At 39.5% G+C, this 130,066-nt stretch overlaps 10 protein-coding genes and 1 long non-coding RNA gene across 28 annotated transcripts; 7 read left to right on the top strand and 4 right to left on the bottom strand.

Annotated features, from left to right (window-relative positions):
• Positions 1 to 16,503: 16,503 nt before the first annotated feature.
• On the top strand, positions 16,504 to 20,852 carry LOC307127604. Its single transcript, XR_013816660.1, has 3 exons — positions 16,504 to 16,623; positions 19,568 to 19,642; positions 19,738 to 20,852. It is a non-coding gene; the product is annotated as an uncharacterized lncRNA (long non-coding RNA).
• Positions 17,946 to 33,907, bottom strand: LOC307127588 (C-C chemokine receptor type 2-like). Of its 6 annotated transcripts, none has more exons than XM_079818917.1 (3): positions 32,068 to 32,190; positions 20,693 to 20,800; positions 17,946 to 20,220 (listed from the first exon to the last, which is right to left on the bottom strand). In XM_079818917.1, exons 2-3 carry the CDS (start codon positions 20,712 to 20,714, stop codon positions 19,247 to 19,249), a joined length of 996 nt encoding a protein of 331 aa, XP_079675043.1. In that variant the 5' UTR covers positions 20,715 to 20,800; positions 32,068 to 32,190; the 3' UTR covers positions 17,946 to 19,246. The 6 variants fall into 6 exon arrangements, with proteins under 6 accessions (XP_079675043.1, XP_079675046.1, XP_079675044.1 ...); XM_079818920.1 differs by lacking the exon at positions 32,068 to 32,190 and adding an exon at positions 33,736 to 33,907 and having other exon boundaries at positions 17,955 to 20,220; XM_079818918.1 differs by lacking the exon at positions 32,068 to 32,190 and adding an exon at positions 32,591 to 32,633 and having other exon boundaries at positions 17,955 to 20,220.
• A 1,389-nt stretch (positions 33,908 to 35,296) lies between these two features.
• trim55a (tripartite motif containing 55a) lies at positions 35,297 to 42,355 on the top strand. 2 transcript variants are annotated; one of them, XM_079818832.1, is made up of 10 exons: positions 35,297 to 35,796; positions 36,626 to 36,798; positions 37,282 to 37,459; positions 37,570 to 37,665; positions 37,805 to 37,950; positions 39,549 to 39,636; positions 39,777 to 39,799; positions 39,901 to 40,025; positions 40,113 to 40,369; positions 41,039 to 42,355. In XM_079818832.1, exons 1-10 carry the CDS (start codon positions 35,677 to 35,679, stop codon positions 41,117 to 41,119), a joined length of 1,287 nt encoding a protein of 428 aa, XP_079674958.1. In that variant the 5' UTR covers positions 35,297 to 35,676; the 3' UTR covers positions 41,120 to 42,355. The 2 variants fall into 2 exon arrangements, with proteins under 2 accessions (XP_079674958.1, XP_079674957.1); XM_079818831.1 differs by having other exon boundaries at positions 37,279 to 37,459.
• Positions 41,539 to 41,955, bottom strand: crha (corticotropin releasing hormone a; the record flags this gene model as incomplete). The annotated part of the gene is made up of 1 exon (XM_079820470.1): positions 41,539 to 41,955. The coding sequence occupies one exon, from the start codon at positions 41,953 to 41,955 to the stop codon at positions 41,539 to 41,541; it is 417 nt and encodes a 138-aa protein (XP_079676596.1).
• Positions 42,356 to 47,272: 4,917 nt separating the features above from the next.
• LOC307127753 (uncharacterized protein) lies at positions 47,273 to 50,902 on the top strand. Its single transcript, XM_079819174.1, has 7 exons — positions 47,273 to 47,654; positions 47,834 to 48,034; positions 48,242 to 48,442; positions 48,622 to 48,822; positions 49,030 to 49,230; positions 49,410 to 49,610; positions 49,790 to 50,902. Exons 1-7 carry the CDS (start codon positions 47,315 to 47,317, stop codon positions 50,107 to 50,109), a joined length of 1,665 nt encoding a protein of 554 aa, XP_079675300.1. The 5' UTR covers positions 47,273 to 47,314; the 3' UTR covers positions 50,110 to 50,902.
• Positions 50,903 to 54,675: 3,773 nt separating this feature from the next.
• Positions 54,676 to 67,073, top strand: adhfe1 (alcohol dehydrogenase iron containing 1). Its single transcript, XM_079819888.1, has 14 exons — positions 54,676 to 54,792; positions 55,197 to 55,246; positions 55,322 to 55,374; positions 55,660 to 55,713; positions 55,913 to 56,067; positions 56,153 to 56,349; positions 58,379 to 58,456; positions 58,659 to 58,764; positions 59,579 to 59,731; positions 59,896 to 59,994; positions 60,404 to 60,482; positions 62,141 to 62,237; positions 62,512 to 62,669; positions 64,220 to 67,073. The coding sequence occupies exons 1-14, from the start codon at positions 54,740 to 54,742 to the stop codon at positions 64,301 to 64,303; spliced, it is 1,416 nt and encodes a 471-aa protein (XP_079676014.1). The 5' UTR covers positions 54,676 to 54,739; the 3' UTR covers positions 64,304 to 67,073.
• A 1,686-nt stretch (positions 67,074 to 68,759) lies between these two features.
• On the top strand, positions 68,760 to 72,212 carry LOC307127278 (uncharacterized protein). The gene is made up of 5 exons (XM_079818411.1): positions 68,760 to 69,023; positions 69,108 to 69,148; positions 69,248 to 69,406; positions 71,328 to 71,413; positions 71,487 to 72,212. The coding sequence occupies exons 1-5, from the start codon at positions 68,957 to 68,959 to the stop codon at positions 71,635 to 71,637; spliced, it is 504 nt and encodes a 167-aa protein (XP_079674537.1). The 5' UTR covers positions 68,760 to 68,956; the 3' UTR covers positions 71,638 to 72,212.
• A 1,225-nt stretch (positions 72,213 to 73,437) lies between these two features.
• Positions 73,438 to 81,264, bottom strand: vcpip1 (valosin containing protein (p97)/p47 complex interacting protein 1). The gene is made up of 3 exons (XM_079820362.1): positions 78,517 to 81,264; positions 78,171 to 78,257; positions 73,438 to 76,094 (listed from the first exon to the last, which is right to left on the bottom strand). Exons 1-3 carry the CDS (start codon positions 81,125 to 81,127, stop codon positions 75,445 to 75,447), a joined length of 3,348 nt encoding a protein of 1,115 aa, XP_079676488.1. The 5' UTR covers positions 81,128 to 81,264; the 3' UTR covers positions 73,438 to 75,444.
• Positions 81,265 to 82,510: 1,246 nt separating this feature from the next.
• cspp1b (centrosome and spindle pole associated protein 1b) lies at positions 82,511 to 106,141 on the top strand. 8 transcript variants are annotated; one of them, XM_079818815.1, is made up of 29 exons: positions 82,679 to 82,819; positions 83,868 to 83,919; positions 84,702 to 84,800; positions 84,882 to 84,939; positions 85,036 to 85,130; positions 87,580 to 87,639; positions 89,425 to 89,576; positions 90,270 to 90,329; positions 90,463 to 90,551; positions 90,896 to 90,989; positions 91,110 to 91,161; positions 91,259 to 91,383; positions 91,490 to 91,575; positions 91,865 to 91,958; positions 95,942 to 96,047; positions 96,242 to 96,389; positions 96,476 to 96,538; positions 96,643 to 96,755; positions 97,348 to 97,497; positions 98,220 to 98,363; positions 99,910 to 99,978; positions 100,080 to 100,140; positions 100,506 to 100,632; positions 102,155 to 102,267; positions 102,432 to 102,484; positions 103,521 to 103,581; positions 103,937 to 104,031; positions 105,064 to 105,178; positions 105,250 to 106,141. In XM_079818815.1, the coding sequence occupies exons 3-29, from the start codon at positions 84,702 to 84,704 to the stop codon at positions 105,420 to 105,422; spliced, it is 2,655 nt and encodes an 884-aa protein (XP_079674941.1). In that variant the 5' UTR covers positions 82,679 to 82,819; positions 83,868 to 83,919; the 3' UTR covers positions 105,423 to 106,141. The 8 variants fall into 8 exon arrangements, with proteins under 8 accessions (XP_079674940.1, XP_079674947.1, XP_079674942.1 ...); XM_079818814.1 differs by having other exon boundaries at positions 82,511 to 83,919; XM_079818816.1 differs by having other exon boundaries at positions 82,616 to 83,919; positions 91,262 to 91,383.
• On the bottom strand, positions 105,704 to 121,495 carry LOC307127542 (guanylate-binding protein 3-like). 5 transcript variants are annotated; one of them, XM_079818825.1, is made up of 12 exons: positions 121,231 to 121,449; positions 119,200 to 119,236; positions 118,492 to 118,688; positions 113,440 to 113,567; positions 113,114 to 113,223; positions 112,812 to 113,005; positions 111,660 to 111,902; positions 111,226 to 111,503; positions 108,681 to 108,893; positions 107,938 to 108,040; positions 107,519 to 107,712; positions 105,704 to 107,406 (listed from the first exon to the last, which is right to left on the bottom strand). In XM_079818825.1, the coding sequence occupies exons 3-12, from the start codon at positions 118,682 to 118,684 to the stop codon at positions 107,182 to 107,184; spliced, it is 1,881 nt and encodes a 626-aa protein (XP_079674951.1). In that variant the 5' UTR covers positions 118,685 to 118,688; positions 119,200 to 119,236; positions 121,231 to 121,449; the 3' UTR covers positions 105,704 to 107,181. The 5 variants fall into 5 exon arrangements, with proteins under 5 accessions (XP_079674951.1, XP_079674952.1, XP_079674949.1 ...); XM_079818826.1 differs by having other exon boundaries at positions 121,226 to 121,338; XM_079818823.1 differs by lacking the exon at positions 119,200 to 119,236 and having other exon boundaries at positions 121,226 to 121,495.
• Positions 121,380 to 129,843, top strand: LOC307127545 (guanylate-binding protein 3-like). Its single transcript, XM_079818829.1, has 11 exons — positions 121,380 to 121,625; positions 122,646 to 122,863; positions 122,950 to 123,077; positions 123,151 to 123,260; positions 123,344 to 123,543; positions 123,724 to 123,966; positions 124,091 to 124,239; positions 126,537 to 126,668; positions 128,491 to 128,703; positions 128,843 to 128,945; positions 129,085 to 129,843. The coding sequence occupies exons 2-11, from the start codon at positions 122,674 to 122,676 to the stop codon at positions 129,480 to 129,482; spliced, it is 1,866 nt and encodes a 621-aa protein (XP_079674955.1). The 5' UTR covers positions 121,380 to 121,625; positions 122,646 to 122,673; the 3' UTR covers positions 129,483 to 129,843.
• The last annotated feature ends 223 nt before the right edge of the window (positions 129,844 to 130,066 follow it).

Genomic DNA, 130,066 nt, shown 5'->3' with positions numbered 1-130,066 from the left:
AGTGACATGAATCATATAGCACGTTTCCTATGTACTACTGTACACTCAAAGAGCTTTACACACATGTCAGGGGTCTCTCCTCAACCACCAGCAGTGTTCAGCATCCACTTGGATGATGCAAGGGCAGCCACAGTACAATGGCACCAGTGCGCTCACCACACACCAACTATAGGTGGAGAGGAGAGAGAGCACTTGAAAATCAAAGCACTCGAAAACCAAAATGCACTAGATAGTGCACATGCGCCAAAAGCACCTTTCCACTGATGTGGCCAATGGAGTAGGCTATACTTTGAAAAACTCACGCTCTCGACTGTGCTCGAAACGGAGCAAAAAATGTAAGTATGCCAGGACCCTCTTAAGGAACCGAAAAATGCGTGCTTTAGCGCAGCACCATTAATGCCCTCTTGAAAGCCGAAACAATCGCCCAATAAACTTCCAGCATGGAATGGGAGTGACTTTTCTTCAGAGAAGAAAACAGTATCAATCAGGCACTGACACGTTGATACAGATTTTCACCTGCACCAAACTTCAAACATGCGGTACTTCAACACAACATGGTGTGTTTCGGAATGCAAGCGCCCTGTTTTGTAGCTACAATCAGATTCTCCCTCTCTCCACATGTAGGCCCCTAGAGACCACAGTTCCGGCCGAGGGTGCAGAATCTGCCTCCTGCATGGGACAGCAGGTCCCTGCATAGGGGAAGACACCATGGTGTGTGTCCTTAACAGCAATGCCATGATGCTTGTGTTCCATCTCTTTTTCTCTGGCCAGCAAGATGCCACCAAAATCAGTGATGGACCCTTCTGCATACAGCAGAATCCTGGGCTATACATGTGTTGGGACATCCACCCCCTACGGAGCACTCCTGTCCATAATCAAGAAAACAGCGGGCGGCGCATGTTTTCTGCAGATGCAAAAAGATCCACATTTCTGCACCCGATCTGCACCACTATTCAAGAGTGCATAAGCCACCGCAGGTCTGCCCCGTATCAAGAGCATCCATGCCAATTGCAGCAGAGAGGGAGTACCTCCTTGCCTACATATATACGACCATTGTCATATTTTCCATTCTGAATAATGCTTGCCCTGCTGGGTCAAGTGTTTCAGCACCAGGAGAACTATTCCACATAAATGTATGTGAAGCTCTTACAGCGCTGTCAACCACTCTCCTCTTACAGAGTTTCTTGTCCATGTTGTGACGTTTATCATCACTAATGAACATGCCGTAACCCTGCCCAGGGGAATTCCTTCTGTTAACAGATCTAGGACTCCCAGGGGAGGGGACCATGGTCTGAACGCCCAACCGCGCTACTGAACCATGCTTAAATGTCACATGGCATATAGCAAGTTACCGAACGCCCTGCGCCGGCACTGCATATACAAAGAGGAGAATCCAGCCGTACTACTGCTATCGAGGCCATGAGCCCCAGCAGTCTCAGTACTGCAAAAGTCCTCTGCCCTTTGTTCAGTTCTGAATCTATCCCCAGACCGAGATATAACAGACCGAGACATAACAGCCCCTTTTGAGATTATCTGAAAAATCCCAGAGCTCGTAAATGGAAAAACAAGCGCATGTGTTTTACAACACTGCTTGTTCCCTGCTGTCTGCAGCCAGGAACACGTCATCCAAATAGGAGAACAATATTATGCTCTGATGGCACAGCAGAACCAACACCGCTTCTGCATATCTTTCAGATATGCGCGGTGCTATTGGGATCTATATAGGCAATCCCATCAACGGAGACCTCAGAAATGTTTTCTGTGCTCCGGGTGGATTGTGGCAAGATGTATCGAGCAAAAAAACACAGATGTAAGCCGATCCCGAGGATGCAGAGGGCAGAAGAGGTGACATACTGCAAGCATTTTTGAACTTGACACATTAACCACTCTAAAGTGTTTGTTCAACTGCTGCAAGTCTTTTTTTCTTTTTTTGGAGGAGGAGGAGGAGGAGGAAGAGGAGGAATTAACGCTGAAAAACCTCTTTCTCCATCTTCCCTTTGAATTGAATTGCCATTTTGCTGAGGAGAGCACGGATTTCCCCTCTCGAACAATGAAGTTGCAATTACGCCGCCGAACTAGAGGCCGACAGCCCTACTGGAATCGTACAAAGAAGCCATGGTGTTGTTAGTGCGCGTACGCGCCACCGTTCAAGAAGACAGACAGCGAGGATTCCCAGGCATCACCTGTGGAACTCTGCGTCCTTCTGCAAACATTGCTGTAAATTGCATAACACTGCATTATCCTCATCTGTCGGCACACGGCCAGACTGTGAGGTTAGAGGTTCCAGTGCAATCTGATTGTTTTAACAAATCAACACATGAGGTCTTGTATGCTCAACACACATTTTATTGACAACATACTTAAAACTGAACCCGCTATTTTGCTGGGTTACTGCTCAATCTGGATAGATCGGCAGGCGAGTTTGCATCGCTGATTTTACAGGAATCAAACAGAACCCGCAAGCTTCTGTATCACGGCAGGACTATCGACAAACTTTGTTGCCGCTCTCCAATACAGATCAATGCAAGGGCCATCATTTCACTTCCACCCACCTCGGGGAGACGCGATCTGCCCGGTTTGAAAATGTATATCATCAGAGCATTCCTCGCCCGCTTCTAGCGAGACCGAATCACCCCGTGAACACTACAACGACACTCCTCGTCTATACCCGATCGTCCCAACTCTCCGTGGCCTCCAAAACCGGCGATCGCCGTATCTGGATCGGCACCTGAAGACAGGAGCGGGCCGTGTTTCGACCACTGCCCCGCCAAGCGGAACGATAGAGCTGCCGGTAGTGCACAGCGTACACGCACTGGGGTTGGAGAGATCTGTCCACCCTCTCATCACTGGGCATCACAGGGACTCCGCTCCATTGGTTTGAATCTTATCTCACAGGTAGGTCCTTCAAGGTTTCCTGGAGAGGAGAGGAATCCCAAGCGCATCAACTGACCACGGGGGTTCCTCAGGGCTCAGTGCTTGGACCTCTCCTCTTCTCCATTTACACTACTTCATTAGGTCCCATCATACAGGCACATGGCTTCTCAAATCACTGCTATGCTGATGACACTCAGCTCTACCTTTCATTCCAACCAGGCGACCCCACAGTAGCTGCACGAATCTCCAGCTGTCTGGCTGACATCTCTGCATGGATGAGTAAAAATCACCTACAGCTCAACCTGGCAAAGACTGAGTTCCTCATCTTTCCCGCCAGTCCCACTATGCAACATGACTTCACCATCCAGCTAGGTACATCCCTGATCTCCCCTTCAAAATCAGTCAGAAATCTTGGAGCTACATTTGATGACCAGTTGTCCTTCAGAGAACACATTGCTAAGACAGCTCGCTCATGCAGGTTTGCGCTCTACAACATCAGGAAGATCAGACCGTTCCTAACAGAACACGCAACACAGCTTCTTGTCCAGGCCCTGGTTATTTCTAGACTTGACCACTGCAATGCGCTTCTGGCTGGACTCCCCTCTTGTGCGATCCAAACACTTCGAATGATCCAGAATGCAGCGGCACGTCTGGTCTTCAATGAGCCCAAAAGGACCAGTGTTGGGGGTAACGAGTTACAAAATAACGGATTACAGTAACGATATTACTTTTTTGGGTAACGAAGTAAAGTACTGCATTACACTAAAAATATTGGTAACTACACTACTTTACTAGACTATAGGAACGCGCTTTCCTGCGTTACTCAAGCCGTGTTTGCCTGTGTGTAAAGATCTGATATGTTTAAGTGCTGCGTGCACCGTTGCCATAGAGCAGTGTTTCCCAACCGAGGTGCCGTCTGACAAGAGCAGGGGTGCGTGTAAAAGTCCTTCAAATTCTCTCTTTGTAAACTTTGTTCAATTCATGCGAGTGCTGCCGTATGTTTGAATAAGACCACTCATTTTCGCCGTCATCACAAATGCGCGCTGTGAGAAGATTTTGTGTCTGTGCACTCATCCGAAAGCGCGCACATGTCTCACAGTGCGCAAATATTGAGTTCTCTTTCAAGTTTTGCTCTTGAACGGACAAACTCACACAAAAACTATGTCAACATGTCCATCTTTATGAGTATTCTAGCAGACATAGTCTGTATATGCCTTAAAACGACGCATATCCGAGCATTAGGTCCAGGATTAGGTCTTAAAGGGGCAGTAGGATTAGGTCTTAAAGGGGCAGTAACCTTTACTGCTGTCTGTTTAATGTCAAACAACAAAAGACAAGGACATCACTCACTGCTCTTGATTGAATAGATTTTGTAAATTTAATAGGATTAATCTTTAATTTATACAGTCAAATATGCAATGTTATTTTACATTTGATCAATTTCTGTACCTGAAAACTAATGTTAGACGTACCTGAAAAACCTGAAAAGCATTGTTTATTTTATTAGTGTCTTTGCTCAATAGTATTTATTTGTGCTGCTGCTTGTATTTAAATCATTTGTTCTTATTATTTTCTTTATCTTTATTTGACAGTAGTCCTTTTTGTTTGTTTGGGGAAACACTGCATAGAGCCATATGATATTTGTCCATCTACACGGTAAATTAAGAAATGGGAAAGTAAAGTAATAAGTAGTGAAGTTACTTTTCAAATACAGTAACTAGTAAAGTAATCTCATTACAATTTACAGATGTAACTAGTAACTAGTAACTAATTACTTTTTTTGAGTAACTACCCCAACACTGAAAAGGACCCACGTCACACCACTCTTCATCTCTCTGCACTGGCTACCACTCGCTGCTCGCATCAAGTTTAAGGCGCTGACGCTTGCCTACAGATCCACCACGCGCTCAGCTCCTGCATACTTTGACTCGATTCTACAAATCCACACCCCCACCAGAAGCCTTCGTTCAGCTAAGGAGCGAAGGCTTGTGGTACCATCACAGAGAGGCAAAAAATCCCTTTCCAGAACATTTTCATTCAACGTTCCCAGCTGGTGGAACGATCTGCACACCGCCATTCGAAATGCTGATTCGTTGACAACATTCAAAAGTCAACTAAAAACTCATCTCTTCCATGAGCACTTAACCTCTTAATAATAAATAAAAAAATAAATAAAAAAAAATTCTTTCCTTTCCTCTTTCTCCTCCTCTTTCCCTCCCTACTCTAGCCTGTGCTACACTCAGAAATGTACACGGACTAAGTATTTCAGGCACTTGTTGCGCTCACTCGACTATTCACGACCATTCGCTTATTGTACCCCCAAGTTGTAAGTCGCTTTGGATAAAAGCGTCTGCTAAATTCATAAATGTAAATGTAAATGTAGTCCAGCCTAGCGCGGACATTCCAAACACCCTACTTATGATTATACCATGAACACCCACATGCCATAGGACAGGGGAGATAACCTGTTCAGATATTTAACATGACAAAGTTTATTAGCCATTTCTTAGTTGTACTAAACTCAAGCCAAAAACTTCTCTTTTATGTCTTTTCCATTAACAAGAGTCATCACTGTGGATTATCTTGTGAATGTGGCATAAGTTTGAACATTTTGTTTGAGAAAAACTTATTAGCCTTTCGTTAGCAAAGCTAAACTTGTTGCTAAATAAGCTTTCTCTTTCTGCCTTAATTTCGACAAGAATCAGCACCGTGGGCTTTTCTTGCGAAAATGTGGCGTGATGGTGTTCAAGCAGCACGGTGAAGAGCTGAAGAACAAGGGAAATGAGGCATACGACTGCATTTATATGCTGTGAGCGAGGGACCCGGCCCACGTCGTCATGCGTCATTGGCCTTTCAGGCGTGAATAAAGGTGTCTTCAGCAGATGGCGCTAGAGCGCGATATCCCATAGTCATGTGTGTTACCAAGTTGACCGACTGAATGGGAACGACTGCCTCATTCTTAAATGAATCAGCCATTTGAACGAACGTTTGTCCGAACGTTTGTGCGGAGCATAATTGGGTGAGTGGTGTGTCTTAAGATACTGTCCAGCTAGCCGAACATTACCCCCCTACCCCATCCCACTTTCCCAAACAAAGTAAGAACATGCATCCCAGAAATTCACTGAGGGGTTGCCGGACCATCGGAACAGCAAAAATACAGCTAAAAAGCCCTTTAGCTCCCTCTCCAATCCCATAAACAAGTACTTATGAACAAACAAAACAGTCAATCTACTTTGGTAAGCCGACGACTGTAATGTTTTGCCGCCCAGATCGATCACCTTCTCACGGAGGGCTTTGTTCTCTGACTGTACTTTTGTGCACTTCTGCTCGACGAGGTAAAGGCGGCAGTTGTAATCGGAAGTAGCATTCTCCACCTCTGTAATTCTATCCCCCGAGGCACACTAAAGATGCTTGAGTGGATAATATTCTGTATTGCTAGAAGGATACTGGCAGACTCCGTGTCAGCCTCGCCACTCAACCCCGAGGATGCCACGGCCTGTTCTGCCACCTCCGGCAGCGACTGAGCAGGGGAATCAGTCAATGCTTTATTCAACTTCTTTCCCCTTTCAGCTTTTGGCTTAGTCATTATACAGCTCTTTAGAGAATTATAAAGAAATCCCAGTGATAAAAACTCGAGAAATTAAAACAATGAAAGATTTACTTAAAATATACCAGTTTCCCAGTAAAAAAATCAACCGTTTTTTTTAGGCCCTGACATAATTTTTCCCTCCTCCAGTTCCCTCCCCTGTTATTCTTCCCCTGGTCCCAGGTACCGACTCAAGCGTGAGGCTGCCTCTGCAAACGGCCTTGGCAGACACCCTCCTCCAAACTCAACTTCCATTCACTTTTTTCTCTGCAACACCACTGCCCGTCCAACCAAATGCCATCACCTTGGAACCTCCATCCATGGCGAATAACATCAAAGCACAAATTCTTTTAGAAATTCAGGCTGCTGGCTCCAGATGCCTATCCAACCCCAACCCCAGTGCCTCATTATTCAGAGTTGATCTTCAACTCCCACCTCCGGCAGAACTTCGACCGGATCCCGAGGGAGTCTGGAGATATTGAGTCCGAGTGGACCATGTTCTCCACCTCCATTGTCGCTGCGGCCGCTCTGAGCTGTGGCCGTAAGGTCTCCGGTGCCTGTCGAGGCGGCAATCCCCGAACCCGGTGGTGGACACCGGAAGTAAGGGATGCCGTCAAGCTGAAGTCCTTTCGGGCCTGGATGGCTTGTGGGACTCCGGAGGCAGCTGACCGGTACCGGCAGGCCAAGCGGACTGCAGCCCGGGTAGTCGTGGAGGCAAAAAATCGGGCCTGGGAGGAGTTTGGTGAGGCCATGGAGAAAGACTATCGGTCGGCCTCGAAGAGATCGATGGCAAACCGTCTGACGCCTCAGGAGGGGGAAGCAGTGCCCTACCAACACTATTTACAGTGGAGATGGGCACCTGTTGACCTCAACTGGGGATATCGTCGGGCAGTGGAAGGAATACTTCGAGGATCTCCTCAATCCCACCGACATGTCTTCCGTTGAGGAAGCAGTTGCTGGGGACTCAGAGGTGGACTCGTCCATCACCCGGGCTGAAGTCATCGAGGTGGTTAAAAAGCTCCTCGGTGGCAAGGCACCGGGGTGGAAGAGATCCGCCCTGAGTACCTCAAGTCTCTGGATGTTGTGGGGCTGTCTTGGCTGACACGCCTCTGCAACATCGCATGGCGGTCGGGAACAGTACCTCTGGACTGGCAGACCGGGGTGGTGGTCCCTCTTTTCAAGAAGGGGGACCGGAGAGTGTGTTCCAACTATAGGGGGATCACACTTCTCAGCCTCCCCGGGAAAGTCTATGCCAGGGTACTGGAGAGGAGAATTCGGCCGATAGTGGAACCTCGGATTCAGGAGGAACAGTGTGGTTTTCGTCCCGGTCGTGGAACACTGGACCAGCTCTATACCCTTTCCAGGGTGCTGGGGGGTTCATGGGAGTTTGCCCGACCAGTCCACATGTGTTTTGTGGATTTGGAGAAGGCATTCGACTGTGTTCCCCGTGGCATTCTGTGGAGGGTGCTCTGGGAGTATGGGGTCGGCGGCCCCCTGCTTAGGGCTGTTCAGTCCCTGTATGACCAGAGCAGGAGCTTGGTCCGCATTGCCGGCAGTAAGTCAGACTTGTTCCCGGTGCATGTTGGACTCCTGCAGGGCTGCCCTTTGTCACCGGTTCTGTTCATAATTTTTATGGACAGAATTTCTAGGCGCAGCCAAGGGCCGGAGAGTGTCCGGTTTGGGGACCACACGATTTTGTCACTGCTTTTTGCGGATGATGTTGTCGTGTTGGCCTCCTCGAGCCAGGACCTTCAGCGTGCACTGGGACGGTTTGCGGCCGAGTGTGAAGCGGCTGGGATGAGAATCAGCACCTCCAAGTCTGAGGCCATGGTTCTCAGTCGGAAAAGGGTGGCTTGCCCGCTTCAGGTGGGTGGAGAGTTCCTGCCTCAAGTGGAGGAGTTCAGGTATCTTGGGGTCTTGTTCACGAGTGAGGGAAGGATGGAACGGGAGATTGACAGACGGATCGGTGCAGCTTCTGCAGTAATGCAGTCGATGTACCGGTCTGTCGTGGTAAAGAAGGAGCTGAGCCGCAAGGCAAAGCTCTCGATTTAGCGGTCAATCTACGTTCCTACTCTCACCTATGGTCATGAGCTGTGGGTCATGACCGAAAGGACAAGATCCCGGATACAGGCGGCCGAAATGAGCTTTCTCCGTAGGGTGGCGGGCGCTCCCTTAGAGATAGGGTGAGGAGCTCGGTCACTCGGGAGGAACTCGGAGTAGAGCCGCTGCTCCTCCACATCGAGAGGAGCCAGCTGAGGTGGCTCAGGCATCTATTTCGGATGCCTCCTGGGCGCCTTCCCAGGGAGGTGTTCCAGGCACGTCCCACCGGGAGGAGGCCCCGGGGAAGACCTAGGACACGCTGGAGGGACTATGTCTCCCGGCTGGCCTGGGAACGCCTCGGGGTTCCCCCGGAAGAGCTGGAGGAAGTGGCTAGAGAGAGGGAAGTCTGGGCGTCTCTGCTTAGACTGTTGCCCCCGCGACCCGGCCCCGGATAAGCGGAAGATGATGGATGGATGGCTTATTACTTACAATGCACTAAATGGCTTAGCTCCCCAGCAACTGAACGAGCTCTTAACACAGGGGTGTCCAAAGTCCGGCCCGCGGGCCAAATGCGGCCCGGGGATGAATTTCAAACGGCCCGCAGCGCGTCTATTAAAATGTATTATATGGGGCCCGCCACGGATCATTTACAAATCATGCAGTTTCACGATGTCGCCGCAAGGTGGCAGTACTAGACTTTAGGCCAGGGAAACAGCGGCCAAAGCGGAACGAAACAGCGCTGCTTGTGCTCTGCGCAACTCGCGAGCTCTGAACAAATGTGTTTACCTGCTGAGTGTCTCGATCACGCGCCCACTAAACAGCCTTCCGAAGCCCGTGAGAAGTGTTCGAGTTCAGCGCAGAGGTCTCCGGTACTGAATCTCTCTGTGATTTGATTTAATTTAAATCCAGTTAAATAGCGCTGACTTAATAAACAACACCAACGTGCAAATCAGCTGAGCCGATTCAAAATACTTTTCAAACAACAATTCGCATTTCGAATGTATCATGGATTTACTGTGGTAACACCTGTAACCATGGTAATTTGTCAGAAATGTAGGTTAATATCTAATTTTATTTAATTTGTAATGTCGACATGTATTAAATGAGTAATAAAGGCCAAATTGCAGACAATTTTTTTGTCATAAACTTGCAGTTTTGTGCATTTGTATTTATGTCTACAGACTAAATACCATTCTATATATATATATATAATTTATGTATTACTTTTTGCCTTGTGGGCACTGCAAAAAATGCTGTCATTTAGTATTTTTGTACTGTTTCTAGTTTAAATATATCTAAAAAGGATTAAATCAAGATGTTACGAGATAAGTTAAATGACATTAGATATTTTTTCTTGTTTTCTGGAAAATAAAATTTAATTGAAGTGAGTTTTTGTTTAAAACAAGCAAATATATCTGCCAATGGGGTAAGAAAAATAATGTTTCTGTTTGGAATCTTTAAGGAAGATTTTGGAAGATTATTTTTCTAATCCATTGGCAGATAATTTAGTTTGTTTCAAGCAAAAACTCAATTCATTTTTATTTTTTCCCCCAGGAAACAAGAAAAAATATGTAATTTTCCTTAGTAAAAGCATCTTGATTTAATAACTTTTTGATATTTGGACTGAAAAAAGACAGAAATACCAAGTCAGAAAAGCATGTTTTGTAGTGTGGTTGTACCTGTGGTGATCTAAATAGAGCAATTATTAAATTTAAATAAGAATAGAGTTCTAACTCCGTAATAATATAAAAATTTCACCCATTTAAACTTTTTGGTTGATGAAAGTTTTACAGATATTGTTAAATATATATATATATATAATAGAAAAGGGACCGGCCCCCGGGTATGTCCACAACATCGAATCCGGCCCCCTTTAAAAAAAGTTTGGACACCCCTGTCTTAACACATTATTCTCATTCATGTCTTTTGCAATTTCAAAACTCTGGCCAGTTGATAATACCTAGTTTATCAAAATCAACTGCAGGTCAGTCGATCCTTTTCCTATTTAGCACCTAAACTTTGAAACAGTCTTCCTAGTATTGTTCGGGAAGCAGACACACTCTGTCAGTTTAAATCTAGACTAAAAACACATCTCTTTACTATGGCATGCACAATTTCTATCATTTAAATCAGTTAATGTTAGGTTGCATTAACGAGAACCAGGAACACTTCAAATAACACCTGATGTACTCATTACATCAGAATGGCATCTACGCTAATGTTAGTCTCTCTGTTTATCCCGAGGTTTACTGTAGTCTGCTGGATCCAGATCAGATCGTGGACCTGCGCCTAGACATGACCACAACGCAGCCCTGAAGTGTTAGCAGAGACCATGTCAACTAGACTCTCCCCTGTGAAGGCCTCCTTCCTTTACTCACATACGTATTCAAACATGCTTGCATGGGATGAACACGTAGTGCTTGCGTACATGCCGTCGCCATTTTCAATGACTTTTTTGAGATTTGTGGAGGGATGATGTAGGTATAGTTTCAAAACTATTTCAAACCTATTTCATGGTTTGAGTTCTCGGTGCTGTGGCCGTGCGGATAGGGTCCGGAGCGCTTTGGGGGTTTTCTGTTTTAGTTGGTGTTGTTTAAGTGGCACCAAATTAAATAACTAATCAGTTTTTACTACAGAAATGAATCAAAAACTTTTCTTCTAAAACAAAATCAGCAAAATGTATTTCCTATTATCACTGTAAAGCTGCTTTGAAGCAATCTGTGTTGTAAAAAGCGCTAAATAAAGGAAGGTGACTTGACTGATTACCCCATCAAGGTCGGTCAGAAATCTTGGAGTAACCTTTTATGACCTGCTGACCTTCAAAGACCACATTTCAAAGACAGCTCAGTCATGCAGGTTTGCGCTGCACAACAACAGGAAGATCGGGCCATTCTTAACGGAGCATGCACACAGCTTCTCGTCCAGGCCCTGGTAATTTCTAGACTTGACTACTGCAATGCTCTTCTGGCTGGACTTCCATTGTGTGCCAATTCACTCCGGTTTCTTAGTCCCGCCACTTCGAAGCATTGGTTGAGTGACTGTAGACAGGGCTTACCCATCAGATGCTGTGAGGTTACTGAGGGTACGAATCTTTGAACTTGGCATATAGGCATACTGAGCTGCCCATTGCACCTTTAGCCCATTTTGCAGACATAAGGATTTTATAGTAGAGGTGCTCTAACAAAATAAAAAAAAACAAAACACTTTTCACTATACCAAATGTTTTTAATGAACCATTAAACTTGGCATAAACTGAGCCATATTTTCATTGACCCATGAATGAGGTGTAAAATCGACCGGATGTTTTAGATTCAAACCTTGATTCAAGTCCTCAAATATCACTCAGGCTACTGTCTAGCCACTCCTCAGGCAATCATGTAGCTACAGCACCCGAGCAACTGCAGCATGAATAAGCCATATATCAGCACCAGAACATCAAAGAGACAGATTGAATGATTCGGGCAGGTAGTGGCCCAATTTTTTTTGTGTGAGTGAACTCGTAGGTCAATGTGAGTGGCACATTGGGTGCTCGTCGTTGGAAGTGTGCTTGCTGCATGGTTATGTGCAGTCGTGTGTGTGTGTGTGGGTGAAAGCATAATGTGAATTTTTTTTTTTTATTTACTTTAATTTGGTTAGGAAGGAGTGATAACCACTCTAAACTAATGGTATCCTTGTTCACTGAGTGATTTGAAATTATTTTCTTTTGTCACTTGAATGCACGTGCGTGGTGAATATATTAGTGTACGTTTAAAGTGCGTAGTGAAGTTTGGGTGTTTTATTATTTCTCCCTGCCATCTCGCATATATTTTGGTTGTGGATCTTTTATTGTTTTTTGTTGTTGTTGTTATTGTTGAAGTCAGATCTATTCCCATGTTTCACTGAGTGTGTGTGTGGAACTGGTGTTTTTATAAATAAAGTAATTGCTATTTTTCTACATTTTCTCATCTCTACTTTATCTTTGTGGGACCGACCCTGTGTGTCCTATTGGACAATTAGTTCCCTGAGTGAAATTCCCAGGGTGGCATAGTCGGAGTTATAAAGAGTTTAGGAAGTTCTGATTTACTGTCTTTAAATGTCCAAAATAATAACAAACCCCCTGGTGCCACACTTGCATTGTAAGTAAACCACATCTAAAGCCCCATTTCCACCGAAATTACCCGGAACAATTTGTACCAGGAACTTTTTTTACAGGAACTTTTTTTCCCCCAGACCTGCTACTGTCTGCATTTCCACTGCGGTCTAAAGTACCGTGAAGATTAGGCAAATTAGTATGCTGATGTAGGACTGTGCGCGACTGCTCGTCCCAGTCAACGACGGACAGTAATAATTTTTGCGCGACACTGTCTGCAACAATAACAAGTGGAGGAGATTCAAGCAGCGCTGCTTTTGCTGGTTATGTATTGGTTTACTAAAGCCCCGTTTCCACCGAAATTACCCAGAACAAATGTACCAGGAACTTTTTTTACAGGAATTTTTTTTCCCCCAGACCTGCTACTGTCTGCATTTCCACTGCGGTCTAAAGTATCGTGAAGATTAGGCAAATTAGTCCAGAGACGTGGGACTGCTCCTCCCAGTCACCAAAGTTTCTGAACTTTGAAAAAGTACTACCTCGCGAGCAGGGACTTTCGGAGGGGGAAATATTTACCCGGAACTTCATTTAGACCCTGGTTCCTGTGGTCGAAACACACAGCGTACCACCCCAAAGTTCCTAGTTCCTGGAGAAAGTTCCTGCGGTGGAAACGCGGCTTAAGTAACCTTTTGATTTCATGAATTAGCCACATCTCACCACCTCAACACCACAGCCTCTAATGCAGTGGTTTTCAAACTTTTTTAAGAGTGACCTTCTTTTTTTTTCGCGACCCATATATAGGCCTACAACCGTTTACATTCAAACAAGCCAAGCCAAGCATAAGAATACTTTTATACATTTGGCAGACGCGACTTACAGTGCCCTTATTACAGGGACAATCCCCCTGGAGCAACATGGAGTAAAGGTTAATTAACCGGTTAATCATTAACCAACAAGGATTTTAACCAATTAATCGTTTGATTGAAAAAAAAAAAAATTTAAGTAATGGATGGCCTATTTATTTGAGGCAGTGTACTGACAAAATACATGCTAACAACTATATATAACACATATCAAGTACTTAGTAATATCCTAGCAACCACCCAGAACACCCTAGCACCTGGAACCACCCAGAAAACATACGCAGACACAGCGAGAACATGCAAATTACATGCAAATTACACACAGAAATGCCTACTGGCTCAGCCTGGACTCAATCCAGGGACCTTTGCTTTCAGGCGACTGTACTAACCACTGAGAGGACATAAACAGTCACAAATATATATATATATATATATATATATATATATATATATATATATATATATATATATATATATATATATATATATATATATATATATATATATATAAGGATATAATATATATAATATATATTAAGGAGTTTGTAAAGTCTTGATACAAAGTCATCCTGATATTGAGTAATGAGTATTTACCAGTGTTAAAGCCGTTTATCGCGTGCTGTCGATTGCACGTGAACGTGCTTGATTGTGTCTAATAATAACTTGCAATTCGTATTATGTACATTGCCACCAGTGTTTGGTTTGTATGCTTGTGTGAGTGATTATAACTTTAACAGCTGAGGCAGTTGCTATTTCCATTTAATGAACGCGATGTTTCTAATTACGTGCACGTCATATTTAGTTTCGGTTTTGAGCGTTTTACCGTTTCTGACCACTAAGTGGCAGTATTGGTTTAGAATTTCATTGCTTGGATATTGATTCCTTTATTTGTTCTGATAACTTGATAATTTCATAACTTGAGAGATTTATGTTGGAAACAATGTACTGAGAAAATGTTGACATATTGTTAATATATATCTTTATTCCTTTCTCTTTGTAGACCACACACACACACACCCGTGCATCTATTCATACAAACCTGTGTACTGCTGTGTTATGTACATATAAAGACTGCCAACAATTAAACCTTGTTTGCTTGGAACTGATCGAATCCCGTGTGTTCTTACCAACACCCCACTGAGGAAGCTAGATTTAAGCCATCACCTAATACAGTCCAACCCTTCCAGTACGACTATCGAACATATATATATATATATATATATATATTTTTATCTTCCTTTCTGTTCCACAGAATAGAGAAAGTCGTGCAGGTTTGGAATGAAATGTAAATGAAAATATTTTTGTGGGTGAACTATCCCTTTAAAGGTGTAGTATGTAATATTGACAGATAGGCAAATTCAAAGTATTGAAGAGAAGTTTTTTCTCCCTGGCCCCTCCTCCTCAGATTCATCACTCACACGGTTTGCCAGATTTATGTCACCAACAGGAACGAACGTATCTGATGATGGAAAGCATCGCACCTTGCACTAAAGATCAGCTAATGTATATGTGTGTAATATTTGTATTGTTTGAAAATGATAAACCAGCTCATGTGGATTTGTATAACTCTGAATCTGCAGCTCATTTTGGAGGCTGTTGCTGCGTCCTCTGGAGTCGCATTTGTCGGCCGCATACATCATTTACCCCTTTTCCACCAAGGCAGTTTGAGTGCTGGTTCGGAGCCAGAGCCTAGTTTCAAATCAGTTTTTTTGGTTTTCAACACCAGCTCTGAACCAGGAAAAGTGGTTCTTAAGTAGCACCAAAACATTGCTGGTCTAGAAGTAAGAACCGCTTGCGTCAGGGGCTCGGTGCGGGGTTACCGTAACCAACAAGAGGAACACAAACTTATGACCGCCATTTTTGAAATAGCAGCTAATCGAGCTAATAGCTGCTCAATTGTAATCTCCGTCTATACATATTACGGCGAGCTGCACGAATGCGTTGGATTCGCTGTGTTTTGATGCCAATGTAGGATCACAAAGCTATGTGCATCAATAGTAAAGCAACATTTGCCATTGTTGATGGTAGGCTTGTCCGAGATGCATCGGCGCTGTGCAGACCGATCGCCCTATGACATCAAAGTACAACAGTGTCACGAACCAGAGTGTAAATGCAAGTAAGCCTACAATCTGTATGTTGAATTTACCTAAAATATTCATTCCTACAAGTAGCCTGCATACATTATCTAACTAACTTAGCTACTTACCTATAAAGGAGAAAATTAGCCAACTCAGAAGAAAATTAGAAAATAAAGGAGAAAATAAAGGAGAAAATTAGCCAACTCAACGTTTTGAAACCTTTATTGGGTTTTAAGGGGTCTCCATCTCTCAAGCGCATATCCAATATTTATACGGCTTTTATTATACTTTTGATCATACAGCTTTTTAAATGGATGCCAAGGCTTTTTAAGACCGCTAGAATGTTCGATCTCGACCCCTTTCATTTGCCAGCTTCCATGACTGAAATGCGTTGTGTTTTCCGCCAAAAGGCAACCCGGGGTGCCAAAATACAATAGGGGTAAACTGGCTGTTGGCGAGATCACACAAAACAAAACAAAGACATTTTCAAATGAGAATAACTGACTGTAGCATTGTTTTTCAGATAAACAAGTATGTGAACTTAGCATGTTTCTTGAATATCTGCAAACGTATTATAGTTTTTGTATGCTTTAGTACAGTCAAAATAAATACATACAGCACCTTTGAGACCTATGGTTTCTCACTAGTCTATATAGCTACTTTACTTTTCAACACGAAATAAACTACTTTCTGTGAATGTGAAAGACTTCACTTGCATTAGCCCTTATAGGTATAGGCCAAGAATAACAAAGTGCAATACACAGTAAAACTATTTGTGTTTCAAACCAGTGCATGAGTACGATATTTAAGTTAAAGTTAAAATAATATAAAAACAAATACAGTTTGCGAAATCAAGTGTTACAATACAGAAGGGACAGAGAAAAAGTGTTTATTTGAACAACCAGATGAGTCAACGGCAGTGCAGGTGAGTGAATATGGAATAACCAGGAGACTGAAGAGGACGACTGAGTGAAACTGTCCTTGTACTTGCAGATGAAGCGGTTTGGAGACAGACTGGAGAGGACTCAGGAGGTTGCACACGAGACGAAGGACAACGAAGGAGACTGGGAAAAACATACTGGAGACATGTAAATAGCTTTGGCAGTCCTAGAGGTGAGCATACAGGTACAAACTTGATGCTAATGAGACCGGACAAAGACTGAGTGTGTGAGTGTGTCTTTTGTGCTGCTGGTGATTGCCGTGCTGATGAGGTGTGTGTGATCAGTACTCTGGTGAAGGAGTGCGCTGTGATTGGGTGACGGTGGAGCCTGGCGTGTCTGTAACATCAAGCAGCATAACACTGTTTATGTACGAAAAAAAAAATGGAAACAGCTGACACCAGAAGCTTGCACATTCAAGTAAAAACTCTTGTGTTAAAAATAAGATGGAAAAGGTGAGTAATAAAGTAAGTGCAGAAGTGCTTGTTGTTATTTTTTTTGTGTGCATATGATGTTGCCTCATTTCTGTCTTCTTGTACTTCACTTCTTTCTTCATTTGTGCCTTCCTCAGAGGCAGAGCACGTTATGATATAGGATGTTGGAACATCATCTAGTGGTTGATCTCACAAACTTATCTGCTCCAGTAGCAGAAGAAACCTTTCATCTTATTCAATATAATCAAGTGGCAAACAGAGCCTGTAATGCAACTTGCCACAATAACCCCTCAACCGCCCTCCCCCAAGTGGTAGCCCACAATGTTTCCCCTTTGAATCTAAAATGAATGACTAACCTCAAATACTTGCTTTTGATGAAACCTATGAATATTACATTTGGTTGTTTGTTTAGAGGACAACACAACAGACAGCTTTAAAAAGAAAAAGGAGTATTATTAAACAAATGGCCATAAACTTAACATTCTTGAAAACTGCAGTTGTGTCCCAAATGATGTTATACAATGTACTTATATGCACTACAGTATATGTCCTCTCCCATCTTGTTTAAAAGAGTTTTATAAGGTTATTTTATTATCCTGCATTGTCATACCCTCTCCCTCTGCTACGCAAATAAAGCTTAAATTCTTGAGTGCATGACGTGTTTTTTATCCAGTTAAATAAATGCATTAGCTGGATATTTAAAGTTCACTTCCAAGTTTTTTTTCTTCTTCAGTGCACACATTACACACTACTTGCACTATTTCTACTACAAAATGGCTATTGTGCACAAGTATTGAATTGAGACGCACAATGTGGCTTCACAGGTTTCATAGATAAACCCTTACGCAGATACAGCTATGCATCAGACTTCCTCTCTGTGATGGACACAGACAGCCCCCTCCCACCACCACCTCAAATAAGTACTGCACATAATGCTTCATAATAATTCCCATCATAAGTATTTTGAGGAATTACGTTTTTTCGAAACATACAAATGGATTATTTGTAACTGTGAAAGTTGTTCCCCCTAATCCTTTAAACACATAGTACAATCAGGACAATCCATTAATAAAAAATCCTTTATTAAAAAACTTAAACATAAAAACATTAAAAAAAACATACAAGCAAAAATTAAAATACACGCTAAATGTATTTCTTAAAGAAAGATTTCAAAAAGTACAAAGTAAAAATAACACTTTTTAACCCCAGGTGCAAATACAAACAGTGGGTTTATTTAAAATTGCTGATGAATCATTCATATAAAAACTATTGTCTGTATCATTTGAGAATCTAAAAAATATAAGTAATATACATGCCGTTATCAAAATTTCAAATTTTTATGTTGCGGTTAATTGCTCAAGCTTTTATCACGGTATACGGTATTATCACGATATTGAAATTTGTTGCAAAAAACAAGTGTTGTCATACTATAACAGGTTTAATAACTTTCTTAGAACAAAAAGAACCAAACATTGAAATACAAATAAAGCAATACACAAAAATGTATAAAGTAAACAAATATTTAAAACAGATTAAAGTGCCAAAGAATTATAAAGAACAATAGGTAACACTTTATAATAAGGTCTCACTAGTTAATGCATTAACATAAACAAAGAGTGAATAGCTACATTTTTAGTTATTATTCTTTGATAATGTTAGTTAAAAAAGCAACTGTTAGTTAATGTTAGCTCAGGTCCATTAAATAACACCGTTACAACTTTTAATTTTAATAATGTGTTATTATTTTGCTGAAATTTACATTTGACTAAGATTAATAAATGCTTTAGAAGTATTTGTAATTGTCAGCTTGTTAATGAATGAATTAATGTTAAATAATAGAGCCTTATTGTAAAGTGTGTGACTGAACAACAATCAGAATATATTCAAATAATATCTAGGGCATGTAATTTAGTCCAGATTAAAATATAAAATGTTTAAGTTTGAAAATGAATAGCCTTAACGGCGTTCCTCTTTGACGTATTGTTCATTTTTAACGGTTGACGGGTAAAGTATTCTTAAAATGCATTCTAAAAATCGGAATAATTCGTAAGAAATAATTGTTCACGGTATTTTGAGGTGCCCACAATAACAATATTGTGCATGCTCATTATTGCGGTATATCGTATTACCGTATACCAACAGCTTAGCAACATTCTCCTACTTAACATACAAGTCATTATTGTCAAACAAACTTTGACATAACTTTCGAGATATATATAATATACATTTAATAAAAAGGGGAACTTAGGAATGCAACTCAGAATGAAAATAACTCTCTTGAGGAACAAGTTTGCTCTATGCAATTTGTGTGGAGGAGTATTCAGAAGATCTGGAAAAGACTGAGCTTCAGCGTTCAGATAACTGTTAAGAGCAATTTGTGCATTGGCTGAAGCACATTGGAAACTGCTCTTTTAGGACTTTAAGGACTGCTCTTCTGAACTTATGTCCAGCAAAGGCATAGATGATAGGGTTGAGGCAACAGTGGCTTATTGCGATAGTTTCCACCCATTGCATGGCAAGGCTCAAATTAATTTGCCAGTCGCATGAAAGCAAGTAGCCTTTCCTCTGCAGGAACATGAGAAACATGACAATGTTGTATGGCATCCAGAAGAGGAAATAAACTGCCACCACAGCCAAGATGAGTTTGATGACTTTGTGCCTTTTTTGTGATTTTTTGCTGAGCAGAGTGTGGATGATCCGGGAATAGCAAAAACTCATAATAACCAGAGGGATAATAAAGCTCAGGAAGTTCATCTGAAGGTAAGTAAATGACATCCAGGCTGTATCTTCAGGAAAATCAGTTCCACAGGATTTGACGCTAAACTCATTTTTCTCTTTGGTAAAAATAATATTAGGGAGGGATGCAAACAGACTGAGCACCCATACAAATGAGGTCAGAATCAAGCCCATTTTTGCTGACCGATTTCTGGAAAAGATACCGTGGGCATGGACGAGGACGACATAGCGATCCAATGTCATAAGGACCATGAAGAAGATGCTGCCATAAAGACCTATCATGAAGAGGCCTGTTATGGTATGACACATGAATTTGCCGAAAATCCACTGATCTATGGCACCGTGGGCCCAAAAAGGGAGTGACACAAGAAAGAGTAGGTCAGATAGGGCTATGTTGAAGAGGCACACATCTGTCATATTGGATTTTTGACGGTATCTGATCAGGACCCACACCACCAGGCCATTTCCGATGAATCCACAGATGAAAACTAGGCTGTACAGGGTGGGAAGGAAAACCTCACTGAAGGCCTTCATGCTGCCATTGTTGCATGGTGTACCAGAAACGCCGTCACTGTCATAGTAGTCCTCATAGTTTTCTGTCACTGTAGTAGAGGGCACATGAAGAACACAGTGATAAGTCAAATATAATTAGTATGTGTATAACATGCTTATATCTCAACATTGGTTCAACATTTCTTTAGGTTTAAAGGTAGATCAAATAAAATGACACCACAAGCAGGAACTTGTAACAGACTTCAAATTTAGTTTGTGTTTTCATGACATCTACTGGTCAGAGTAGACATGATCTCCTATCACCATCATACGTGTTGTAAACTGACGGCTTAAGTCTAGAGATGTTGAAATGTTATATTTTTAATGTTTACATTCCCATCATAATCATGTTGTTTTATTTTTTTATGGTGTCTTTAACAAATAATGATTTAACATTTTAATGAATGGAAAAAAAAACTATAATTATAATAATAAAACAAATCTAATATCCTAATTATAGGCTAAGTAAGAAAAAAAATGTATGTAGCATAATTATGCGACTAAATAGACTTAAAGACCTACCAGTCACTGGATCCGCTGTCATGTCTCTTGGTAATTACAGCTGAATCTGAAAATTCTGTGATCCTGTGCCTGTCAAAAAGCTTTACAAAGCACAGGTGCTGCTATTTCCTAAACAAAACAAAACTATATATATATAATGCAGTTACTTTTGAATGACATTAAAAAATAATTAAATAAAAAAAATCACACTGCTGTATGTATCATTAAATTCGTTCATTTGAAATGTGGATGTAAGTGCAATAGGCCTATGATACATACATACATCTACACACACACACACACACACACACACAACACAAATATTTACACACATTATTGTGTACAATTAATAGCTTGAATTCCAGTCTTCTTCTTACAACAAAATATTTTAAAGTGTTACAACGCCCTCTTAGTCCCAGTGTCTTCATTCTGGGAGGACAGTTGTAAAATGCTCGGAACCCAATTGTTCAGAGGCAGTGGTGGATGAATCAGCAGACAAAAAGGATGGTGCTGTCCTTTAATTTGTTATATAATATTTATCAAACTCCTTCATGCATACATAGAAAATTGTAATGCGTCCTTCACATAATAAGGTTTGACTTACCCATCCTAAGATCCTGCTGTAATGGATTAACGGCGAGTAGCCAATCGGGCAGACCGCAAAAGAAAAACAAACGCTAGAGAGTTCCGACACTCTCGCCGCCACGCGGTCACATGGTTCATGGAGCTCTCAATAGTTCCAAACAACTCCGCGCTGTCAATCTTTTTGAATAGACAGTAGTTTCACTATATTTCACTATATATCACTATATTTCACTATATATAGGACAGACTGTAGTTTCACTATATTTGCAGCAATTTCTGGTAAATATTAACACAATATGTGCATTGACTTCGACTAGGCGAGAGATAAAGAAGAGATAACGTTTTTTTAGTTATCTGGTTATTTTATTTGGGTCATGTGAGTGCATGATTTTACAGCGTTGAGTGTTATAGCCAATCACGGGCATTTCTGTTGAAAATAATGACCAGTCACATGTTTAATTTACCAGGAATGAGAATCCATATCGATTAAAACAAGTTTTATACAGTCTCTAAACGCTGAATGAATTTTAGAACTTAACGTTTTACACAAATCGTCTCGGGTTATGACTATAACCCCTGTTCCCCGAGAAGGGAACGAGACACTGCGTCGTCGAGTGACAACACTCTGGGAACGCCCACAGCGTTACGCATCTGAAGTATGAATGAAATCAAGCCAATCTGATTGGTGGTGCGTCGTGACGTAGTAGATGACGGCATACCCGGAAGATACAAAAAGGAAGCTGATGCACACACACATTAGCCCTTTTGCGATGAAGCAAGCGCTCTAATCGTGATAGGTGTGGCGACGAGACGCAGTGTCTCGTTCCCTTCTCGGGGAACAAGGGTTATAGTCATAACCCGAGACGTTCCCCTTCGAGGGAACTCGAACTGCGTCGTCGAGTGACAACACTCTGGGAACGTTAATACCCACTAGGCCACACCGAAATCACCCCACGTCCCAGTGTGAAGCTGGAGACCCAGGCACACTCAGGACGCAAGAACTCGAGCACCAGGCGTCACCGGGAGGTGCAGACTGTAAAAACGTATGAAGGTGTGCGGGGTGGCCCACCCGGCCGCCTCGCATACCTCTTGAAGCGAGACGCCAGAAAGGAGGGCCACTGAAGAAGCCATGCTCCTGGTGGAATGGGCCCTCACGGCCATGGGTGAAGGCAAATTGCGCACCCTATAAGCCGTGGCTATAGCCTGGACGATCCAGTTACTGATCGTCTGAGTTGACGCAGGCAGCCCCTTCTTGGGTGAGCCAAAGCACACCAACAACTGGTCTGACCTCCTCCAATGGGAAGACTTCTCTAGATAAATACCCAGAGCTCTGACCGGGCAGAGCAAATGAAGTCTCCCCTCTTCCGCCGTCAGGTGGGGAGGGGGATGGAAAGCCTGAAGAACCAGAGACCGGGCTCCCTGAGATGGAACCTTGGGAATGTAACCCGGTCTAGGGTGAAGAATGGCCCTTACTCTGCCAGGGGCAAACTCCAGGCAGGTTGGCGTGACCGCCAAAGCCTGGAGATCTCCCACTCTCCTCAGAGAGGTAATGGCGAGTAGAAAGGCCACCTTCAAGGTCAGGTTCTTAGGCTCAGCCAGCTCCAGTGGCTCGAAGGGGGCCTCAGCCAGCCCTTCCAGAACCACCGCCAGGTCCCAGGTTGGGACTCTGGAGCGAGCTACCGGCCTCATCCTCCGAGCCCCACGGAGGAACTGTACAACCAGGTGGTGTTTCCCCAAAGGTCCATCACCTAGAGGTGCGTGGAAAGCCCCAAGGGCAGCCACGTACACCTTCAGGGTGGACGGGGTAAGACCAGCGGAGAAGCGATCTTGGAGGAACTCCAGCACTGAAGCCACTGGGCAGTTAACTGGATCCACCTCACGCTCTCTACACCAAGTGGAAAATACATTCCACTTGAGGCTGTACAGTCTCCTGGTAGAAGGAGCCCTGGAGCTGAGTAAGGTCTCGACTACCTCTGCTGACAGGCCTGCCTCTAGGTACCGAGCCCCCTCAGGGGCCAGACCCAGAGGCTCCACAACTCCGGCCGGGGGTGAAAAATTGTGCCCCCTGCCTGAGAGAGCAGATCCCTCCTCAGAGGAACCTGCCACGGGGAGCCGTCTAGCAGAGCTATGATGTCCGAGAACCATACTCGAGTGGGCCACCGGGGTGCTACTAAGAGCAGGCTGATGCCCTCCCGGCGGACCCGCTCCAGAACTCCCGGGAGCAGAGTGATCGGGGGAAATGCGTACAGACGCAGCCTCGGCCACGTCTGCATCATGGCGTCCAGTCCCAACGGGGCTGGATGCCTGAGAGAGAACCACAGTGGACAGTGGGACGTCTCTCGAGACGCGAACAAGTCCACTTCCACTGGGCCGAATCTCTCGCACATGGCCTCCACCACCTCTGGGTGGAGTCGCCACTCCCCGGGCCTCAGCCCCTGCCTCGACAGGATGTCCGCTCCCTGGTTTTGGTCCCCGGGAATGTAAATCGCCCTGAGGGACGATAACTTCCCCTGGGACCACAGGAGGATTTGATGCGCCAGTCTGCATAGAGGGCGCGACCTCAAACCCCCCTGGTGATTGAGATACGCGACAACCGAAGTGTTGTCTGAGCGTATCAGGACATGGTGGCCACGGAGGTCCGGGTAAAAGCTCCTCAGAGCCTTGTAGACCGCCAGCATCTCCAGGCAGTTGATGTGCCATGAAGAATGCCGGGTCTCCCACAGACCTCTCGCAAAGCGGCCTTCCATGACCGCGCCCCAACCAGTGAGGGAGGCATCTGTTGAAACGGCCTTCCGGCAACATGATGCTCCCAGCACTGGCCCCTGGGACAGGAACCAAGGTTTCCGCCATATGACGAGGGAACGAAGGCATCTGCGCGTTACCCTGATCATACGAAACGGATTTCCCCTCGGGGAAAACCCCTTGGCCCTCAGCCACCACTGTAGGGGTCTCATATGCAGCAGGCCAAAAGGTATCACGTTGGACGCTGCTGCCATGAGCCCCAGCAGTCTCTGGAACTGCTTCACAGTGAGGCTGCGGCCTGACTTCACTCTGGAGACGTTCGCCAGTATGGATTCCACGCGTGCGGGAGACATACGTGCCCGCATCGACGTGGAATCCCATACGACTCCCAGGAACGTGGTCCTCTGGGAGGGCGTCAACACGCTTTTCTTCGTGTTGAGTCTCAGCCCCAAGCACCTTATGTGGGCCAGAACGACATCTCGATGCCGAACCGCCATCTCGCGCGATCTGGCCAATATGAGCCAGTCGTCGATGTAATTTAGTATACGGATGCCCTGGAGTCTCAGCGGAGCCAGTGCTGCATCCATACACTTGGTGAAGGTGCGAGGGGAGAGTGCCAGGCCGAAGGGAAGAACCCGATATTGGTACGCTTCGCCCCCGAAAGCGAACCTCAGGAACCTCCTGTGGGTTGGAAGGATGGAAATATGGAAGTATGCGTCCTTTAGATCTATCGTGACGAACCAGTCCTCGGACTGGATCTGACTCACGATGGCTGGAATAGTGAGCATCCTGAACCTGAATCTCCTCAGAGACCGATTCAGAAGCCTGAGATCTATTATTGGACGCAACCCACCATCCTTCTTGGGAACTATGAAGTACCGGCTGTAGAACCCGGAGTCCCTGTTCGCCAACGGAACCCGCTCTATGGCTTCCTTGGCTAACAGGGCCTGTACTTCTTGTTCCATAACCCGAACCTGCTCTGGGCCGACCACAGTCCGGACCACCCCGTTGAACTTCGGGGGAGGAGAACCGAACTGCAGTCTGTAACCCAGCTCTACAGTCTGCAGGACCCATGTAGATACACTCGGAAGGCATGTCCATGCACCAAGATAATCTACTAAGGGAACCAGCCTCTCGAGGCTGGCCACGGGTGTCAACCGAGCCTCGTTCCCGATCCCCTGAAGCGGCTGACCGGCAGGGAGAAGTCGGGAACGTTTTTCGGTGGGTGCACACGTTTGCTGTCCAGCCGCAAGTCCTGTTGGAGGCAGCGAAGACAGCGCGCGTGTGCGGGAGATCAGTGAGGCCCGAAGCGTCTGTGACGGCGGGAACACAGCACTGATCTCCCGAGAGCTCCGGGGGGAAGACGACCTCGGTCGTTCCAACCCGGGGGGGGCAGCTCTGAGCGGTCCAGCCGCAGCTAGGACCGCTTAGTGGCAGCCTTCTTCGCCTGAAGGACGGTCCTCAGATCGACCTTAGGCTCTGAAGGCTTGCCACGAGAGCGCCGCCTCTTTTGCCAGGCTCCCTCAGGAGGGGCGCGAGAAGCAACGCTCTCTTTCTGCACCTGCCGGTGCGAGGAGCTAGCAGACGGCCGAGGCTGTCCCTTTGAGACAGCCTTCCCCGAAGAGCTGGATCGACGAGGGAGATACTGCTGGAAGGCCGCCGCCTGTTTTCTCACCTCCTGGAACCTCTCGACGACGGTGTTAACCGCACCGCCGAAAAGCCCAGAAGGCGAGACCGGGGAATCCAGGAGAAAGTGTTTCTCTCTCTCCTTCATCCCCGACAGGTTTAACCAGAGATGCCTCTCCACACACACCATACCTGCCATGGAGCGGCCGATGGAACGGGCCGTCTCCTTGGCGATGCGGAGAGACAAATCGGTGGCCTTCCTTAGCTCGAGGATATCGTCCGGAGACGGGCCCCCGCCCTCGTCGAGCTCCCTGAGGAGGTCGGCCTGGTAGGCCTGCAACACCGCCATAGTGTGCAGGCAACTACCAGCCCGCCCAGCCGCCATATATGCCCTCCCAACCAGCGCTGATGTATCGCGCGCTGGTTTGGCGGGCAATACCGGGGTCTTCAGGGACGAAGCGGCCTCGGGAGAGAGGTAGCTCGCGAGAGCCTCCTCTACCCTAGGCAGTGTCCCGTAACCCTGTTCGGCCGCCCCCAGCACGTTACCGAAGTCGAGTACTGGAGGGCTGGTTAATCTGGCCGAATAGGGTTTATCCCAAGACCTACACAACTCATTGTGTAGGTCCGGGAAAAAAGGCAGACCCCGGCGTGGAGGTTGAGGCTTGCGCCTGAAGAACCGTTCATCCAGCTTACTGGGCGGCTGGATTTCCGGTTCTTCCTGTGGCCAATGGATGTTTAACTTGGCCACGGCGCGAGACAAAACCTCCACTAGCTCCTCTTGAGCGGGTGCGTGAAGCGATGGCTCAGGCTCCACAGTACCCGCCTCGACGCTCAGCACATCCGACTCCTCAGAGCCAGATAGCTGAAGCATCGGGTTCTCCACCCCGCGGGAAGAAGCCGCATCGCGGGCTTCCGCACGGGGCGGGAGAACATCGGAATCCTCGGACGAGGATAGGGAAGGTGCCTCAGCAGTCCCATATCCCGTCACGAGGTCCCGCTGCGAGCCCCATGATCTACGGCGCCGCCGTGCCTCAGCAACAGCGGGCCCAGAACCCTGGGGCTCGCGGGCTTGGCCGGTCTCGCCGAACACAGCCAGCCGTGAGCGCAACACCCTGAGCGGCAGCTTCTCACACTCGCTACAGGCGGCTCCCTCGAGAGCCGCCTTAGCGTGCTGCACGCCCAGGCATTGTACACACAAAAGGTGTGTGTCCGTGCCCGAAATGAAGCGCGGACACGGGTGCACACACCTTGTGAACTGTTGCTCACTAGCCATCTTGAACTTGGATATATATTGACAAAACAACACCAAATAGACAGACAATTTCACATAGAGCGCTTCGCTGAAGAGCAAAAAAGCTAATGTGTGTGTGCATCAGCTTCCTTTTTGTATCTTCCGGGTATGCCGTCATCTACTACGTCACGACGCACCACCAATCAGATTGGCTTGATTTCATTCATACTTCAGATGCGTAACGCTGTGGGCGTTCCCAGAGTGTTGTCACTCGACGACGCAGTTCGAGTTCCCTCGAAGGGGAACTTCCCATTATCTACAAATCCTCTCATCATAACAAACAAAGCACAGAGACGATTTAAATAAAAATGTATTGTGAAGTTTAGTCAGAAGTTTTTGTTTTTCATGATACTTTGTGATTTTCCCTACAATTAGCCTATATACACTCACCAAAAAGGATTATTAGGAACACCATACTAATACAGTGTTTGACCCCCTTTCGCCTTCAGAACTGCCTTAATTCTACGTGGCATTGATTCAACAAGGTGCCTAAAGCATTCTTTAAAAATGTTGGCCCAAATTGCAACATGACATCATGACTTTGCGTAAACATACACGCCACTTTCTAAAGCCAAATGGCGTGTTATCTGTACGCATTTTAAGCTATCCGCGTGTATGTCTACGCCGTGTGATTCCGCGTGTATGTGTATGCCGTGTGATTCCGCGTGTATGTGTACGCCGTGTGATTCCGCGTGAATGTAAATGGATTTATAAACATACTAAATTATGCTTTTTTGAAAATGTAAAAATGCAGAATGTTTCTTGTGATGGGTAGGTTTAGGGGCAGGGGCAGTGTGTGTGTGTGTGTGTATGTGTGTTTGTGTGTGTGATGGGTAGGTTTAGGGGAGCAGTGTAGGGGGATAGAATGAAACGGCGTTGATAAACACGCTAAAAAGCGATTATGCGTCTTGATAGCACACCAAAATGGCATAGCGAATTGGCGTGTCATATATTTCATGAGATGTATGAGTACGCTATTTCATGAGATCAGTCTGCATATTGATTGGATAGCATCTTGCAGTTGATGGAGATTTGTTGGATGCACATCCAGGGCACGAAGCTCCCGTTCCACCACATCCCAAAGATGCTCTATTGGGTTGAGATCTGGTGACTGTGGGGACCATTTTAGTACAGTAAACTCATTGTCATGTTCAAGAAACCAATTTGAAATTATTCAAGCTTTGTGACATGGTGCATTATCCTGCTGGAAGTAGCCATCAGAGGATGGGTACATGGTGGTCATTAAGGGATGGACATGGTCAGAAACAATGGTAGGCCGTGGCATTTAAACGATGCCCAATTGGCACAAAGGGGCCTTAAGTGTGCCAAGAAAACATCCCCCACACCATTACACCACCACCAGCAGCCTGCACAGTGGTAACAAGGCATGATGGATCCATGTTCTCATTCTGTTTATGCCAAATTCTGACTCTACCATCTGAATGTCTCAACAGAAATCGAGACTCATCAGACCAGACAACATTTTTCCAGTCTTCAACTATCCAATTTTGGTGAGCTCGTGCAAATTGTAGCCTCTTTTTCCTATTTGTAGTGGAGATGAGTGGTACCCGTTGGGGTCTTCTGCTGTTGTAGCCCATCCGCCTCAAGGTTGTGCGTGTTGTGGCTTCACAAATGCTTTGCTGCATACCTCGGTTGTAACGAGTGGTTATTTCAGTCAAAGTTGCTCTTCTATCAGCTTGAATCAGTCGGCCCATTCTCCTCTGACCTCTAGCATCAACAAGGCATTTTCCCCCACAGGACTGCCGCATACTGGATGTTTTTCCCTTTTCACACCATTCTTTGTAAACTCTAGAAATGGTTGTGTGTGAAAATCCCAGTATCTGAGCAGATTGTGAAATACTCAGACCGGCCCGTCTGGCACCAACAACCATGCCACGCTCAAAATTGCTTAAATCACCTTTCTTTCCCATTCTGACATTCAGTTTGGAGTTCAGGAGATTGTCTTGACCAGGACCACACCCCTAAATGTATTGAAGCAACTGCCATGTGATTGGTTGATTAGATAATTGCATTAATGAGAAATTGAACAGGTGTTCGTAATAATCCTTTAGGTGAGTGTATTTAACACTCCAGTACAAATAAAGTAAGAAAAATAGATATTTTAATGTTATAAGAGTGATTTGATGATCTATAAAAAGTCATAAAAAAAGAGAAAAAATGGCTAATAAGCCAATAAGTGTTCCTCTTCCGCCATCTACTGGTTATAGTGGTAATTTATTTTATCATTTAAATGTTTAAATTATGTTATTTTATGATACTCACATAAGCATACACGACAGGTGAATATAAATTAATGATTCTAGCATATACAGAATTTAACCCAAGAAATAAGTTTTAAATAGTGTTTAAAAAAACAGGGCAACCAATTTAATTCAACTCCAATTTATCCAGCCGTTATTCATATTCATTATTCATAGGCGTTATACGTTATTCCTTAAATAGGCAACTTAATAGAAACGCTTTCGACAGAAAGATATCAGAGAAACTAAAAACTATTGAAATATGACCGATAGCATCTGGATATAGTAGCTGCTACAATGCTGCTCACCATCTATTATATGACAATAAACATTAACTATAACACGCTTCATAAAATACCACTTCTATTAATATTCCTGAGAGGTAAACTAATGCCATAAAATCTCTAAATATGCAGTAATTAAATCAATTTGCCAGCGAGTGTGCTTGAGATGCACTGAAATGAATGGGGTTCAAATGCTGGAACTATTGCTCGCTCCATGACACACTTTACTTCCGCATTCCTCAATTACTATGGAAGTCTATAGCTGTGTCCCAAAGTGAAGGGCGCGCACTTCGAAGGCTGCATTTGAAGTGCGATTGCGTAATAGCGGCACTACGATGGGTGTCCCAATGTGAAGGCTGCACCCTCTGAAGGCCGCATTTGAAGTGCGATTGCGTCACAGCGACACTACGAAGGGTGTCCCAATGTGAAAGCTGCACCTCTGAAGGCCACATTTGAAGTGCGATTGCGTCACAGCGGCGCGACGAAGGCTGCCGCAAGTCGAAAGCGACTTCAAAATGTGCCCTCCGTTTCTCAGGCAGGGTACAGCAGATGGAACCTTTGCACAACTTCGCAGCCTACCCGATCCCAGAATTCATAGCACACTGGAGACTAAAGGATTTGACTGGTCCGCATTCCCGCGGCACTCTATCAGATTTCTTGCAGCGCGGGTTTAAATTTCCCAGTGAAAGACGGTAGCGGTCGGTAACTCAAGTGTAGCCTGGCGCAACCGCTTGAACTTGAAGTAAACAAAACGTTTAGTGCATTCGCACAGTCCCCAGTTCCCTGCTTGAGTAACCTGGCCAGATAAACTTTAATTTCCCAATTTTAACTTGCATAAGTGTTATTTATTTCTCAACCATTCTCTCAAGAAGAGGAATCAGTCCATTCTCTCCTTTTTCGCTCTTTCTTTCTTTTTTCTTTTATCTTTCTTTTTTCTGCACTTTCTTTAAATACAAATTAGATCTGCGGGGGGCTGTTTTTTCGTCCCGCTCCCGCAATAGGATCTATTCCGCACCCTCCCGCTCGCGCTTCAAATTTGCTCACCCGCTATAAATTATTTTATTCCCGACCCGACCAGTGTTGCCAACTTAGCAATTTTGTTGCTAGATTTAGCAACTTTTCAGACTACCTTAGCAACTTTTTTTTCTAAAAGCACCTAGCAACAAATTTAGCAATTTTTTTATTTTATTTGGCAACTTTTAACAACTTCTGGAAAGTGACTCTAATCCAAACAACACACGTACAAGCTAGCTCAATAGGCCGAGCGGTTCATTCATAATTCCTTAAGATCGCTGTGGAAATGTGGAAATCGCTGTAAATTCATTTAGGTAGCATATTTACGGAGCCCTGCACATGACATGCAGGAAAAAACTAGTAGGCTAAATCATGCACAAAATCGAGGGAACAAATGAGTAAATAGTGTGGACGTTTTAGCAGATCGAGGGAAAAAATGTGTACATTTTGCACACTATATACTTTTTTTTCCCTTGCGCTTCATGTGTGGGGATCCGTACATATTAACTAACACATTGCTTCAATTTATTTTACAAACAAATCTAAATTAGCATTTCAAATAATATCTACGTGTTACATAATGGCGTAGTTTTGCCTTATGATTACGTAATGACGTCATAGCACAATGGCGTCACAACGTCATTTAGCAACTTTTAGCAACATCTCGATCTGCCTTTAGCAAATTCCCTGGAAAATTTGTTGGCAACAGTGGACCCGACAGATCCAGCTAAATTTAGATTTCGTTTCCAGAATCTCTCTTTTAAATGTCCCGTACAGAAAGAGAGAGACTGGGGATAACAGAAGTAAAAGGCTATGTTGGCCAAACAATAATTTATTTATTTTTCTTATCATAGGCATACTGTCAACACCGTATAAAATGTCACAGACAAAAATAGGCTAAATCAAATGCGACAATATATAGCCTATATATATATAATATAAATAAAACAACATTAAATTAGTTAATCTTATATATATATATATATATATATATATATATATATATATATATATATATATATATATATATATATATATAAGTTTAACTAATTTAATGTTGTTTTATTTGTTTCATTATTTATTTATTTTTTCATTAAGTTGGATTTTAGTTGCACTTGGTCAAAACTGTTTCAAAAGTAGTTATCTGCATGATGCCTGCTGCCTTTGGGCTCAGTGATGTTGAATTTAAGATTATACAACAGTTTCAGGGTATGTTTTAGTGTTGCTAACATGTCCCACATTGTCCCACACAAATTTAGTAATCGTCCCACATTTGGTTTGTTTGATGGTGGTCACCCTACATCAAGGTATGCACAAGTCACAAAAATAAAATCAATATCCTTGTGGAAAGGTTGCTTGGTAGCTAAAAGTAGGTCTAGCAAGTCTTATATTTCTGTAATTCACACAGATCAAACTCAAATATGCTGACTGAATAGATTGCTAGTTTATTTTGAGTAGCCAGCTAGCAGTTCTCTTGGCAGTTTGCTGATAATCCGGTGTCTGAAGTAAAATGCTCAAAACATCTCCTGAGAAAAATCACATGGTCAACCTAGTCTTGGTTATTTCATTTTGATTTAGTCTTATTTTCCTTACCTTGTCATTCAAGGCAAGGGCACTTTTTGTACATTTCTGAAACTTTTGCACACTTCCACATTCCACGAAACTACTAATGGATCTCCCAGGAACATTGCTGCGTACATTATCCGTGTCAGATGCGCATGCGCGAGCGGTGCGCGGCCGGATAGTTCTTTAATGCTGCCTTCACGTGCTATCGGAAATTTCCTAATTCCCACTTTAGAAGTCGTGATTACGAGCTTGTTGCATTCAAGTGCTTTGTTGTCGGAGTGAAAAGGAATCATGGTTATTCTTGCCTATTTATTGGGAAAATCTTTTTAAAAACCAACATCATAGCCTATGTAGTCTCCCATGCACCGACAACCATATTAACATTCCAGATAGTCCGCTTTCTGCTGATTCTGTAATTTCAGTCAAATGCAGGCTATTTTCGCTGTGTACCAAACATACAACACGCTTCATATGATTACTCTTACATGTAAATATGTACTACATTAATGTTAAGACAAGACGACCTAAAAAAAAAACAATAAAACCACACCTGCCACAGCAGTCTAGTTCTCCCCGCCGCCATGTTCAAAGCTTATGACACGCCCATCTCGGGAATTGGGGTATCAAAATTATTTTCGAACTTCCCAGTGGTAAACACGACATCAGAGGGCGTTCATGTGCATTTTTCACCTAGGAAACTCGTATTTACGATAATTCCGACAGCACGTGAAGGCAGCATAACAGACACCAAACTTCAATAAAACCCATTGAGAGATAAGATTCAAAGGTACTTATCGGAAGCAAGTACAATGGTCGTCCCACCGTAGTGCCATCTGACAGATTTTGAATTCGACAGGGTGTAGCGCTTTCATGTATCGCCTACGTACATTTCACAAATGGCTAAAGTGAGTTGCGCAACTTAGCGAAAGAAGTCGAAAACAACACTTCAAATGACTGTTGTTTAGATTAGATGTGCTTATCGATGTTTTAGGAGCGCTATATTTCGATATGTATGTGGAAGTACAGACTGAATTGTCAGACACTCGGCAAAATATTTCCCAGTCAGATGGCACTTGCTTCCGATAAATCTCTCAATGGGTCAAACTGCTGGAAACATTGCTAAGTTGTTTGGTGTCTGTGAAAGAAGAACTATCCACTATTTAGTTTGAATAAATACTTGTGGTAATAAATACATATAAAAATAAATGAATGAATAAATAAATGTAAAAATAAATATATAAATATTAAAAATAATTAACAAATAAATTAAAGTTTTTTAAATGTATAAAAGCAGAAAATAATACATAAAGGGAAAGATAATACAAAATGTAACTTGATTAAAAATGAATCATCTTTATTTTATCAAGTCGTTTATTCTGTTATTTATTTTCCTATTATCACATTTATTTATCTATTTATTCATTTACATATTTGTATATTTATTCATTTATTTACTTATTCATTAATTTATTTTTAATTTCTGCAGGTTTGGTCCTCCATACTGCCCTGGTATCAGTCACTTGTGTCTCCACTGGCATAACGCATAAGTGTCGCTTTCCTGAATTAAATTCTTCATGGCGTTTACAATGTGTACAGATATCACACTCCACATCCCGTGACATTGAACAGAATGAGTAGCTTGTAGTTTTGCCTTCTTGAGTTTCTCCACCACTTCAGCCAGCATGGTGTTTTTACCTAAAACAGGTCTTGGAGTGAAGGTCTGTCTGCACTGAGGGCAGCTGTAGACTCTCTTCTGATCATCCTGATCCCAGCAGCCTGTAATACAGCTCATACAGTAACTGTGTCCACAGAGAATGGTCACTGGATTCTTCAGTAGATTCAGACAGACTGAACAGCTGAACTGATCCTGAGCCAAAGAAACATTGGATTCTGTAATTTCACAGTGTTTAGACACAATCACTGTTATATTTCCTGGTTTTGTGTTAAGAGAGACGTGTTTAATATTGGTGTGTTCGTTCCTGTGACACACCAGCATTATCTAGACACTGTTCATAATAAAAAGTATTCTAAGTACTTTCTAAGTTTAGAAATTGTGAAAATGTAAAGCTGTAACAACTAGATGGCGCTCTAACACTGTTTTTCATGTAACTGTGAGCTAATGGCTAGTAGTGATTTAATATGCTGCCTTGAGTGCCTTCCTTGCACAACATCCATTTGTGATCTGTGAAATATACAATCATGTATAAAAGAATGATTGTGTACTGTACTGTACTGTCCTCTCTCTCTCTCTCTCTCTCTCTCTAGGCCTATAATATTATATACATACATACATAGGCTACAAACATGTATACTGTCTACTGAAGATCATATGCCTGAGCAAGTATTACTTCAGCAGTAGAAGTTTAAATCAGTTTAGAGAAGACAAGGGGTGCATTTCAATCAGCTCCCTAGCTCAGTAGTCAGGGCACTGATCAGGACATAAGGCAATGGGCTGACTCCCTGATCAGTGCCCTGACTACTGAGCTAGGGGGCTGATTGAGACGCACCCAAGGGGTGTGGTGGGATGTTGAAGGAGTTCCCATGTATGATGAGCACCTTGAATGCTTTTCATTCATACAGGGAGTGCAGAATTATTAGGCACGTTGATTTTCTGATCATATTTTTTTTCCAGGCACATTTGACCAATTCCAAACCACAGTAATCATAAGAACTACTATTGATTTAGTATTTAGTATTTGGATACTAGTATTTAGTATCCATCTAAATCAATAGTAGTTATTAGGATTACTGTGGTTTGGAATTGGTCAAATGTGCCTGGAAAAAAAATATGATCAGAAAATCAACGTGCCTAATAATTCTGCACTCCCTGTAAGGCCTATCTGGTCCATCCATCTGTCTATAAATAAATAGATATGTTTTTAAAAAATGTTAGTTTTAGTAATAGGCCTAATGCATATTTGTCTACAAAACCATAAACGTAAGAGTTAAAACTATAAAAGTTTTTAAAAAAAACTATAAAAAAAAACATAAACACAGTCAAGTCTTCCCAAAGTTTGAAATTATGGTGTTCCAAATTATATTAAGTTAGGCTACTATGGTATTTACATGGTATTCCAATGTAACACATGGTATAAAAACATGGAAGTGCCGAGATAGGCATACTCTATGTCAGCTAGTAGACTTAACACCAATTTTAACAAGAAAATCGTCTATTAAGATATTTTGTTGTTGTTGTTAAAATTGGACTTAAGATTTAAACGTATAACCTATGGGAAAAGATGAGTGTTGGATGACCAGATGAGTGTTGTGGTTTTCTTACGCCGCACGCTCAGGCTGCTTTCCAGGGGTGAGCGTGTGATTCCCGGGTAGGGGAGGCTTGCGGTCAGTGGTGGGGGCAGACAGCTGCCCGGTCTGGCGCAGTGCTGTTTTCTTATATGGTCACGTAATCATGGCAACATTTACGTACCCATGCTAAAAACAGACCAGACAAGCGCGTGGAGGAAGGTGACGGAGCGGCCTACGAGTGCCACACGGAGAGACAGCATTACAACTGGATTTATTTAGAAAGAAAATAAAAATAAATACAACACACACTGGAGTGTGTTCGCTAAGCTCGTACGCTCCGCGTGATGAGCGTGGGTTTGGATTGCAGGGTGCCATAGAACGCGCGAAACCATGGAGAGTTTGGAGAGGCAGCTGATATGCCCCATTTGCCTCGAGATCTTCACCAAGCCGGTGGTAATCTTACCGTGCCAGCACAACCTCTGCCGCAAATGTGCCAATGACATCTTTCAGGTACCACCAATATATAGACAATTAAACGTACAAATTTAAAGATAACAATGTTTAAAGCTATAGTGTTTTGGAACATGATATTTCACCCATAATTAAAAAATACCTTGAGAAGCTGGTATGACCAGCCGGTAGGCCTATATTACTGGTCCCAGGTTGTCTGTTGCTTGGAATGGTTAGCTTGAAGCTAGTGAGTAACCAGTTTAGACTAGCTAGAATCCTCCCTAACATATTCCAAAACTACCAGTTTCGGATTTTCCTACAATGAGTACAAATCAGCAGCTATGATCATTTATTAATAGGTTATGAGTGATATATTACAGGCTATAAGTTATGGGGAAACTGGGTTGATTTGATCATTTCACTGAAACCAGACGTAATACACACATTTCTTGGTAGCTACTAGTAAAGGGAGTGGGACCTTTTGTTCAAGAATTAGGTTTATGAAAAGAAAACTGATAAAAGAGGTAATATCTGGATTGGGAACAAATGTAACATCTTTAAGTTCTGTGTGTTTATAGTTAAAAGAAGAGTGTAATATAAAATCAGCTGGATTTGGTACTAGGCTAGACAAAATACTTTAATGAGTAGCCTATTATATTTTATTATTATCACCATTACGGCTATAATTCTTTTCTTTTTAATATTACCATCCTAACTTATCTTTTTTTGCTCATCATTTCTGGTAAAGTAATATTTTTTCTGTCAACATATTAAGATGTTGTTTTATCTACATGTCTGAGATCGTACGTAATTGTGAGGACAATTTGGAATAATTTCAGCAAAAACAATATATATATACATAACAAATATATTTGTGTGTATTTTTCAGGCCTCAAACCCCTACTTGCCCACACGAGGAGGTTCTTCACTGGGTTCAGGCGGCCGGTTCCGCTGCCCATCCTGTAGGCATGAAGTGGTTCTGGATAGACACGGGGTGTATGGCCTGCAGAGGAACCTGCTGGTGGAGAACATCATAGATATGTATAAACAGGAATCTAGCAGGTATTATTAATATAACTAAGACTTTCAGCTTAATTTCACCTTCTCTTAATCATTTATGCTGTCTAATCATTTGCAATCCTGTTGCAACTCAGACATTCCTCTCTATTCTATTCTACCACATGGTCGATTGTGTGTGTGCTGGACTATATTTATACGTAGGCCAATGTGACAGGAGCTATTTCAGACACACCTTCTGTGTTTATCAGTCCCCCCCAACCCCCAACACACAGATTTGGAAACACATCAACATGAGCAACAGCAGTTAGACTTTTACTTTCTCTCACTGTGCACTTCACATTTTAATTGTATTCAGTAGAGGATGCAAACGTATGAAAATTAAACTAAACAAAAGCAGTTGCTTTTATAGGGAGGTATTTCATTGCTTGGAAATTTGTTGCGTTTCATTTGTTGTTGTTTTTTATTCATTTTCATTTTTTCAAGATAGACTATTTAAGTCAAATCTCTCTGATTCTCTGTCAGCAGCAGTAAGCCTGAGCCAGATGTGAAGAATGATGAGTTGATGTGTGAGGAGCATCAGGAAGAGAAGATTAATATATACTGTGTGACCTGCTCTGTTCCCACTTGTTCCTTATGTAAAGTGTTTGGGAGTCATCAGTCCTGTGAGGTTGCTCCACTCAAATCTGTCTACGAGACCCAGAAAGTGAGACTTTTTGTCTATTTTTCTGCTTTTTTATTACCGCCTCTCTGCACATCTGTATTCTTTCTCATGTTGATTGATCAGTTTATATTTCTGTGATTGTGTGTGTGCAGACCGAGTTGTCTGATGGCGTTGCTTTGTTAGTTGGCAACAATGACAGAATTCAGGGCATCATCAGTCAGCTAGAGGAAAGCTGCAGATCTGTGGAGGTCAGTGTCTGTGTATTATCAATATCAATGACTGATTCTTTTTGTGTTGTTGACCAATTCCATGGCATCTTAACTCTCAGTTGGATTTCTTACATTACGGTCCTAGTAATGATTCCAGAACATGTGTGTTTGCGTGTAGGAAAATGGCCGTAGGCAGAAGTCTCGCGTATGTGAGTGGTTTGATCGTCTGTACGCTCTTTTGGAAGAGCGCAGAGGAGATCTCACCCTGAAGATCACTGCAGAACAGCAGGAGAAACTCGATTACATCAGCAGCCTACAGCGCAAGTACATGGACACACAAAAAAACACTCTATACACAAAAGAAAGAGTATGGTAATATCGAAGGTCACATTCGTGATGATAGGGAATTGTCTTCAACAGGTGACAAATGATCATGAGGAACAGCTGCTATTCTGAAAAATACTTTAACCCTAAAGCCATCTTCTGGACAAATTAAGGCAAAATCTTTTTTTTTTTTTTAAATACTTTCCTTGATCTGAGCGGTACAAGACTTGGCTACTTTTCCTAAGTTTGCCACCTGAACACACACAAAAAAATTTACTCGATTCTACAATGTTAAGTGCTTGAAAAAAAAAAGTCCTTAATTCTGCCTTTGTGGACAAAAATGGGCATCCTTAGGAATGAATGGAAAAAAAATCATTTTTTTGCAGCATTTTTTTTTTTTTGTCCAATAAAAATCAATAAATCCAACACAATGCAGATCATACATACACACAAATGAAGGAGTGAGCCTATACGACATTCTCAATGTGGCTAACACTCACACTCACACTCACACACTCACACACACACACACACACACACACACACACACACACACACACACACACACACACACACACACACACACACACACACACAATCCACAAAAGCATTGCATTGAAAGCCATTGAATGAGCCTATAACAGAGTGAGTTTTAGTTTTTTGTTTTTGTCAAATAAAAAACAGTCACTCATACATACACAAACAAAGGAATTAAATGAGCCAATAACCGGACAGTTTAAAAAAATAAAATAATAATTGTTAAAACATTGGTTTACAGAGTTCAGCCCATATGCAGCCATTGAGTTATATTGCCATCTAGTGGCTATTGATATTTTAGCTTTAAAAAGAAATTAATACCATCATAGGTCACCAGATGTCACCACATTTTTAGGTTTTGGCTCTCTGGACTTGCTGATATTTTTTTGTTTTTGTTTTTTTAACAGAAGTTAAAGGAATATTAAATATAAAATGTGTCCATGAGGGCGGGATTAAGGGCTGTTATGCGAAGGTGGCTTGAGATTGAATTGAATTTAAATATACTTTATTATTATATATGTAGACCTATAACTTTATATACCATTCAAAAGTATGGGGTGAGTAAGAAATTAATACTTTTATTCAGCAAGGATGCATTAAATTGAATCAAAAGTGACAGTTAAGACCTTTATCTTATTTCAAATAAATGCATTTTTTTTTAAACTTTCTGTTCACCAAAGCATCCTGGAATCCTGGTTTCCACAAAAATGATGAGAAAAATAATGATTTCTAAAGGATCATGTGACACTGAATACTTGAGTAATGATGCTGAAAATTGATCTTTGCAATCAGAGGAATAAATAACATTTAAAAATATTATTACAATTTAAAATACGTTTTTTATTTTAATATATTTCATATTACTTTCCCCCCTGTATTTTTGATCTAATAAATATAGCATTTGTTAGCATAATGATACTTAAACCTACACATTTTGAATGGTAGATGAATAATAGCTGCTCATTAAATATCCACATCATAATAGCTCTATTTTCCAATACTATGTTTATGCATGTGTGTATGATTACAAATTCGGCTAATCACAGTAATCACCTGTGCAGGTACAGAGAACACTTGGATAACGCAGCCAAACTAGTGGAGACAGGAATTCAGACAATGGAGGAATCTGAGATGGCAATCTTCCTGCAGGTCTACAAAGTTCTTTATTGCATGCATTTTTCTTTTCTTAAAAAGCAAACAAACAATTATTGTGTTATATAAAATGATAAGTATTAGAAAAGAAAGCACATTTTAGTATGAAGTCTCTAATCTAAATGTCTCTCTTACAGAATACGAAGCCTCTATTACAGAAGTAAGATTCAAATAAATCACCATTTTACTGATTCTAAACATTTCCTGTTTCAGACACTTCTGTTTTATGTCATGACATTAATTCTGTCTCTTTCATGTCAGGATTGCAGAAGGCAGGAATGTGACTCATTTAGAAAAGGTGGAGCGTGGATATGAGAATATGGATCATTTCACTGCAAACTTCCAGCCTGAACGAAGAGCAATTCTCAGTATAGACTTTACCAGGGGTAAACTAACTCTAATCGTAACCCAAAGTGTCAGGAAAGGTTTTATTGGAATCTGTCTCTTTATAAGAGATCTTTCTCTCATTATAGATGGTGACGACAATGAAGATGAAGATGATGAAGAATTAGCAGGAACTGTTAGTCCTGAGACTCAAGCATCTTCAGGGGCTACACCCACTCCGCAGAGACAAACCCCTGTACCAAACCCCCCACCAATGACAGCAGACTCCTCCCAAATACCATCAAAACCCAACCAATCAGTGAACGTCAACCCGGCAGAGAACACGCCCTTGTTCACGCCCCCTCCAGACTCCAGTCACAACCCTTCTACAGATGCCGCAGCTCAGGTAAGTGTTTCTCCCTCCTCTAATCTCATTCATATTTGTGATGCCTTGGAATTGTGATTACCTTATATTTTTTAGGAATGGTCAGTAACGTTTTTAATGTTAAGACACTGTAAAAGACGAAGTTGGGATTCCTTATGATTAAAAAACATGACCCCCAGATACCAAAATATGGACACCTTTCTAATTCATTCTTAATTTTTTAAATAGGCCTATATTAATCAAATTGGTGATATTAAATTTTTTTTTTGGTTAAATAAAGTTTCAGTGTAATTCAGTGAATATCGCAAAAGTTTAATTTTTAACATGGGCTTTTACATTTAGAAAGAGGTTTGGCTGTAACAGCAAGTGCCTTCAAAAATACATACTTAAAGAATACCATACAGAACAATACAAACACGGTCCACTTGGGACTGTCCATTATTAAAATGTCCCTGTGATTAAAACATATAATAAACAGACTGGTACTTCAAATCTGAGTCAAACTCCCAAAGAGCCATGAAGATGAAACCAGAATCGCAGTTCCTGAGTTACATTTTGACTTTATTTCATGTGACCACAGATGGATGTTATAGATTTACATGTCCGACCACATATCACCTTTAAACCACTTTTGCATTTATCTGTCTATCCATCTCCATCTCACGTTCTCCGTCTTTCCCATACATTTAGGTAACTGCCGGGCCCAGCCAGACATCTGAGGATGGACCACGTCATGTTTTCTCTTTTTCCTGGTTAAATGTGCCCAAATAAAATCAGACTACGTTGGTAAACCTGCAGCATCCCAGTGACCTTCCAGAAAAACCTGTTGTAGCTACTTCATAGCTAGTATTTTGTTACTTTGACAATCATACATATAGACTACATTATATAGCTACATAGGAATTTGAAAAGATAAAAAACACTGTTAAATATAAATGATACACATATTTACTGAAGTAGCTGAATAAAATGGAAAATAAAGGATTATGAATGGGTGTATAAACTTTCTCTTTTGTATATGTTAATAATGTTAATTTGGGGGGGGGATACATTAAAAGAGAGGCAAGCCAAACGGAATAAAATACACTAAACACAAAGTAGGCTATTCACAAGTCCAAGGGTAAACCGTAAACATGTCTTATATTACTTTAGAAATGGAACTAAACATTTGTGTAATTGTTGTTTTATGACTATTTTCCTAAAGCGTCCATAATTTTGCGGTTGTTGCTCACGCGCTGGGCCAGTTGTTCGGCTCGCGCCATCTGCAGCACCTCGCGCAACAGGTGAAAAGTGAGATCCAGGGAGATTTGCGGATCCTCAGACCGGCTCTCGCGTTCCACGAAGTTGTTCATGACCCCGTTACCGACACTACCGACCATACCTCCTAACAGCCGCTGCGTGAGCTGCAGCTGAAATGCCTCGGCGCGTGACGGGGATCTCCGGTCGGGCGCGTGCGGGCTTTGAGCTGCGTTGTCCAGCCTGATGAAGTACTCCTCTCCTAAACGCATCATAACCGGCAGCTGCGTGTACGTGTGTCCGGGAGCGGACTCGGACAGCGAGACGAAGACACCGAGAGACACCACAGCGAGTAGCACGTGCAGCTTCATTGAGGGAAATTCCCGCGAATCTGAATAAAAATAATATACAGTAGGCATTGTTTGAGACTGATTTTTCTTTCATGTATGGATAAAACTATATATATATATATATATATATATATATATATATATATATATATATATAGCCTACATAATGTAAATAAAATTAATAATTTACATACCCATATTTCCTTAAGTAGGCTATTGCAAGGTAGCTTGAGTTCTTGTATTTCACATTTAATACAATGCTTTTTATTAGGCCTACAAATCAGATAAAAGTTTGAGAAAACATTTGGTATTTATTGTTTTCTTTAATTGCAGCAGCATTTCAGCTTAGATGATTTCCCTATAAGCTATACAAATGATGTTTTACAGTGTATTGTTTGTAAAATAAATCCTTTCAAAATCTTATAGCCTGGTTTATTTTTTACTTTAAAACGAACAAAAAAGAAATCTCAGATTTAAAAAAAATAAATAAATCATTCTTATGTAGCACATACACACTCATTAGAATAGCTAAAAGTTATTATTTATGTAATTTCGTAAAAGGCATGTGTTGAGTTAATGCTCACCTCAGGTTTTCTCCAGATGTTTGTGAAAGTCTGCTGTCGGTGTAGCGCGAGCATCGCTGGGTTATTTATATGATTTTATTCCTGAGAAGACAGAACGAGTAGCGGAATAATTGGATGCGGTTCAAGTAAATAAAGCATTCCGTCCTGTGTTTAGTGTCACACTATAGATTGAATCAAGTGTCATTCTCCTCTGAATTTACCGGGTCTTTCTTAATTCGTGTTAATGAATCAATCAGCTGATGGACGCCGAGGGGAGGGCAGTTTACGTCACTTACGTCAAACAATTTACGTCGTTCTCTAAAAAGTGTGTAGAATTCTTCTAAAATTAAAATGTGCATTTAAATAGAAGAGAAAATCATAATTGTGTAGATGCCATTTAGCAACGTTAAAGTTGGATATTTTCCCACTGATTAATTGTGACAACACCATAACTTGTGTTATCATACATTCATCAAGAAAAGATTTGTCAATGACGTTCAGCAGCTGTAGTGGTTATTTTGATCTTCCTCCACTCTTTGAACAAAACAAACATTATTAACATTATATACTATTATATATATCGTTATTAACAAAACGAATAAGCAAATTACACGATACACCCGCATACCCGCATGAATTTCCATCATTACCGGCATTATCATTTTTAATGAAAACTCAACTCCAAAAAAATTGTAGGCCTACAATAAAAAAAAACCTACATAATATTAAACTTTTATTAAAAAAAAAAAAAAAAAAAAACGAATACGGATGACACAAAATACTCACATTAATAATAATAAAAAAAAAAACTTTGGAAATTCCTCTTTGAAACGAATGCTCAGTTTGTGGTTCACTATTATTTAATTGAAAACAACAACAATAAAACAAAGACAAACTCTTACATTAAACAAATCAATATTTTTTATAAACAAAAGTTATTTTGCGCTTGCCTCCGCTATCGTCCTGTCAGTCATCTCCTCGCTCGCGGCTCTGATTACAGTTACAGTAAAATTTAAAATCACCATCATCGCTACCCACCCTCTGCCGATATGTATTAGGCCTACAGTATTTGCAATGACCATCCCTTGTCCAAAACCGAGCGTATTGTAAAGAAAAGTTATGACTGCTGCGTATAACACTTGTCTGAACATTGCATGGTCACACCCGCTCTTCGCTGTCTTGCGCAGCTTCACCACACATATTTAGCCTACTCTACACAGCTAAATAAATCAGGCTGGGTGCAGATTAATATGTGATATTTCTGATATAACTTTTTCTGTGAAACGCGTTAAGTTGCACAGAAGAAAGCCCATGCCCTGTACAGTTTAAGAAGACTATTATTTTGTTACACAGAACTGGGGAAGGGCTGATGACGTCACATGCTCAGATTTGCTTGACCAATCAGCGGAAAGGGGCGTCTCATCACCGCCCGCCCACATGTGGAAAACGAATTTTGAAGTAATTTATCCGTTTTTTACCCGTGAAACGAAAAACGAAAAATCAAGGCGAAATCTCGTTTTTTCGTTTTTTTTAAACGAAAAAACGAATTAAGGAGCCATTTTCTCATTTCTGCTTATTTCATTTCAAATAGGAAATCAAACTATCAAAACGTACACGGTCCGTAGTCCGTTGCACACGTTTTTTGCACATGCTCTGCTGACAGAAGGCAGGACAAGCAGTCGATCGCAGAACGAAACGCAACTGTTGCTCAGTCAGTGTTGATGCACTTTGGCAGTTGTAGTTTTTATTTTTATTTTATTCCGATTGTATTTGGCTACATTTATTCATGAGAATCGATCGGGTCACTCGCACCGGTGCGCCTAAATATTTTTTCACAGTCGCACGCAGTAATTTTCGGGCGCCCAAAATGGTCGCTATGTAGAGCCCTGATAATAGCAATACAAATTCAATCAACAGAAATTCAATTTGGCCAACTGAAAAATGTAGATGTGATCAGTTACTAGAAAATGTTGAATTGGGACTTTACAGGGACTTTAACCACCATGGGTTTCAGAGGAAGACTTCAGCATTAATTTCAACATATATGGTAAAACATATCTTTTCAGCAATGGATAAAGGCTTAAAGCAGTTTTGAACAGTTTTTCTTCGCTGAAGCTTTGCGTAAGTGCCAATAAAATATATAAACTCAAGACAATATTTCGTGTATAATTTTCTTGAGACAAGTAGACGTGTCGCAGAATAAACCCCTTTAGAGTGACGCAAGACCCTGATCACTCTGTCGGGGTTTATTCTGCGTCTGGATGTACATTATCCCTTACGTATATCCCACTATATGCTATGATCTGCAGCTTCTCTAACTCCCGTTTAAGCAGCTGTAAATGTTAAAAAAAAGTATATAGGCTAGGCCTATAGCCTACCTATAATAGTAAAACTAGTTTGTGATGAACATCAGTACAAAAGTAGGCTACAACGGAGATGTAGGCCTACGTGTATGAACAATTATGAATGAAACATGTTTAGTCACTTTGTATTTGTATTGCAAGTTCAGTTTTAATCCAACGAAGCAGCCTATATATGTCTCCCATCATTCACAGACATTGTCACGTCATTTATTCGAACGTTCATTCGAACGTTCGGTGAGTAACCTTGGTGCAGAGACAACAAACTCTTTGTAGCGAGTTTGGCGAGTGATCGTAAGTACGCTTTTTACACAGGGGTTTGGGGATATGAGTTTTAATTAATATTTCATAACTCTGAGAATCTGAAACAGTTTAATTTTATTGACTCTATGCAGTGTACAATGAGATGTGTGATATGTAAATCAATAATGACCAATAATTTGATTTTTTTAGCCAATTATTAGCCAAACCAATTATTATAATTTTTTTTATTGTTGATTATGCACCCATACATCTTGTCGAGAAACTCCATCAACCACTTCTTTATTATGATAAATGTTTATATCAGGCACGTGCAGGGGGGGGGGGGGGGCTTTGGGTGCTCGAGCGCCTGCCCTTTTTCAAAATGAATCAAAAGTGCCCCTCTCAGACAAATATCAAGGATAATATTGTGGTCAATAAAACTAAATAAATGTGATTATTATAACATGACAATGCATACAATAGTAACGCACGACTCAAAAGTCGGACAATTTCTGTTGAGGCGTTGCCATAACGCGTTGCTATGGATTGCGTGCGTTTTTTTGTTTGTCATGTAGATACACCAACCAATCGTGATCTGGCAAAGTAAGTTCAAATTCCATTGGGCGATGTGAAGTGGAGCGGTAATTTTCTGTTCTTATTCATAAATCGGCTGAAAATTACATGGACAGACGAACTAACGTTTGTGGAACAATTTCCTGCGGTTTGGCTCATTTTATAAATTGCATCACTGACAAAATGGATTTTAACAGACAACAAACAAATCCCTGCACAAAACCACAGCATCAAAAGTCGCATTAATGGTAAGTGCCACCCAAGTGCCACCGGCACCTACAGGCCTATTATGTGAAGTGTGGCGAAATGGTTAGCCTGCCTACATGAAAGGACTTTATTATATTACCATTTTTGAATATTATGCAGCATTATGAAATAAGTCTCTTATGTTCATCAAGCCTGCATGTATTTCATAAAAAACAGCAATATTACGAAATATATTAAAAGAATGGTTTTCTATTTTAAAATAATTTAAAATATAATTTATTCCTGTGATCACAGCTGGATTTCCAGCATCATTACTCCACTCTTCAGTGTCACATGATCATTCAGAAATCATTCTAATATGAGGATTTAATGTCAATGATGGAAACTGTGAGACTCTTTTAAAGATTATTTGATTAATAAAGAGTTAAAAAGAACAATGTAATATTTCACAATATTAGGCTACTGTTTTTTCTGTATTTTTGATTAAATAAATGCAGGCTTGATGAGCGTAAGGATATATATATATATATATATATATATATATATATATATATATATATATATATATATATATATATATATATATATATATATGTGTATATATATATGTGTGTGTGTGTGTGTATATATATATATATATATATATATATGTGTATATATATATGTGTGTGTGTGTGTGTATATATATATATATATATATACATATACATATATATATATGTGTATGTATATATATATATATATATATATATATATATATATATATATATATATATATATATATATATATATATATATATATATATATATATAAAAATAATATATAATATATTTGTGTGTATATATATATATATTTACATATTGCCCCTTTTTTACATTTGAGCCCCTGCCCCTGACGAACTCTCTGCACGGCCCTGGTTTATATGGACATGTCATTCAATCTCTCTTGTTTTGAGATTCATTATATTTTATTCACCAACAAATAGCTGATGTGATGTGTAACTGAAGTGACACTGTAAGCTGATTGGCCTTAATGTTACCTCTGAGTCTGACCATTACTGATGGTTACAAATGCAAAAGAAGCTTTTCATTTAGCCTTTCTTATGTCTTTAAAAGCCACATTTTGGACAGAAGCAAACAGCATTTATTTACTTCGTATTGGTCAGTTTAATGAGTGGAGCGTGTATTGTTGTCATCCTCTTTTATTTGTGCAGTCAATAAATTACGCTTGGACTACCGACATGATAGATAATTGAGTTATTGGTAGATAAATTGATAAAAACAACTTTTTCAACTTCATTGTTAACTTTGAATACATTTCAAAGATGCTTTCATCCTCCCTTGCCTTTATGTTTACTCAACTCATCACTTCAAATTTTCTTTCTTTAACAGTGTTTTTTCTTACGATCATCTTTGTTTTGACCATCTTCAACGATGTCCACTTATTTTAATGAGAGTGTAGCGCGTAGAGCATCTCTGGAATCAGATGAGCTCAGCATGGCTCTTGCTGCAGGGCGGTGGTGGGCCATTATGGAGGTTTCCAACCCCATATCTGAGGAGCCTGCGTATGGGGACCCTGCATCATGGCAGTGGTGTGGAGCGGTGGAGGAATGGGAAACACCTGTGGTTGCTGTGACTGAAAAAGTTAAGGAGAGAAACCACACCTCATCTCCGGGCTGCACCACAAAAGGAGCACCAGTGCCCACCAGGTTCCGACAGGGAGCACCTGTGCTTGTTAGTTCAGCCCAGGTCCCAGGACACGAAGAGAGCATTGGTTAGTAGATTTAAACAATTAAACACTTTAATAATTTAATCTGGGACGAGTAACTAATCATTTTCAATTCATTGAACTATCATATTGAAATAGTGGAAGCAATATGTCTTTAGATTTTCTCCAGGAATCACTCATTAAATCTGGTCAGCATTACATGATTATGTCTGTTCCTTCAACAGGACAGAGGAGGCAGAAGATGAAGATCCCTGAGCCGCTGAGGGGGGAGCTTCTGCAGAAGAAGCCGTATCCCTGTTATCTTCAGGGAGCACCTGTACCTGACCGCTCCACAAAAGAAGCACCAGTGTCCACCAGGTCCCAACAGGCAGAACCTGTGCTTGTTAGTTCAGCCCAGGTCCCAGGACACATGGAAGAGAGCATTGGTTAGTACCTCCTTTTTTTAAAATGTATTTTACTAGATTTAAACAATTAAACACTTAAATAATTTAATATGGGACGAGTAATTTATCATTTTCAATTCATTGAACTATCATATTGAAATAGTGGAAGCAATATGTCTTTAGATTTTCTCCAGGAATCACTCATTAAATCTGGTCAGCATTACATGATTATGTCTGTTCCTTCAACAGGACAGAGGAGGCAGAAGCTGAAGATCCCTGAGCCGCTGAGGGGGGAGCTTCTGCAGAAGAAGCCGTATCCCTGTTATCTTCAGGGAGCACCTGTACCTGACCGCTCCACAAAAGGAGCACCAGTGTCCACCAGGTCCCAACAGGCAGAACCTGTGCTTGTTAGTTCAGCCCAGGTCCCTGGACACATGGAAGAGAGCATTGGTTAGTAGATTTAAACAATTAAACACTTTAATAATTTAATCTGGGACGAGTAACTAATCATTTTCAATTCATTGAACTATCATATTGAAATAGTGGAAGCAATATGTCTTTAGATTTTCTCCAGGAATCACTCATTAAATCTGGTTAGCATTACATGATTATGTCTGTTCCTTCAACAGGACAGAGGAGGCAGAAGATGAAGATCCCTGAGCCGCTGAGGGGGGAGCTTCTGCAGAAGAAGCCGTATCCCTGTTATCTTCAGGGTGCACCTATACCTGACCGCTCCACAAAAGGAGCACCAGTGTCCACCAGGTCCCAACAGGCAGAACCTGTGCTTGTTAGTTCAGCCCAGGTCCCAGGACACATGGAAGAGAGCATTGGTTAGTACCTCCTTTTTTTTAAATGTATTTTACTAGATTTAAACAATTAAACACTTAAATAATTTAATATGGGACGAGTAATTTATCATTTTCAATTCATTGAACTATCATATTGAAATAGTGGAAGCAATATGTCTTTAGATTTTCTCCAGGAATCACTCATTAAATCTGGTCAGCATTACATGATTATGTCTGTTCCTTCAACAGGACAGAGGAGGCAGAAACTGAAGATCGCTGAGCCGCTGAGGGGGGAGCTTCTACAGAAGAAGCCATATCCCTGTTATCTTCAGGGAGCACCTGTACCTGACCGCTCCACAAAAGAAGCACCAGTGTCCACCAGGTCCCAACAGGGAGAACCTGTGCTTGTTAGTTCAGGCCAGGTCCCTGGACACATGGAAGAGAGCATTGGTTAGTAGATTTAAACAATTAAACACTTTAATAATTTAATCTGGGACGAGTAACTAATAATTTTCAATTCATTGAACTATCATATTGAAATAGTGGAAGCAATATGTCTTTAGATTTTCTCCAAGAATCACTCATTAAATCTGGTCAGCATTACATGATTATGTCTGTTCCTTCAACAGGACAGAGGAGGCAGAAGCTGAAGATCGCTGAGCCGCTGAGGGGGGAGCTTCTGCAGAAGAAGCCGTATCCCTGTTATCTTCAGGGAGCACCTGTACCTGACCGCTCCACAAAAGGAGCACCAGTGTCCACCAGGTCCCAACAGGCAGAACCTGTGCTTGTTAGTTCAGCCCAGGACCCAGGACACATGGAAGAGAGCATTGGTTAGTAGATTTAAACAATTAAACACTTTAATAATTTAATCTGGGACGAGTAACTAATCATTTTCAATTCATTGAACTATCATATTGAAATAGTGGAAGCAATATGTCTTTAGATTTTCTCCAGGAATCACTCATTAAATCTGGTCAGCATTACATGATTATGTCTGTTCCTTCAACAGGACAGAGGAGGCAGAAACTGAAGATCGCTGAGCCGCTGAGGGGGGAGCTTCTACAGAAGAAGCCGTATGCCTCTTTTATTCAGGGAGCAAGGAAAAAACTAAACATTTCCAAGCCACTGAGGCAGCCCAACAGTACCCCAATGGGTGCACCTGTACATTTCAGGACCCCACAGGAAGCAGCAGTGCCAGCCAGGTCTTCACAGGCAATGGCAGTGCCGACCGAGTCAGCAGCTTTTCCCACACGGAAAATTCTAAGAGGGAGAAGGCGGCTGGAGAATCTGAGGGAGAATTTGCTCATTTTAATAAAAAATACAGTGTAAAAAAAAAGTGTATTTATATATTATTTTAAAAGAAAACAATGATCACGATAAGCAACAGGTTCATGAAATATTGGTAACACTTAAAGCCTTTATATATAATGCATCATAAAAGTATTCATTATGTACATTATAATGCATTGTATATTAGTTAAAATAAGTTAAAATGCATTACAACATTTATTGATTCCTTGGTACGCCTGAAATTGGTTGTTTGTGTTATATACTTTATTAAGTATTATAACTGAGGTTATAATTATTCATGAGACCACACAATGCATTATAAGGTGCATTACAAGGAGTAATCAATGCATTAGTAATACTTTTATTATGCATTATATAATAGGCTTTAAAAAAAGTGTTACCAAAATATAATTCCATTTGATGAATGTTAAGGGAGTAGTTTCTAAATCTAAAGTTTCAAAAACTTTTCCACTAAAGATCAATAGACCAATGTTTTGAATAATTATATGAAATGATCTCTTCTTATGCATATTTGTATTTCTGCAACCAAAACTATGTACACTAAAGCTTAAATTTCACCTTGTAAACTCAGCTTGAAATAACCTCACATGACAGTAATTAATTCATTTATTTTAAGGTGTCATTGTTAAAGTGTAATTATACATGTAAGTACTGAGTAATATTAATGAACAACATGTACTTACTATAGGGTTAGCGTAGGATTAGGGTTTGGTTTAGTTGCATGTAATTATGCATACTTTACTTTTATTACTATAGTAACTACATGTAACATATGTAACAACACTGTAAAATAAAGTGTAACCTTAACTGCCATGTGTAATTTAATTACAATGTATAATTTGTTTCTTCATCAAACTTGTACAGAAATGTTTAAGGTCAAAGGGCAATTAAAACAACAAATAGGAATATTCAGAAAGCTCTCGGAACACTCAGGAATTTGAGTTTTACTTCACAGACACAAAGAAACTTTATTATGGAGCTGCACAGGATCTTGTGGATGTTCACTGATCTGAACTCCTCCTTATGCTCATGAAACTTCTCAATAACAGCATGGAGATCAGACTGTAATTTTATTTGTTTACATTTTCTATGCACAAGTTTGCAGTAAATTCATAAAGCACAACTCTGCACAAGTCTTGCATGCATTTCTACTTGCTATCCACACTGTTTGTGCGCACAGATTAAATTTGAATACCACATGAAAGTGGTAGTGCTTCTTAAGAGTTTTAGTCTTACAACAAAAGTTTTGATTTATGAATGATTTAAATGTTTCCTTGGCTTGGAAAGGCAGAAATAGTCTCCGCGTGTTCTTGGTCTAAATCTCACGTGCAGGATGTTAACGCTTTGTGTGGGTCTCTGATAATCAGCAAAACTGTAGTTGTCACACATAACCCATAGAACACAGTTCTAAATCATAAATAACAAAGCACAAATTAATTCAATAAATTCCGGTCCAATTTACTATATATTTAGAACAGACCTGGCCTTATTTGAAATTTCTGTGTGATATGCAAGAAACAGCTATGATGAGAGAATAATTAATATCTGAAATGAAGAAGAAAATTATGAAGTAAATACATGGAAAATAAAATGTGCTTTCATATTCACACATAGCTAAACCAATACACAATTTCCTAATTACTGGATTATAGTCAAATCATTTTACAGATAAAATAGTTTCTTCTCAGACATGGGATCAGAGTTTATATACAAGAGAGAGAAACAGAAAGGTAGGAAGAAAGGAAGTATCACTGTGGCAGGACTTTGAGAATAGCGTTCACTTCCTCAGCTACAGTCGTCAGTGCAAACTCAAACTGATCCTGAGGAGGACACAGAGTATATTTCAGTATGATAAGATATTGTGTCTTTTTCAGTGTATAAGTATACATGTAAGTACTGAGTAATATTAATGAACAACATGTACTTACTATAGGGTTAGCGTAGGATTAGGGTTTGGTTTAGTTGCATTTAATTATGCATAATTTACTGTAACTACGTGTAACATATGTAACAATGACACAAAATAAAATAAAGTGTTACCTTAATTGCCATGTTTAATTTAATTACAATGTATAATTTATTTCTTCATCAAACTTGTACTGAAATATTTAAGGTCAAAGGGCAATTAAAACAACTGACAAAAAACATCAATGCATCAAATGACAGGATGTGGTTTATATTGTAAAGACTTAAAAAATTCAACTTTTGGTGTAGTTGAGAACGAACCAAAGCTGTTACACTATTAAAACAACAAATACTAGAAATATTCAGAAAGCTCTCGGATTTCATCAAAAATATCTTAATTTATGTTCCAAAGATGAACAAAGGTCTTAGTGTTTGGAACGACATGAGGGTGAGTGATTAATGACAGAAATGTAATTTGGGGTGAACCCTTTAAGAAATTAAGAACAAAAACAATGAATGTCAGTGTAATCAATACATTTACATTTACATTTATGCATTTAGCAGACGCTTTTATCCAAAGCAACTTACAACTTGGGGGTACAATAAGCGATTGGTCGTGAAGAGTCGAGTGAGCGCAGCAAGTGCCTGAAATACTTGGTCCGTGTACATTTCTCAGTGTAGCACAGGCTAGAGTAGGGCGGGAAAGAGGAGGAAAAGAGGAAAGGAAAGGTTTTTTTTTTTTTTTTTTTTTTTTTAGGAGGTTAAGTGCTCACGGAAGAGATGAGTTTTTAGTTGACTTTTAAATGTTGTCAATGAATCCGCATTTCGGATGGCGGTGGGCAGATCATTCCACCAGCCTGGAACATTGAATGAAAATGTTCTGGAGAGGGATTTTTTGCCTCTCTGTGATGGTACCACAAGCCTTCGCTCCTTAGCTGAACGAAGGCTTCTGGTGGGGGTGTGACGACGTAGAATCGAGTCAAAGTATGCAGGAGCTGAGTGCGTGGTGGCTCTGTAGGCAAGCGTCAGCGACTTAAACTTGATGCGAGCAGCGAGTGGTAGCCAGTGCAGAGAGATGAAGAGTGGTGTGATGTGGGTCCTTTTGGGCTCGTTGAAGACCAGACGTGCCGCTGCATTCTGGATCATTCGAAGTGTTTGGATCGCACAAAAGGGGAGTCCAGCCAGAAGCGCATTGCAGTAGTCAAGTCTAGAAATAACCAGGGCCTGGACAAGAAGCTGTGTTGCGTGTTCTGTTAGGAACGGTCTGATCTTCCTGATGTTGTAGAGCGCAAACCTGCAAGAGCGAGCTGTCTTAGCAATGTGATCTCTGAAGGACAACTGGTCATCAAATGTAACTCCAAGATTTCTGACTGATTTTGAAGGGGAGATCAGGGATGCACCTAGCTGGATGGTGAAGTCATGTTGCATAGTGGGACTGGCGGGAAAGATGAGGAACTCAGTCTTTGCCAGGTTGAGCTGTAGGTGATTTTTAATCATCCATGCAGAGATGTCAGCCAGACAGCTGGAGATTCGTGCAGCTACTGTGGGGTCGTCTGGTTGGAATGAAAGGTAGAGCTGAGTGTCATCAGCATAGCAGTGATATGAGAAGCCATGTGCCTGTATGATGGGACCTAATGAAGTAGTGTAAATGGAGAAAAGGAGAGGTCCAAGCACTGAGCCCTGAGGAACCCCCGTGGTCAGTTGATGCGCTTGGGATTCCTCTCCTCTCCAGGCAACCTTGAAGGACCTACCTGTGAGATAAGATTCAAACCAATGGAGCGGAGTCCCTGTGATGCCCAGTGATGAGAGGGTGGACAGAAGAATTTTATGATTTACCGTGTCAAAGGCAGCAGATAGATCAAGGAGGACAAGGACTGATGATTTGCCCCTTTTGAAACCGGATTGGTTCGAGTCCAGCTGGTTATTCTGTGAGAGGAAGGATGAAACCTGGTTGAAAACAACTCGTTCAAGAGTTTTTGCTATGAATGGCAGGAGAGAGACAGGTCTGTAGTTATCTATGAGTGATGCGTTTAAAGTGGGTTTCTTAAGCAGTGGAGTTACCCGAGCCTGCTTGAAAGTGGTAGGGAAAGTGCCAGTGCAGAGCAATGCGTTGATGATGTGTGTGAGTGCAGGAAGGAGAGTAGGAGAGATGGCTTGAAGGAGGTGTGAGGGAATGGGATCGAGAGGACAGGTGGTAGGATGGCTGGAGAGGCAATACATAATATCATCAAGTAACTTGCAGAAATTATTTTCAAACTAAGATTTTTTTTCCCTCTCATGAACACAAAAACGGTTAAATGTATTTTATTGACAAAATATTTTAGTTTATCTTGAATACATATATTTTATTGTATTGTATAAGATAACATTTTACATTTGGTCATGTTACATTGTGCCCCTCACATGTTACCACCTTTGGGGCATGTTGTCACATTTCACTTCCATTACTTGCCCCTGGGGGTCTCTTATCCTAACCTAGCAATAAAGGTGGAAATGCTACCTTTACAGAAACTGACATTAAAAAACAAACCTACCCTGAGAAAAAGTCCTTTCTATAAATATATAAACAGATAGATAGGCCTACTTCTATTGCAGACATTTACCAACACACACAGTTATGTTTCCGCCTCAGTCATGAGCGCATACCTGTCAGCAGGTGGCGGACAGACACGTGACGGTAAGGGGTCCGAGGGAGGTCCCACGTGTCCGAGGGAGCGTGCTAGAGGGCGGGCGAGCAGAAATCATGGCAGGCGGTGAGAGAGTCGCTCATCTGATGCGCCAGCTCGCGAGCGCGGCGTAAGTTTCAATATTTCAGTTCATATTTTGTAAGGTATTAAAGTGTGTTTTTAGTCTGTGCACTTTCATATTTCTATTTGTGTACAGGCTAAACATATCGTCTCTACCCAATGGCCTGAGAGTTGTAAACAAACCCTTAAAGGGATAGTTCACCATCATTTAGTCACACTCATGTTGTTCCAGACCAGCATGACGTTTTTTCTTATGTAGAACACAGAAGAAGATATTTGGCAGAATGGCAGTCTTAGTCTCCTCCATTTACTTTTATTGCACCCCCACCCCCCAAAATGCTTACTGAGTCGTCCTGACAAGCACCTCCCTTTTGTTTTACACAGAATAAAGTAATATGGATTAGTAACAACTGATATATGAGCAGTATTCTTTGCTTGCCATATGTTTTATAGGTGCAGGTGTCCTGCTCATTCTCAAGCATATTCCCACACTTATAACCGAGGTAAGATATTTCATTGATTTTTCTCTGAATAAATGAACTTTGTAATATGTGAGTGAGTGTGTTTTATGTGTTTAGTTGCTGCAGGTGAGGCTCATATATGTGAACGGAAAACAGACTATGCCTTTGAAGTAAGCGCACAACATGCATGTAATTATTATTCAATAGTTATGCATTGTGGAATATAGTTTCACCACTTTTTTTAAACAGTGTTAAATAATTTACAGTTATTAATTGTGAAATACTTTTCTCTTAATGAATGTCAGTTAGTCAAGCAAAGAGATGTCAGTTTATAATTGTGAGTCTGTGAATATCCAGGAATTATGACATAAAATCATAGGTCTTTATTGTAATAATAGTAATAGAAATGTTGATTATTATTGCGGTTATTAATTTCATTTTTTGTACTATTTCAGATGGCTTGTTCAAATATCAGATTTGGAGCAGGAGTTACCAGAGAAATTGGCATGGTAATTAATTTTTCACCCAAAATTACAGTTGTATTATCACACTCATGTTGCTCATCTATTTTTATAAGAACCATTTGTAAGAATTGAACTGATTAGGTTTCATTATTGTTGCTCTTTATCTTAAAGTCTCTTCACTTCATGTCGGATCAGTTTTGGATTTGTCGGTCATTGGTTGTGCTGTTTTGGCTGATTTGATCAGGATTTGCAGAACATGGGAGCACGAAATGTGTGTCTGATGACAGATAGAACCCTGTCTCAGCTGCCGCCGGTTGCAGCAGTGCTGGACTCACTGACAAAACATGGAGTCAAATGCAAGATCTATGAGGACGTGCGAGTAGAACCAAACGACAAAAGGTTATTGTCGATTTTTGCTGATGATCATATAAGTGTTTCTGATTATAAACAGAAGTGTGTAAGCAACTTCTCTTTCTCTTTTTAGCTTTAAAGCAGCGATTGATTTTGCCAAAAAAGGACATTTTGATGTGTATGTTGCTGTGGGCGGGGGCTCTGTGATTGACACCTGTAAAGCAGCCAATCTCTATGCCTCTCACCCAGAGGCAGAATTTCTAGACTTTGTCAATGCACCAATTGGAAAAGGAAAACCCCTCACAGCCACACTGAAGCCACTAATCGCTGGTACAAAGACATACACATAGACAAACTCAATATTACTTACTGTTTCTTCCTCTCAGTCTCTCTCTCTTGTTAATGGTGACCATTTAGCATGTGCAGATAACTACAGACCACAGCTCAAGAGACCTAACATTGACCACAGACCAACCTTCTATTTACTTAAAGGGTTCGTTCACCCCAAAATAAAATTTCTGTCATTAAAGGGTAACTAAACCCCAGCTCTGAGCTTAACTCAACCCACTGGCAATATTTACAAAATGCTGGAAAAGTGGGCAGAGCCCGGCGGACACAGAGGGGACGAACTGAGGGCGGGACTGAGCGGAGGGCGTGCACCTGAGACCCACAGTGACAGATTGATTGACAGCTGTCTGACTCGCGAGTCGCAAAGATGGAGAATGACTGGAGTGATGCCAGTAGCTTTGCAACAGAGCGGCCATTCTCCTACCTTCACATGAAAATGGAGGAGGGTGAATTGTCTGTAGACACAGACCCGGAGCCTTATCAATGCGAGCCGCTGGCTCAAACTGCGTTAACTCCCGATGCCGACCATGCTAGCGAAGCAGCCGCGCAAGAGAGAATGAGACAACTGACCTAATCTATGAACAGTCAAATCCTTATACTGAATGCCACTAAAAATAGATCAGATACATGCAATGTATTTTCATTCAAATGAACTGAATCAATAAGCAGCGCAAGGCCAATAAGTTCAAACCTAATAGCCTATTATAAACAGATTTCCTCAAATAAAAGTTAGACTATACGCCAGCACGTTACGGTATTTACGGTTACGTTACGGCAAACGTAACCGTAAAAGTTCGTCTCATGTATGAAAATTATCTGTACACATGACAGGCGGCAATAATATCGCAAGAAAAGCCTGACGTGTACTGACAACTGCATTATTTAACCGTATTTTCTTCATTACAATGTTAAAGCAAGTGTCAAGTAAGTTTCATTCATAATGTTTCTACTTCATGTAACATGACGGTTCATACTGCAGTGAAGCCGTTCTCATCATGTGATTGGGGAAAACATTTCTTAGAGCGTGGTGAGCTCGTGCCAGGGGCATGGGTAGTGAGCCATTGGAAGAACCATCATACATCACGATGACCTACAACATTCAATAGGAAAATTCAACTGCAGTAGGCACCTTTCAACCTTAAGAGAGCAGCACTCAGACGGTTTTACACCATATATTATAGAATTAAAACACTTTATACCCAAATTTATACCGAACAGCATTAATAAAGCCCCAGTCTTGCAAATCATTAACTAAAAAAAGTTGGTTTAGGGTTTAGTTACTCTTTAATTACTCATCCTCATGTTGTTCCAAACCCATGAGACCTTCGTTCATCTTCAGAACACAAATTAAAATATTTTTGATGAAATCAGAGAGCTCTCTGACCCCACATAGGCTGCAACATTATTACCACTTTCAAGGCCCTGAAAGGTAGTAAAGACATCATTAAAATAGTCCATGTAAACACAGTGGTTCAGCTTTAATGTTAGCAAGCTACAAGAATACTTTTTTGTGGGCAAAAACCCCCCCACAAATAATGACATTTTTCAACAATTTCTTCTCTTTTGTGTCAGTCTCCGACGCTTTTCACGTTGTAAACACAGTGCAGCGCTTCTAGGTTATACGTCAGAATGGCGGCTCAGTGTTGGCCGGCTCCTGCTCCCTTTTTTGGGGGGTCTTTTGCCCACAAAAATTATTCTCGTCGCTTCATAACATAGAGGTTGAACCACTGTAGTCACATCGACTATTTTAACAATGTCTTTACTACCTTTATGTGCCAAAAGAGGTTATAATGGTGCAGTCTATGGGGGGAGGGAAGCTCTCGGATTTCAAAAAGATCTTCATTTGTGTTCCGAAGATGAACGAAGGTCTTACGGGTTTGGAATGACATGAGAGTACTTAATGACAGAATTTTCATTTTTTTGGTGAACTAACCCTTTAAAAGTAACACTGGTATGCTGATACATTAAACGTACTTTTTTTTTTTTTTGTTACATTTTGTGTGTCTGTAAGTTCCTACTACGGCTGGAACGGGGAGTGAAACCACAGGAGTTGCGATCTTTGACTTTGAGGACATGAAGGCCAAAACTGGTTCGCAGAAACATTTTACTCATTAACATTTTGTCTCTGTTCTCAGAATGCTTATACAGAATTCTAAAAGGTTGAGTATTGAGGTTTAAGATGAGATAATGGTTAAATAGTTAAGATTTTGATTTTGAATGTTGAAGAGGTTGATTTCTTTGTGCCGTGTCTGTTGTGTAAGTTTAGCACTTTAATGTGCGTGTCTTTTCAGGTATTGCAAATCGAGCCTTAAAGCCTACTTTAGGGATGGTGGATCCCCTACATACTCTTCACATGCCATCCAGAGTGGCAGCTAACAGTGGGTTTGACGTGCTCTGGTGTGTTTTTACATGTACACTTTATTTATTAACCGTATTCAAACCAAGAAAGTTGTAGTTTCAGAATCATTACTCTAGTCTTCAATGTCACGTGATCCTTCTGAAATCATTTTAATATGCTGATTTGGTGTTCCAAGAAACATTTGTTATTATTATTATGATTATTATTATGATTAAAATAGCCGTGCTGCTTATATGTCTATGGAAACTGTGATATGTATTTTTAAGAAATCTTTTGTAACATTATAAGGGTGTTTACTGTCACATTTTATTAGTTTATATGTGACCCTGGACCACAAAACCAGTCATAAGTCGCATGGGTATATTTGTGGCAATAGCCAACAATACATTGTACGGGTCAAAATGATTGATTTTTCTTTTATACCAAAAATCATTAGGATATTAAGTACAGATAATGATCCATGAATATATTTAGTAAATTTCCTACTATAAATATATATATAAAAAAGTATTAGTAGTAGTAATATGCATTGCTAAGTGTCTTCTTTTGGACAACTTTAAAGGTGATTTTCTCAATATTTAGATTTTTTTGCTCCCTCAGATTCCAGATTTTCAAAGTTATATCTCAACCAAATATTGTCCTATCCTAACAAACCATACATCAATGGAAGCTTATTTATTCAGCTTTCAGATGATGTATAATTCTCAATTTCAAAAAATTTACCCTTATGACTGGTTTTGTGGTCCAGGGTCACATATTTACTTGCTGATTAAAAGTATTAGTTTCTTTAAATAAATCTTATGTTTAGATTATTATATTCATTGTGTTTGGTTTAAATGTTTCTCTTTTCAGTCATGCATTAGAGTCATTCACGGCTTTGCCATATAACCTGAGAAGTCCCTGCCCATCCAACCCCATAAATCGCCCTGCTTACCAGGGAAGCAATCCAATCAGTGATGTCTGGGCAAGACACGCTCTCAGGATCGTTGCCAAATACTTGAAACGGTATGTTGAGTGAGGTCATGTGATTATTTATTATTTATTGAATATTTGGGTACTTCTCAAAAAATGTGATATTTGATTGTTATACATTTTAAAGCTATTATATTTAAATGTAATATTGGCAAGATATGAAGACGTGTGTGTGTGTGTGTGTGTGTGTGTTGTAGGGCGGTGTGTGATGCCGGAGATGTGGAGGCTCGCTCCAGTATGCACCTGGCCAGTGTGTTTGCCGGCATTGGCTTTGGAAATGCAGGAGTCCATTTATGGTAATTAAATAGAACTAACATTAAATTAACATCAAAAGGTGTTGATTCTGGAAATTAGTTTGGCCGCATCGAATCACACACTTAAGAGACTGCTAATGGAAATGCTAGTGCTGCGCTGCCATAATTTTTCATATTTGTACATAACAGACAGCACAGGTGGAATTAATTTATTGCTGTGAGAGTTTAAGGAAAGTCATTGTTGAAAGTTAGTGATGGATAGTTAGTGACAAACATTTTACCTTTGTGACAATGCGCCACTTTTATGATAACGCAACTTTCATTTAAATTCAATATACAGAGGAAAATCACATGTACAATGATGTGCTTCCAACAGTTCTATTTTTCTATTGATGTGTTTTTTTAAATGATCTGATAATGCTTTGTTGATTGTTCTTTTTCTATGTTCAAGTCATGGAATGTCCTATCCTATTGCCGGGAATGTCAAAACTCACAGGGCTAAAGGCTACAGTGTGGAACATCCTATAGTGGTAAATATAAAGTGCACTACATTCAAAAGTTTGGGGTCAGTAGGATTTTTTTTAAAGAACTTATTTTATTTAGTCATGATTAAATAAATTGATAATGTGACCGTTAAGACATTTATTATGTTACAAATGATTCTATTTCAAATAAATGTTATTCTTTTGAATATTCTATTCATCAAAGAATCCTGAAAATACAACTATATTGCCAAAAGTTTTGGGACGCCTGCTTTTACAGGTACATGAACTTTAATGACACCCCATTCTTAATCCGTAGGGTTTGATATGGAGTTGACCCACCCTTTGCAGCTATAACAGCTTCAACTCTTCTGGGAAGGCTTTCCACAAGGTTTAGGAGTGTATTTTTGGGAATTTTTGACCATTCTTCTAGAAGTGCATTTGTGAGGTCAGGCACTGGTGTTGGATGAGAAGGCTGGGCTCGCAGTCTCCACTCATATTCATCCCAAAGATGTTCTATTAGGTTGAGGTCAGGACTCAGTGCAGGCTAGTCAAGTTCCTTCACAACAAACTCGTTCATCCATGTCTTTATGGACCTTTGTCATGTTGGAATAGGATGGCGCCATCCCTAAACTGTTCCCACAAAGTTGGGAGCATGAAATGTCCAAAATGTGTCGGTATGCTGAAGCATTAAGAGTTCCTTTCACTGGAACTAAGGGGCCAAGCCCAACCCCTGAAAAACAACCCCACGCTATAATCCCCCATCCACCAAACTTTACACTTGGCACAACGCAGTCAGGCAAGTACCGTTCTCCTGGCAACCGCCAAACTTAGACTCGTCTATCGGATTGCCAGACAGAGAAGCGTGATTCGTCACTCCAGAGAACACGTCTCCACTGCTCTAGAGTCCAGTGTCGGCGTGCTTTACACCGCTGCATCCCACACTTTGCATTGCACTTGGTGATGTAAGGCTTGGATGCAGCTGCTCGGCTATGAAAACCCATTCCATGAAGCTCTACGCACTGTTCTTGAGCTAATCTGAAAGCCACACAAAGTTTGGAAGTCTGTAGCTATTGAGTCTGCAGAAAGTTGCCGACTTCTGCGCAGTGTGCGCCTCAGCATGCGCTGACCCCGCTCTGTGATTTTACGTGGCCTACCATTTCTTGGCTGAGTTGCTGTTGTTCCCAATAGCTTTCACTTTGTTATAATACCACTAACTATTTATAATACCATATACTTTTGGCAATTTAGTGTATGTATCACTGTTTCCAAAATAAAAAGCAACAAGATATAATGCAATTAGGTAATATTAAGTGATTCTTGAGCACCAAATCAGAAGGATTTCTGAAGTTATTGCTGCTGAAAATTCAGTATTGCCATCATAAGAATAAATTGCATTTTAAAATATATTAAAACAGAAATCATTTAACTTGTTATACTTTACAATATTACTGTATTTTTAATCAAATAACTGCAGCCTTGATGAGCATAAGAGACTTCTTTCAAAAACATAACAAATTGACCCCAAACTTTTTTATGATAGTGTATTTCTAGCTTAATACACAAAATATCACACATTATATATTCTGTAATACATAATACAAATTCTAGTATTAACACTAGTACTTCCAATATTGATGGGAGTATTATTAAGACAGAATCCCATTATTTTTCAGCTGTAGTTTAACTGTGCCTTCCTCTTTCAGCCTCATGGACTCTCTGTAGTTCTGACTTCACCTGCTGTATTTGCCTTCACTGCAAACATGTGTCCTGAGCGCCACCTGGAGGCAGCACAAATATTAGGTAATACACATAGTACACATACATTATAATCTGAAAATTGTGTCAAATATTAACACTGTAATTTGACAGGAGCTATAAAGATTTCAAATGTAACTTTCAGAAAAGAAATGTATTAATTTGGGTTGCTGTATTAGAAAGTTAAATGTTTATTGTGTAAAACAGATTATATGTGTGGATGATTTTATAGAAAATGCTGCTTTTAAGAACACGGTATGATTTAATTGATCATGGATGGATGGAGGTTTATATTACAGATTGTGTATGTGTTTTAAAGGTACTGATGTGAGTAATGTCAAGAAAGATGATGCTGGGCGTGTGTTGGCGGACACTCTCAGATTGATTCTGTATGACCTGGAAGTGGAGGATGGCTTGTCTGCAATTGGCTACACTATAGACGACATTCCATCTTTGGTGAAGGGCACCATCCCTCAGGTCAATCTAGGTCTAATAAAGCTGAAATTTTGCTCCATCAAAAATCACCCAACACCTGAGAATAAGAGAGAAATATGGCATCTTAAAGGGCTGAGCTCCTTCAGCTAAAGCAACTGTTTATAATGGTTATTATTATTAGGCAACACTTTACTTTATGGTGTCTTTTTTACATGCCACATGTACCTACAATAGTAATAACAGTAAATTATGCACATTTTTGTGCAACTAAACCAAATCCTAACCCTATAGTAAGTGCACGCTGTTAATGAATGTTACTCAGTACTTAAATGTACAATTGCATTAAAATAAAGGGTTACATTTCATTTAAGGTGTCATTGTTACAGTGTAATTATATATTTAAGTACTGAGTAATATTAATTAGCTACATGTACTTTACTATAGGGTTATGAGGGTTTGGTTGAGGGTTAGTTGCATGTAATTATGCATAATTTACTGTTATTACTATGGTAAGTACATGTACATGTTTCCAGGACTCCCCGGAAGAAGAGATTTATTTTAATCTCAATGGGACCTTCCTGGAAAAATAAAGGATAAATAAAAATTTTTTAACAAGGACATTGTAAAATAAGTTACCAAATAAAGTGTAACTTATTATTATTTAGCATTTAATATTTTTTTTAAAATTATAATTACCTTCACACACACACACACAGCTATAATTAATTCAAATATTTCAAAAAATATCATTCAGGGGTCTTCAATAGGAAATCCACCAATTGTCCCTCCCACATGAAAGCGTATGAAGTAGAATTATGCAATGTACTTGTACTATTTTAGTGGCCTCGCAATTTTAGCATCATAACAACATATTTTAAATACATTAATATGGTACTTATGCATGTTTTATACATGCGGCAACCTCCCGCAGTTTCCCTTGAAGCCAATACGGAAGTGCCTCAAACTGCAATTCATCGACTGGCCACTAGGGACAGGCTCCAGAAGGGAGCAGAATTTAATTGAGTCCCATGTTAAAATGCCCAACTTTACAGCAGAATAAAACATATTTACAGCCTGGTACAAATTGTGTTTTTTGTCTATACGGCTCATTTTGCCCTTCATGACAACTGTGAGGGGGGTGAATTTTTTTTATAACTAATTCGTTTACATTATATAAAGCCTTAAAGTTCTGCATAATTAAGGGCGTGGCCACTTTGAGTTACAGGTGGATAGCCATTTATCTGCTGTCTGTTAGTCATCGCGTCACCTCAGCTCCACCCACGTCCCGCCTCTTTGCCCATTTTCTTTTATCCGTTGAGTGACGTGCGATGACACGCTGCCAAGATGGCAACGGCCAGCTCGTCCCTACTTTACGCTTCAAAACTGCTCTTCAGAAACCTATGGGTGACTTTAGGACACGTCCATATTTTTGTACAGTCTATGGTTTTATAGCCCCGGCTTAAAATGCAACAGTCCAATGCATATAACAATATACCAATTCCTTTTGATAATTAAATAAGTAAGATAGTTTTAACACGTAAAATATTATAATTATCTCAGAGTGATTAACTGAGTTTTTTTTTTTTTTACAGGAGCGGGTAACTAAACTGTCTCCTCGAGCTCACACTGAAGAAGATCTGACTGGTCTATTTGCTGCATCCATGAAGCTCTACTGAGCTCTTGAAGGATAATTTAACACGTTGATGGAGTTTGCAGAAGCACAGCCTCAGATTAGCTGTGCTGATTTCATTATGTAAGCAGAGACTCTGATCTAAACACATCGACCTCCCAGAACTTTAATCCTGTCACGGTGATGTCACTGTCTTGAGCGAGAGAGGATTTAACGTTTTAAATTACACCCTCACAATCAGATACTGTATTCTGTACACCAATAGAAATATGACACATACACTTGTGTTTCATGTGTTGTCAACATATTTAAACATAATCATCATAGTAATCATTTAAGCCACCCTGCATACACACAGTACGGATACTCTCCGTTCACTTTAACTCTTAAGGCTGATTTGTTTATCAGAGTGATTTAGGCAGGTTGGATTTAAACAAGTCTAATCTAAGAATAAGGATTAGACTCTTAATTGCATTTGTTTTTTTGCCCGAGTTGTTTTTTTGTTTTCCTGAATGACCATACAGCAAATCTGAAAGACTGAAATATTCATCTAAAGTGAGGAGCTCTTATATGATTTTAAATATTTTCACAGAAAATCTGAAAATGCTAGAAATATCAATGCATGCAATAAAATGCAAATGCCATAATACTTTCTGATGATCAGGGCGTTTCTTGGCATATATGCAAACTAGGCAGTTGCCTAGGGCGTCACATCATTTTAGCCAGAATTCACCACGTGTCCAGTACATTTAAGCAGCTGAATATTAGCATAAGAAAGATATATTTTTTTATAGTTTCAAATGTTATTAGAAAGTCGATGATCAGATATCCAAATATTTTGTGTATATTAAGATTATATAGAGCTATTTTAAAAATGAATGGCGACAACAGTGAAATAACGCAAGTCTTGGGTTGGTTATAACCAAACTTTAAAAAGCATTTGTCCATTTGTATTATATCACGTAAATTGAAGTTAACTTTTAAAAAAGTTTATATAGCATACTAGGAATGTAATTATTTCTTATTTTATTATAAATGGTCGAACATTGTCCATTTATTTTTCTTTTACTACATGTGTGTCTCGAGATGTGTGTCTAGAGATCCGCATCATTTAGCAGCACACTAAAATAATCTTTAACAGTGTAATCTTCAACATGGGAAGGGGTTAATGGAGTCCACCAAGGATCTGTACTGGGGCCATTATTATTTACTACATATATATAAACTGTCTTGACGTTAATTTAACACTTTTATGTGGACGGCACTGCCATCTATTGCTCTGCTTTTACAAAACAACAAGCTCTGGGTGATTTACAATCTGCTTTTAATATTATTCAAATAAGGTTTTATACTCCTAAAGTTGGTTTTAAATTATGAGACAACAAAAATGTATGGTTAAATTCTAGAAACTCTTTAGATAGTTCCATTGCTCTTCGAACTTTGGGAAGGGAAACTGATCACATTAGTGTCCGAGTATAAATATCTGGGGCATCATAATTGATGACACATAACATTTTAGTTAACACATACTTAAAACAAAAATTAAAGAAGCTAGGATTTTATTTTAGAAATAAGTCTTGCTTTTCATTTAATGCAAGGAAGAAGCTTGTGTCTGTGACTTTCTTTCCGATTCTTGACTATGGGGATGTAGTGTTTCAGCATGCTTCTTATCTTCTTGCCTCCCTGGATGCTGTGTATCATGGTGCCTTAAGATTTATTATGAATTGTAAATACTCTACACATCGCTGTGCATTATATAATAGAGTTGCTTGGTCTTCTCTTGCTGTTCGAAGGAAAATGCATTGGTGCTGCTTATTGATATACAAAGCAATTTTGGGGTTTTTACCACCTTATCTCTGTTGTTTGATCCAACAAAAGCAGTTGGTAACTATTTATTATGTTCACAGTCTTACTAATCTCCATGTACCTCCTGTTAGAACTAATTTAGCTAAAACTGCTTTTAAATAAGACTGCAACTCTCTTCAAATGAAATTGAAGATAAATCATTTGGTGTCTCTCTGCAATTATGCGTGCACTAGAGAAAGATTTAGTGATTTGCAAATGCTTCTAAAGCTGTACTTTTAATGATATTTTATTATCTATGTGTATTTGTATAACTGGGCTGCCGATCTTGGCCACTCCTGTAAAAGAGATGTTTAATCTCAGTGAGGTTCTCTCCTGGTTAAGTTCCTCGTAACTTCGGGATGATTGAACCCATCTAATCTTTCAAGTAACCGCCGGAGCATATAAGGAGCCGCTTACCTTGCTCTGGCATCAGCTGTTTTGGCATCCCTCCACCTCCCCAACTCCACCAAAATAATTTAGGCATCTTGCTACCAGACTCCTCTTCCAAGCATTAGTAGTCCCACAGGGGGGTATATCTAAGCTTGAGTTGAAGCTGCTTCTTTGAGCCCCTCCGCTGCGGACGGCAAGCCAAATACGTTTAACCTTAATAGCTTAAAGATTAAATGGGCAAACGAATTTGTGAATGACTTTCTAAATCCCATATCAATCTCACCAGTTGAACCACATGTATAGACATTCTTTCAAATAAATAATATTAAATTGCATAAATTATTCTTGAACTGACCAAAGTATTTGGTAGCGGTGTAACAATATATCGTATCACACTAAGACACTATATCGCAATAAAAAAATGCAATATGTATTGTGGATAGTCACAACATGTATTGTGAATAGTTCACCCAAAATAAAAATTACTATGTGAGGGAAAAAATTGAGTTTTAGTGTCAGTACTACATTAAACTACTATATATAATGATGAATATGTATATTGTGTAATAAAGCAATGAGGGAATATTTGTGGGTCCTGATGCCAAATGTCTTATGTTACCAGTAAAAAAAAATATTTTAAATATATAGTCAGTGACAAGCATATTTGTCTAAAATAGTTCTGTACTTTCAGCTTCAGAATCATGAATATTTTTATTCTGCTGTCACCATTGTCCTGTACATTGGGTTACCAGCACCAAGTCCAAGCCTATTCATTTCCACCCCTGACACAAAAAAAAGAGTAACCCCTGACACGATGTATAGGAGTATCGCATGCTTTGATGAACTCAACAAACTCAAGCCCCTCTTCTCTTATATCGAAATCCTCTTCAATTTCTCTTTAAAAATTCTCTTTCTGTGTTCGTCAATACGCATGCGTCAAGGGTTCAAGGGGTCAAGGGTTACTCTTTTAGCGCAAGTCAACTTGCGTACCGGTGACCGCCGGAAGCCAGTTATTTTATTCTATAAAGTTTTAAATATGGATATTTTTCTTACACAAATGCACCACTTCGCTTCAGAAGGCCTTTATTAACCCCCCAGAGCTGTGTGGAGCAGTTATATGATGAATAGATGCACTTTTTTGGACTTCAAAAACAAAACAACCATTCACTGCCATTATAAAGTCTGAAAGAAGAATGTCATTTACACCTAGGATGATTTGAGGGTGAGTAAATCATGGTCTAATTTTCATTTTTTGGTGAACTTATCCTTTAAATCCATGTTTTATATAAAATTGTATTTAATGAAATTACATCAAAAGTAACTAAATGACAGAAAAATGAATTAAAAATGATTAATTAATCCCTTACTTTACTTTTCCAAGGGAAGGAATTACACTCAAAAGCAACCTGGAAAATTGGTAAAGTGTTAAGATTTGGATAATGTGCAAATCTCAATGGCAAAAAGTGTTGTCCTAATCAAACTGAAGAGACCTTATTTAGAGCAGCACCATGACGGGTATGAAAGTGAGGCTGTGAGGGATAGACTTGCCATGTTTTCAATGGCATCCACTGTAAAAAAAAAAAAAAAATTGTATACAAACACTTGAAATAAGAGTACAACCCACTGAAGAGATGCATGTCCATCCCTCACAACCTCACTTTCATTCCTGTTAAAAATCAAAGATGGCGCCGCTGTGAATAAGGTCTATTCACCTTATCTATGCACGGAACCACTGCATGTTGGTGAATAATTTCAAAGCATATTAAGAGACAACTTATTAATATTATTTGTAAAAAGCATCAAATCAATGCTTAGAAACCTTGCTCTTTAAGTTTTTAGTGTTTTAAGTTGTGAGGGGGGAAGTGGGGCGCCAATAGGAATCTCATTTGAAGAGCCAAAATGGTCAGAAATGGCCCAGCTGATGAATGTGGGCCTAGAGCCTAAAACTAATATTTCACTAATATTATGTCCACACAACAATTTTATTTGAGACTGAGCTAAAAAAAAAATCACAAAAAATGATTTTAATGCAGTGTACAGATTATTGTTTGAAAGATAATGAAATCAAAATACCTGTTCAAATAATAACATTGAAAGTGATTTGTTTTGTTGAAGGACTGGGTATAGAATGTGAAGTGTAGTGTCATGTGTTAAGGGATTGAGTGAGTTTCTGTAAGTGCAGAGAGCTGACTTTTAGAAGCGTGTGATTGGCTGATCAGAGCTCTGACCTGCAGCATTTAAACAACTGAAGTGGAACAGATTTAAATAGATTTAAGAGTGCTGATGCTTCTTAGAAAAGCACCTAACCAAGGTCTCCACAATGTGTGTGTGTCTTTAAGAAAGTATTTAAAGGGAGGAGTAGGTTTAGCAATAAATAGCAGTGATCCTGAATGAATCGATAAAGTGTCTCAGCTCTTCTTTCACTGCAGTTACATTCAGAGTTTGTGTGTTGTCTGACTTCATCATGGAGCAAATCTACACGCAGAGCCATGAAGAGTTTGAAGTGTTCACCACTGTGCTGTCTCCTCAAGGTTAGTCATCTTTTCATGCTCTCTTTTTTATCGTTTCTGTTTAATTTACATTTATAATTACAGCAAAATGATTGAATCTTGCAGTTTGTCGAAAGAGAGTGATATTCCAGCACCAAGGAGAAATGGTAACACACGTTCTCATCTGAGCTGTAGCAGGATTTGATACAGCAGTTTTTAAGCTGATGGTGAAATCAAATTATGTTTTTTGTGTGTGTGTGTGTGAGATGGTTGTGGCAGCAGACTACAGTGCAGACTGTGATGAAGAGGTGTGTGTCCGTGCTGGTGAGGTCGTGTTGCTGCTGTATCAAGAGAATGCTGACTGGTGTTACGTCCGACTTCAGAACGGAAAGGAGGGATACGTGCCTACAGCCTGCTTCACTCAGGTATTCATGCACACAAAAAACATTCAATGCACAAATTATACACTACATGGCCTACAGTACACCTGTATGTATGTGCTAGTTGAGCATTCAATTTCAAAACCATGGGTGTTTTTAAAAGAGTACTTAAGCATGACTAAGTCCAAACTGAATGTAGTGTTTTCTGACACTTAATTGCATGTTATTTGCAATTACCTGAAAATGTATTATAGTTTACTGTATACATTTATATTACTTAAGTACATCTCTATATGTGATTTCATAGTTACGTCTATTGAAATATGGTAAAAAAAAAAAAAAAAGTGTACTGACAAGCATTTATGGTAAACTAAAATAGTTTTTAATATCAGTTTTGTATATCATGCATTAAATATATTTGTGCTTTTGTAATGGTGAAGTTGCAATTTAGTACATTTAAAATATATACATTTTTAATATGATATCGAATAACGCTGCAGTGTCATTATAATAAAGTACTTTAAATGTGCTTTACTGTGTTGGTCAACATAAGTGTACTTTAAAGCAAGACAAAAGATTATTAAAATGCAATTATTTAAAATGTACTTTAAAGTAAAACCTTTACCCCCGGTTTCACAGACAAGGCTTAAGCCTAGTCCTAGACAATCATGCGTGTTTGAGCTGTTTTAACGGAAAGCAGTATCTTAAAATATGTCAGTTCCATTGTTTTGTCTCAAGATGCACACCAGTAATTTTTTCTCTAAGGCACATTCATAAAAACTACTTAAATGTCCTAATTGAACCTAGGCCTAATCCTGGCTTAAAGGTGCACTATGTACAATTTTTTCAGTAAAATATCCAAAGACCACTAGGCCAGTGTTATATATTTTGTTCAGTTGAGTACTTACAATATCCCAAATGTTTCCAACTATTTGTAAATCGTGAGAAAATTGCTATTTTAACCAAGGAACTGGGACGTGTGAGGAAGTCGCCTGTCAATTGCGTCATATCTGCGTATTATCCTCGGTTTCCGGTTTTATTTTGCAGAAACGCTTTACTCTTACTACAGTGTGCAACAAGTGTCATAGCAGCCGCCTAGCGAACGCACAGAGTAATGTCGTAACATAATTTTCAACACACTCAGATGTATTTAATATGATAAAGGGAGCTGCGTTACCTCATACTCATGACCGGAAAAGCGGAAGTGGCGCCAGCTACTGTGGCATAATAAAAGTCCCGCCGGCGACTATGCCATAATAAAAGTCCCACTGCTCGCGAGGCATGTGTTCCGCTCTTCTTATTAACAATCGCTCCAGCGGCCTTGCTCAGCTCCCACAACACTCGGTCCTGCTCTGCTTCATACTGCAGTAACGTTAATAATCACATTCATGAACATGATTTCTGCCTGAGTCCTATCCCGATTCTTTTTCACCGGCTTCAGATTCTGCGCTCAAACGTCATCAAGCTAAGCCTTTGTTTTGAATAGGCGACCACTAGTGGACGGAAAAGTTACATAGTGCAGCTTTAACCTGTCTGTGAAACCAAATTACCACAAAAGGCACTTTTTAAATGTGTACGTAAGTATGCTAAGAAACATTGATAAAAGTGTACAGTTAAGTGGCCTTTTACTTCATTAATATACTATATGCAAATCTTTTTTTTTTAATATATATTCTTCGTCTCCACCCATTTCTGCTATGAAAGGTTCTAAAGGCTTTCAATTTCCAGACATTACTTTTGCAAACTGAAAAAAAGATTTTGTCTCAAGATGCGCGCCAGTAATGTTTTTTTCTAAGGCACATTTATAAAAGCTACTTAAATATCCTAAGGCCTAATCCTGGCTTAGTCTAAACCCTGTCTGTGAAACAGGGCCTAAAACTATTATATAAATGCCTGGCTTAAAACAAATGTTGCTCTACGTGCCCAAGATGTTTACGCAGAACTGTACGTGTTTATGTGTGTGTAGCAGCAGGAGCCACTGAAGCCCATCGTGTCTCAGGAGCCGCAGAGATCCATGCAGGAGTCGTCCAATAATCGGAATGGCTGTGCAGGGTGAGAGCTTGTGATGTTTTGCAACTTATTTGTTTTGGTTGTACTGTGGGATCATTGGTGTTTGTATCCCTAGAGGGCGCTCTCTGAAACTGCTGCGGCGGGCGTCTCTGTCAGGGGTGCCGGGTTCACCTCGATTACTTCAGCGGCTGCTCTCTCGTCGACGTAGTGACGGACATGCAGTTCGTTCGGTCGGCTCCATAAATCCAGCATTTAATCCTGACTGAAGCATCCACACTTAAAGCTCAACCTTTCCCTTCTAAATGGGTCACAGAGCAGCAGAAACTAGGACAGCATGACACTAAAAGTTCAGTCCGTATGCAGCTTCTTCTTTGTGGAGGAAAACGGAAGTTCGGTGTCCTGATTAGGGGTTGGGGCCAATTTGTGGGATTGAACCTACTACTGGTATCAGGAGTTTTTACTATTTAGGTTACTGCCCCACATGTAAATACTGTATGTAAATATTGTGATTTTGATTAAAAAGACATTTGAACGTCATTACACTATGGGGACATCACACCCTTCGCCTAACAATATATTTGTTTGAGTGTACGTGTGTTTGTGTGTATTACATACACAAATATTATATATATATATATATATATATATATATATATATATATATATATGTAATATCTTGCTGTAGGCATATCACATTATCCAATAACGTAAAAGATGCCAGCAGATGAAAGGTTTCACTTGTTGCCAGTTTAGGTTGAGTTGTTTGTAATAATGGATTGCTGCTCTTTGCTTTGTTTTTAGAGAATTCACGTGCATGGAATAAAATGAGCATCTTATAACCACTGGAGCACTATTGATTCCCCTGCAACGACGTCTTAATAGAGGAACAACTAAAAGTTGTGGAATATACCCTACAGTTTTATATTATCCTAGTATGAATGCTGTTAAATTATGATTTAACTGCTTGGTGCTGTTGAATTCTTATGAGCTTTTATTTGTAGGACGTTGGCACGGAGCTCTGACTGCTGCATAATTTTATGAAATGAAAAGTAATTTTGTAATTCACAGCCTGTCTATAATCGTTATCACTTCATAACGAGGATGGGGACAAAAATATATCAACACTAATGAGGTAATGCATTACAATTAGGTTCAATTTGCGAATGCATTAAGTATCATGAACTAACAATGAACAATTTTTACAGCATTTATAAATCTAAGTTAATTTTAATAAATGCACTATTGTTCAATTTGTACACAGTACATTAATGTTAATTTTTACAACCTTAAAAATGAAAAGTGTATTAGTATACACCACCGTTCAAATGGCTAGATCAGTAAGATACTTTTCAGCATGGATTCATTAAAATGAACAAAACAAAAATTGTACCTGTTTTCTACTTTGATCATAAATGTTTCTTGAGCACCAAATCGGCATATTAGATTGATTTCTGAAGGATCATGTGACAGTGAAGAGTGGATTAATGCTAAAAATTACGCAATAAATAAATTACATTTTAAACTAAAATAGAAAAAAAGTTATTTTAATTAGTCATATTTTTTCTCGTCTTATTAAACTTATTAAACTTATTAACTTATTAAACAAATCAAACATTAAAAAAGTCTTACTGACCCCAAACATTTGAACAGCAGTGTATGTAGAATTTAAAATAAACCAAGATGAAAAGTACTGTTCATTGTCATTTTATGTTAGTATGAAATTCAGTGTTAACAAGTGTTACCATAATAGTGCTGTCAAATCGATTAAGTGCGATTAATCACATCCAAAATAAAAATTTGTGTATATATTTAAGAAAATTATATATACAGTTAATACATGCAAATATTTCTTAATGAGCGTGTATTTATATATACATAATTATACACAGTAGTACACACACGTATATTATGTAAACACAAACTTTTATTTTGAATGCGATTAATCACGATTAATCGATTTGACAGCACTAACTAAAACTGATGTGGTCCATTTGTGACCTATTAGAGATAATAGAAAACCACTAGCTTTGTGTGACAAAGTGATTAAGAAAGTGACCACATCGTTTCATACAGATGGAATAACTTTATTGTTGTTAGGCTGAAAATTAATCAAGCATGCAAACAGCAGATTCCTCAGCTGTGTAGAAACATCCAACTGTTTTATTGAAAAACAGAGGAGAAACAATCCAGAAGGGGGAAAAAAACAGATTCAATATCTGTACAGATGAAAGTATAATACAATATATACCACTATTGTACACTGGAATACAATATATCAGGAGGGCAGCAGTCACAGAGAATCAACCTGCACTTGAGTCTGTGTTAAATGAAGCAGTAAAACATCTCTTTTGTGCTGCTCTTCTTTACACCAACAATATCAATTATGTTCAAGAGCTAATAAACACGCCCACACAGAAAAGTGCTCTGGTATAGATGTTGCCGACTTAAAAAAAAACAACCCAATCTTTTAAAAAGCAAAAGCTCATCAGGCCTCTAACATCATCATGCTTCACTTGGCCTTTGACCAAAGTCAGGCCTTGTTCCAATACTCCAGTTTATCCTTCTCTGAACCGGATCCTCGGCCGTACGGCACCATTGAGTGAAGTGTGTCACGCGCAAACACTGCAGATCAGAGCTGGGGAGGGTAGAAGACTTGTTAAGGCTGTAAATAACAGGTTTGATCACCTGTTGTTGTTTTTTTTTTTTGGCAACATCGTGTTAAATGCAACAGCTCAGCAATAGATATAAACGGAGTTCAACAACCTCTAGGATTTTCCATCTGTTTTATGTTCTACCCAGTGACCGAAAACACAAAGATCAAGAGCTCAAGTAATCAGTTTTACTGTAAATGCGTTGCCAAGGTGACGAGAAAAAACTGTTTAGAACAGAATGTGGATATTGTTTTTTTCTGAACTAAAACGAAACCATTAAACCGTCCTTGACACACATTGCCCTATACTTCAGCATTTTAATATGACCTAACACAGCTAACAATATTACTTTAGCGCTGAAATCAGAATATCCTGAAAATATCACCAACTCTGCTACTTTCCATTTAGATTTTGCCAAAATATACTTTACATTCCGATACTAAGTACACTTGTATGTCTTATACTGAGCAGTGTTCAAAGAAGAAAGGACATGCAAAAGGGCACAACAAAACCAAATAAGCCTGAACGACTCTCAACAGGTTTCTGAGCTCTGAGTGTGTAGTGGGACGTTTAAGTAAATGTGAAATGCTGCTAGAACTCTTTTCCAGGCTTTTACCGTGTAGTGTTCTTTGGATAGACAGCAATGCATTGTGGGTAATACAGGGTAGAGAAGTGCAAAAGAGGACTACATCACTGAGCTGACACCTGGTTTGTTCCACAGGCCACTACTAAGTGCACACAGGGTTGAGTTTAGGCTCAGTGAGACAGTTAAAGTTTCAAATTGGATTGTGAATAATTAGGTTGCAATTATGTTAATAACAGAGCCGTGAATCCAGCAATGAGGGTCAAAGTGCACTTGGATTATACAAGCACTATGCATCTGCATACTAGCAAAGCTCTAGAGTGATTTTAAAGGGATAGTTCACCCAAAAATGAAAATTCTGTCAATTTACTCACCCTCGTGTCAATGTCATTCTGACTTACTTTCTTCTGTGAAAAAGATATTTGTAAAAAGTGCTTTTTTTGTCCATACTAAGAAAGCCAATCGGGTCCTATGTTACTTCATTATATGGACAACTACGGTTCAAAATATCTAGAAGAAAGTAAGTTGTTCAGGTTTGGAACGACATGAAAATGAGTAAAAGAATAACAGAATTTTCACTTTCAGTTGAACCATCTCTTGCAATAAATTAGTGTGCACCATGTATATATTTGAAGTGGATGAAAGCGACACTCAATACCGTAAATAATCACTCCAAATTTCACATCTTAAGACTTTGAGAATATTTAAGGAATGCGTTTTACACTAAAAAGACGCATACGTCAGTAAATCGGCTGCACCCTCATTTGTTAGTCGGATCACAGTGTGTGCGTATGTGTGTTATGCCAGGAAGCTCACTCTGCTGTAAGGGTAATGAAGCATCATGATTGGTCCATGGGCTCAAAGGTGCTGGGAGGCTCCGCCCCATGACTCTCCATCTCCTCCTGTTTGTCAGGAGTCTCTTCTTCCTCCCCATCATGCCTTGCTGTTGCTTGTTGTCGCAAGTGTTTGTCCATGGACGCCTGTATGTTTGAGACCATCTCCTGCAGACGCTGCCGCTGGGCCTCGATCACGGCGGGCTCCAGCCCCATGCCGCGGCCCTCACGTAAAGTGAGCATGCCTGGTGCCACGCGCACCAAATCCTCCCCGGACAACGTCAACCCTTCGTCGCGAACGCTGCTGCTGAGATCCACACCACTGCTGTGTTGCCGCCTGATTGGTGGGTGTTCAGGAGCGGCGGAACCCAATGAGTGACCTTTGCCCTGGAAGGCAGTGACGTTCTGCTCTTTCTTTCGCACCGCACCGCCGGCGCCCAATCGCAGGCTGTGGGCAGGGCTTCCCTCGCGGCTACGGGAGGCTGCGTCTGAGCGGAGTTGGGAAAGGGCCTCCTGGACGAGCTCCTCCACGTCAGGGCCCACTGGAAAATGACCGGCCGTGTCCACACACAGCTCCAAGCGCTCCTCTGATGCATTAAACACAAATGTCTTACCCAACAAGTGGGGCAGTGTGCAGTGCTTCCCATCCAACAGACCTTAACACAGAAATACAGAATATTAGCTTCATACAAAAAAACATGCATTATGATATTACATACTTGATAAATTGCTAATTTTGCTACTTGATTGCTTCATTAATTACAACACAGTTTTTATTTTATATTATTAACACTCTATTGTAATTTTTTTGCACAAATGTTATTATACTTATTTGCACAATTTCTCATTGTAATCAATAAAGGTAGAGGTAGTGCAAAGCAAACCATTTAAAAAAATCATGTTTGTATTGTCAATTTAATTTTACAAATGTATACTATCCTTAAATACGGTAACAATATATATCACAATATACACATTTTAGTGGAACAACAATACAAAGAAACAAAACAGAAATATGTTTTGGACTTGGTAGGCCTATTACTATGGAAGCTTGTTGGTGCCACAGAATAAAGCTATTTAAAAGATAATTGCGACTTTTATCTCGCAATTCATATGTTTTTCTGTGAAATTGCGAGATATAAAACTCACAATTCTGATTTTTTCTTGCAATTGCGAGTTTAAATCTTGCAATTCAGACTTTATATCTCGCAATTCTGACTTAACATCTCGCAATTCTGACTTTACAACTCACAATTCTGACTTTACAACTCGCAATTCTGACTTTATAACCCGCAATTCAGACTTTATAACTCACAATTCTGACTTTATAACTCGTAATTCTGACTTTATAACTCGTAATTCTGACTTTATAACTCGTAATTCTGACTTTATAACTCACAATTCTGACTTTATAACTCGTAATTCTGACTTTATAACTCGTAATTCTGACTTTATAACTCGCAATTCTCACTTTATATCTCACAATTCTGACTTTATATCTCACAATTAATGACTTTATATCTCGCAATTCAGACTTTATAACTCACAATTCTGACTTTATAACTCGTAATTCTGACTTTATAACTCGTAATTCTGACTTTATAACTCGCAATTCTGACTTTATATCTCACAATTCTCACTTTATATCTCACAATTCTGACTTTATATCTCACAATTAATGACTTTATATCTCGCAATTCAGACTTTATAACTCACAATTCTGACTTTATAACTCGTAATTCTGACTTTATATCTCACAATTCTGACTTTATAACTCGCAATTCAGACTTTATAACTCACAATTCTGACTTTATAACCCGCAATTCAGACTTTATAACTCACAATTCAGACTTTATAACTCACAATTCTGACTTTATAACCCGCAATTCAGACTTTATAACTCACAATTCAGACTTTATAACTCACAATTCTGACTTTATAACTCGCAATTCTGACTGTATATCTCACAATTAATTACTTTATATCTCACAATTCAGACTTTATAACTCACAATTCTGACTTTATAACCCGCAATTCAGACTTTATATCTCACAATTCAGACTTTATAACTCACAATTCTGACTTTATAACCCGCAATTCAGACTTTATAACCCGCAATTCAGACTTTATAACTTGCAATTCGGACTTTATAACTTGCAATTCTGACATGGCTATCAGGTTTTACACAAATTTGTGGCATGAGTCCTGCTGTCATGAAAGTAAATATAAAAGAGAGAGACCAAATACTTAAAACATTCTGAAATTTATTTTAATTTTTCCAATTAAACTTTTCACTTAATTTGTTATGCTGATCATATAATTTGTAATGAAAAAAAAATATTAAATTAGAAAAATGCATCAGCTTTTTCACTAATGTTCTCTGAGTATAGAGTCCCAATATATAATTTTTACTATATATATATATAGAAATCAAAATGTTATTATTTTTATAACTATTAACTGCATTGCATCTCTCAGCCAGTGGCAGAATAAACAAGATTCTGGGTTAACAGAGGGTCAGTTCTGCACCACAAAGCATGGAAATTATTCTGTATTTTTAGGAATATAGAATCAGTTTTAATAAGAGCAATTGATCAAATCCCATCCTATTGGTAATAGCTCTTTCGCAAATGCTTTTGGCAATAGCCTGTGCCATGCCAATAAAGCACAATTTGGAATTGTATAAACTGAATTGAAACGGTGTGTGAGAAAGAGGAAAAATAACAGACTACCCATGTCTTTCTTCACAATATTGTAGAATACTCCTCCTTGCTGGAACAGGTGAGGCAGTTTCTTAGCATAAGACCAGACATCTTCACCTGGAAGAGGAAATCAAAATCAGATTCAGGCCTCACATACAATGTTTAGGCATAATACAGAGGTACATTTTTTATCTAGTAATCAATGACTACTGATGAAAGAGGGCCAAATCTCAAAATTACAGAAGTAGAATTCTGTAAGTTTGTATCATTCATTCCAGAGACAAAAAGACGCACACACACTTATGTAGACGCTGATTCTAGTATGAGACAATCTGTCCTACTGTAATTCAATATCACTTAGAAGGGTGTGTCTTACCCATGAGTGCTGCCAGGAGACAGAGTGATGACATCTCAAGGTCAATGTTGTCCTGAAGTTCCCTGCTACTGGTGCGACTGAGGTGTGGGTCAGAGTGAGCGTGCGTTTGAGGCGTGTGAGTGTGCGTCTGGGGCGTGTGAGTGTGCGTCTGGGTCATGTGAGTCTCGGGTGAGCTCTCTTTCAGCGCTTCCACAGAGATGCGGTCGCCATGCTGGAGTGCCACGGGCTGGTTCTGGTCCTCGGGGCGTGGTGGGGGCAGCTCTCTAGGCGGGAAGCCGTGTCGGATACACAGCTGTCCGGGCGACAAGTTGAAAACCTGGATGATGGAGTTCTGGAGATCACTGTAGGTGGTGTGCGGCTGCAGCGTAAGCATAGCCTGCCGGCCATCGCTGGTTGTTACACGTATCTTCTTCTCACCGCTGGTGGGTGGCACTTTGGTGGGTGTGGGAGGAGCGGAGGATGATGAAGAGGAAGGAGATGACGGGCGAGGATCCTGCTGGCGCACGCGGTCTGTGCTGCGGCGCTGGGAGAGGGCTGCCTGCTCGCTGATGCTGTGCTGCAAGACCCTCTCAGTTTTGCTCATCACCAGCTCCTCCTTATGCAGGGTTTTGCCCTTCTGTCCCGTCAGGATGATTTTAGTAGGAGGGCGAGTGGCCGATTCACTCGCTGCACTCCCGTCCTGCACGTGAGCACCTTCGATGGCAACTGGATTGTATTCGTCTTGGCTCCGCTTGGCAGTGTGATGCAAAATGGTGTTCACAACTTTTTGGACTAGGATTTCGCTGCCAAACTCGCCAGGGAAGTGCTTCGTGACAAGTCGCATTGTCACGTCATAAACGTTACTGTTGAGCGTCTGATCCGTTTCATACTGGAACCAGTAAACAGTCTCCCGCACCACACGGCCGGCCCACTCCAGAGTGATGGGGAAGGCTTCAGGAAGATTTTCATACTCCTTCCCCTCCCAGAAGTGCTTGAACCCACAGCCGCACTTCCCACCCTGCGAGCGAGTGTTGGTGCGGTCTCCGTCCAAATAGACTACAGAGCCGTCGCCACGAACGCGCCGCACCGAGGTTCCGTGACACCAGGTGCAGGCTGCGAGCGAGCTGAGTTTGAAGTCGGGCACCAGCACATCCTTTTCTGGGTTATAGGAACAAACCAAACTATTCAAAGGAAAGCTGTAGTTCTTGTCCGCTCGCAGCGTCCCATGAGTCGACTTGGCCAAGTTGTAGAGTTTCCCTCCCGGAATGAGCCACTCTGCTGGCACGTGGAGTTCTGAAAGGGCATTGCAGACGAGGCAGCGGTGGAGACGGCCCTCCTGAACGGATTTCTTCGCAGCTTCTGTGACCTCCTCCGGCTGCACACCGATCACGCCAGTGCGTCGATATATGTACTGGTGGACGTCGGCGACAAGAGCGGGGTGGATGCCGTGCTTGTCCATGAAGACGTCCTCCATTGCGCCTACAAGACGCAGCAGGTACTTATCCTGCAGGCTCCGGTCACCCCCGATCACACAGCTTCCACTGGAGTCCAAGCTCACGTATTTGCGAATGAGCTCTTGAGGAACACCCCATGCTTTCGGGAGCAGCGCAGCAGGTAAACGGGGCAGAGCCAAGCCCTTGATGCCCACAAGGGGCAGATAGTGATTTCTGCCAGAGCTGCTCCAGGCGATGCAGATGGGTTTGTTCAGAGTGCCATCTTTTCCTCGACAATGCTCCTCTGGAACCAATCCAGGCAGGAAGGTGGCGGAGTAATCGCCCGAGCTGCGCATGCCGCTCAGTGAGTCCAAGAGGATTATGGGTCTGTGCAGTACATTTGCCAGGCCGAATATGTGGATGTTCCGCAGGCCCAATGGAACGCCTTCTGGAGGGACAAACAACGGGTCACACTCGTTAATGATGTCTTCCCATTCTGCGGCATCTATAAAGTCCTGGAAAAGAGCTTTGTAGCGGTCAAGGTTCTGATTGAAATTGAGTTTTAGGTTCTCTCGAAGGGCATGCCAGAACAACTCACGTCCAACTAACGCCCTGGACACGGCGTGGACCAGGCAGTGTCCGTCTCCATCCACATGCACGGGAATAAGACACTCTCTATTCAAGTTTGCTTTTTTGATCTCCTCCAAAGTGTCATGCAGGTAGATCAGGCTCCCTGACCGGTCCCGTCCATAACCAACAGTGGATACATGCTCTTGCTCGATAAGAAAGGCACGGTCCCCAAGAAGGGAGCAGTCAAAGATGTCTCCCTGGTTCATTTCCTTCAAGAGTTTGGCAGTGCCCGTCTGTTTGTCCATGCCATAGCGGGTGAGGATGGGTGACAGCAGCTTGCAGTGATAGTTAGACAGTCCCATCACTTTCACCAGCTCAGAGCCCTTCTTGGGAGGGCCTGGCACACCCAGCAAAGCATTTCTCAGCAAATTATGAAGCACTACATCTGGGTCAGTCACTTCCTCCACATTCGCGAGATTCTTCTGCTCGTGTCTCTGGCCGCACTCCGTGCACTCGATGCTCATGGAGGTGTGTGCGGGGAAGAAAAGCTTCGCCTGGCACTGCGGGTCCGGGCACATCCCGCATAAAATGCGTCTGTCCTTCTGCTTTGAGCCCGGAACCAACGACATAGTCCAATCTGATATCTCTTCTGACGCAGCGGTTTACAAAAGCATCGCTGTCTAATCAGTGACGGCCGATAGAAAATTATGTCAGCTCACGCAGTTTCTGTTTTCCAGTAACAAACACAACACGGAAGCGGTTCTGTAACACAGTGTGACCCTGTGGGCAGCACACGGCATGCTGGGAATTGTTGTTCACTATCGTCACAGGTCTAGAGGTCTTGCAACGACATTATTTAAAAAAAAAAATAATAAGTCAAAAGCTTTGTAATATTATACAAAAACGATTGAGTTGTCTTTTATTTATTTACTTTACTACCGGCTGGGACGAAGACATATTAAAAAAGTGACTTTGACAAAACTACAATATCCACAATACAAAGAAGGACAAGCGTTGTGTTGTGTTTATCGAGTTCCGCAGTCTTCAGGTCGTGAGAATAAACTGCAGTTGGTTTAGATCAATTTCTTAAAACATAGATGTTTCTTTCTCTTTCTCTGTAACAGATGAATGCTTAAAGTTCACTTGCTAAAGAATTCAAATGAAATGTTGCGATATGGCAAATTATAATTATTTTTTATAATGTGATCTAATTTTTATCAATTAAATTATTTTATCATTTAGATAATTATTATTTATTTGTATTTTTCTAACAACAGTAATGAGCTCAGTAACCTAAGCAAATAGTTAATGGTAGTTCTAAAATTAGCTTTACAAAGAAGTTTAAATTGTTATTTCCATTACAGAATGCTATTAAACCTAATGCATCATCTGCCATGTGGAGGAAATGTTCATAACTCTCAGAGAAAAAAATGTCACCTTTAAATAGAATCTTCATAATGTACGTAATTTCCAATCAATCATTAATTTCGAACGAATTATGCAAAAACATAAAAAGTAGGCTACACAAGACACACAAAAAAAGCAGTCTTACAAAGGAGTTGGAGTTTATAAAAAAAAAAAAAAAAAAGTCCATTAGGCTACAGAACGCCATAACATCCATAACATAAAAACAATACACAAATCATAATACATGTGGAGGAAATGTTAATGACCTCATGTGATGTATTTTAAACATTGAGTAAACCAACCATGAAGATAATTTTTTTCTAAAAATCCACATAAAGGATACGTAAGATTTGTATTTATTTTATTATTACATTTGTTAATTTTAAATTTTTTTAAAAAAAGAAATTACACACACACGCACGCGCGCGCGCGAAATGATGCGTGAACGTGCAATGAACAGAGAGAGAGAGAGAAAGGGTATGAAGGAAATTAAATTTATTTTTCTCATTCGTTCAACACTTTTATTCTAAATCCAAGGCCTTTTCCGGTTCCTAGAAGACGTCACGACCGAACAGCGTTTTTCCGCTTCTGCCTATCCGAGCGTCATATAAATCAGCAGCAGCGAGAGGAAAACAGGAATAGCGGAAGAGAGGAAGTAGAAGACAGGAATACTGGAATTGAGAATGAGGAGATACGTCATGGTCGTGGGCGGAGTCTGGCCCGTACACCATTCCGGGATCCGACGCTATCGGTTGCCAGGGGTAACATTGTAAGAGCGAAACAGAGATCAGAGCAGGAAAGACGGCTCGAGGAATTATCATCGCGGCGTTTAAGCGGAGAAATTACGAGAAAACTTGAAATGGAGAAGAAGAGGTCTCGTACAGGGAGAAACTTACTACCAGCGCCAAGCTGAGGTATTTAGAGAAGCTGATATCAAAAACGTTGACCCATACGAGCTGCCACGGCAGAACTCTTTACCACCTTGCACTGAAATGTTTCTATAAATATATTTCCTGTGCATTCTGAATAATAAATATATCTCCCCACTATCCTGCAGCAGTCCAGTGCTCGTCATCCTTAGCAGTGTTTTTCTCTTACTGATCATATTTTGTACCTGTTGAGTTTATATTTTTAAATTAATTTGACTAAAAATTTAAATGATCGTTTGTGTGCGCTGGTGCTTTTATTCCAGCCTTCTTGAGTAGAATGAATGCTCGGTACGTGCTTTAAATGGATGTAATGTTAACCATGTTAAATATTGAATTAATCTTAAACAGTGATGCACAGTAGAGGAAAATGACAGTCAACTAGGCCTACCTTGAATATTAATTAAGCGTTTTGGGCATAAACATGTTTATAGCATACAGTAAAATGACCGACAATGAAAAATGACAGAATAGTGATCAACATGTTTAATACAAATAAATAAAGGTTCGTATTGATCAAGTGTCTCACACTTCAGCATCGCGCTCACTAGTTAAGACCATGACTGACACCCTGTGGTGAAATAATGGCGTACGTTTACCAGCCGCTGCTTTCTCAGATCGGCTTGGGTGGATTAAAACTTAATGTTCAGTTGAGTTTGGAAAACTATGTACATAGTAATCATCAGAATATCTCTTCTCCAGTCTCTGTCCGAATTCATTACCTGGCGGGCAGACCCCCAAAATGGAGGAAGGGGGGCGGGGCGCTGTGTCGTGACGACATCTCCTCATTCTCAATAGAGGAGCTCTGTGTCTTTCCAGTATGACCGGTGGCTAGAGATCAGGGCAATCCCATAAAATACAAAAATATACTGTTTATTTAAGACATTGATTATTTCCACCATATGAACAGATCCAGATATCAGATGACACATTTATTCCCTTTAGCCAATGAAACCTGGACAGTACATTTGCTGTTGAGATTATCAGTTCAAATGGTTCTTTTGTGGAGTGGAAGAACAGATGTATTCTGTTTCAGAGTCGTGCCAACCGAGGATTAAACTGAGCTTCAGCACCAGGAGTTCAGAGAGGTGTGTGCAACCTGCACGTTGTTTCTCATTGTGTAATGCATGCATCAGAGGTTTATGCGAGGCATGAATGTTTACCAATTTGTTTCATAAGTATTTGGACACCCATGCCTTACCTAAAGATGTCTCAATGTCATTGAATTGGATTAAATGCCAGACAATTAGTATGATTTAAGTGCCAAATTCTTAATGTATTATGGATTTTACTTGCTTATTGTGTTTGATTTCTTTTTGCTTTTTTCATTGTTAACAATACTTGTATTTTCTTGCATCTACTTTCATATCATGTATGAACATTATGTGCATATACAGTATGTCTTCTGTATGTCTTTTGTAGACACTAATGTTATAAATAAAGCCTTGCTTACTGTTACTTTAATGTTTAACATTTTACAGTAATTTTCCTTTTGTTTACTATTACTGCATTAGTTAACATGAACTAACAATGAAAAATACTTCTAAAACATTTATTAATCTTATTTAAAGTTTAAGTTTCAACTTACTAATACATCAGTAAAATCAAACGTTATATCTGTTAATATTATTTTATTAAGCTGAGCTAACATGAACTAACAATGTACAGTATTTTTATTAACTAACACTGACAAAGATGAATTAAAAACTGTAACAGATGTATTGCTAATTGATGTTAGACTAGTTAATGCATTAACTAGTAGGACCTTATTGTAAAGTGTTACCTATTGTTTATGAATAATAAGGTATCATCTACAGATGGCGCTGTTTATGTTTGATGTGCTTTTCTTTAATATTTGCGTGTATTCCAGATGGATGAGATACTGGAGAAGTTTCTTGAAGATCAGAAGACGAAGATAGCAGAAGAGAAGGCCTGTCTGGAACAGGAGCCGCCTTACATGGAGATGAGGGTGAGAGTTGGTGATGGGGATAATGAAAGCATGTTTGATTGGTCATTATTGTAATGTTGTTTAATTTTTGTGATGTATCAGAGGCGGACAGGCCACGTTCTCCAGAAAGAGAACATCCCTCCACGCGCAAGTCAGCAAGGTACAGTTCTGAACTTCTGTTAATACAGTTGTAATAAAATTTCTGTTATATACATACCTGGTTTTAAAGGTGTGTATGTATAATTTCATTGTGTAGATGGAGTGAGTCTGCCGCTCGGAGAGGAATATGAGAGAAAGAAACACAAACTGCAAGAAGAGCTTAGGAAAGATTACCGGAAATACGTGGCAGAGGTGAGACACACTTGGGCCCTGTACCAAATGTCCTTAGTGAGGCCCATTAAGATCTTTAAATGTCAGTATTCAAAGACAGTGGGTCTTACTCAGTAATAATTTTGTATTTGTACAAATTTCTCTTGAAAAATCTCCACCTTTAAGCAGATTCATTTCTTAATTTTCTTCTAAACCTTAAAAACTAATAGTAATTCATTTGGAGTTTTCAAAATGTGAAGTGGCTGCATGTTTGAATTTAGTCTATAATACACATTAAACACCTTTTATACATACCCAGATTATAGATGTCTCATTAGATATCTGTACATACGTGCATCTGCGTTGTTGTACAGAGAAATCTCGCAGCTCGAGCTTTAATGCTGCTTTTGTACTCTTCACTCTATATGATGAATATATTTAAAGGGATAGTTCACCCAAAAATTTAAATTCTGTCATTAATTGCTCACCCATGATACCTTCGTTCATCTACGGAACACAAATGAAGATATTCTTGATGAAATCCGAGAGCTAGGTAGTAAAAACATCATTAAAATAGTCCATGTGACTACAGTGGCTCAACCTTAATTTTATGAACCAAACAGGACAAGTCCCCCCCACTAATTAGAAATGGCCAAATTGTCCCCCCCAATATTTGAAATTCTTGCACTGCTGTGCTGCACTTCATTATGCAGCGCTCTGTATGTTGTTGTTAGGATGACAAAAAGGTTTAAAAGTTACATTTTAGTCTGGTTTGCCTCAGGTCTAACAGCGCTCGTCAATGTCAAAAGGACTGAGATGGCCAATCAAATCAAAGTAGGCGGGGTTTACGTTCTCTTTTGGCTCGTCTTCACACAGACAAGCTGTGTCAGTCTCCTACGCACTTTACGTTGGTCAGCTCCACACATGCGTCGTGGTGCTCACGGGAACTGCTTCGGCCAATGGTAAGCCAGCGTTCTGGCGTAACTTTGATGTAACTCGGAAGTACTGCACTGTATTTACTACATCAACAGCGTAGAAGACTGACACAGACGTGAAGAAATTGTTAAATAAAGTCATTATTTTTGTTAGTTTTTTCCCCACAAAAAGTATTCTCGACGCTTCATAAAATGAAGGTTAAGCCACTGTAGTCACATGGACTATTTTAATGATGTCTTTACTACCTTTCTGGGCCTTGAAAGTGGTAATTAAATTGCTGTAATGAAGGGGTCAGAAAACTCTCAGATTTCATTAAAAATATTAAAATTTGTGTCCTGAAGATGAACGAAGGTCTTAAGGTTGTGGAACAGCATGAGGGTGAGTAATTAATGAGAGAGTTTTCATTTTTGGGTGAACTAACCCTTTAAGGTGAAATATCTATGTATAAAATGTAATCTTAATGATTATGAAGCCACCTAGATTACGTGATTTTTGCGTATGTGTGGTTTCAGTTAAAGGGTTAGTTCACCCAAAAATGAAAATTCTGTCATTAATTACTCACCCTAATGTCGTTGGACACCCGTAAGACCTCCGTTCATATTCGGAACACAAATGAAGATATTTTAGTTGAAAGCTGATGGCTGAGAAAGGCTTCACACAGGCCTCCATTGGCATTCAGTACATTGACACTTCCAAGATCCATGAAAGGCACTTAAAACGTTGTTACAAAGTCTATCTCACCACAGTGGCTCTACAATAATCATACAATGCGACGACAATAGTTTTTGTGCGCAAAAAAAAATCAAAATAACACCTTTATCCAACTTGTTCTCGACTTCCGTGTGTGCCTCCACGACGCATGCGCGAGAATATGACGTAGCGCCGGTGTTCGGGAATCCATGAAATACACACTTAAGCCCCATTTTGAGCACTACGCCGAGACCTAAAGCACGATCAATGTAGAATCCAACAGCTTAGACACGCGCGTCTTCCTCTGCTCGTAAACAAATCGCTTCTGGGTCATATGTCCGAACGCCGGATCTGCGTCATATTCTTGCGCATGCGTCGTGGAGGCATACACGGAAGTCGAGAACAAGTTGGATAAAGGTGTTATTTTGATTTTTTTTTGCGCACAAAAACTATTGTCGTCGCATCGTAAGATTATTGTAGAGCCACTGTGGTGAGATAGACTTTGTAACGACGTTTTAAGTGCCTTTCATGGATCTTGGAAGTGTCAATGTACTGAATGCCAATGGAGGCCTGATTGAAGCCTTTCTCAGCCATCAGCTTTCAACTAAAATATCTCCATTTGTGTTCCGAATATGAACGGAGGACTTACGGGTGTCCAACGACATGAGGGTGAGTAATTAATGACAGAATTTTCATTTTTGGGTGAACTAACCCTTTAATTTTTTTTATAAATGTACAATAATTTTTAGTACAAATGTTATTGGTGAATCATGATTTGTTTGTGAAAGCGTTCGTATGCAGATTTACGCAAATTTAGTGAATGAGACCCAATCTTAATTTCTCACTGTCTTCGTGTCTCTTGCAGAAAGATCACTGGGATGCTGGTGACATTCACCCAGTTCCAGAGAGAAGAAGAATACCCAGGGTACAGTACTGGATCAAAAGCCTGATTGTTTGTGTTTCCCTCCTTGTATAGACCTTATGTAGCCCCGCCCCCTTTCAGCGCTGTGCTCATTGTGTTCTGTCTTCCGGTTTGTATTTTCACAGCATGAGGGTTAGATCTTACGGATTTAAAATAAAATTTCCCCCGTCTTCTGACATTTCTGACATCCGCTTCTGACATGATAACCTTCGTTAACTGTACTTGCAGTGTACTTCCAATCTTTAAAGTATATATATATATATATATATATATATATATATATATATATATATATATATATATATATATATATATATATATATATATATATATATATATTTTTTTTTTTCTTTTTTACTGTACTTGCAGATCAAATAATATTAATTAAATAAATAAAAGGTCAATTAAGTGCACTTAGAGTGAGGACATTTCTAAACACACTTAAAGGGATAGTTCACCCAAAAATGTTATTTCTGTCATCATTTACTCACCCTGAAGTTGTTCCAAACTTGTAAGAGTTTCTTTGTTCTGCTGAACACAATAGAAGATATTTAGAAGAATGTTTGTAACAAAGCAGATAGAGCAACCATTGACTGCCATAGTAGGGGAAAACATACTATGGTAGTCAATGGTTGCTCTATCTATTAGTTATTAGTTTACCCAAAAATAAAAAAAATTGTCATAATTTACTCACACTTGTGTTGTCACAAACCCGTAAGACTTTCGTTCACCTTTGGGACACAATTAGATATTAAAAAATATATTTTGGCAAAAAAAAAAATTATCTCTTTATGAACTTTTTGAAGCATCAAAGTGAAATTTCTCAGATTTCATCTTCGTTCTGAAGATGAACTTAAGACTAACGGGTTTGGAACGACATTAGGGTGAGTAATTAATGACAGAATTTTCATTCCCTTTAAGTACACTTTTAAAAAAAATGCGCTTTGTAATGATGTAAAATTAAAAGGTTTATTGTAAAGTATATTTTAAATCATGATGGTCAAATAATCGTTTGTCATGCTTAAAAGAAGTACAATTATTTCGATTTTTTTGATTAACATACATTACCTGATTTGAATTTTAACTGTAGTGTGATATTCAATATAAATATATTGTAAAGTAATATATTTGATATGTAATAAATTGCTTGGGTTAAAATTACACTTTAACCATATCTCAAAGACAATAGAAGTAATTATGAATTATATTTCATATAAATGTATGATGTCCTACTTAGGTATGTCAAAAAAGCACTCCTAAGTTCAACTAATTACATTTAATATATTTTCATTTAATTGCAAACAACATGCAATTAAGTGTCAGAAAACATTACATTTAGTTTCACACTTAAATATATAATTTTTAGGGGTATTATTTCCACAATAAGAACTGTGTGCTGCTTTTTCACAAGGGACTGCACATTTACTGTTCTGTGAGATTGAGATATCAATTTCATATCTGTCGCTCTCACCTATCTTTGATATCTGTTGTCATGCCGGACAGCCGACTGTTCTGATACACAGTAAAGCAAAAAGTATTTTGATTTTGTTTAACAAAACTTTTGTCACACCTACTAAAATGTTTTTGTGCATATCAAAATGGTAATACTGTGTAATACCCCACTGTCCAGTCCTTCTAATATCTGTCTGTCCATTAGAAAAGCTGCATCATCTGCTACTGTATCATAAATTGCCATGATATTACCTTCTGATATTACCACGGTTCTGCCAGTGTACTGTTTTGTAAGGGCTAGTCTCTCGCTCACAAAATGCTTGCTCGCTTTTTCAGACGGTCCGTGTGAGGAATGTGGCCACCCTTACAGAAGTGTGTGGTCTGGGATGGGGTTTGTGTAGCTCTGAGGAAGACTGCAGTGAGGAAGAACTCATACTTTTACAAGGGAGGCGACATCAGAAAGAGAGAGACATCAGGACAACGAACAGGTGAGGACAGAGATGTTTATAATTGGTGACTCATTTTGTATTCTGAAATCCCATTTTTATTGTATATTATCTATATTTGTATTTATTTAAGTATTTTCTGTATATTACTTATTTAGTTTGTATATATTATATACACTGCCCGACCAAAAAAAAGTTTGTATTTAAATGGGCAAATGCTGAAGATCTTGACCAAAATGTTATGCATCTCTTGATGGAAATAATATCACAATGTTTACCTCCATCAAGAGGTGCATACATTTTTGGTCAAGATCTTGTTTTGACAATGCAAGAGTCTAGCACTCTGTAAAGTCTCCTCCAGCACATCCCATAGACTTTCAATTAATTTAACGTCTGGACTCAGAGGTACCAATTCATGTGTGAAAATGATTTTTCATGCTCCCTCCCAACCATTCTTTCACAGTTTGAGCCTGATGAATCCTGACATCCTGGAATATGGCCATGATGTGTCTTCCTACATGGTTGTTTAAGAAATTAAAAGCTACACACTCCATCAATTACAGTTAGAAGAATTGTTGCCAAACATATAACATGCTAGAAAAATATTAACCACTGAAATAATGATCCAGTCATAGCCTCTAAAGCATTTGCCTATTTAAATCCAAACAGCGGCTTTTTGTTTGGCCTGACAGTGTATTAATGGTATTCTCTTTATTTTTTTGTGTTTCTCATAAGAAGGGAAGAATTGTACACAGAGACAGGGCATCACACAAGCAAAATACAGCACAGAAACAGGTAAAAGACCTGTACACAGATTCGATTTCTTCTTTTACAGTATTGGCATTAAGCTGGCTACTTTTATTTATTAGTATTTTGAATGGCAGAATGGTTTGGACCCACATTTATCACTGCTCCTTCACTGTTGTAGAATGTCGGCATCCGTTGCGACCCAAGCCAATGAAGGATCTGTATCTGCGGCCAGTCAGGACACAGTTTGCACCACTGGACTCCTAATAGGTGAGAGTTCAATATTGCGATTCTGATTGGTAAGAAGTCCCAAGTTTTGATTGGCTCAATATAACTGGAGAAGTGATGCTTCATTCAAAGGAGAATGATTCTCATTTGATTTTAAAGGGGTTGTTCGCCCAAAAACGAATTTACCCATTCCTCATGTCGTTTCCAAAACTGTTTGGTTTCTAATGTTCGCCAAATATATTATTTTGTGTTCCACAGAAGATATAAAGTCATACAGGTTTGGAAAGACATGAATGTGAGTAAATGAAGACAGAATTTTCATTTTTGAGTGAACCATCCCTTTAACTGAGGCTCGGGCTTCTGACATGGCTGAATTTGATTGACAGGTGCAACAGATTTGGAGGCCATGCAGAAGAGGAGAAAGGAGCGCTATAGACGTGAACTACAAGAACAGATTGCAGAGAAACAGTGTCACAGGAGGTGTGTTCATTCAAAATTGCCTGACTGGTGTATTTGGTTGACATCATTACCTCGAAAGAAACCTTTGAAAAATTGTTCAATGGATAAAATTACAATACTGACGTCATTTACTGTCTTTAGGGAGAAGGAACTGGACCTGAGACTTCAGAAAATAATGGATGCTGAGAAAAAGGTAATTATAAAAAAGCATAAAAAAGATGTATGTTTGTTAGTGTGTACACATATTTGTTGATGTTCTTATGTTGATTTTCTGGTCTGTTCCTTTAAAGCAGCTGTGTGTGAGTGAGGCGACTGCATACGGAAAGCAACCTAGGGATGACATCTTCCGCCTGGTCACTGCCGAGCCTCCTGAGGGTCTTCTGCAATACAGGACAGACCCTCTGTCTCCATGCAGGTATGCATGGATACACACAAGTGCACACACACACACACACACACACACACAAACTCACACATGCTGTACTTTGAACTCATAAACATGTTTTTTTTTTTTCCTGCAGGATGCCTACTCACCTCCCATTCCTTGCAGATGTCTATAAGTCTCCAAATAATTATTCTGAGAGTTTGCTGAGCCCCAGCAGAGCCTGTAAGACACAAATATGACTACATTCAATATAGGTTTACTTGCAATAATGATAAACATGTTTTTTTTTGTGAATTATTGGCTGATGAGAGCATGAAACCATCAACATTTATGAACCACATAATGCATTTCACTGTTCATTTTTGAGGACATTTATTGTGTATTGTGTATTCTGGTTCCTGCAGAAAAAACAATTGTATCCATTCAGCATGAAAACAGTAAAAACAACAACAAAAATGTTCAGCTTATGATTCCCACAGGTTCTACATCATGAGTGTTTGTGTTTCCACAGATGGACCAATAGCGGGAGTTTCATTTCCAACATCATCAGGAGAGACACACCCACTCAGTCCTCCCAATGAGTACAGCAGAAGCACTCACAGACAGTAAGTGCGGCCGACACAGACACTCACATTTTCCATACTATTTTCTGATTATAATTTATGTTTGTTTAGAAGCAGGCATTAACACCAGGTAAAGTTGTCCAGCATCAGTCTGAGTATTGCTAACTTTTTTTTATATATTTAAAAAATAATAATTCTCCACATAACAATGTATCATGTATACCATGTTTGAGTTGAGGTCGGAGGTGGGAATATCTGAGTTGAAATGCCCCACGCCCTCAGTGAGTTCCAGTCAATCACACATGTTCACATGTTGACCACATGATGTCGTCATGACACAATGAGAGCATTTTGTGTTTTTGTGTCAATTATACAGCAAAAAATAGAAATTGCTGGTGTTCACAAAAGCAAAAATTAAGTTATCATTATATAAACTTAAGCCGGTTTCACAGACAGGGCTTAGACTAAGCTAGTATTAGGCCTTGGTTGAATTAGGACATTTTAAGTAACGTTTATACACGTCCCGTAGAAAAAAACAACTGGTGTGCATCTAAAGACAAAACCATGCCACTGACATATTTTAAGATCAGTGTAAGTTTCTTTCAGTCAAAACATGCATTTTAGTCTGGGACTAGCTTAAGCCTTGTCTTTAATACCGGGGTTAATGTCTAATGTTAAAGTTTGTTTTCACATTTGACGTAAGGTAGAGTTTAGATTCTCTGCCTGAGCCCGGGCCCGAACTTGAGGGCCGATATTTCCCACCACTGTCCTCAGGCCGGGCCCTTGATCAAGCATTTGTGTTTTTTCTTTATTAGCCTAATAGGGTGGGCAGAAACTTATGCCATAATCAGAAATAATATATATATATATATATATTTAGCAAAGTACGAACTAATACTACAACTAAGAAACAAATGTGCACAAGTCAGGATTAGTCTAAAATGTGTGTTAAACTCACAGCACATGCAGTGATGAAGCGCAGCATTCTGAACAGAAACGCTCTGAGATGCCAGTCATTAGCTGCTCGCGTGAACATTGCGCTTACTTAACTATTTCTTTTCGTTTCTGTTACGTCCCAAAGATGACTAAGGGCATGAGGGACACAACATAAAATAAATAAATATTTTCCCCGATATTAACCCTGGGAGACGTTCAGTGGTGCAGGTGCAAAAAGAACACAAGAGCAAAAATGGAGTTTTAAATGAAGCGGGGTAATTTATTCACAATAACATTTAGGAGGGAAATTCAACACAGGAGGGAGAAAACAAAATAAAAACTGATGCCAGGGAGTAGGAACTTAAACGGGGCTAAATCAAAGAAAGTAACAAAACAAAACCCCACACCTTACCTATCCCATTCCCAACTACTTAACACGATAAAATAAAAAGAAAAGGAAAATCCTCAGCATCCAAGACGCCCTACATAAACTACACTAACTAACAAACTCAAAACATACAATGGTGGCACCTGTTTCTTACCTAGTGTGTTAACAACATGCTTCCCTAGATGTAGCGAAATGGAAGTCACGTGACATGCTTTCCTGTTCCCTACTCCCTGGTCGGGATAAAATATTGGAGGGAAAAAACACTGGAAAATAATAATAAAGGTTCAAAGTACCAAATTAACTTGAGGACAAACCACCAAAACAAAGAACAAAAAGAACGGATTAACTCATAAACAAAATCATACTCCTCAAGGAGCAAACAAAGAATAAATGAGAAAAAAAAGAACCAAGACACGGACGCAAAAAGACAAAGCGTGGCCGGCAAACAAACAAACAAACAATCCCGCTCCCTCCTCCTCCTTTTTCCGGTTGGGTCTGCCCTTTTATCGCCACGACGCCCATTCATGTACAGCGTCGTAATGATGACTGACAGCACACCAGCCAATAGTATCGCCCTGAGAGGTGATAGCGTAGAAAGTGAAAGGGAAAAAAACAACAGCCAAACCCCAAATCCTCTGAGTACGTAACAGTTTCGAATTGTTTAGTTTAAAAGTAGACATTTCAAGCTTTCTATACACATATTTCTCATGTCTGTGAGGCAAGTAGCCTGCTGAGTTTCGGTTTATTTATGAGACGCTCTATGTCATGTGCAATGAAAGCGATCGCTCCGGCACCTTCTTGTCAAGATTATAGTCTGCTATAGTCTATTTGCTTCTTATTTATTAAATCCAGGCAATTGGCTGATGAAACATTGATTAAAATTAAGATACAATTTATACAAAACAAAACTTAAATGAAGTGGTCAAAATCATTTCTGACCACTTGCATCTTTGCACTTTTCATAATCAATATAGCCTAGATGACATTTAAAAACAACATTATAATAATTAAACATAAATATGAAACAAAACACATTGTTGAATGGCTACAACAAGTATAGTAGGCTACAGTACAGATAAATGTCATGTCTGAGCGGGTGAGCGGTTCATGAGTGGAGCGTTTTCTGCTGATAAATGTATCCAAACAGTTGCTCACCTGTCTAATAAAACATATAATATATTAAAGCATCTTTGGAGTTTCTACAAAATAAAATCTTTTGGTAACACGAGATGTCATTGATAGGTGACGCACGGACCGCATGGTCCGTGTCCTGGTTAAAATAGCTTATTTTTTCTAGATTTAAACATTCTTGGAAACATTTAGGATAATGTGAGTACTAGGGATGCAACAATACAGTTAGTCCACAGTTCAGTACATACCTCTGTTTTTAACCACGGTTTTCGGTTCGGTTCGGTATCGGTTCTGATGGCTTGTCACATCAGTTTTTTGCTATTCTATTTTTAAGCGACAGGAACAGCAAGAGGTTAAGGAGAAAAAATACTTTTTTATTGCAATACTCTTTCTTTATTTTACTTAAAATAATTGAAAAACCTTACTTAAACTTAAAACTTTACATAAAAAAACCCTTGTACACATTCCTAGTGTATTGTATAATATAAAATAAATATATATAAAGATTTACACTGGCAGCTCAGAGCTGTACAGCAGCATTTAAGTATGAAATTGAATGAATAAATGTAAAAATAAAACACTACATAGACTTCACTATAAAATATACATTGATTCTTATTAAAGCTGTATTAAAGTTTTTCAGTCAAGAGAGTGATTTTCTTTTTGTCTTTTGTTGTTGTATTAACATTAAAAGGATAGTTCACTCAAAAATGAAAATTCTGTCATCGAGAAATGAATACAGGTTTGGAACAATATTAGAGTGAGTAAATAATGACATCATTTTAGAGGTGAACTGTCCCTTTAAGGACAGCGTGTTCACTAGGCTGCGCTGCTTTCAATTTGCTCTCAAGACCTGCGTGCATCTAATATACAGACACGCGCCGATTTTACTTTTACTTTAAACATAACCGACTGTGTTTATGTAAACCTTGTGTGTATTTGACAGTATTAGCGCAGTAAGACTACTTAGTCCAGTAGTCACGTGTTTGACAAGCGTTTAGTGCGCCGCGCACGCAAAAGCACATGTTAAAACCATGCACACGCCGGCAAGGCTTTAAAACACATGCAAATAATGAACTTTCGTGATTGTGAATAACTATAGTGTTCCGTGAGTATAACTCTACCACGAACGTGTGATGTGAATGTATGTCGCGTTGTTCAGTATATTGGGATGGCGGCAAATTATAGAATTTGTAGAAAAATAATTAATTAAATGCAAAACCGATTCACGCAATTCACAGGCGCGTATTGAACCGTGAAGGCCGTACCGAACGGTTCAATATTATATTGAGAATTGTGGCATCCCTAGTAAGTACACAAGTCAACAAAATATATAACATTGTTCTAGTGGTTTTTGGATATTTTAATGCAAAAATCTTACATATTGTGCCTTTAATTGAAATGCATTTACTACCAATTCAGACCAAACTCTCAGCCTAATTACCAAAAACTCGCTGTATTTTCTTCAGCCTTTTTTCACCATCAAAGATACACTTTTAAACCATATGCCTGTATGCTAATACACATTTTAATTTGAGGGGTATTGTGTTTTTTTGCTTGTGTTTTTCAGGAGGTTTCTGGGTGAAAATGAAGGTGTGGGTTCAGGTCTTTCTGTGTTTCCTGCACATGATGCTCAGAAGAACAGACTCGGCTATAAAGAGGAACTCAGAAAGCAGGTGTGTGTCCTTATTGCATATTAAACAGTATTTCTCTATAATTTAGTCAACATTGTGTAATTGTCTGTTAAATATGGCTGTGCATTTATTTGCCCAGTCTAACTTTCTACTTGGAAAAGTGCAAAAGAATGCTTTTTAGAATGAAGATTTCCAGCTTTTTAGTTAGTTTATTTGTGTGTGTGCCTTGTGAGTAGATAGAGGAACGGGCCGCACAGAGGAGGGTGGACAGAGAGGAGAAGAGAAGACTGGATGCAGAACTTGAAGCTGATATGAGAGCATATGAACCCTGGGGAAGGGGTGGAGCTGGTGCACCACTCAGAGACAGCACTGGAAATCTAATCAGTATGACTTATTTACTATGACTATCTCCAGCTAATCTGTTAGTTATGGAATGTTTGGCTATAGAAATGATGTGTTTGTGTGTGTAGCTGATCTGAAGCAGATGCACCTTTCGAATGCAGCAGCAGGAGCACAAAGACCGGAGAGGCCTGGTAACATTCTAGCACACGTGTTTTAGTTCACATACAAACAAGTATGAAGTGCTTTTAGCGAATGTTTACATTCTCAACTAAGTTGTATGTGTGTGTATCTAAAGGTTTTGTTGAGGCACACACTCCACAGTTTGCAAGAGGAAATGTGTTCAATCAGATGCTGTCACCCCAGCAACTACTGGAGCAAGACCAATACAAAGCTTACCTGAAACACCAGGTACACATATGCACCGCCGTTCAAAAGTTTGGGGTCGCTAGGATTTTTAAAAATGCTTTCATCCAGCAAGGACACATTAAATGTATTTTACATTTGACCAAAAATAATTTTTAAGGTTCTATTCATCAAAGAATCCTGAAAAATATTATCAAATTGTATCAAAGTTTCCACAAAAATATTAAGCTGCTTTTCAAGATGATAATAAGAATTGAGCACCAAAATCGGCATATTAGAATGATTTCTGAAGGATCATGTGTCTCTGAAGACTGAGTCATGGTGCTGAAAATTCAGCTTTGCCATCACAGGAATAAATTACATTTTAAAATATATTAAAATAGAAAAGTTATTTTTAAAAACGGTTTTGATAAATGCAGCCTTGCTGAGCATAAGAGACTTACTTATTTTTATATATTTTTTTAAAGTAGTGTTTATACATGAACATACACACTCATATTCATACATTTTCAGGATTAAATTAGATATTGAATCACCGATTTTCAGTGTGGTTCAGTTTTAAAACTTTTGGACCCCACTGTACCTGTATAAACACTGATGATCTTTGTATGTTTTTTTTCTATGTGTGTGGCATTAGATGGAAGAGAAGCGAAGGAAGCAAGCGGAGGAGAGAGAGCGGATGAGGTCAGAGGAGGAGAGGGAGGACAGACGACTGGCAGAACAGAGAGAGAAAATCAGGAGAGAGTATGAAGAGGAGCAGGATAGCAGGAAACGCAGAGAGATGGAGGTCAGACTGACATGCATTCCTGTCTGTGGTATTTTTTGGGATGCACAATGTATCACAGAGTCAATTTCAGTATTAGTGAATAGTGGATATTAAATTGTGCATGCTCATTTTTTCATGTTTTGTTTTGTTTAGATTAGCTTTCCTAACTCTTACTTGAAGTTAATGTTTAAAAAACACTAATTATTTAATAACACAGTTAAATGATCTATTTAGCAATAATCAAAATGAATGTCCATCTTCATTCTGTCTATTATAATGTTGTGATGCTTAAATTTGCTTGTAAATTGAAAATTATTGACTGTAGATTTTAGTGTTTTATTTGTAATATATTCAGATTAAATTGTAGAACTGGATTTAATATAGTATATTATAGAATTTTAATGTATATTTCATGGCAAAAATATGAAAAAGTTGTGCGCCAATTTATACATGCACAGTATTTTTTGGGTGCGTAAAATACTATTTTCCAGTGGACATTATTTATATCAGTGGCCTAATGCAATAATTAAAAATCTCCTAGTCGTAGTCTAATCTTAACAATTGATTTAATTGTGATTATTTAACAGTGATAAACACTCACTTTAAATCACATTTTGCCATTCAAATAAAGAAAATTTAAGTAAAGAAATGGCATTAAATGCATGTTGTCATGTCTCATTTTCCAGTGAGTGCATAAGCACTCCTAATGATCTAACGATCAAACTTATGATATTTTTTTGCAGCAAAAACTGAAGAATGAAGAACTTGTTCGTCTGGCAGAAGAGAGACGGAGAGATGCAGAGAAAAAGAAAATAGACGAAGAAGAGAAACTGAGAGCAGCTGTCCGAAAACAGGAAGAGCAAGAGAGACAAATACGGCTGCAGCAGGTGTGTGTGGTTCTCTCTGAGTGAGGATGTGAATTCACTGCAGTGAGCTATATTTCACATAAGCTGTATGTGTTTTAGCATAGAAAACAAAGTTCTGTCATGAAACTGCCGGCTGGTAGGTCCTTAAAGGGATAGTTCTCCCAAAAATGAATATTCTGTCATCATTTACTCACCCTCAAGTTGTTCCAAACCTGTATGATTTTTGTTCTGCTGAACACAAAGATATTTGTAAGAATGTTTGTAACCAAGCAGATCTCTGCAGCCATTGACTACCATAGTATTTTTTCCCCTACTAATGGCTGCCGAGATCTGCTTGGTTACAAACATTCTTCCAAATATCTTCCTTTGTGTTCAGCAGAACAAAGAGATTTATACAGGTTTGGAACAACTTGAGGGTGACTAAATTATGACAGAATTTTAATTTTTGGGAGAACTATCCCTTTAACTTAATCTGCTGCAGTCACATCATTCTCTATAGCAGGGGTTCTCAAACTTTTTGGGGCCAGGGATCCCTTATAGGGTAGAACATATTCCAAGGACCCCCTATAAATACTAACAGTGATTAAACCTAAAATGAATGTGGGTGGGAGACTGGGAGTAATGAACACAATATGCTTGTTTTATTGGCGCACATGGCCCCTATCTATAGATATGCACTTTTCAATTCAGCATTTTCCGCACCAGGTCAAATGCAAGTTGTTGAGAGAGGGGAAAAAAAGGACAGATGAATCACATCGAGTTATCGGTCACATTTTATTATTACATTTAAAAATACTTGTAGCAGACATGAAAAATATGTCCATAATTTATTTTTCTATATATCCTAGTCATTTGTTACAACATGTATTCTTTACTTCATTGAGCTCTTTGTCTCTACCTTACATTCATATATTGTTTATTAATACATTGTTAGCTAACTGTGTGATTTGTATATGTACATTTCTGAAATCTATAACTTGGACACAGTCACCTCTTATAACAGATCACTCTAAATTGTAATGTAGACGCATGCATTTTCTGTAAAGCTGCTTTGAAATGATATGTATTGTGAAAAATCTTAATTGAATTGAACTGAATTGAATATAAAAAGTTTCAACTTTTTGCTTATTTGATGTTAAATGATTTATACAAGTAATTTTGGAAAATATTTCACACACCCCCTGGCTAATGGTCACAGTTTGGCTAATAATCACCCCCACTTTGAAAACCGCTGCTCTATAGGGTACAGCTGATTTGTTCCTGCTGTATCGGTAGCCAATGAGCACGTTACTCAACATTCAAATACTTGGTCAGCATTTGTAGCACGCTTTCAGAAACCGCTCCACCTGTATAGATAACGCTTTAGGTAGTTCATGTATGCTATATAGTACAGCAGCAGCATGTCTTACTTGCGTGTTGTGTATCTATTGGCAGTAGCAAGTCCCGTACCAAACATATCAACATTGTGATATCCATTTCTATGCTAAACTGAGTTGTCATGACAGAACTAAATCTGCTTTCCCTAGAAGTAGTGATTGTGTGTTTTGTTGTTGTGATGCTTTTTTAGGTTCAACGTGCGCCATCCCCTCCTATCCCTACCTTACAGAATAAACACCGCAACCCTTCAAACGCTACAGTAACAAACACTCCGTTAAACTCAAGACACTTACTTGAACAAACAAACATTGTAAAAACTCATGTTCTCTTCTCACTCACTTATTTCTGTACATTCTTCAGGATTTCTCTCCGTTTCGGACTCCTCCATCTCCAGAGCACAGAAACCATCAGAGAACAGAGAGTAATATCATGATGAGAATGTCCTATTGTTTTTTTTATATTGAGCTACTAATATTTGCTATACCTAAACCTGACCCCTACAGAAATCGTTTGTCAATTTTAGATTTGATTTTTAAAACGATTTAGTCCATCCTTTGTCAAGCCATTATTAATTATGGGAAGTCCTAGGTTATTTTAGGTATTGACTTTAGTTCATAGACTAAGAAGTTAAGTACATTTCATTTTTAAGATTATTAATTTGATATTTTTAGATCATTTTAGTCTGGTTATGAACCTTTTTAGATTGTTTGGGTTGCTTATAAATGAGCTAATACCATCCTCACTAGTCCATTTTTGAGGGTTTACTGTATTTGTTTATCTTTTCAGAAGACAGAAGTGAGGTTGTTAATGAGCTGAGTGTTTTAAGAAGACGTCTACGCAGTGAACAATGGCGCCTGGAGGAGCAGATCTTGCAGACCGAGTGGGAGCCTCTCCCCTCCCCCTTCACTGACAGGTACACTGTGCTGTTATGAGTGTGTAATAATGTTTAAAGGCCCCCTGAAATCAAAATGGAAGTTTTTTAGCTTTTAGTATTACTATGTTAGCCTTAAGGTTAGGAATAAGCTAGTGTGTTCCAAAACAATGACTCAATTCGCATTTAGGAGATATAAGCATTCAAAACGTAGTCTCTCACTTCCGTTAAAATGAATCACAGATTTTGATGACATTCATTTTCTCATCACATTTTCTGTCCAATCAAATGCTCTCTAGAATCTGAAGCGTCCTGCCCCCTACATTATAAATAGACGCTGAAGCTGCATCTGAAATCTGTCACACATTTACTAATTTCTACATGATGAAAGGCACATAGTGCACTATATATGCGATAGGAAACGATTCAGACTAATGCTTTCAGTTTAGGCGAATGAAGTTAGTTTCACGTGCACCGCCGCAGCAAACACGCATGCATACACACACACCAACGCCTCTGATCTAAAGTTAGACTAGAGACAAGAGAGCGCAGTGCGTATCATATGCGCGAGTCGGCGCAGACAACAAAACATATCGGACCCATTTAAATTCTGCACAGAGTGCTGTATTTCAAAGCGACATGGTGGAGATTATGATGATAAACTGTTAGAGATTAGGAGGAAACTGTGGCTTTACCAAACAGAAAGGCTCTAGTCAAACTGTGGTATTAATGAAACGCTATTGGCTGTTTTAGAAAAGGGGACATTACGTCAACACATTGAATAATGCTGCGCGTTTCAAGGCACTTCAGTGGGCCTTTAAGTCTAACACTAAAGGAATGTTTTAATCATTTGCCACAAGTGACCTGTTTGTCAACCTACTGTACATGAATACAGCAGGTCACTACAGTTGTACTGTGTCAGAGACATAAACATCAGCCTTTCCCAGTCTTGGCTGGTTTGTACTGGTTTTGACTGGTTCTTCTAAAGGAGCTGTTTTTTTATAGTTAATGGTTGTCAAGTAAGTGTCTGTGATGATCTCTCAAACTAATGGTTTATAATTTTGTATAGTCTGGAAGGAAATGATACTTAGGAAGTATGATGCATAAAATGTGATGTTTTGTTTACATAACAGAAATACGCCCAATGAATTCTAGGATTGCATGACTACAGAACAAAAATAACTCAAATGGCAGCTTAGCTTTTCAGACTTATAGTTCATGTATTCTGGTCTTACCCAATGTAAGGTTTTCACCCAGAAATGCTTAAAGCATCCAAAAGTATCATATTCACAAACATTATATAACTTTAAACAATAGTTCTGGTCTTGGATGCCGATTAGTTAGTATGGCTACATTAATACAATACGACATTCCAGTCCAGTAAAACTTCATTGTCATATAAATAACACATTTTGTTATGTCCTCTAGAAAAAAAGTTTACCTTTAATGAATTTTCTTCAATAAATTGCCTATAATATTTTTACTATGCACTTGCTGTTTTATATAAGCGACATTGTGAAAAGCTTCAATTATTTTCATAATGTAGAATTGCGTGTATTTTTAGGCCCAGGGTGGATGTGTTTGACATGGCGCGCTTGCGTATGCCTGTTCGAGGCCCCTCCTCCCGTGGCACTGAGCCAATCAGCTCAAAGAAAACTGATGACAACATGTACAGGGGTAAGAATTGGCAAAGTATGTCTCTTGGTATTTCTTTCACTATAAAGCAGGTCAAATCATACTAAAGTATTTTGTAGATGGCCACAATTAAATATAGTGACTGAAATGAGAGCTCACTTCAACTTTCATGCAGAAACTGACACTCTTTTTTTCATATTTCTCAGATCCCTTTATGTCTCTTCCTAGAACACGGCAGTCTTCCTCTCTCACTATGAATGTAAGGCATGTTTTTTTATTTCCTGTGCTTGTTATTTCCGTTGTATTCTGCAGTGCCAGAAGCAGCTTTAGAAGTACTTGTGAAGCCCTTTAAATCCTGAGTTAAAGGATTTCCTGATATTTTACTCACCCCCATCTCACCCAAGATGTTCATGTCTTTCTTTCTTCAGTCGAAAAGAAATTAAGTCTTTTGAGGAAAACATTCCAGGATTTTCAACCAAAATGTTGAAAATCCAAAACAATGCAGCTTCAAAGCGCTTCGAAGGGCTTCAGAGGCTCTGCAAGATCCCTGCCGAGGAAGTATCTTTTCTAGCGAAACGTCATTAAAAAAATAATAATAATAAAATAAAAAATATATATATATACTTTTTAACCTTAATTGCTCATCTTGCGCTGCTCTGCGGCTCGCCAGTGATTGCTCAAATCATGTTGAAAACGTCACGCTAGACGTAGGCAGAAGTACCGCCCCCATGTTTACAAAGCGCACATGTGAAGACTAATACAAACGCCCTTTAGCAAAAAAAGGTAAAACAACGATGTCGGACGAGTGTTTTTTCTTAAAGGGCGTTTGTATTAGTCCTTGCACGTTTGCTTGGGGCAGTACTTCTGCCTAAGTCTAGTGTGACGTGATTGAGCAATCACTGGCGAGCCGCAAAGCAGCGCAAGATGAGCAATTTAGGCTAAAAAGTATATTCGTTTTTTTTTTTTTTTTTAAATGACAGATCTTTTCGCTAGATAAGATCCTATTCCTCGTCTGGGATCGCGCTGAGCCTCTGAAGCCCTTCAAATCGCTTTGAAACTGCATTGATTTGGACCTTCAACATTTTGGTTGCCATGGAAGTCAATGGTGTGGAGAAAAATCCTGGAATGTTTTCCTCCAAAAAACTTGATTTCTTTTCGACTGAAGAAAGAAAGACATGAACATCTTGGATGAGATGGGGGTGAGTAAAATATCAGGAAATGTTCATTTTGAAGTGAACTAATGCTTTAAGACTGAATGATGTTTAACAGGGCAGTTCTGTTTTTCTATCACACAGAGGAACAGAGATGTTGAGGGGGGACGAGGATCTGTGCTTCTGTCAGAGAGTGAATTTATCGGTGGGATCACACACGTTTCTTCAATTGTTTGAGTATAACTAAATAACAGTTTTTTCATTATAAACAGTGGTCCCAAAATTTATTTGATACTTAAAAATGTATGCATGTTTTTGCATTAAATAACAAAATATCAAACCAAGAGATATTTATTTTAAAGAATATGAACACACTTTTCAAACATTTCACAAGAAGTTTTTGATAAAGAGTTAAATATAACTTTCTCTTACTACATATTCTGTTTTCTGTGTGTGTGTGTGTGTGTGTGTGTGTGTGTGTGTGTGTGTGTGTGTGTGTGTGAATACACACTGTTGACTGCTTTCTGCTGGTGTACCATTGTCTTATTATTTATCATTAGATCAGAATGGAGTTGCTTTCCCACTTCCTCCAGATGTTGAGAGGAAATCTGCTAAACCATCTGCACGAGAACGACGCAGACTAGCAAACCTTCAGGTAATTCACATCTAAACATATGTCTGTGTAGTGGCTTCAAACTCTTGTAGACTACAGTACAATTTATACTAACAAAATTGCATGCCATTTTTACTGTCAGTTGTTTGTTCTTCATGTGTCAGTTGATTCATTATTACAGATATTTTGAACAAACGCGAATTGTCTGATCCCTAAAAAGAACTCAACTACATTCCACACAACTCATGATATGCAAATGTTAAACACTCTTACACAACTCAACCAACATCAAACACATCTTGCATTATATTTTCTAAGAAACGTTTCTGTGGTTGAAATTAAGGTGCTAAAAATAACACTTTAAATACTTAACTGCCTTGCTGTTTTATAGCTAGCATTTTATCTACTCCAAATACAAATAAATATTTTTTAAATAAAATTCAAAATTACTGTTTGATCAGAAATGATACACAAAAATATTGTTCACAATTTATATATGCCTAGTTTTGTTGTTTTTAAGTTTGAAATGTTTTTAAATAAATTTGTTTGAGTACTGTATATAATACTGATAGCATCCCAGGATGCACCTCATGAAGTCAGTTGGCTGGCTGCATCCAAAATCGCATACTTCCCTACTATATAGTAGGCAAAATCCGTATGCGACAAAAGTATGTCTAAATTCACAGTACTCAATAAGCAAAAAGTACCCGGATGACCTACTACTTCTGGCGAGATTCTGAAGTGTATACGATGGACACTTTACTATCCCAAAAGGCCACAGGAGAGGATTTATGAATGGCAGTGAAGCGACAACTGATACTGTAGGTCACATGATAATAACAACATTACATTCATACTCTATACAGAACTTTTTTTAGCGGCCATGAAGTAATTACTTGTTCAAAATAAGTACCTACTCAAGAGAGTATGCGATTTTGGATGCAGCCAATGTCAAGAGCTGTAATCTAGGGTTGTGACTAACATATTTGGGTTTAGATTCTGTCACTGTATTATTCCCATTCTTTTGTTTTGCATATGACTTGTGTATATGTCAAAGTGTATATGTGTGTTTAGACTGCAGAAAAGCAACCGGTACAGCAGCATTCCTTCAATATGAGGAAACTCAGAGAGACCAACACTCTCAGGTTAAAGAGACTACAAGCCTTCGGTCATCACAACACCACAGCAGGTGTGTGTTTGTCTCTGTTTATGTTCTGTGATTCCTTCAAAATGCAGAACTTATTTCAATTATGTGTTTAGGGGGCTGCTCTGATGATGATGATGATGAAGATGAAGCTGGTCATCGTGATGAGCGTTTTACACTGCCGTCTCCTGGCAGGCCTAGTTCCATTGATACAGCCACTACAGAGCCCTGGGTTCGAGCGGAGTCGTCAGACACGCTTAGGAGGCTGATGTTTGGCTCTGAACTCTAAGACGGGCTATAACATACATGACTGCATATGAAGGACAATTTATGTAATGTTCAGGTCTCTTGAGCAAATAAAGACAGAATCTCTATGAGATCAGCTGCTTGACTGCATAACAAAATCCCTCCTGTAAGATGATTGGTGGATTCATGATATCAAGTGACGAGGCTATTTTTTTAGGTGATCTGTGCTTTTTTTTGCAGTTTCAAGCCATCAATTCCTTTTAATAATAATTCATAAACGTCAGGTTTTTTTAAACGTTTTTGTAAAGAGTTTTTTTTTTTTTTACATCAGGATTCTCCAGAATAAATAGCACTTATTGAAACTACTGTATTCCTGATTGCTTGGAGGCATAAGGCCCATTCCTACCAAGAATGACATCTATAGTAAAAAATTGTTTTAAAAATAGTTGTAAATTCAAAGGAATAGCAGAGTTCAAACCATAAATATGTTAACGGCACAGAGGAACAATATTTTTGGAATCACTTTCAAACACTTTTTAAGCTGCTAAAAACAGCCAATCAGAATCCACTGCAATTTAAAGAGCTTGTGCATTTAAAGTGGCAGCGTGTGCTTATAATAAAAAGAACGTTCTTGCCCGTTGGTGTGGATGCTAATATATAACCGCATTTCCAGAAAAGTTGAGACAATTTGTAAAATTCAATTAAATCAATCTGTGATCTTTATTTAACTGACAAAACTACAAATAAAAGAGTTCCAAAGTTTTCACTGACCAATGTAATTGTATTTTGAATATATAAACAAATGTTGATTTTGTTGGCTGCAACACACTCCAAAAAGTCACATCACCTTTCCTTTTAATTGCATTTTTTAATCGAATTGAGGATACTGCAGTTTTTCGCCCAGTATTGCCTGACACATGACAGCTGCTCAGTCTGTGGTCGTCATTGTCTGATTCTCCTTTTCATGATGGGCCATACATTTTCAGTAAGAGAGAGATCTGGACTGGGGACAGGCCAGTCAAGCGCATCCCTACTACAGTGTAGTGTGTATAGAAACCACTCTATTGTAGCACGCGCAGAATGAGGCCTGCCATTGTCTTGCTTCCCAGGAAAGATATCATCTTGATGGCAGTATATGTCTCTTTACAATCCCAATAGAAGCCTCCACATCAATGGTACCTTCACACAAATGCAAGTCACCCATGCGGTTTGCACTGATGCACCCCCATACCATGGCAGATATTTGCTTTTGCGCCTTGTGGCTGATGAAAATCTAGAAGGACCCATTCTTCTTTGGCTCAGAGAACTCAATGAGTCAATTTTAACAATATTATGTAAGGTAGATAATGAAAAGCCTAAATTATTTGCAATCTTGCATTGAGAAATGCGATTTTTGAATACTTTGTGCCAAATTTCATGAAAGAATTGTCAAAGCCATGACCCATCTTTGCTTGCAAAGACTGAGATGCTTCTTATATACCAAATCATTGTGGACGGTTTCAAAACGGTTTAACCTTATTTTATTCTATAATCTTTTCACTTGTATTTTGCGTCCCTCCCAACTTTTTAGGAGTGTGTTGCAGCCATCAAAATGTGTTTATATTTACAGAATACAGTTAAGTCAGTGGAAACGCTTTTCTTTGTACGTTTGTCAGTTAAATAAAGATAAAAGAATAAACGAATCACAGATTCTTGGTTTTATTGTATTTTACAAAATGTCCCATCTTTTCTGGAAATGGGGTTGTAGTTATTGTTATAGTCATTGGTGTGAATGGCAGGTGTGAGAGATGCAAAAACTGCTCTTAACTGAACCAACTCTTGACTGCAGACAGACCACGGCCAATTAACTTGGGGACAAAGCTTGGCACAATTAATTCTGCTGCGGCGCTGACACCATCCAAAACCCGGGTGATTCTGGATGGTTTTGACTTCTCTTCTTTATCCATTTCTGATCGTAGGCGGTCAATCTGTCTCTGCATGCGGGAGGCTTGCTGCTCTAAGCCCTTCTGTAGAAGAGCATCCTTCTCCTGCAATACAACACAAACAGACACAAATTAAAGAATTGCTAACCCTGACTTTGACCTATAAATTCTCTGGAGCACAACAAAAGAACGTTTTGAAATTAAGTACTGTTCTTACCCTCAGTTTGGCGTCCAGGACTCGTTCATTGTCTCTTCTCATTCTCTCTTGCTCTCTCTCCATCTGACGAATGACCTGATTGACATGTTCATCATGGGTTCTCTGCATGTCTTTAAACGCCTGCTTCTGTATCCGGTTCTGTTCCTTTAGGCCTCTTTGCCGCTGCTCTAAGATCTCATTCTTTAATCTCTGCACTGTATAGAGAAAGAGAGAGGGTTAAATAACCTCATTCTGTCCTAACATCTTGACTAACTATCCCCACATACACCGCCATCCTGATGTATGCAGTTTAGACGGACTTAAGACAGGGGGATAATCAATTGCCATAACCATTTATTACCGTTATTATACCACATTGTGTATCATTGAGAGCCTTGTGTTTGAATGATAGAAAAGGGTGCAGATGATTTGAATTGTACCCTCTTTTTCCTGTTCCGCTGCATCAAGAGATTGGTCGGCTTGTAGTATCATATTTCCAACCTCTTCCTTTGCTTTCAAAAACTTGCTCAACACTTCTTCACTCTGTCAAAAAAGAAATGTCAGGTTCCATTTAAAATGAGTTTCTTGTGAGTTATAGGACAAAAATGGCAAGTAATCCATACATGTTTTTTGTTGTTAATTAAAATGTATTATTGTTAATTGAAAAACTAACAAATTAAAAAAGTTAAAGTACTACAGTTTCTTAAACCGAAATAAAATAAATAAAATATTTTAAAAAAAAATACATACAATTGCTAAAGGGGTCATCGGATGCTGAATTCACTTTTACTATATGGTGTTTGCATATAAATGTGTATTTGCAGTGTGTGGACAACCATCCTACAATAAACAAAATTAATTCACTAAGAGCCTAAAATTAATCCTCAGAGAGCCTAAAAACTCTCAATAAAATCAAGCCATTTTAATTTTCTGCTCTACCCACAACCGCTGACAGACTATCCCATATTAGCATATTTCTGCCCTCAGCCAGTGTTATCAAATTTCAAGAGTTCCTGAGAATGTTAAGTCTTTATCGGTCACAATGGATCTTTGTGAAAAAGCATAACCGTTTCATAAAGGCATGTTATTTTTCATCTTTAGGAGTATTAAAGATATTGATTGGTGCGGTTGAGACTATTCGAAACAATAGAGCACAAGCAGAGCATGCATGCGTGTTCTGTACCATTATTTGTGACCGTGTTCTTTCCCTGTACTTCTCAGCCAGCTTTGCGAGCTTGTCTCTGTACTGTTGGTATCCTCCAGGTTTCAGGTATAATCCTCCAGAAATGCCTTTTTCCAGTTTATCAAACACATTATGCAGAACAGCCTTACACTGTACGACAGATTCTTCCTGATTCTGCTGGCACATCTGTTGATATTCATCATAAATTTTCCCCTAAAACAATAGAAAGAAACATAGGAAAGGTAAAAAAAAAACGTTAGGATTTAAAAGGTGTCATGAACTGGCTTTTTTATTTTTTTATAAACTAATGACGTTTGCGTGGTTTTTACATTCAAAAACATCATAATGAATAAGTAATAGGCTATTTTCTGCCTTGGTTTTGAGGCTTTCTGAAAAACACTCGCACTGAAGACTTGGAAGTAAACGCCCACGGCTAGGATTGGATACGATTTGCATATTTAATGAGCTTCAGCTCCCCTCAGCCCTCAGTACATGTGGAAATTGTTTTGAAATCGTCTGGAGAAAGGCTCACAGGGCTCGAAAAATATCTTTATCAAACAAACACAATGATTCATCTCTCATCCAACCGCGATTGATTGGAATGTTATTTCTGTATTACTTGGCCAGCCTGATCATCAGTGAATATAACCGCGAACCGTACACACACACACACGTGCAAGGAAGGAATGTTACTTCACTATAGCCGTCGGCAGGCCGGTGATAGCCCGTCTGAAAAACACATAGCCCCGGGACCCCGTTGGGTTTTGCGAGCACTGGCGTTCAGAGGTGGACAGTAACTAAGTACATTTACTTGAGTACTGTACTTAAGTACACTTTTTGAGTATCTGTACTTTCCTTGAGTAGTAGTTTTTATGGAAACTTATGACTTTTACTTCACTACATTTGAAAGACAAATATCTTACTTTTTACTCCACTACATTTCTATCAAGGCCCTCGAAGTAGAAAGTCTTGGCCGCTTTGAAAGTCAGTGATTTGTTGCAGTAATCACTCTTGTAGGATCACATGAAGTTCAATGATTTCCAAGTATTTTTTGAACACCAATCAATTGATGGCAAAATAGAAGGCGGCAGTTCCCAGACGCAGTGTGCACAAACATGGTCATTGGTCATACTTAAAAGTTAAAATTCAGAAGAGCAGACGTGGATAAGTCTGAAAAAGTGCGACGACACGAAAGTGCACACAGAAAGCTGCCTCTCAGACGCCAGACCACAAGTATTGAATTTTAGTCTATTTAATCTACTAAAATCAAATTAAAACTAGACTACAACAATTCAGATGCCTAAAATGTTATAGTCAAAAGACTGACTAAAACTAAATCAAAATTTGCTGTCAAAATTAACACTGGTATGAAGTATGATTGGTCAAATGATTTTTATTTACCCGTCAAGTTGCCATAGCCTTGTGGATAGAGCGCTAACGCATAGGTAATGTTCGACAATGATGTTAGTTAGCATGCAAAAACGTAGTTGGGCTAATAATGTTAACTGAAGTCCTTTCAGAAATATTTTACATAATCCTGTCAGATAAACACAATGTAGAAACCTTTCTTTTCTAGTATGATTTTGACTTTGATAAGAGCTTTGTAACTGTTATACAAGTATTTAAATGAGTTCAAGATATGCTAGCATGTCAGATGGAGCATGACTGGCTTAAACCACCATGACAGAACAGCGTGCATTCATGCAACAATGCAACAATAATAAAATAATGTGTTTACTTTTACTTTTGATACTTAAGTACTTTTAAAAGCAAGTACTTCTGTACTTTTATTTAAGTAAAAAGCTATCTTTACAACTTTCACTTGTAATGGAGTAATATTTAAACCAATAGTACTTTTACTTTTACTCAAGTAATGGAGTTGTGTACTTTGTCCACCTCTGCTGGCGTTACAAGTCCGAGTCTGATCACGAATGAACCAATTACACCTTCTCCAGCCTGTGACAGCGTGCTAAGGTATGTAATCAATAGATATCAAACGATCTGTAACAATGCAATACTAACACATATAAAAAACATGTATTACTCACATAAGTGTGTTGCACCATTCCTGTCGGATCCAATATAGAAGGCACAGCATTGGGTTTTAATCTCAATATGTCTGCAAATCCAGTCTCGACCTCTATCTTGTTTACAATCGATTCCGGGATGAAATGAAGCGAACAAACGCACAATGTCTTACGCACGTGAGCTGGAACAGACATGTTTATTGCTCGGTAGCGCAACCCGTTTAGCTCCACAAGTTGGTGGGCGGGCTTGAGGCGGCGCTTCTGCATCCTATTACGTCAGTGGTCGACATATTCTGAGAGCTCTCGTTTTCTGGGCCTGGTGTCTATAAAAGTTTTTCTTTGACTAACAAGGACGTTTTCAGCTCTGAAACTTACAGGATATTCTTATATCACAATTAACTTTTATATATCAAAGGCTTAAAGGAAAGTTGATTTCTCAAATCATCATCCCTTTAAATTTGTGCTCTGCTTTTGCATAGAGGTGCTGTTTAATTTGAATGTGTCAGTGGGTACTTTACCATGAGCTCTTTTTGGTAGATCTGGTCATTGTCATTGAAGGACATGGTGATGAAACCTTCAATGGCCTTCTTCTCTGCAACTGTGTGGATGTCAGACAGAGCTGCAGGGTCCATAGGAAGCTGAGCCGTGCAGAGCATCTCGGTCATGTAGGACTCCAGGGCCTGTTCCACTGCACGGACGTTCTGGATCTTAGCCAGAGATATGACTGCGTTCTCCAAACATGGAACCTTCCCGTCGCGGATCGCCTCTACGTAAACCTCAGCAAGATTCCCCAGAGCTGTCAGGAAACACCACTCGATAATTCAGTCAGTCCTTTGGGTTTTCACTTTTCATTAAATCTCTACAAACTTATTTATCTGCTTAAAATTTCTGTAAGTGCTACTTAAAGTTGCTGCAACAGTTCTTCTACAAGGGTTTCTGTGAAAGTACACACCAGTTCCAGTAATTGTACAGCCTCCGCTGACAGTCTTTGGATCTGCGTTGTCATAAATGTAATGGCAGAAGGTATTTGCCTGCTCAAGGAACTCTGAATCCAGATCCTTCTCTGTCAGCTCCTCCATTCTTCTCATATTTTGAGTACTAGCCGGCCGAGGGAACACAAAACACTTTCTCACCGCAAAGAAATGACGCAGACAGCGGCGGGGAAGGTTATACTGCTCAGTCTGAGCTGAGTTACCTACAATAAGAAACAAGATTTAAAAAAAAAGCTGCAATTGAACTGCTACATCTTATACACTGCCTGGCCAAAAAAAAAGTCGCTGTTTGGATTTAAATAGGCAAATGTTTAAGAGTCTATGACTGGATCATTATTGCAGTGATTATTATGTTTGGCAACAATTCATCTAATCCTAATTGGAGTGTGTAGCTTTTTATTTCTTAAACAACCATGTAGGAAGACATATCATGACCATATGCCAGGATGACAAATGTCAAGATTCATGATATTCATGATATAGATTCATGATATAGGCTGATATTGAGAAAGAATGGTTGGGAGGGAGCATGGAGAATCATTTTCACACGAAATGGCACCTTTGAGTCCAGACCTCAAATTCATTGAAAGTCCATGGGATGTGCTGGAGGAGACTTTACAGAGTGCTTGACTCTTGCATTGTCAATACAAGATCTAGACCAAAAATTAACACACCTCTTGATGGAAATAGCAAAACATTTGTGTATTTATTACACCATCAAGATGTGCATTGATTGCCCCATCTCACTCTTCCTACAAGGTTGTTAAAATAAAAAAGAACTGTTGTCAAACAACATGCTAGAAAAATATGAATCACTGCAATAATGATCCAGTCATAGACTCTTTAGTATTTGCCTATTTAAATACAAAAACTGTGACTTTTTTTTTTGGTAGGGCAGTATATGTACAACATAATTACTAATCCCCGCTGAATAGAACAGCATAGATCAGCTAATTCAGTTGTATTCTTCAGAAACTGCTAAAGCTCTCAACCAAGATGAGGGCTTGTGAATATTGTCTTGGACAAAGGGAGGTCTTGCAGTCAAAAAGGTAATGAATGTAGGTAATATTCGTATATTGTGTGTACTGTGTAATGTCAACTCTTTATCTCACCTGATTTGAGTGTCAACGCGCTCTCCAGATACTCGTCTGATGTTATTGGTTTATCCCCCATTTTCAGTTCCAGAGTGAAGTCACGAACGGCCCAGACAAACGATGGAAAAATGCGCATGTAATCTGCCGAATCATCCTCGTCTCGACTCACTTCTGCCTTCACACGAATGTTCTCCGTCAACTCTGTAATGTAGCTACATTCAGCGCTGATAAGGAAGAATTACACAAACAATGCTATAAAAGAGTGTTTTTAAATGTATTACAGTGGATTTGAATGTTTATTGTGCATGTGAAAAGGATACTGCAGCTTTTCCAGTGCCATGTTGTCAATAACCCCTAAGCTGTTGTACACTAGAGTGCTACTGAGAAGAACAGCCAGACAGAAGATCCACGTGTCATGTTTCTCATCCCCCTGAAACAAACAGTCTGTCAGCTACAGAATAAGTGGCCATACATTTGCCTTTACTATAACAGCACACAATGTGAGAAACAGTTAATACAATATAGCTTTCTTACAAGCACTGTAAATAATACAATTAGTTATGTTGAAATGATGGTACATTTTGTTGCAGTGGAGATATTTGCTATGGAAACTTCACTGTGGATGCTGTACGTTCTTCCTCCTCACCTTCTTTACATCACCCAGTCCCTCTGTGTCCAGCAACACCAGAGTGTGTCCTTCTTTATAGGGGTGAGGGACACACCACATCCAGATGCCTTTGGTCTTTGATTCAATAGTGCAGCCGAGAGCAAAGCCTGAGAAAACGACAAACATTTGTCACCTTAACACACACACACACACACACACACACACACACACACACACACACACACACACACACACACACACACACACACACACACACACACACACACACACACACACACACACACACACACACACACACACTATGACCACCTTCCTAATATTCTGTTGGTCCCCTGACCCGTTGAGGCATGGACTCCACTACTAGACCCCTGAAGGTTTGCTGTGGTATCTAGCACCAAGGTGTTAACAGCATGTCCTGAAAGTTGTAAGGTGGGGCCTCCATGGATCGGACATCTTTGTTCAGCACATCCCACAGATGCTCGATTGGATTGAGATATGGGGAATTTGGAGGCCAAGTCAACACAAACCCATTGTTGTGATCCTCAAACCATTCCTGAACCATTTTTGCTTTGTTTTTCTGCTGAAAGAGTCCACAGCCACCAGGGAATACCGTTTCCATGAAAGGGAAGAGGGAGAGTTCTCTCCCCCCGAGGGGACAGGAGAAACACACTTCCCAGTCATACAATGAGCTGTTAGAAGTGGTCACTCGCGCTGTAGATAAGCTGGGGCTGGAATGGGACAGTGAGTCTGCACAAAATCAGGGCCAGTCAAAGCTGGATGATCGATTTTTTTTGCGAGTCGCACCCCAAACCAGTCCAGTAGGCCTCTACCCTTCCTCCAAGACCTCCACCACTAGGTCTCGAAGTCTTGGAAGCAGCCCTTTTCGGCGAGCATTACTAATCCCATGGCCGCGGATTTTGCCACTGTTTCCAAAATGGTGGATCATGGTTATGTGATGATGCCGGCCGTTGAAGAGACTCTCGCAGACCATCTCGTGCCGACTTCAGCTCCATCGTAGAAGTCATGTCCTCTGCTGCCTTCCAAACCATGTAGGATTACTTCTTCTTTGGTTGGTAAGTCCTACATGGCAGCAGAGCAAGCAGCAGCTACCCTTCATTCTATGGCTGTGCTTCAGGCCTATCAAGCCGATTTATTGAAGGAGCTAGACAAAGAAGAAGGCATGACTCCCGAGGCTGTTAAAGAGCTCAGGCAGGCTACTGAGTCGGCGCTGAGAGCTACCAAGCATACTGCTCTCGCAGTAGGCAGGTCCATGGCAGGGATGGTGTCAGTAGAGTGCCACCTTTGGCTTACTCTCACTGACATCAAAGAAAAAGACAAATCTTTGTTAGACGCCCCCATTTCTAATGATGGCCTATTTGGAGAACCTGTGACTACTGCGGTCGAAACATTTTCAGCAGCAAAATAGCAGTCTGCCGTGTTTTGCCAACCCATCCCACATAGGTTCAGGGAGGTTGAACGGCAACCAACTCTGACTCGTTCACGCTCATCCTCCCTCCAGCAATCCTGTGAGGTACAGCAAAGTGAACCATCGCCTATGGAATCCCCCACAGAGACTGGGGTTCTAGGACTCGACAACCAGTTGGACAGCGACAGTGCAGATGGATTGACCCGACTTCGACGGCCAAGGCCTCTCATTATAAGGTCCCCAAGAACAGTTCCTGAACCTTTCACTCATCCTCGGAGGCCAGGCCCTCCATTGGAGAGTTAGGAAGAACAGCGCAAGCATATTCAATTCACCTCTCTCACTGTGGCCTTCTGGCTCTGGCCTTAAAGGGTTATTTCAGCGATTTAGCATTAAGCTTTCTTATCAGTAGAAACCCGGTAGTATATTTGAATTATCGTAAACCCCCCCCCCCCCATTTCCTCCTGAGACAGGAGAATTAGGAGAATGATGTCATCGGAGGATTTTTTGGCTAGAGGCTATAGACTACAGCCAGTAGAAGGAGCTAGTTCCACATGTTTTCAACCCGCCCATAGGGGTGGGATCTCACTCACAGAATGACGGCATTAATAACGGAGAGGTACGGAGCAAAGTGAGTGTTTCAACTTTTCAATTAATTCCTATGAAAGTTAGACTGGACTGGACACGTGTCGTGAATGATTGCCACGGCCTGCGCTTACCTCAGCTCTTCGTTCTCGTAATGAATGAAATCTGACTCCAGCTGCATCTGTGCCGTGCCTTTCGTTCGGCTCACTCACACTTTATTGAAAAGACACATTCAGTTTTTAATTGTAGTGTTTATTCTCTAACTGAACAAAATGATTTTATTACTATGAACATCAAAACAACGGTGGGGTGGGGGCGGTGCCACGGTGGGCAAGAGATGTAACCAGTAGCCGTGGCTTTTGGAGTGGCATCGTTGAGCAGCGAAGAAAGTGCATTCTGGAAGTTGTTGTCTTTCATCCACATGAGACGAAAAGACAGAAAATTTATTTTTTCGGTCTAGAAAAATAATTTCACATTATACTACATAAATGACCCAGTTAAAATACACATTCATCTTTCCAGCACTGAAGTACCCCTTTAACTGTTTCGCCGCTAAGTGTGCCTCGGACGGTTTTTGGCTTGGTCCCATTGACGAACAGAGTGGAGGAGGGGCGGGACAAAAAGCTACAACACCGACCAACCGCCACATTCTGCTTGTACAACGTCAACAGATGAAAACAAGCAGTATAATAACGGAACAAAATAATTTAAAACAAGAGCCAGAGGAAATACTTCCCAATGCATCAGCATTTTTATATAGAATCAATACAGAAACAAACTATCTGTGAAATGAGATACGCAGGGCTCTCAAGTTTTGAACGATGGCGGCGGGGGTTTGGGTGGGGACGGGGTTCTGATCTGAAAAATGACAATTCGTACAGATAAAAACATATTTAATTCAGCATTTCTTAGAGTGTGTGTGTGAGAGATAGAGAGAGAAATGTGAAAACCTTTGGTTAGGCTATCCAGACAATGCATAGGAGGCTATTATTGCATTTGTCTATTTCAAAGATGTCAGAGAGGAGGCAAATGGCAAATTAATATTTCATAATAATTTTGAATATTTCGTTTTTGCTTTCCTTTTATTTCCTTTTTCTTTCCTTCTGAGTGTCAGAATAGCTTCTGAAATTCACATACTCTGGTCAAACTGTTAGCTAACCTACCAGCTGCCTGGACACATATATTCCCCAGCAAATATGAGATGACTTACTATCAGGGCTCGACATTAAGCCAGTTCACGTGCTTGTCCTTCAAACAAGTAAGTCTGTCATTCACTTGTCCGAGTAAAACATTTGATTTTTTTTTTATTTGATTTTTTTTTAAATATAATTTATTCTGAAGCAATATTCTCACCAGTGTTCAATCAGCTTTGACATATTTAAATCTTCATATTTGTGATATTACCTTTTATAAAGGGCATTTTTTCCATAATCTTATTAAATATAGGCTATGCTTCAGCTTTCATTTTATATTCTTACATTTGATCTATAAATTAAATTAGAATAAGACACTATAGGGCGGTTACCAATCAAATTAAATAATTTACACTGAAAAATGTTATGAGATTGTTTTAAATATTTTTGAATACAAATAAGAAATGTTGGAAAGATGAAACTAAACCACCAGTAGGGGGCAGCAGGTGCTGATGCTGATTATCTGGGAAACATTCTCTAACAGTTTGCATTGTTTGTGTCAAACAAGTTGTGAATTTGTTGTAACATTAAAACAGGAGATCATGACTTATGTGCTCAAAGTGATGCTTGGATTCCATTAATCACTGGACTTGTGTCCTCCCGTCCTCGAGAGTTCGTTCTCCTGAGTCGAACTTGGCAAATCTGAACTAGCAAGGACGCAAGTCAGAATATCGCGTACTTGTTATTGAGAAACGGCCAATATAAATAGTAACGCCACCAGCAGTCACTTTTACTGATCTGAACTGCTAAAATCATGATTATAACTGCGACATGATCTGACAAAAATCACCATACACCTAGCCTACATTAAATAGCGGCTAAGAACCACTATCATTGACAGGTTTTCTTAAAATATTAGCAATGTCAGCCATGGACACTTGCATAATGTTTTATGTACAATAACAATTCTCACATGCAAGACATTAAAATGGCACCACTATTTGATCTCTCACTGTCCAAAGACAGTACGTGTTACTTTTACAAGTGGAGAGGGTTTGGCTCTTCAAACTGAGGCGAAAGTTGATTGGTTGCTCCCACGTGTGTACTGTCCAATGGCAAATAGAGAGAGAAAAGCGTTTGCCAAATGCTTTTTAAAAAAGCGATTTAAAATGTGCATTTGATTTATTAATCTACTTTTTATTGTTTTATTAATATGCGTTTTAAAACATTTTAAAATGTGTCTATTTATTTATTTATACATTTAAAATGTTTTATTTAATGTATTGTTTTATAGTTTTTTTTAACTACATTTAAAAACATGAATTAAATAAACAACTTTAAATATGTCTATTAATTTTTCCATTTAAAAGTGATTGATTTATATAGATTTTATGTTTGAATTATTAAATTGATAAATTGATTCTTCATTTTATTTTTAAGTGTCACTCCTGGTCTTAGGTGTGTATACATTTATTATATAATATAATTATATGGACTCCTTATGTTTGGTAATTTGGTGTCCTTTTGGAGTCTCCAATGATCCTTTAAGCTTGCAGTTTTCTGATTGTTCACTTTGCTGGATATAGCAAATGATGACAAAATGAATGCGTTTAATGAGATAAATGGCGTTTGCTTAATTTTACAATAAGTGTGCAATTAATCACGATTTTTAAAAAATGTAATCGACAGATATATCCTGTGTTCCATGGAGGAAAGATCATAGGCTACAAGCTGTAAACAAGAGGATGAATAAAGATTTATTTTAATTCAGATATTTCAGACATAAAATCATAAGAGAATTGTATTCAAGTTATTTTCTGTATAAAGTGCAAGAAAGTCGTACATTTGGACACACACATACACAAAATTCCGATTCTGTGTCAATATACATGTACTGCATTTGAGAGACTTTCATCAGTTTTTCCTCACCGGACTGTTGTCCTGCCAGGCGGTTCATAAGGTAGGACTTCCCCGTACGATAGAGTCCCACCACAGACACCACCACCACCGGCTCCTTGATCCCATCCAGTATGTCTTTGGCCTGTTTCCTCACACGCAACTTCTCATTTTCATCGTTTTCAATGAGACACACCGGAGAGGACATGAACCCGCCGCACGCCATGACTCTGAGAAAGAAAGAAAAAAAACAGACATTCTTACAGCGCGTGGCTATTTTGCGTTGCTGAGCAGTGGACACGTTCAAAGTTTAAACGTTGTCTCAAATATCAAAAGTTTCTAAAAATACATAGGGGAGAGTGGGGTGAGTTGTGCCAGTTTTTACTCAAAGTGACTTTAAAGTGAGGCCATGACAGTAATGTCTTCAACTTAAGAATGTACATATATTTCAGGATGTGGTGCATCCCTGAGAACAATAACTTTGGATCTGAAATTAATCGTTTCAGAAATATAGCTTTTGGGAAAAAAGTGGTCTCTTGGCATAACTTGCCCCTGGTGAGGGGTAAGTTGTGCCTTTGGGTAGAATACGTTGGGATAAATTGTGCCAGTGATTTCTGAAGTAAAACAGAACATTTTAATGTTATGAACTGTACTGTTATATGAAAGCAAGACAAATTCAATACAAAATTACTCATTTAAAGGGTTAGTTAGGGTTAGTAAATTCTGTCATTAATTACTCACCCTCATGTCGTTCGACACCCGTAAAACCTCTGTTCATCTTCGGAACACAAATTAAGATATTTTTGTTGAAAGCTGATGGCTGAAAAAGGCTTCAGATAGGCCTCCATTGGCATTCAGTACATTTACTCTCCCAAGACCCATAAAAGGCACTTAAAACATTGTTACAAAGTCCATCTCACCACAGTGGCTCTACAATAATTTTACGATGCGACGACAATAGTTTTTGTGCACAAAAAAAAATCTAAATAACACCTTTATCCAACTTGTTCTTGTCTTCCGTGTGTGCCTCCACGACGCATGCGCGAGAATATGACGTAGCGCCGGGGTTCGGGAATCCATGAAATGCACACTTTAACCCCATTTTGAGAACTATGCCGAGACCTAAAGCGCGATCAATGTAGAATTCCACAGCTTAGATACGCGCGTCTTCCTCTGCTTGTAAACAAATCGCTTCTGGGTCATGTGTCCGAAAGCCGGATCTGCGTAATATTCTCGCGCATGTGTAGTTTTTGGGGAAACCCAAAAAACTTAATTACACAATATTTGATAATTGTGAATCATTTCAGGCAAAAAGCCTTTGGCAATAAATGCCTGTTGACATACATAGAAAGCTGCTTCTCAATTGTGTAACATATAATAATAAAGTGAGGCTCATTTCTAAACATCCTATTGTGACTTAGGCCTCTTAAAAACGGAATAACATTTCTCTTTAATAACAAAACTGAAATCAGTGTTAGCTAAATTAAACAAATGGCAGGTGAGTCAAACACTGATGACGCATGCCCATCTCCTCACTTCTCCGGATTATCTCCAGATTATATTATATAGTATGTAGGTCTAGGTGGTCTGGATGGCCTACTACTTAACATCCCACTTGTCAATGCTGCAGGGGCATCTATAAATGTCTGCTCCCTTCTGGCTGTACCACCAAGTTTTGGGGGTATGGGTAGTTTCTTGAGCACATCACCTCTAGGGATGACTCCTTCATCGTTTTCTTTCGATTTAAAGATGGGCTTTCCATTCACAGACTTCTTTCAACTTTGGCCCAACTTAACCCAGGCCCTTTGGCACAAATCACCCCAGACCCACAAGTTTGAAAAACTAGCATGATCCAGCAGCTAAGAGCTAACATCATGTTAACTGTATATACTTATTGTGTAGCCTGCTAAATCACTAAAACATGTGCGAAATGTTTTCAAACTTGTCTATAATTGTTCAGACACTACAATTGAAAAACCTTGATCATAGAAATTTTAGGTTGAAAGGAAAAAAAGTTTTTTGAGCTAAAATGTGCTAACCTCTCATGCCACATGACATGTCTCTCCTTAAGTTTTGAGTAAAATGGATGGCTTTTCAAAATGATGTGGTGACATGACCAATTTCTTCTATGGTTTTTTAGAAACACTGGTTGGAACTACACCCCCCCACTACAGCCTATATTTAACCTCAAGTCATTATTAATTAAAGAAATTGATAAACAGATGTGATTAATTAGTCACTACTTCAGGGTCCGTGCGCACGTGGATAGTCGCAGATTTAACAATCTCACCAGTTGAAAGTAAGCTATATTTCAACCTTTCAACGTTAATCTGATCATTATGCATTTTGGCTTTCAAATCGCAAATATTGTGACCTATTAAAACGTTCGTCGCCCCACAAAATAACTTGAATTCTGTTTATACAACATAGCCTACATGCTAAAAAAGAATTATCCTAGAACATTAGCAATTCCCGAACAATAATTAAATAAAAAGATTAAGGGTTGCAATGACACACACAATAACAAGTACTAATGCTGCCTTCACGTGCTCTCGGAATAATCGAAAATACGAGTTTCCTAGGTAAACATTGCACATGAACGCCCTCACATTTTGAAACTTGAATGCAATGCGCTCGTAATCACGACTTCAGAAGTCGGAATCATCAAATTTCCGATAGCACGTGAAGGCAGCATAACAACACCGCGTGTTTACTGCGGGCGTCCTCATGATTGCATGGTATAGGCAATAGCAAATATTATTATTACCTTACAGGCAGATGCGTTAGGGCCGCTGTAATGTTCATAAACTCTCCAAAACTGCTGACAGGCTCCTCTTGTGCGATAAATTGTTGATAATAATAGGCTATCTTTTCGACCATAAATGGTACAGAGACGAGGCGTGTTCTCTCATTGGCGAATCAGTGATGCTGAAATGCTGAAAGTGAAACTAAAAGCAAAAGTTGGTTCGGTTTGGGTTCGGTCACTGGTCTGGATATAGTTTCCCAGAAATCGACCGTTTAACGTCAACTCGGCTGTAAATCCGTATGGGCGGATACTGAAAAACAACCCCAACGTTGTAACCTAAATAAAACCTGCGATTCCGTTCAGTGCGCTGTCGCCTATCGTGGAGGGAAGATCAACTGTCTTAAGACACATTTGGAGTCATGTAAGTGAATTTTCTTGTCTTTTTATTTATCTTTAGCTTTCATTCACAAATACAAATACCCTAACCCTAATATATTGCAAAACAGTGCAAACATTTTATTAGGCTACTGTAATCAGTATGTCCACTCAAGACTTTTGATTGTGCACATTTTATTCACAATGCGATTTTTACTGACATCTAGGCCTAACGTTACTCATATTTTAATTTAATTATTAGCCTATATAACGCTATTATTTAAATAATTATTATTTAATGATTAGGCCTAGTAATGGACATTTCAATTATCCGAAGAACAACCTTTGGCTAAATCTGTGGATGATAACTGTTCCTGAGTCCAAAAATACTTTCCTTTAGGCGGCGCACGAGGGCTCGCAAACATAATAGAAACACATTATGCTCGCACTCCCGCACAAAAAAAATTAGATACTTCTTAAATATCATAATATTTACCTGTTTTAATGTATTATGGCTGTTATATCATTATTATAAATTATTAATCATTTATAATATTGTAATTTAATTGTTGGCCTATTTTGCAATGATGTCATATGGGCTGGCTAAATGAAAGTAAATAGGTATAATTAATAAACCATGTAAGGTTGCAACTGCATATCATTAAATGAGATTTATATGGTGTTATTATTATAGATTCTTTCTCCACCATAGCAGTGTTGAAAATTAGACTGACAAAATTATTCCAAGTCATTGACCTTTGCCCTTTATAATCAGTATGTGCTCATGCAAATAAACCAACTTCTTTAATGAAATCATAATTCTTGTAACATAATGAACATGGTGAGTTTTAAGAACATAATTAACTAGGTAAGCATTAACAAGATGACAATGACATTCATTTCATACTGTTTTTATAGAGATATAAGATAAATGTTTAATGACTAACACAGAATGTAAATGGTACAATATATTTGAGACCAGAATGAATTCATTGTTTTGAGGTATGTTTTGTCTACAGGTTTTATACATGTTTACAGTAAACAAATTGATATTTCCCCCCTTTAGCAAACAGGAAGAGCTAGAGAGAGCCAGCATGTCTAATGCCAAATTAATGCCTTCGCCCATTTGTTTGGTGGAGAATGTGAACGGATCTCTCTGCGTCTGTAAGGATGCCATTGAGCTCCTGAGTAGAATCAAGGAGCCAGTGGTGGTGGTGTCTGTGGTGGGACTCTACCGTACGGGGAAGTCCTACCTTATGAACCGCCTGGCAGGACAACAGTCAGGTGAAAGAACTGTCCAGACACTGCAACTTAAAGTGTGAATATTAGCTACATCATGCTAATAATAATAAAAAATGTAATTGTCTCAGGCTTTGCTCTCGGCAACACTATTGAGTCGAAAACCAAAGGCATCTGGATGTGGTGTGTCCCTCACCCCAAGAAAGAAGGACACACTCTGGTGCTGCTGGACACAGAGGGACTGGGAGATGTGGACAAGGTGAGGACAAGGATTGAGCTTATTAATATTGTTTTATGGTCGATGCTTTGATTTTGAAGACACTGTGTTTCAGGGAGACTCTAAGAATGATGGCTGGATTTTTTCTCTGGCTGTTCTGCTCAGCAGCTCTCTGGTGTACAACAGCCGCGGCACCATCGATAACAATGCCGTGGAAAATCTGCAGTATCCTTTAATCTGCCACATGTAAGACCCTCTTTCATTTATACAACCTTTGCAAGATGCTGTTATTTCTCAATGTGCTGCAGCTATGTTAGTGAGCTCGCTGAGCAGATCAAGATCAGATCGGCAGAAGCAGGAGACGAGGAGGAAGAGGAGGATTCCAAATTTGTGCTTTTTTTCCCATCATTCATCTGGGTGGTTAGAGATTTCACCTTGGAACTGGTAATAGATGGAAAGAAAGTGACTGAGGATGAGTACCTTGAGTTTGCTCTCCAGCTGAAGAAAGGTATTTTAGATAGACATACTGCAAACATCAATTATATATTAGGGTATATCAAGAACGGCAAACAATTTACATGTGAATGTAAATTAATAGTCTACAAATATTAATAACAACAAAACATTTTTTGACAGAGTCTTCTTTGGTAAAATTACTTTGGTTATTTTCTCCTAAAACCTCATTTAGGTATAAACAAGAAAATCAGCGACTACAACCTGCCCCGTCAATGCATCCGAAATTATTTCCCATCCCGGAAGTGTTTCACGTTCCCATCTCCAGCCTCACCTGAAAACATGATACGCTTAGAAAGCTTACAAGAACGGGACCTTGTGCCAGATTTTCTGAAGATCACAGATCGTTTTTGTGACCACATCTTTCACAAGAGTGCTGTGAAAACACTGAAAGGAGGACACAGGGTTACTGGCAAATGTGAGTGATTTACCAATGTAACAGTTATTGGGATATTTCAGTGTTCAGAGTGTGAACTTCAGACACATAAGCCTTTATATTTAAAAAAGAAAAAATATGTTGATGTGTTTGTTTTTGTTGTCAGTGCTCGGGCATCTGGTGCAGATTTATGTGGACACAATCAGCAGTGGGAAAGTGCCCTGTCTGGAAAATGCAGTGGTTGCTCTCGCAAATCTAGAGAACCGGGCAGCTGTTGAAGAAGCTTTGATTGTGTATCAGCGTGGGATGGAAGAGGTAAGACACACACAATTTTATATATTTAGTAAGTGCTGTAACTCGGCTGCCTGTCAATATAATGATTTGATAAATTGTAGTAGCAATAATCCTTTGTTATTCATTCAGGTTTCAATTGTTTACTGAAAGTTCTTACACAATCAAAAAACAAATAAAAAATAAACTCAGATCTAAAATGGTGCTGCTCTGTCTTTTTTTTAGTTCTTAAAGGAAATGCGGCAATCATAATAGGCAGTGCTTGAAGTGGAAAAAATAAAGTGCCGGTACTCACCAGAGGGGGCGGGGCTTTGTTGGGGGCGTGGTTATGGGGGCATTGTTTAGTCAATAATTCAAGAAGGTCCGCATTTTAAAGCTCTTTCTAACTTGTTTTCAGCCTTAGAACTAACATATAGTTCTTGTAATTGTTTAACTATATAATTTGTTACAATAAGGGTTTATTTACAAAGCAAGACCATTGACGGCACCTCATTAGGCCTACCATGCAGGCCAATGTTCACTTTTGTCTTTCTTTTTTCTAATCAAATAGCAACACAGTTAGAAACTATAGCTACAACATGCGGCTGTTGTCATCGATAGAAGTAGTGTCACTCTCGTCCTCGTCACCACTTGTGACCGCGACCGCAGCACAGCTAGCGTGTGTTTGATGAAATATTTGATTTTAAAACTCTGATATATCATGTTTTTATGTTTGAATATTCCCAAACTCTCGGACAGTGTGATCTCTCTGTGGGTTATGTATGTGATTGTTGTCATATATAAAAAAGTATATAAAACGTTTTTATATACTTTTTTATATATATGACAACAATTTTTATTAAGTTTTTATTAAAAACTAGTATGTAATTAAAGTAAAAATGATTGATAAACACGTCTTTTGAATGGAAATAAATAACAAAAACTTTGGGTGTCTTGTTCATCAGCAACAAAGCGCACGAGTGTGAATCCCGCGATATCCGCCTTTGATCTCGCAGGTGTCGGATCCACTACGAGAAGAAAGAACTGTCTGTCTTGCCTGCACTTTTTTCACTCCTCTCCTCACTGCAGCCGCATAGTCTCGGCTGAATTTCAGGCGAGGCGCATCTCAAACAAGCCTACTGACAGCGGCAAAAGCGACGCATGTGCTTTTCACTTTTAAAACTCAAGGGTGTATGGGTAATGTAGTCTCTGCTCGCAAATGAGCGTACCGGTACGCTAAAAGCACGTTCTGGGCGCACGGAAAGGTGGCGGTACGCTCAAGAGCTATATTTGGAAGTGGCGGTACTGAGTACCGGCGCGTACCGGCCCACTTAAAGCACTGATAATAGGGGATAGTTCACCCAAAAACTATAATTATCCCATCATTTACTCACCCTCAAGCCATATGACGTTCTTCTTTCAGACCAATACAATTGGAGTTATATTAAAAAATGCCCTGGCTCTTCCGAGATTTATTATAATGGCAGTGAATGGCAGCTCAAAATTTGAAGCCCAATAAAGTGCATCCATCCATTATAAAAGTAATCCACACAGCTATGGGGGATAATTAAAGGCCTTCTGAAGCGAATCGATGGGTTTTTGTAAGAAAAATATTAATATTATAAACATCCGACATCATTATCGCATCAGTTACACTTTTTTGTGTAAGTTGAATATGGAAGGCAGTCAGCCGGAAGCTAGATATTTTACTTTTTAACGTGATAAATATAGAAATGTTTCGTACAAAAACCTGTCTATTCGCCGGAGCCCGGAGCCGTGTGGGTTACTTTTATAATGGATGGATGCACTTTTTTGGGCTTCAAATATTGAGCTGTCATTCACTGCCATTATAAAGCTTAGAAGAGCCAGGACATACAGTATTTTAATATAACTCAGATTGTATTCATCTGAAAGAAGAATGCCATATACACCTAGGAAGGCTGGAGGGTGAGTAAATCATGGGCTAATTTTAATTTTTGGGTGAACTAGACAGTCCAATACTAAACCAGAGCAAACCATTACAGAATAAACAGGGGGGTGCTCAACGAATGTACATAAATAACATAAACCTAAACTAATCCAAATATCTACTCAATCATTTGTGCTTTTAGTGTTAAATTATAACTATTCAAATTATGGCTCTTAAAATAATGTTAAATGAAATTAATATAAATATACATATACAGGTCACTTACAGCAGGCAATAGTTTAAAGCATCATGTTATCCATTTAACATGAAAGAAATAAATAAATCTGCCTTTTTTATTCTAAACAGTTTTAATTTAAGAACTTTAACTTAATTGTTACAGCCATTCAATGACAAAGCATGTTGTTCTTTGCAGGTGAAGAACAAGTTCCCAGTAAATGTGGATGATATTTCCTCGCAGCACCAGAAGTTCAGCAGTCTGGCCACTTCTGAGTTCATGAAACGCTCCTTTAAAGATGAACAAGGAGAATACCTAAACAAACTGGTTGTGAGTTTCAAATCCACAATTATGTGCACACTCATAATAATGCATATATTCTTAAATGTGCAAAGGTTTGTTCATTTAATAATTATGCATTATTTAAATACTTCAGCTAAATACAATTTAAAGGTCCCATGGCATGGCATTTTTCTATTATTTTATAATGTTTCCTGAGGTGTACTTATATTGTTAGTATGACTTTTACATCATAAAATGTCATAATTTAGAAATAAAAGGCATTTTTTTTTATACTGCTGTTTGCCCTGTGGCTGAATGCCCTGCTTCAAGAGGCGTGTCTGCTGTGAGACTTCAGTAAAAACGCCCACTGTTGTGATTGGCTGACATCTTTGCATAATAAATGAGCGGAGGGGGCGTGGTTTAACGAGGTCTACGAGGCAGGAGCTGCTGCCAGAGAGACGGATGGACCTGAGTTCACTTCACATCAGTTCTCAGCATGTCTGAACTGTTGTAGTTACAGCATATACTTCAGGTTATTAGTCTATTTCTAGTCGGAGGGACTGTCACTCATGTCAGAAAGTTAGTAACTTTAGTAAATTATGGATCAGCGCTGACTGGAGACGCGAACCGTTTAGAACGATTCAATCCGATTTGGTGAACTGATTCGGTTCACTAAAAAGAACTGGTTCAAAAGAAAGATCGTTCGCGAACCGGACATCACTAATGTACCAGAGACGGAGCGATTGCTAACAAAATTATTTATAGTAACTACTTTATAGTTATGAGTTATGAGAGCGCTGTCAGTCAGCGCGAGTTTATTGTGTTTGTATCTGAGAGTTCTGAATAAACACGAGTCCCAGTCACACCGAGTCCGTCTTCATCATTATTACCAACTTTGTAACCCATGCAAAGTACCATTACAGTTGTCGAGATGAACGAGTTAAAAGTAAGTGTTGATAATAGCATTATTTTTAAAATAAAATAAAAGCGTCAGTGACGCGCGTTGAGTACACAGCGCAAACAAAGACACAACAGCAGTAATCGAATGTAATCCAGTTTATTGTGGGGCTAGGCTGGCTAGCCCGGATATGCTCACGCTTACCCCCTTCTGCTTAATCTCACGCTGCGTTTGGTGCCTCCGCTGTGGGCCAGATGCAGTACTGGGGGTCGGGGATGTTGAAGGCCACCGGCCAGTGCAGCCCGAGCTTCGGCGTGTGTGAGGTTTATCTCTAAAGATCTGACTCTGCCGATGTTGAGCAGAAACTCATGACTGTATGCACATTTTAGAACCGATAGACGCGACGAGGACGTACAAAAACACTGACTCACAAGATAGAAAACACCGTTCTGTCTGGAGAGAGAGAGCTGCGTGTGCACGAATAATAAATAATTAGCTACACATCAGAAATCACTGATCACAGATCAGAAGGAACTGAAAAAAGACTTCTGTTTTCATTTGTACATCCAAACACTGAGAAACTGCCAGCGTTTACTTGTTCACAACCCATGATCTCTCAAGCGTTTGCATGGGCGTGCCAGATTCTCTGGGCGGAGGAAAGGGAGGTAACCGTTCCTGCTTGGACGTCAAACCAGGAGACTTCAGGATTGACTCGTCTGGGCTGTCATTTTCTCAAAGGCAGAGAAAGACAGCCAGAACTCGGTTTTACACCAATCAACATTTCTATCCACTTGGGGACAATATTCAGGCTAGGGGAACTCATATTAATGTTGAAAAACCTCATAAAATGAAAATTTCATGCCATGGGACCTTTAAAGTGTTGTCCTTGTCTGTGCAGGAAAAAATATATTTTTATTTTAGGGAAGTTTGAGTTATCCTTAACCATTAACTTTTGTGTGTGTGTGTATTTAGGAAAACATAGATGTACACTATATTGGCCTGCTGAAAGAGAATGAGATGGCATCAGAGAGAAAGTGCAGAGATCTGCTGAACAATCTGTTCTCTGACATGAATAAACGGCTGCAGAATGGAGAGTACAGTCAGTCTGGAGGATATGAACTCTACTGCAGAGACAGAGACGCCATCGTTGAGCAGTACCGCAGAGAACCCAACAAAGGTGTATCGGTGAGGACACGTCCTGTGTTTGTACAAAATGGTTCTTTGAGTACACATATGCTTACATCATGCCAATAAAGCAATTTTGAATTTGAGTTTGCTTATGAGTATATCTATAAAGGAGCTCTAATACTATGTTTATGTGCAGGCTGAGGCCGTGCTGAATGAGTTTCTGAATGATCGAGGAGCTGAAGCAAACAGCATCCTCTACACAGATAAAAAACTCAGTGAAAACGACAGAAAGATTCAAGGTACATCTTTACCAACCTTATGAATATTTGTAATTCATTAGGCTGTTTCATCTCTAAGGCATCTTGGAGTTCAGGTTCTGGAAGTTTAGTTTTAGCATATTTTTTCACAGAATATTTAACTTTTTATCTTGACTGACAGAGGAAAAGGAGAGGAATGCTCTGCTGGAACAGAAGTGTAAAGAGGAACAGGAGAGACGCACTGAGAGTGAACGAATGATGCAGGTAGAAAAAGAGCGTCAGGAGGACCGAATGAGGCAGATGAAGGAGAAGTTCGAACAGGAGCTGGAGCAGCAGAAGCAAGAGGTGGACAGAGCCATTGAGAGCAAACTGAAGGAGCAGGAGGAGATGCTAAATAAAGGCTTTAGGGAGAAAGCTGGATTTCTAGACGAAGAGATAAAGAATCTTAAAAAAGAAAAGGAAGAGAAAAGTTCTGGCGGTTTTATGAAGGAATATGTAGTGCCCATTCTCAACGCTGCAAAAGACATCCTTCCTTCCTTCCTCCAATACAAGATGATGATGAAAGGACTCAAACGATAAATACCCATTCAGTGCAAATCACTGTTAAATTACAAATTGATTTATAGTTATATCATTTATAGTTATAGCTTATAAAAATAAATCATCAGTAAGTTTTTATTTAGTAAGATTATATGTAGTTTGTTATTGAGTAATGTCTTCATTTACATTATTACAGTATACTGTACACAAAACATATTTACTGTGTTGCTGGTGATGGGAAAATTCATAGTTTTAAGCATGCAGGAAGACATACAAGTTTGCCTGTATTTAGTAGACCATCATTTCTTTCTGTTTGTGTTTGGATGTTACCATTGTATACCACAAAATCTGTTACAATCATTAAATTCACCAGATTAAAATGAATTATTATTTAACTTGTAGGTTCAGACATCTTGAAACTGTTTTCGTCACAAACCCCTTTTCCTATTTTTGGAGTCAATTTGACTCCCGAGTCCCGACCTCGGCCTCAGAAGCTGATGTAAACAACTTCTACACTCCATTTATTTTTTATTATGAACAAGGGTGAGGATTCAGAATACAAGAAATGTCTGCATGTGAAGTTTGAATCTTGCTCTCATGACAAATTTGTAGGTCAAATCGAA

The sequence above is a fragment of the Gobio gobio genome (assembly GCF_949357685.1).
Source record: "Gobio gobio genome assembly, chromosome: 6".
Lineage (NCBI taxonomy): Eukaryota > Metazoa > Chordata > Actinopteri > Cypriniformes > Gobionidae > Gobio > Gobio gobio.
This window is presented reverse-complemented; position numbering and strand designations above follow the sequence as displayed.

Coding starts and splice junctions, on each gene's coding strand:
- LOC307127588 (XM_079818920.1), bottom strand. CDS start 20,714: ATGACAGCGGATCCAGTGACTG. Junction 20,221..20,692: donor GACAGCGGATCCAGTGACTG/GTAGGTCTTTAA, acceptor CCTCTACTACAG/TGACAGAAAACTATGAGGAC.
- trim55a (XM_079818831.1), top strand. CDS start 35,677: ATGGAGAGTTTGGAGAGGCAGCTGATATGCCCCATTTGCCTCGAGATC. Junction 35,797..36,625: donor GTGCCAATGACATCTTTCAG/GTACCACCAATA, acceptor TGTATTTTTCAG/GCCTCAAACCCCTACTTGCC. Junction 40,026..40,112: donor CAGTATAGACTTTACCAGGG/GTAAACTAACTC, acceptor CTCTCATTATAG/ATGGTGACGACAATGAAGAT.
- LOC307127753 (XM_079819174.1), top strand. CDS start 47,315: ATGTCCACTTATTTTAATGAGAGTGTAGCGCGTAGAGCATCTCTGGAA. Junction 49,231..49,409: donor ACACATGGAAGAGAGCATTG/GTTAGTAGATTT, acceptor TTCCTTCAACAG/GACAGAGGAGGCAGAAGCTG. Junction 49,611..49,789: donor ACACATGGAAGAGAGCATTG/GTTAGTAGATTT, acceptor TTCCTTCAACAG/GACAGAGGAGGCAGAAACTG.
- adhfe1 (XM_079819888.1), top strand. CDS start 54,740: ATGGCAGGCGGTGAGAGAGTCGCTCATCTGATGCGCCAGCTCGCGAGC. Junction 55,375..55,659: donor AAACAGACTATGCCTTTGAA/GTAAGCGCACAA, acceptor GTACTATTTCAG/ATGGCTTGTTCAAATATCAG. Junction 58,765..59,578: donor AGTGGGTTTGACGTGCTCTG/GTGTGTTTTTAC, acceptor TTCTCTTTTCAG/TCATGCATTAGAGTCATTCA.
- LOC307127278 (XM_079818411.1), top strand. CDS start 68,957: ATGGAGCAAATCTACACGCAGAGCCATGAAGAGTTTGAAGTGTTCACC. Junction 69,149..69,247: donor TCCAGCACCAAGGAGAAATG/GTAACACACGTT, acceptor TGTGTGTGTGAG/ATGGTTGTGGCAGCAGACTA. Junction 69,407..71,327: donor CTACAGCCTGCTTCACTCAG/GTATTCATGCAC, acceptor ATGTGTGTGTAG/CAGCAGGAGCCACTGAAGCC.
- vcpip1 (XM_079820362.1), bottom strand. CDS start 81,127: ATGTCGTTGGTTCCGGGCTCAAAGCAGAAGGACAGACGCATTTTATGC. Junction 78,258..78,516: donor TCTCCTGGCAGCACTCATGG/GTAAGACACACC, acceptor TTCCTCTTCCAG/GTGAAGATGTCTGGTCTTAT. Junction 76,095..78,170: donor TATTGTGAAGAAAGACATGG/GTAGTCTGTTAT, acceptor TTCTGTGTTAAG/GTCTGTTGGATGGGAAGCAC.
- cspp1b (XM_079818814.1), top strand. CDS start 84,702: ATGGATGAGATACTGGAGAAGTTTCTTGAAGATCAGAAGACGAAGATA. Junction 84,801..84,881: donor CGCCTTACATGGAGATGAGG/GTGAGAGTTGGT, acceptor GTGATGTATCAG/AGGCGGACAGGCCACGTTCT. Junction 90,330..90,462: donor AAAATACAGCACAGAAACAG/GTAAAAGACCTG, acceptor TCACTGTTGTAG/AATGTCGGCATCCGTTGCGA.
- LOC307127542 (XM_079818823.1), bottom strand. CDS start 121,338: ATGGTCGAAAAGATAGCCTATTATTATCAACAATTTATCGCACAAGAG. Junction 113,006..113,113: donor ATGGCACTGGAAAAGCTGCA/GTATCCTTTTCA, acceptor CGCTGAATGTAG/CTACATTACAGAGTTGACGG. Junction 108,894..111,225: donor TCTACCAAAAAGAGCTCATG/GTAAAGTACCCA, acceptor CTATTGTTTTAG/GGGAAAATTTATGATGAATA.
- LOC307127545 (XM_079818829.1), top strand. CDS start 122,674: ATGTCTAATGCCAAATTAATGCCTTCGCCCATTTGTTTGGTGGAGAAT. Junction 122,864..122,949: donor CCTGGCAGGACAACAGTCAG/GTGAAAGAACTG, acceptor TAATTGTCTCAG/GCTTTGCTCTCGGCAACACT. Junction 128,946..129,084: donor AAACGACAGAAAGATTCAAG/GTACATCTTTAC, acceptor CTTGACTGACAG/AGGAAAAGGAGAGGAATGCT.